The sequence below is a fragment of the Pelobates fuscus genome, chromosome 10 (assembly GCF_036172605.1).
Source record: "Pelobates fuscus isolate aPelFus1 chromosome 10, aPelFus1.pri, whole genome shotgun sequence".
NCBI lineage: Eukaryota > Metazoa > Chordata > Amphibia > Anura > Pelobatidae > Pelobates > Pelobates fuscus.
Genome location: NC_086326.1, coordinates 67387657 through 67531835, shown reverse-complemented (window position 1 = coordinate 67531835; position 144179 = coordinate 67387657). Strand labels below are relative to the sequence as shown.

Genomic DNA, 144179 nt, shown 5'->3' with positions numbered 1-144179 from the left:
ACCGCTTCCTCACTAAATTTAATGGGTGGGTGTTTTTCAGGGATGCGATGAAGGCATCTGGCGACGCCGGGCTGTTTACGGACGCCTCGGGGAGCGTTGGCTTTGGGGCTTACCTTGGGGGCAAATGGTGTGCCGAGGTTTGGCCTACGGCTTGGTCCGAGAGCCCCTTGATTCGGAACCTCGCCTTTTTGGAGCTTTTTCCAGTTGTGGTAGCGGTGTCACTATGGGGCAAGGAGCTCAAGGACAAGAAGGTTATCTTCCACTCTGACAATATGGCAGTGGTACAGGTAATTAATAGTCTATCGGCTTCGTCCCTTCCAGTGGTTAGGTTGTTGCGTCAGCTTGTGCTCTTGTGTATGTCTTGGAACATTGTCTTCAGGGCACGGCACGTGCCGGGTCTGCTGAATGTGGTCGCTGACGCTCTGTCTCGTTCGCAGTGGGAGCGGTTCCGGGAAGCAGCACCGGACGCGCAAGCGACTGGGCAGGCGTGCCCGGAGGAGATGTGGCGGCTCGGGACGTTGTGCTTGGGCGATACATAAGGAGCTCGCTGGCACCTGGGACTTGGGCCGCTTATACAAAGGTTTGGAGTGAATGGGAGGAAATGATGTCCCAGGCGGGAGCAGGCGATTCCGCAGCCGGTAGGTTGGATACGCTGTTGTGGCTTCTTTGCAGGTTGGTGGCAGGTGGGTCGTCCCCTTCTAGGGTGGAGCGCTACATGTCTGCGTTAGCTTTCCTGTTCAAGTTTAACGGGTGGGAAGACTTGACAAAACATTTTTTGGTGAAGCAAACTTTGAAGGGTTTCAAGAAGGGCAGGAGGTCCGTGGATACGAGGAGGCCGGTGTCCTTTGCCATCCTTCAAGGGTTGGTGGGGTTGTTGAGCGAAGTGTGCAGTTCGGCATTTGAGGTAACTTTGTTCTCTGTGGCTTTCATATGGGCTTTCTTTGGGGCCTTTCGTATTGGCGAATTGGTGAGCGCCAATAGGTCGGGGGCATCGGGCCTCCGGTATGAGGATGTGGTTATCGAACAGGACAAGGTCGTGATTTGGCTCCGGCGCTCGAAGACGGACATCTTCGGAAAGGGTAAGAAAATTGTCCTGTCCTCGCTACCAGGGTCCCCGGTGTGCCCGGTAGTGTGTGGGGACGTGTTTTTACAGATTCGCCCGAAGGTTGGTGGTTGCTTCCTGATTCACGAGGATGGGAAAGCGCTGTCGCGCTTTCAGTTCTTGCGAGTCTTCCGCATGGGGTTGACGAGATTGGGCTTGCAGCCCGGACAATTTGGTACGCACTCCTTCCGTATCGGGGCTGCGACTGAGGCGGCGTGTCTCGGGCTAGGGGAGGAGCGGATAAAGCAGATTGGGAGATGGGAATCCATCAGGTTCCGGGCATATGTAAGGCCGGAAAGGTTGGTGTGAATGGAATGTTGTGGATGTGGGTAAAGGGTGCTCTGCCGGTTAACTGAATTTGTTTCCTTTCAGGCTTGGTCGCTTGGCTGGTGGGTCACTCGTTTGTCTACTGGGCGGAGAAGAGGGCCGCAGTTCGGAGACAAGGCACACAACTGGGTTTTCTTCTGGACACAGTGGACCTTCGGTGGTTTGGTTTTCGGGGTTTCAGCTGGCAGAGCATAAGTGGGGAGATTTTTGGGATGTTGTCAAGGGGGTTTGCCCCAGATATACTTTTGATTCACGGTGGGGGCAATGACTTAGGTTTGGTCCCCCAGAAGGTGTTGGTCAGGAGAATGAAGAGGGACCTGGATAGGGTGAGGGCACTGGTCCCTGGAGTTACAATAGTGTGGTCTGAGATGGTGCCGCGGTTGAACTGGAGGCATGCCAGGGACCCGGCGGCTGTGGCACGTTGCCGAGGTAAAGTAAACAAGGCCATGTCTGTCTTTATTAGGAGGATAGGGGGTCCCAGTGAGGCACTTTGAATTGGAGGGCGGGTTGCCCGGTTATTTTAGGCGGGATGGTGTGCACCTGTCTGAGGTGGGGTGTGACCTATTAAATTTAGGTTTCCAGGATGGTATTTCCAAAGCCCTATTTATGTGTGGTGGGGGTCGCTCGAGACATTAAGGGTTCAAGTCTCTTGCTATGGCGGGATAGGGCTTGGGTAATTGGAAGGTAGGAGGAGTATAAATTGGTTAGGCTGCATTAGACTGGAGTGTGAAATGGTTTGTGGGTTCGAGCTCATCGGTGGCTCCGAACCAGGTGGTGTAGGGGGGTCTCGGTACACCCCTACAGTTAAAAAAGTTATGGATATGGGGCCTCTTTGGTAGGCCATGTGTTATGTGTTATTTGTTATTTATAATGTTATTTATTGTTATTGGGCGGGGTCATTGCCGGGGGTAATTTATGTACGGTGGGGGGTGGAGGTAAATTTACATTTGTGGCAATGACCCCAATTTGTTACCTTGTTTATAATAATAAATAAAGCTGTGGACTTTTATATTCCAACAGAAATACGGTGTCTGTAAGTTATTGGGGGGTTGGGGTAAACAGCGCACCTGCCGAATAATCGACTGTGCGCATGTCAAGTAATACCCATGGCGTCCAAGCACAGTTACTGTTTCTCACATGTTATTTACACTATGCAAATCATGCCTGCTAGCTAGCAGGACCTTGAAACCAACACTACGACTCAAGCATCCTCAGGCACTCTAGACACTATCTTGTCAACCTATAAAAATGCTCAGTATAACTCAATTGTTAAAACAATAGCTGTGCCTAACTGTAGTAACACACGCACTCAAGCATGATGTTTTCCAATTTCTATTGTATTTTACTGTTACTCTCGTTGCAAATGAATACCAGGCTAGATGATAAACCCTAAGGAAAAATACATGACAAGTCCAGCATAGGCCTGTACCCCTAGCCTATTGGTTAATCCTGTACCAGATAAAAAAGAAAATGTGCACAATATAACAAGCCACACTGTCATTTAACACTGTTTATTGCTCTGATAGCACCAGCTATTGTGGCGGTGCAAATCTGTTCTGTTAACCCATGCACAACCTAAATAAAGAATAAAAAAAAAAAAAAAAAATGTGTTAAAAATAAATTTACAAAAATTTGTTAATGTGGGTGGGTGAGTGTGTGTCTGTGTCTGTTAGTGTCTGTGTCTGTTAGTGTTTGTGTCTGTTAGTGTTTATGTCTGTTAGTGTTAGTGTCTGTTAGTGTTAGTGTCTGTGTCTGTTAGTGTTTGTGTCTGTTAGTGTTTGTGTCTGTTAGTGTGTGTGTGTCTGTTAGTGTGTGTGTGTGTCTTAGTGTGTGTTTGTCTGTCTGACTGTGTGTGTCTGTTAGTGTGTGTGTTTGCCTGTGAGTGTGTGTATGTTAGTGAGTGTGTGTGTCTGCTAGTTTGTGTCTGCTAGTGAGTGAGTGTGTGTCTGTTAGTGTGTGTCTGTTAGTGAGTGTGTTTGTCTGTTACTAAGTGTGAGTGTGTCTGTTAGTGTGTGTGTGTTTCTGTTAGCGAGTGTGTGTTTCTGTTAGCTAGTGTATGCGTATCTGTCAGTGAATGTGTGTGTGTGTATTTAGAATGCGGGACGGGGGAAAGGTTGGGTGGGGGTGGCGCGGGGGGGGAAGGGGGGGCGCCTGAGTTTTGTCCTGCCTAGGGCAGCACAAAACCAGGATACACCACTGTCTGTGTCAGTGTGAATTTACTTCTGCGTATACGCAATTTAAACATCTCTAATTTGGACAGATAGTCATTCAAACTTCTTTGTTTGCTTAAAAGATTCCCTTATCATGGTTATGTGAACACTTGTTCGTGAGCTATGCCCCAGCGTAATGGATGTATGATGACAGGGAAACGAACAGTGCCTGTTCGACAATATACCATGTGAACAAAATAGCCTAATAACAGTCATTGTAACAAACCAGTGTTCTGTTCGTGGGTTTTAAAACACGAAATGTGTGTTTAGTACCATAGTAAATGCATGAACTAGTTCCTGTTCGGTAGAAATTGCACGAGCCTTGAGCCTGGTATGTCAGGGAAACAAAACGAAACACGCCTATTATGTTAGGCAATGAAACAGAACGTGTTCCCGTTCGGGAGTACGCTAATGCTCGAAATGAGCCAGAGACAGAAATTGTGACGAGACCAATCTCGCCACATTGCATTGGAGGAGCCTGGTTGCCCGCCTGTTGCCTCTGGACTATGGCCCTGGGAGATTGGGCCCTTTAAAAACAGTATTCGGCCACTCATTCACTCATTCTGGCCCTTTAAATACTGTGGGGAAGGTTTGGCACTTTTTATGTGGCACTTCGGATGCAGCCGAAGTGCCGAAGTCGTCGAAGTGGCCGCCATTCGACAAAGGAACATGTGGCGGTGGCCATTTTAATTTAGTTGAACGCGGTCAGCGGTGTATGCAAAAGAATCTGTGGAACTAAAATCGGCTACGCAAAGACACGAACACCGCTGACCCTTACCGTCGCCTCCACTTCGACATTTCGGTTAAAGTCGAAGTACGTTCGACAATTCGAACACCCTGTTACAAGGTGCTATTTGCACGAACTGACCCGTTAGTGCATTCGAAGGGGACTTAGCCGTTTTTCTGCAGGAAATTGACCGACCGCACAGCCCAAATCTATGGAACTGTTTTGGGCAGGAAAAGGTGCTTGCGGTCGGTCATAAAGGACTTCCATCTATCTTTTTATCCACTGGAGGGGTTGGTATGATTTTTGAGAGTGTTTATGTTTAAAGTATGCTGAGTTAAAATATGTAATGTATAGAGATTGGATGTATGGTTTTAAAGTTACAGGGTATGTGTAGAAACTATTTTTACTGTCTGTGAAAATTATGTTAAACCATTGTGTAACATAATTATATCACAGGCAGGGGGGAGGATTTTGTGTGTAATTGCTGGGAGTGTCTTCTGTAATGTACATGTATGATTGGTTGTTTTGTTACACCCTGTGGGTGGTCCTATCTAAGGGAAACCGTCATAAATGAAGGTTCTTTTGGTGCCAATGTACAGACCACTGCTTAACCCACAACACAGAGCTTTGTCTCGTCTTTGGGGGGATTTACTGTATGCTGTTCCAGTTTGACTGCTAGGAGTGTAAACCTATTCATATGGTTTTTCCTATTCGGCTGTTTACAGCATTCGTATGGTTCCGGTTCAGCTGTTTATGGCATTCATATGCTTCTCCAGTTGGGTGGATTGGTGTCTAAAGTAGCTGCCTGTATATCTGGAAGGGAATATCTCCTAAACGGCTGTTAACCCCTTTTATGCCTGGGGGTGCCGTTACAGATATAAACAAGTGAGTTTAAACGAATCATATGCACGAACATGCAATGGTTTTAGAACAGACTTAGACGAATGCAGCCGTAAAGTGAGGACCTGACCTGTGCATGATGCCGTGGGACTGATGCCTGGCATAATGGGTATGTCGATTTACGTTTTGTGAGTCACTTGGACGCTATCCGTGGTAATGGATTGAAAAAAGAAGCTGGTCAGACGGAAAATTCTCTGGCTGGATTCCTGACACAGCTCAGCTTAGAAAACCTCATGGAGTAACCAGGTAAAATGGCGTCTGGATGACCTAGAAGTGGAAATCATTCTGATGCTGACCTCAAGCGATATGGAGTCAGGTAGGGGGTGTCCCTTATATAGGGGAGTGAATTCATTTAAGACCCTCCCACAATTACAGGCCAAACGGCCTTAATACGTATACAAATGCCAAAAACCTCCTTTCTAGGATAAAGGTATGTAGTGCCCGGTGCTGGTCTGCAAGGAAATAGATAAACGAAGCTGGCTGTGTAGCCTGCCTCGTTTTGGGGAGCCAACCCATCCCACGCCAATTCAGGTTTTACATGTTAATCATGAAATAGGTGAGTGGCTGGTGGTTCGATTTTTTGTTAAGGGGTATTTACACACAGTTTTTTGTTATGATATGCTGTCCTGATGAAAGTTTTGTTGCAAAACTGAAACGTCAAATGTATTTATTGCAATCTGAAAAAAAGCATGTTTTATCTTCTATTTAAAGCCCCTTAAGTCAGTGGTGGAATTCAGTCAGCTCGCACCAGTTCACACGAACCTGTTTCTAAGATTTTACAAGTTTGCCAAACCAGTCACAGGAGCGTACGTAAGGGTTGGAAATAAAGTCCACCACAGGGGGTGCAAAAATCAGTTGTCATAATGACAAGTCATAACAGTTAAAATAGCTGAGAGGCCACCTATCTGTAGCAGAGTCGGCGCTACATTCACCTAGGGCGCCAGCTATGTAAGGGAAGCATCTGCCTACTACTTGCGGTAGGAGGGAGGTATAGACACATGGATGGAAGTGGTAGGGGGACATGGAGGGGGAGAGACATGGATAGAAGAGGTGAGGGGGACATGGATGGAAGGGTGGAGAGACATGAATGGAAGGTGCAGGGGGACATGAAGAGGGAATAAACATAATGGAAGCCATAGGGGGACATGATAGGAAAAGGACATAGATGGAAGGGGGAGGGAGACATGGAAGGGAGATGGGGTGTCACTCTACTACACACACACTGTCACCCTCCCACACTATCCACCGCATTAAAAACATTTGAAGATATGTAAGATTTTTTTTTTTATCAGACCAGCTCTCAAAGAGGATGTATGAAGTGAATTTACAGAATCCATAAATAGTAACTTTTTAAATTAGCTTTAAACAATATTACGGGTACACTCTAGGCACCCATATTTGTTAAGGCTGATGGGTGCTTTTTATGACAGTAATCCTGTGCAATTCCCATTATTACATCCATTTAAAAAAAAATAAAAAAATTTAACATATCTAGACTCCTGCTCACTTTTTTGTTCCTTAACCCCAATTTGCACTGTTCTATTATCTTGTATAAAAAGCTTTCTTCATTTTTTTTTCAAATCAGGTCATTGCTATAAGTTTTGCCAAAACTTCAAGAAGATTGTAGGAAATATCAAGAGTAACCGAATGATAAATTCTAACAGTGTAGGACTCACCTAAAAGGTTTTGCCTTGGGGGGCGGGGCCTGACAGCCAAGATGGCCAGACGTGTTTGCTACTAGCTCCTGCTAAACTACACTAAAACAGCTAAAAACTGCGGCAAAACCTGAGAAACTCGGCCCTAGGCAACCAGGGGAGCACCCCCACTACACTCAACTACTCCCTAAGCTTGAACTTGGGTGACACGATGGAAGCACATAGAGCCTCAGCTTGCGGCCTACTACGGTCGACGGTCAGGGTGCTGGGGGAGACGGCCAATCTCCCGACCCTGGACTACAGGCGGCCAAAAGAGTCTGCACAGCCCTGTTCCCCCCCCCCTTGGACCGGCGGGGGATATCCGGGTCCCCTCTGAGTGCCACCTCACCTCAGCAGGGTCGACAAGACGGAGTAAAGACCCTGGAACCGCATGGTCACCAAAGATGGCGGATGGTCTAAGGGGTAATCAAGAAAATGAGCCCTTGGAGACTGCCTTTGAAAAGTTCTTGCAGGCATTCTGGCTCCGCATGAAACTCCAGGCACACCGACTAACCTCTCATGCAAAACGCGAAAGCCTAACGACAACGGAGGCTAAGGTACCTCCATCCAGGCGCAAGGCCTGCTCAACGCTGAAGCCAGCCTGATGTTTACTGTTTACTGATGGCTTACTGTGGCCCGATCCCGACGACACTCGAGGGCACCTCTCCAAGTGACAAAGCCTAACCCAGACCCACAGCGAGATACAGCCATGCCACGATCACACAGTCGAGACCCAGGCGCAACACAGCAGGGAGAGAGCCAAAAGCAGGAACCTCAGCAGCAACACCACTCTCGAGGACCGGACCCGGCAGGAGTCCGGGAGCTATTATCACTACAGCTCAGGAGGGGTCACCCACATACCCACGACTCACACCCACGAAAGGACTTACCTCCACGAGCACCTCGGAAGGCACATACTCGGGCACGTGTGAAGCTCCACACTCATCCCCGACAACGAGTCAAGCATGCACATAGAGCCGTGACATGGGATGTAGGCACTACGGACTGCCATGGGACTCAGGGTGGGGGGCTCGAAGTTACAACCCTGTTACCTGGGGCAGACCGGATGCCATTGTTAGGCATAGGGTAAGCAGTACCTGGAAGAAGCAGCACTCTCCTCACTAGGGAACCTAGCAGTATCTCTCTAAGGTTAATATATGACACTGCATCTAGTTATAGTGGACAATATGCTTTTAATTTTAAATGACATTACTGTTTCTGTTTTATATTATTATTTGGTTATACATCTAATTATCAATGTGTTTACATGTTAGTCAGGCTGGAACGACAGGCTACTCTTTGCCCATTACCGGCTCATGCCAATCCCTAACATGGAAGGGCCCTTGCTAGTCAGCAAACTAGGTTAAGCTTCCTAGGTCAATTGCAAACCCAAAGCGCGGTTTTCCCTTACCTGAACTCAGTTCCTTCACTCCCCTACCTGTTAACCCATGGAGACTAGGCTTTCCCATACAGATAGCCCACCACTCATTGGAGGGGAATGCGTTCAGCCCATAGCCCCTATGCTATCTACTGCAAACTTAAGCGACCTGAGATCATTACAGAGGAGAATTAATCGTAGTTAAACATAGTTCATTACATCTAAATATACGATGTTACTATTGCCAAAAGCGTGTTTTATCACTTACTATATCGTTTAGAGCTACATGTCTATGACCTAGCTTAATAACACAGGAACTGACTTTCATAATGACCACTAGACATGTCAGACGAATCTTGTATCGTTTATTATTATTTTTTTAAAGTGCAGAACGTTCAAATGCCTTGTACCTGTTAAGCAATGTACAGTTAAATATCTTGCCACCGCTGTTGGGGCATTGCAATAATCTTTGTCACTCCTATGCACACAAAAATAAAGAATTGAAAAAAAATTAAAAAATAAAGGTTTTGCCTTGATGTGGCAAGTGAGCAGTGGCGTACATACCAGGGTCGCAGGGGTCGCGGCTGCGACCGGGCCCGGCCCACCAGGGGGCCCGGCCGCCCCTGCGACCCGGTATGTACCCACAGGGCCAGCCTCTTCTGCTGGGGGGCCCAGGAGCCGGCCACCTCCGGGCCCCCCGAGGCTGGCCCTGCTGTCACCCGGCTGGCGGGCGCGCGAGGGAGCACTGTCCCCTGGGTGCTCCCTCTTCAGCTCCCTCGCGCACCGCACTGAAACCGGAGCCGGAAGATGACGTCATCTTCCGGCTCCGGTTTCAGTGCGGTGCGCGAGGGAGCTGAAGAGGGAGCACCCAGGGGACAGTGCTCCCTCGCGCGCCCGCCAGCCGGGTGACCAGCAACACCACTGGACCCCAGGGAATCCCCCCAGCTCTCACACAGGTAAGGAGGCTGGGGGGATTAAATTAAAAAAAACAACAGAAAAAACGTGTGTGTGTGTTTAGTGAGTGTGTGTTAGTGAGTGTGTTAGTGTTAGTGAGTGTGTGTGTGTGTGAGTGAGTGTGTGAGTGAGTGTGTGAGTGAGTGTGTGAGTGAGTGTGTGAGTGAGTGAGTGAGTGAGTGTGTGAGTGAGTGTGTGAGTGAGTGAGTGAGTGAGTGAGTGAGTGAGTGAGTGAGTGAGTGAGTGAGTGTGTGAGTGAGTGTGTGAGTGAGTGTGTGTGAGTGTTAGTGAGTGTGTTAGTTTGTGTTAGTGAGTGTGTTAGTTTGTGTTAGTTTGTGTGAGTGTGTTAGTTTGTGTTAGTTTGTGTGAGTGTGTTAGTTTGTGTTAGTTTGTGTGAGTGTGTGTTAGTTTGTGTTAGTTTGTGTGAGTGTGTGTTAGTTTGTGTTAGTTTGTGTGAGTGTGTGTTAGTTTGTGTGTGTTAGTGAGTGTGTGTGAGTGAGTGTGTGTTAGTGAGTGTGTGTTAGTGAGTGTGTGTTAGTGAGTGTGTGTTAGTGAGTGTGTGTTAGTGTGTGTGTTAGTTTTAGAGTGTGTTAGTGTTAGTGTGTGTGTTAGTTTTAGAGTGTGTGTTAGTTTTAGAGTGTGTTAGTGTTAGTGTGTGTGTCTGTTACTGAGTATGTGTCTGTCAGTAAATGTGTGCGTCTGTTCATGAGAGTGTGTGTGTGTGTGTGTGTGTGTCTAAAGCACTTACCTTTCTCCAGCGCCGGGCTCCCTTGGCGCTGGGGATCTCTCCGTCCCGATCCGCCTCTCAGCTCCGAATGCACATGCGTGGCAAGAGCCACGCGCGCATTCAAACCGCCCATATAGGAAAGCATTACTCAATGCTTTCCTATGGACGTTCAGCGTCTTCTCACTGTGATTTTCACAGTGAGAATCGCAGAAAATCCTCTAGCGGCTGTCAATGAGACAGCCACTAGAGATGGATTAACTCTCAGTGAAACATAGCAGTTTCTCTGAAACTGCTGTTTTCAGCTGCAGGGTTAAAACTAGAGAGACCTGGCACCCAGACCACTTCATTGAGCTGATTTGATCTGGGTGTCTGTAGTGGTCCTTTAAGTGTATGTGTTTATGCATGCACTGGCGTACATACCGCGGTCGCACGGGTCGCAGCCCTGCGACCAGGTGCCCGCCCGCCATGTGTTGCGGCCCCAGCCCGCGCAGAGTAAGCGGGGGGGGGGCCCACAGATCAGTTTTCGCACCGGGCCCCATGGGTTGTGTGTACGCCACTGCAAGTGAGCTTTCACAAAATGGCCATTGAAATGATACTACAGAACCTCCAGTTATTTAAATGTTTTGTTTTTTTATTTTATGTATTGGGGCGGATGTGCACTGTAGTCATTGCTGCCTCCCAGGAGTAGCAGACATTTGAGCTTAGCTTGGCATGTTTCAATGTATTTATTGCAAAGCAGAAAACACAAACCACAGCATCAACAGAATATATAGTGTACAAACCAGAGTGTGTACTAATAATTAAGGTGTTGTGTCATTAGAGACATGCACAAAACGCTGAAAGAATATGTGCAACAGTACCCAAGGTGATAATGATGACATCATTATAAATCAAATGTAGTAACACTTTAAAGTGCAAATGTTGCGTAAAAAAACAAACCATAAAAAATAAATACAATGTCCACAAAAAAAATTATCCTCTATTATAAATATAAAGAATGAGGTTGGAAAAGGCTCTTTCATTTGATATATAATATGAATACATTTTACTGACACAGAATAGACTTCAGTAACAAATGCACAAACACACACAAAAAAAAACAAAAAAAAACGCAAAGTGCAATACTGTGCAAAGAAGTATTAAAGAGCTTAAATCCACTGATGATAATTAATTTATCATATCATTTAAAAATTACACAAGTACATACAGCTGTAATCCAAATTATTCAACCCCATTGAAAATCAGGTTTATTGTAAAAAAAATTACAGACTTTCAGCTGTTTGCAAAGAACAAATCAAACAAAAGCAATTTAAATAGCTCAACAGTCAACACAATAAATGTTTCAAATGGTTTCCCAAAATTCAACTGAAAATGCAACTTATAATGGCTTCCCCAGTCTAAAAAACGATTTAACCCCTCCATGGCAAGCATCTACACAAATAAATTCAGCTCTGTATAGTGGCAGTCAAAATTAGTGTTCAGCTCGGTTCTTCTACAACTGCAGTTTTTCTTTGCAATCCAGGTAATGGTTACATTGTGTGAAGTGCTTCTATCCTTGGAGTGCGCTGAAGCTATCTGCCTTCCCAGGACTCCAAAGGTGAATTGGCAAGATATCGACTGCCTGGAATTCTATGCCAATCTGCTGTTTTGTCCAAATCTGAATCTTATCTTATTTAGCACCTTCTGTTCTTTGAAAATTACGACTCTACCTAGGTCTGCCAAAATGTGTATCCCTCTAATCTGGCCGTCATCAACACCCCATTCCTTTTTTGATGTTTTTTCTACTTACTCTAAGGGAAATAATAATTCAATAATAAATAATAATAATAATAACAATACCATTAGTTAAGACAATACCACTTACCACTTGTTAGGACCATTACATTCCATGCCAAATCAAACCTAACCTCAAACATAATAGTAACTTTAAAGCTAAACACTATTCTAATATGTAGGCAACCCTGACTCTCATACATTTCACTTTATTGTCAGTCTGTAAACCTAACCCTAGTTGCTTGTGAGTCCCCTAACATTACCAGTCATTTTTCACTCTTCTGCAAATTCCTCTGAACCTTATACCGCAGAACATCTCCCGTAGACAGGACACCATACAAAGAGTGGCAACATACAATAAATGGAATTCAAAAATAATGACAGAACATTACAATTGATTAGTGTTGACTTTATCTACATTAGCTAGTGCACATACAAAACCAATAATACAACAAATGGCAAAAAAATACACCATAAGGGTTAGCAACACTGGAATTGGCATTGCTAGGTAGTGTATATTAAATTGCTGTATGGATGGAAACCTGTTTAGATCCTGCACCAAACCTTGGTTTCAAGTATTGTGATGTGATATTTATGGTATAGTGTAGGACCTACTTCATACATCAAACTACTAACATGGTCGTTCTATAAGAGGACACTCATTTACAAAGGGATTGATATATTCCGATTTCTCGTTGTAGGGTCTGTAATAGAGTAAATACAATGTTCTGGAGCTCTGTTTAAAATTCTTGCAGTGTCTCCAAGTATAATAGGATGAAGTTGACCAGAGATGTATGAGGATACGGCATTAATTGAAAGCTGCATGTCTAAATCCTGAACTTCTAAAGCAATGACTGCTTTGTTATTTTTCAATTCCAATGCAAAGTTTCAAGAACAAACTTACGGAGATCAAAGACTTTGAGGAGCCGTTAAGGTAAATCCACAGGTTATATTACAGCTTACAAAAGAATGTAGATAAATTGCACATAAAGCTTAATTTGCAAGTGTGAGTTTCAGAGTATTTAAAATGGGAATAGAAATGAGTTCTATTGTTGTCAGTATGGCCTGTAATTAAGAAACATTTCGAATACAGGCTTAAACTGCTCGCTCCCACATTAATCATTATTTCGAAAATAATAAAATAGAAAGGGCGCTGAACAATAACCCATTATAGAAAATGTGTCATAAAAAGGCAATAACCATCAGGCCAGCAAATAACACGTTATGTGGAAAAATGCTTCAACTGTATCCATACCAACAGAACGCTGTGAAACATATTATCACATATTGCTCAGAATAGAATGTTTTCCATAGACTGACACAAATGGTCAATTATCACCACTCGTCTCATAAAAATGAATTGTGCTATGTAGCTAGCCATTTATGAGATGTTTGCAGATGGACAGAGCAATGCAAAGCCAACGTTAGCACTTGTGTTAAGATAATTTTTAAAATGCTTTAGAGTTTAAAACATAAATTAAAATGTTTTTCAGAGAGACATTGCTATTAAAATCGCTGTATATTTGCCAGTTACCCTGTTTTATTCTAACCATTTGTACTAGGTAGCAAATATCCTATATTGAAAACTTCAACTACGCTATCTGTTCGTACACCCACAATCCATTTTGCATTGTTATGTACCTAATCCTCTTTCACAAAATACTGACCTTTCAATAGAAAATCTTGGACATGTACGTTGTGCCTAATCATTAAATTCATGAAGCACCAATACCCAAAAAGTAATAATCAATACCTAATAAGGTTTATAACCATATTGGCAGGCACACAACCCAGTTCGGGTTGAGTATATTGAACAATTGGAAAGAGAAATCACACAGAGACCAAGTTGAAGATAAGAATTCACATCACACTTTATTGTCCACAAAGGGACCTAATAGAAAGTAAGCTTAATTCTCATTAATATAGTTGCATGCATTCACTTCAAAACAGCTTAGTATCTAGATATATCAGCTTAAGTATACATCACCATTAGAGGGCTTGGTGTCTTCGCTGCACACGACTGGGGGAACTAGAGCAGTCAGGCTTGGGAACAGCAGAGACCAGCAACACGCGTCCGCATTACAGGTGGGTAGTTCTCCAAGTGAGTGCCGAGTTTCCCCATCTTTTATACCTTTTACCAAGTTTGCAACTTTTCCAAGATCTCTTATCAGTGCAGCATGTGTTTGTCACGCACGTTAAGTAATCTTTATGGTTGATCAGGCCAGTCCAGATCACCCAAGGCCCATGCCAAACACATGTGGTACCTCTTTCTATCTTTGTCCCTCTACTCTTATCTCCCTACTCATTGCTGAAGCACGTAAATTCCTTTGGACATAAGCTAAACATGCAAACATTTTATGCTGTGTCATAGCTGAATTGCTTAGTGTGACACAGTTTAAGACAAGTGTTGTCTTAGCTATCTATAATTGTTTAATTTGCTCATTAGTGACCAATCAATCATGCTTAACAAAAAATTTAATATTATCACAATGTACAATGAGAAACCATAGTATCTGTTATACAAGAAGATGTCTGTTCTCCTTAGCTGTTTTGAGGGTTGGCTGATTGGAAATGTCAGGATGTGGTGGAGGAAGTTCTATTGTTTGCCAACAATCCGGTCATACATAAGACAAGGTAGTCCCAACTTCATCTCATTATTTATTTCATAAAAGTTTTACTTTTATGAAAAAAATAATAAAACTGACATTGATTATTTGACGCATAGATGAAATCAAAGACTTGAGATACATTTTGTGAAACCTGTCCTGAATGTCTGCCTCTATATACCTCCTGTATGTCCCAGGTAAATGTTTACAGTGAATACCTTTGGGCCCTTTATATTGTTGGAGCAATTCCAATTAATTATGCCATCACTATTTGATCACAGTTTGGTTGTGTGTACTTCAGGATGTTCAGTTCTGCAAACTCCAGGACATAAAACATTCAATTCAGTTATACACAGTTCAACCCTGCTGATGTGCAGATATTGTAGGACCATTTCTGTTTCTTGACCTATAGTCCTATTTCTTTCTCCTGAAACCTCTGGCTTAAATCTAATTACACGTAATGTAATGTGAGGGAAGACTAGTGCTTACTGTGGCGTCTATATACCCAAATTCCAGGAACTTGAACAACTAGTGCCTTAAAACATTTTTTTCACACAATAATGAAAGTTTAGCAGCCCAATATATATGCTACTGAGGTCCAAGCATCATCTTTCTATTTTATGTGAGTCTCTTTCTACCTCTGTACAATATACAGATTTTGGAGTAGGACATATAAATGTTGATGTTATGTTTGATTATAGTTGTATTTCGTTTTTAACAATGTTTTATCGAATAGCGCTGATGAAATAAAACAACAAGCAATTGAAGTACAATTTTCCGTCATTGTAACCATTTAAAAATATGCTATGCTTGAGAGGCCCCTTAAAGTCCAATAACTACTGTTTTTGAAGTGTTTATTTTAAAATGTCCTCGTCACTTGCATGTTATTGGCCTGGCACTTAAACATCTTGTTGCACTTGAGCCATTCCATAATAACAGCAAAAAAAATAAATAAAAAAAATACCCTATTATGCTCTTTTCTAGCAAGAGCTCACAAAATTGAGGACATTTTCATTACTGCTATCAAAACAAATTTTGTACAAATGTGCTACACAGCACACATTGAGTAGTTACTTGCACAACATGTACTTGTTTCCATGATTTAAGCTATAATACTTTTTTGCTCAGTGCTTATAAACAAACTTACTTCATATTAGCGGTTGCCAAAATTGAAGATACACAGCTGTTACTGAAATACAATTCATCACCGCAGTTGTAGTTTAAATGGGATAAATGAAACCAGTTTAGAAAAACTCTAATACCATTGAAGTTTCTCTTTCTGCTATATACTAAATAAGTCGCTTGACTTATGGAAGACTCTATATTGGCATTTCCTTATTTTAAAGAGAAAACGTTACTTCCCAATATTTCTCTCTTTTTTTTTTTTTTTTTTTTTTTTTAAAGGTTTTTATTGGTTTTTCAAGAGTGAACATCATGAAAGTACGGGGGTACAGAAGGAAAGAAGGGGAAAAGGGGGATATTTGTGTTTACATTTGCATCAAGAGAGACAACTGACATTTCAGTAGATAGATACCTTTCTGGAGAGAAACACTAAAAAAAACAAAAAAAAAAACCATAAGTACACATAAATACATAATAATAGATAATACATTTCTGCAAAAATTATACAATTGGTATTGTAGTACCGGCATCAGTTACTAGAGCTAAAGCTAAGGCTGAGATTCAAACCGGTACTGAGATTAGGCGATATCTTTAACCTTAACTATTCTTGAGTTCTGGTACGGTAACCCTGAGAAGTGTCCTGGTTGCTGTGTAGTTAGAGTTGCAATGTCTTCTCCCACCCTCATGTAATGTGGATATGTCTTTAGTTAAGTCTTATGCTAGGGGTGGCCCCCCATGGTGATATATGTGGACCAATGTGTGTATATGTAGAGAGCGGCCGGATTTGGGCTTCCCAAGTGGTCTATGTAGTAGTACATTGTGAGAGGAATATGTGTCTTATTGCTTACGTTTGGTGCAGTCGGCCCATCTGGGAGATCATCACCCTAGGGACGGGTTTGAGCTAAGGGTAGTCAGGCTGAGTTCTTGGCCATGAATCTCACCCATGGTTCCCATGTTTCCCTGAAGAGTGTATATCTGTGGGAGATGGATGCGTGGATTTCTTCCATGGTTTTAATTGAGTCTACTTTGGCTATGCATTCTCTGATCGTGGGGACCTCAGTGTTTTTCCACTTTACTGGGATGAGCAGATTGGCCGTAGTAAGGAGATGTGTCAGGATAATTTTTTGTGTCTTAGGAATTGAGGTAGGTATGATCAGGAACAACAGTGTGTGAGGGGTATGAGGCAGATGTGTACCTGTCACAGTATGAATCATTATCGCAATGTTTGTCCAGTATCATTGCGTGAGCGGGCAGTGCCACCAGATGTGTGCGAGGGATGCCTTCGGTTGGGAGCATTTCCAGCAGACATCTGGTGTGTTGGGAAAATGCGGTGTATTTTGGCAGGAGAGTAGTGCCATCTGGATATTCTCTTATATCCACTTTCTTGGATATTGGTGCATGTGGATGTTCAGGTCTGTTTTCCAAGCTTCTGTGAAGGGGGGAAGCTGGGAGAATATTTATTTTATGTTAACAAATAGCCTATACTTATCAATAATGTATTTGTGATGTGTGAAACATAAAATAAAGTACAGAAGCCCACACCTCTTTATCCTGCAACTTGGTACCTTAATTTTAGCTGCCTCTCAAACATTATTTTCAGCTCTGTCATATGCAGGGCCTTCAGGCGCCCTGTGCAAAAATTCTTAACAGCACCCCCCTCCCTGCCTTCCTCCCATCCATGTGGTAATCTGCGGCAACGTTCTCATTGGCTGGAACTCGGAAGACAGCTACATTTATCGTGTGTGTCAGACGTGATTGTGTGATGTGTTGGCTGTGTGTCATATTTGTAATGGGTGTATTGACTGTGTCTGATATATGTGTGTATTGATCGTGTGTGATTTTGTGCAGGGTTTATTGGCTGAGTGTGATGGAAATTTCATTCAGATAAAAATATGTATGTAGGCCCATGTTTAAATGCAGATGTGCATTTTTGCAGAGTAACATGCACACAGTTCAGGCACATAGTCACAAGCACATAGTCACACAAACATTTACAAGCACAAAGTCACACACCCCGTTACAAGTATATACCCACACACAGTTACAGGCAGTCATACACATGTACAGGCAGCCACATGCACAGGTAAAGGTAGCCACACAGACACACACAAAGTTATAGGTAGTCAGTCATACACACACAGGTACAGGCAGGCACACAGTCACAGGCAGACAAGTTGTACACACAGTCATCTCCCTCCCTGGCCCACAGGCACATTGCTGGACGGCCGGCAGGGGAGTGAGAGCCCGTTGGAGCTCTTACCTGCAGCTCCGCCGGGTTCTCCTATCGCGAGCAGGGAGCGTTGCCGCGGTTATCACGGAAACACTCTGCTTCGTGAGAGTGAACTCTACCCTGAGCTGCAGGCTAGAGTTCACTCTCACCACTAGAACCACCAGGGATGGAAAGAAAGCAATGTCTCCCTCTCCCTCAGCAAAGGTAAGAAGGTAAGGGGGACATTAACTATATTTTAGTAATTATTTAATCATTTAAAAAATGTATCTTTAATCTGCCCCCCTTATCGCCTCACACAAACTATAACCCCCTACACACTGCACCATACACAAACACACAGCTCCCCTTACACACACTGCCCCCCTTACACACACTGCCCACCAATACACACACTGACCCCATACACACACAGCACCCCTCACACAAAAACACACTGCTCCCAATACACACACTGCACCGTTTACACACAAACATACTGCTCCCAATATTCACATTGCTACCCCATACATACACCGCACCCTTCTCACAAACGCACTGCCCCCCCATGCACACACACTGCTCCTCCATACACAAACTGCAACCCTCACACACACACACACTACAGCCCCTATCCCGGCAGACGCCGGGTAAGTTATCAAACTGTTTTTTAAATGGTTTGACTACTTACTCTGGGAGGGTGCCACGGCACTCCTGGCAGCAAAACCACTAAAGAGCTGTAGTGGTTATTATGCCTGGATTGTTTCTTTAAATAATCTGCCAGTGCCCCTCCCAAGATTAGCTTCTAGGTATGCCACTGGTAGATGGGGGCACTATAGTTGATGGGGGCACTATAGTTAATAGTTGGGGAGAGCAGGGGCACTATAGGGGTAGATTGGGAACAGTGGCACTATAGCGTTAGATGGGGGAGCAGGTGAACTATAGAGGTAGATTGGGGGCACTATAGGGGTAGATGGGAAGTATGGGGACAAAAGGGGTAAATGGGGGGCACTATAGGGGTAGATGGGGAACAGGGGCACTATAGAGGTAGATTGTGGGCACTATATGGGTAGATGGTGGCACTATAGGAGTAGATGGGGCACAGAACAGGGGCACTATAGGGGTAGATGGGGAACAGGGGCACTATAGGGTTAGATTGGGGAACTATAGGGGTAGCATAGATGGGGGAGCGTGGACTCACTTACAAGGCAGCAGATTCAGGCCTCAGTTAGCCCCACCCCTGTCGGCTGCTTAACTCTGCCCCCACTGGCCACTTAGCTCCGCTCCCTACAGTCTCTCTCTGCTAAGCCCGGGTAGAGGATAGGGAAGATAGGGAGGGCAGGGAGTGTGCAAGCTGTGTCGACCACATGGCACCCCCTGCTGCCATGGCGTCCTGTGCAACGGCACAGCTCGCACACCCCAAAGGCTGGCCTGGTCCTAGGCACCTGGCAGTCAGCATAAAATAAGCATACTGAGGAGAGGAGAAAGACAAACAATGCTCCTATTTCCATTGTATGCCATGGCTGTGCCTGGACTAAACGGGATTATGCTAATATATCTTTTAAACAAGAACCAAAACAGACCATCACATAAAACGGATAACACAGGTTATAGGTGATTGGGGGGCGGGGCTTGTCACCGCACCGGAGCGGACGCCATTGCTCTGAGCTCTGACATCGAGATATACAATCTGCCGAAATCTGAGAGCATCCTGCTCAGTGCTCAAACACCGGCTGAAAAGGACTCGGTCAGCTGCAGCATTAACTGTCGCACCAGTAGATGCCCTTCTTTTCTACCCAGGGCACGAAAACCTGAACCCAAGGCTCTAAGGCCTACCGCGTGGGCAGACTGCCACGGGAACCTACCGGAGGACCCAGAGGCTGGAACATACAGGAGTACCCAGATCTCCGTGAGGAAGGTGTGATGGTGCGCAAGACACAGCCCATACAAACTCCGAAACAACAACGTGACATCGGCCACATGCTTTTAGCTCCTTCCTCGCAGCAGGCCCAACCACCACGGTCAGCCTCCCCAGTTGACGAGGACCAACTATGATTACCACCCTCAGGCCCACGCCCGGCACGAACACACTCGGCAGGGGACCACAGCCTGGCCTCTAAAAGGTACATACAAAATATGCTTGCAGGCTTGCAAAACAATTTGAAGCAGATGTGGGAGGCAGACCTAGATGTTTTAACCACCACAGTACAAGCGGTGGCAGAACGCATTCAGGCTAATGAGATAGGCCTTGCAGGCCTAACACAACACCATCTTGCTCTTAGTGAAACAGTCCAACAGCTACAATGAGTGCAGGCCACAATGGCCAGACAGCTCAATGTAATGGATGATAGGAGCAGGAGAAAAAAACTTAAAAATCAGAGGGGTCCCTGAGACGCTTCCCCTAGAAGAACTGCCTCATTTCATCAGACGCATGGTGGGTTCAGCAGGCCAAACAGTTCTTATTCGACGGAGTATACAGAATCACCAAGTCGCGGCAGGCACCCACCTCGGCGCCAGGTGACCTCATATTACACTGCTGCACAATGACAGACAAGCTGGGACTCCTGGTTGCACTGCAGAGGAAGACCACATACGACTTTGAGACATGCCAACTATCCTTCTTCCAGGACTTAAGTAGAGACACACTCCTATGGCGTAAACAATGCGGCCACTCACCGCATAATTGCAGGAGGCAGAGATCACCTATCGGTGGACGACACCGAAGACCCACTGGGTCTCCAAAGAGGGACAAAACTACAAGGCCTCGCATACCAAGGAGGGCCGAGCCCTGTCAGCTGCACTGGGCCTATCTGACCAACCCGCAGCCGTCACTACTCGCCCTCGACCACTGACCACAGAGGGCATGGATGTCTCCACACCCAGAGGGAAACAAGTCGCCACAACTTGACTACCAGCTCACCGCTACAATATTTTGTTTAACTATCAGGACATTTTATGTTATTTTACTGGTTTGATTTTAGTCTGCTTTCAAATACCTCTAGTTTTGCATATCTCATGTGGGCCAATTACCACAACCTAAACACTTGGCCATTAAGATATGAGTGAGACGCCCAGGGAATACATCTCTGTGCTCCGGTGAACATTTCTTTCACCCCCCCTTATGGCCCCAAGGGACAGGGGCTTTGCACTCCATAGAGCTTTCCTACACAACTAAAACACCGGGCTGCCCATACGTACCTCTGCAAATCTGCCGACCGACTAGCCAGACCACACCCGCTTACACAAGCTCCATTACCTCCAGACCGAACAAATTTAGCTATGCTTTACATGAAACAGATAAAACAGACAATAGCACTTAACCCAGACCCCACACACCTAGGTTTCTCAGTACTAGATACTGGGCAGCACAATTCGCAGCGACTACCCCCTAGTTACAGATGGTCAATCACTCTCAAAACCACAGGGTGCCAACCTCTGACATACCACAGTGTAGGAGCCAGTCATAAATAATGAGGGCAACCCCGCTAGACCCTTTATCTACCTAACCTTGTCACCACCAGACCCCGACAGCGTTGCCGGCGACCTCTGAGGGTCCCTCACTCTCAGTGACGATTCACCACTTTTCATTAAAACCTATCAGACCGACCTAAATATATAAAAAGGTGCAACCCTGTATTTCTCTATGCCTGTGCATGTACCATGTTGGAATGTTGAACACTGTATCTTGGCTGTTGTGGCAATTTAAAGTATCTGTTTTAATTCTTGCACTGAAAAATAAAGAATTATATAAAAATAAAAAAATAAAAGTTTAGGTGGTTTTCAATGTTCTCTTCAGTGATGATATTTCAAGAGAACTGACATATATATATATATATATATATATATATATATATATATATATATATATATATATATACACACACATATATATATATATATATATATTTATGAAATAAATTATTTTTTATTATTATTATGATTTTTTTTTGTTTTCCTTTTGGTTATATATTATATATCAGGCTGTCAAGTTGCAGCTTGACATACAGTGCCAAAAACTGAACTCTCTAGGCATTAAATCACCTTTCAGTCTCAGAAAGGGAACTAGCAACATTTCAACCTAGGGGGACTTTTTTTTAAACATGCAGGGGCTAAATATCGACTTTTGCCATTGCCATTAATTCTGCTGTGACTGAAGTAAAGTCAATTTAAATTGATTCAAAACTTACAGAGTTTGAATTGATGCTGTTGGGAGGTATCAGAGGTGGAAATTCCATCCCACAGTTGTTGGTTGAACCTCTGCACACATTATTCAAGACTAGGGTATACATTGTAAATTGTAGGAATTCTATGTCATACAATCAGCATGTACGGAATTAAGAAGGTGCCAAGGAAGACTTGGGCACTATAGATTTCAGAATACACATTTGTATTTCTAACAATATTGTGTTTCTTGAACCCCTTCAATACCAAATTAGAGTATACACGGTTTTATAATCTAGTACATAAAGTCTCACTCACCCCCATTTATATTCTAGTTATGATTACCAGCCTGTAGTGGAACACATTTCTATGACAGGAGCTACTAGTCACTGATAAAACTAATGTAAAGTTACTGGAAGTTTAAGCTCACTCCCTGTTTTAAAATAGTACAGCAAGTTCCACTGGGTGATAGCATTCTTACAGTCAGACAGGGGGGGAGGAGTGAACGGACCCTGCCATTTCACTGTTAACATTACATTAGCAGTCCAGAGATTGATAAACATTGCTCCAGTAGTTTTAAATGCCCTTATTTTAGAAATATATAGTTTAATTGTTTTTACTCTACGCAGGCATTATGCTCAGGTGTACGCATTGTTTTTGCATTATGTTGCCACTTTTTAGTAAACGGCACCATTAATGCATTCAGGGTCTTTATAAATACCTATAGGTAGGGTATAGTAAACACCTAATGTGAGAAAAACTGTTCTTGCTTTTATGACAACATTTCAGACACTGTGTGCAATATTGCAAGATAAAGGACCTTGCATATTGTCTAAAGTTTTTCGTTTCCAAAATATGTTTTTATAAAGAATGAACAAATAAGTGAAAATATTTTATTTTTTTCCATTTGTCTGCAAAACAATCTATGCACAAAATTGCTGTGTTATGATATGTTTATATATGAGCTATGCATTCATTTTCTTCAAATAAATTCTCTGTTAATATTTTTTCAATCAAAAAGTACTCGGTAGTAAAGTGGTTAAGGACGGCTCATGTACATAAATACCACAAAACCCAACTGAATAAAAATAATTCTTCAGTAAGACTTTTATTTTCTATTCCATTGACTTAATAAACAATAGGTACATTTTTGAAACCGTATTCAACAAGCATTTATTTAAACTTTTCAAATATCTAAGGTCATATAAACCAAGATTTCACAGAGAAATTATTATCATTCATGGCAAGGATATTGTAAAAAAACAAAACATATTTTTAAAATTAAAGGGTTTTTTAAAAAATGTTGTTATATCAAAGCTAAAAAACATAAATGCATGGTTATTTTTCTGGTTTTTATGTTACTTTGCTCAAGGTTTTGGAAGAATTTTGTCTACAATGAAACTAAAAATCAATCAGGCTTTGAGGAATACAAAGCAACTGGTTTTCTTTTAGATGAAAAGAAATGATTCATGACATTTCTCAACCCTCTCACTGCAATATTAGTACGTTGTTTTCGATCACTGCCTCATGTTACTCCGCGACTGATGAACTGATTTTTTTTCTCTAAAAAGTGTCATTTTCTAATATTTTACGTTACTGGAGCTCTGGTTTTCTAGATGTAAAAAGGAAGTCTCTATCAAAACTTCATCATGTTTATTTTGTATAGTTTTGATTATTTAAAGCGGCACTGTCATGCCGAACTTACCTTTCCCCAATCAATTCCCCTTCTCTCCCTCTGTCAGAATCTGTTATTCATTTCTTCCTGTCTGCTCTAGTTTTCTTTAAAATCATAAGACAAAGTAAGGGACTATTTGTCTTATGGAGGTTTTCTACGCCGTGACCAGCTATGACCAGCGGAGGAGCAAAGTGTGCTTAATTTTCGATGGTCAGGGCAATTTTCCCACAATTCTCACCTTTTCTCCGTGTTCCAGCGAAGCCTCCTTTCACTTTTTATTTTAGACAGAACGCCGGGGGAACTACCGGATTGCATCCTAACAGAATGAGAATAGTTTCTCCATTCGTGTTACGATGCAATTCGGGACTTTGTTTGTATCGGAACTTCATTCAAATGAATGAAAATCTGATCCTATTCGTGTCGCGGCTGCATCTTTCAGCCGCTTAGTAGATAACTCACTAATCCCATGGTATCAGGGAGCTATCTATCAAAAGACCTAAATTGATTTTTCAGCCAAATTTACTAATAATAAGTAAAGATTACTTAGTATTAGTAAATAATCTGACAATAGGTACCCCCCCTCCACCTTATTGTTATTTAGGACCCCCACCGCCGCTCAGGGGTGGGGGCAAGGGGGGAGGACAATAGGTCCCCCCCTGTATTGTAATTTAGGGCCCCCACCCGCCGCTCAGGGGTGGGGGCCGAGGGGGAGGACAATAGGTCTCTCCCCCTTATTGTTATTTAGGGCACCCACCCACCGCTCAGGGGTGGGGTCCAGGGGGAGGACAATAGGTTCCCCCCTTATTGTTATTTAGGGTCCCCACCTGCTGCTCAGGTGTGGGGGCTGGGGACAATAGATCCCCCTTTATTGTAATTTAGGGCACCCACCCACCGCTCAGGGGTGGGGGCCATGAGGGGAGGACAATAGGTCCCCCACATTTTCATTTAAGGCCTCCACCCACCGCTCAGAGGTGGGGGCAAGGTGGGAGGACAATATTCCTTATTCTAATTTAGGGCCCCCACCCGCCGCTCAGAGGACAATAGGTTCCCCCCCTTATTGTTATTTATGGCCCCCACCCTGTTCTCATTCTGTTAGGACGCAATACGGGAGTTTCACCGGCGTTCTGTCTAAAATGACAGGACATTCGGGAAATGTGAAAGGAGGCTTCGCGGGAACACAGAGGAAAGGTGAGAATTATGGGAAAATTGCTCTGACCACCGAAAATGAAGCATACTTTGCTCCTGCACTGGTCAGGCGTAGGAAACCTCCATAAGACAAATTAGTCCCTACTTTTTCTTATGATTTTAAAGAAAACTAGAGCAGACAGGATGAAATAGAGAACAAGTCCTGACAGAGGGAGAGATGAGGGGTTGATTGGGGAAAGGTAAGTTCGGCATTACTGTGCCGCTTTAAGTCTGATTTATTTTGATGGAGTAGAATTATCTTCTTTTCTTCACTAAATAGAAATATTTGTGAAATTAAAAACAGTAGAGTTCGAAAACAATTTAACACTTATTGACTTATTGGCTCAGTTGACAGGAAATATATCTACCGTATAGTGGGATGTATGTCTGAGTAATTAGTACCTTTTCCTGGAATTTTATTCACAAACTTAGGTTGGTCAATAGGAGCTAAACACATTCCCAGGAAAGAATCTGCAGGTCAACTGAGTAGAAGATCTTAACCCACTTCAACTGCTTGATCTAGAAATTTGTTGTTATTGTGAGAATTGCACAATGCCCTGGAGATCCAAACGTATAAAATAGGAAAAAATATTTATTTTTTTGTCATTTTTTTATTTTGGAAGCGCAGTGATACATACACAGATCGACAATGACAATATGATACAAAACAAAACAAGTGAAAACAGGCTTACAATTAATATAATAATATTCATGCTGGGCAAACCTGTCGGGCTAAAGACATACAGAATATAGCTAGCGTTCTACAGATGGGGATTTGTGTGTGACATGCAGATATTAAAGTGCAGGGTGCTTAATAAGTACAAAATAACCTTTTCCCCTACAGGACCATAAATCATGTGAAGAAAAGTAATAAACTCAAAGCACACCTTGTAATGTTGCATAGAAAAGATTTATAAATTCAATAAACAAGATAAAATACACCAATAAATATAAAGTGCACATATATATAGGAAACAAATCGTGCAAATAGCCACATGTACCCAGGCACTAAAGTGCTCACAATATGTAAATACCTAGGGCAGGGTTAGGCAACCTACGGCACTCAAGATGTAGTTCAAAACATCTGGAGTGCCAAAGGTTGCCTATGCCTGACCTAGGGTATACTAACCCAGAGCTGGAGACTCACAAACAACCCATGTCAATCAAGTGTCTTGCTACAGAGGAGGTGACAAGTTTGTTCCTAATGACACTTTTGTGCTCACCAATACATATAGTCAGATGATTTTCACAAGGATATTTGATGAGATAAATCTCATAACCTGATTGGTAGTTTATGTATGATTTTAAATCCATTTTGTGGCCTAACCTAGAGTGAGAAAATGAATTTAATCTAATTACATTATTGCAGATGACACATCTGCCACATTTGTACATATCATTAGGAGGTGCCAGCCATTGTCCACTTCTAACTCCCTCAACATTAGCCTTACCATGCAACAAGTCATTTCTCAGGCTTCTCGGTTTCCTGTGGGCCATCATGGGGGCTTCCCTAAATACTTCTTTCAACTCTGTGTCATCCCTCAGTATGTGCCAGTATTTTTTGACAATCTGTTTAGATTTTGTGGCAAACATATGTACAAAAGGAATAAGTTTTGGTTGCTGTTTATTTGTAACCACATTAACTTCCTGTGTAGCGAGGGCCATTACGCATTCCCTGGCATGTTGCAGTACTTCTTGAACGTAACCCCTATTCCAAAATTCACCCATATCATCCACACTACTCTCCAAGATCTCATTATCTGAGATAATTCTCCTAAGTCGCAACATTTGCGAATAAGGCAACCCCTCTTTAAGTTTGGGTTGGTGAAATTATGTGTAATCACTAGCAGCAACCTGAAATTGTGCATGCGCGGCACATGATGACATCACACGCTTTTGTACGATACTTGGTAACGTCATACACAATGACATCAGATGCTCCACTAGAATACCGGCAATAGGAGAACGGAATAGAGATCGTATCTTATGACAGGTGCCCATGATTAGAATTTTCACATCTGTTTTTATTTAAGGTATTGTGATAAGTTGAATGGGGTGGTCTGTGAGGGAGTCTATATTTCGACAGAATTGTTCAGAGAGGCATATAATTTTTAACCCCAGGGGGAGTGTATGTTTCTGTGTATATAACCAGAATGAATATTTAGTTATGGGCCCCAGGGGTGGAGCATTTGGAGAGCAGGGTGGGCCAGTGCTCCACTCCGCAGTTTAGCGGTTTTCTTGGAAGACATAGATCCAGGCCAGGGTTTTTGGACTGTCTCCAACCTACTGCTCAGCTGCAGGTAATCAGCTGCAGCAGTGGGAATAAACCCCTCCCTGATGGGCAGGTAAGGGGAGAATGTTTGTTTCTCTCTGGAAGCAGCAGGCTGACTAAATACTGGAGTGCTGAGAGCAGACAAAGACTCTAGGTTGGTGAAAGCAATAATTTTTGTTCTAGTTTAACCCCTGAGAGATAGGGAACCTAATGTTAGTTAGTGCTCAGACGAGCTAGGTTTTTGTTTATAGGGATTTGTGTTATATTTATGTTTTCATTTGCTGCTGCCTCATGTGTAAACTAGCAAATAAAGTGCCTGGAGTATATGCAATTACAAGGACTGTGCCTGTTGTTTACCCTAGAGGACCGTGCTACCTGCAAACAAGGATCACAGTATTTAGCACGGTTTGGTGAGGGTATAAAAATAGGCACTTATGGCATTTAACTTTGAGATCCCCCTGAGGAAGGCTGGACGACTTTGTGAGTTTTCAAGCTCTGGGTTAGTATACCCTAGCTATTTACATATTGTGGATTAACAGTGAAGACTTTAGTGCTTGGTTACATGTGGTTATGTGCATAATTTGTTTTATATATATATATATATATATATGCACTTTATATTTATTGGTGTATTGTATCTTGTTTATTGAATTAATAAATCTTTTCTATGCAACATTACAAGGTGTGCTTTTAATTTATTACTTTTCTTCATATGGGCTAAAGACATTGCTATATTGCCATTCCACTCAAGATGAAAATAGAAAACAATTAAACAAAGTAAAAGAAACAATAGAAGTGGGAACATGAAACTTTGCAGACACAACGGTGTCTGCCAATTACAGAGAGAAACACATCTCTGATGTGTGACCGGAGCCCACATCAGCCGATTTCTATGAGCGCCAATATTGGATTTATGTAAGGAGAGTCCATGGGAGGATCTGCGTGGTAGTAAGGCTCCCTTCCAGCCCCATGCCTGTATGAGTGCCAGTATCTTTAAACCACAGTCATGGGTACTCATGTGAGCCAAGGCCTTCACACACTGGGGGCGGTCAGAAGATTGTAATGTCAAGCATCGCTGTCTGCGGATGGTCTCTGACCTGCATGGCCGATGCAGGGATGTGAAGCCTCATGAGGCACTCTGCCACTGCAGGCGGGCCACAGAGTAAGTAGGTTTGTTGAGTGAGGTTACCTACAGGGTTCCTCTCTTTTCCGGCAACATGCTTCTCTGACGGTTGATCCTAGTCTTTGACAAGGAGGCCTTTCCACGTTCCTGGAGCTTTACCCAGAAGCATCAGAAGATTTTCTTAACTCTGAGCAAGGTAGTTGCAAAGAAAGGCAATGAGGCTGCCAAGCTAGGCCCAAGCCCTGTATGTCAGGTGTAAGGGTGGTTGCCATCTTGTTTAGTAGGAGCACGTAAATTACATCATGAGGTCAACTCTGAACAAGAGGTGAGTGCGGTAGAAATACCTTGAGACAGGTCAGTGGGGACCGGGATAACTCCAACCAGGCCTGAGGTGGGTAAGAGTGCAGCGGAACCGTACAGTGAGCTGAAGAGCGAGGAGATAAGCTGCTTTTTCCCAGCAGGCCATAACATGATTTCCCAGTAGATAGGAATTTTGAGTTGTGTCTCTACTTGTTTGTCTGGGAGCCACCAACCTATGTGGTGCACTGAAGCAGTTGTAGAGGTTTTAGGCCTAAATTTGGCCTAAAAGTCTGGAGGTCATGCCACACATGTCTGGTCGCCCTAGAAAATATATTTTTAAACTATATAGTTGCATATGAGTGCAAGCACAATGTATAGATAACAGTTTTAATGCAAACCAGAATTGGTCCTTGTTGTCCAGGTTTTGTGTATGGGATGGTATGGCTACCTAAAAAACTTTTTTAATTTAATCCTGTTATTAGTATAACTATGCATCTCGGTGTTGAAATGTTATACATAGTAATCAAGGTTGGGAAAAAAAAAAAGTATCAAGTTAATTGAATTCAACCTTTAAATACATCATTTATGCGGTTGATCCAAATGAAGGCAAAAAACAAAAACACATTTTTTTTGAAGTTTTGGCCAAATATGCCACAAAAGGCAATCGCAATGACAGCAATCAGATTTCTCCTTGGATCAACTGTTCATAAACATGCTAATGATATCCTTGAATATAGTATATTGTTTCCCCCCAAATTCATCGAGGCATTTTAAAAAATATCTACAGAATTTGATAGGAAATCTCTATGGGTAGAGAATTCCAAATGTTTTTGGTTCTTATTGTTATGGACCTTTTCCTCAGCTGTAAGAAGAACTGTATTTTTTTACAGTCTCAATGAGTGACCTCTTATCGGTTGTATTTTCCTGCTAACAAACAGATTATCATCTAGCGAATTGTAACGACCCTGTATATATTTGTATATTGCTTACATAAACCATCTGTGACGTCTTTTTTCTTAAGAAAACAAATGCAGTATTTCTAGCCTTTCATCGTAACCAAGTTTTTCACCCCCCTTAATAATTTTGTAGCTCGCCTCTGCATATTTCTAGTTCTTTAATGTTTTTCTTTAAAACTGGTGCACAAAATTACACTGCATTTTCAAGGTGGGGTCTTACCATTCATTTTTAGAGGCAAAAAGTACATTTTGATCACGTGAATTAATAACCCATTTTATAAATGACCGCATCTTACTAGGCTTTGCAATGGCAGACAGACATTGTAAGCTAGTTTATCTATAATTGTTCCCAATTTCTTTTCATTTACAATTATCCTTAAATCAACCCCATTTAATGTATAAATTGCTTTTGTTTTCCTTATTTCAAAATGCATGACTTTGCTACTCTTTAATTTGTTTATAAATGACAGGTCCGCCCATTGTGTGTTTTTGTGTATTACTCATTTGCCAATTGCCTGCCCAGTTCATACAAATCCCTCTATAGAGATGTTATACAATATTCAGACTGAATTATCTAACACCGACATATGATTTTCAATGCCCACTTCAAGATCATCTATAATCAAATTAAAGATAAGTAGACTCAGGACAGAGCCTTGAGGCACTTCACTTACCACTTTTAATCAATATATTTTTTTCCTTATTTACAACTACTCTTCTCATTCTATCGTTGAGCCAGTGTTCTACCCATGAACAAGCTCTGTTACATAAACCAACTGATTAGATTACATTTTTATTATTTTAAAATTCACTCACAAAGATATGGTACCTCTGTCAAACATTAAAAAAAAAACTCACAAGACGTTTTTAAGAATTATAAGCGGAATTCAGTTTAATACAATAAGATGAACAGTGTAATATTTATGCCAAGCCGCATGCCAAATAATGTGTTTGTGCATATTCATTTTATAGACCCAATTATACAATTAGAAATAAATGTTACAATTTTGCTTAGTAAAATAAGGAAAATGTACATAAGGAAAAATGCAGTCCAGTGTATATGTACAAGTGTTTTTTTTTTTCATACCACAGGATTTCTTAAAAATATACATATAATACAATTATTTTGCTGTTCTTGTCCTTAAACGTCTCTTCATTATTAAGTGATCACTTTCCTTATTGTTTTTGTCCATGATGGTCTAAAAGAAAAAAAAAAGAGAGGTGTTCAGTTTAAGGATCAGTATTCTGTAGAGCCAAATATTTAAAACTTATGCGGTTTGGTTTGGAAACAATTCAAACAAGATTGAAGTATTAAGTGACAATGGTGTTACTGTAACAGAACAAACTGGTTCAAATCTGACAGAAAATTTAGAGGGACATTATGGGGACGCTGAATTTTCCTCATAGAGATGCAATGATTCAATGCATCTCTATGAGGACGTGCTGATTGGCCAAAACTGCGTTTGGCCCTGCCCCCTTGCCGATTTTAGCCAATCCAATGCTTTCCCCATGGGAAGGCATTGGATTGGCTAAAAAGCTGCAATTCTGATGATGCCACCAAGGGGGCGGAGCTAGTGCCAGCAGACACGCGTGGCGCTGGAAATAAGGTGCGTTTTAAGGGGGCTGTGGGGAGCAAAGAAAAACATTTTGAGTTTGAAGAAAAATTCCCAACAATTCACAGTTTACTGAATAAAACAATCATAAATGCTCGTCTGAATTTCAAATGGGTAGGCCTTTAATTCAACCCTAAAAGTTCTTAGAAAACACCATCAAAACTATAAGGTATTGATATATACGTGGAGGATGTAGATGAACATAAATTAGGTATTTTTTATCTGCAATCATTTGAGTCAAAATTACAATATTAGGGGGGGAAAAGCCTTTCACAGATCTATTTATCAGAAAACATTGTAACAAAAATCCATTAATTCTCTTAAATTTGGATTTAAAAAATTATAGAGATGGATTGTATTTCATACTTCATTCTCAAAAATACAATTGCAATATAATGCTATGTGCATCTAAAGCTTCACAATATTCCAACTTTAAAGCTAAAATACTTACTGGAGGAGCTAGGAAGTCAAGCGGAGCTGAAATATCTGTATTATACAATTTTCTTCTACTTTTTTTAGGTTTGTTCTCATTTTCTTTTCTGACAGTTAGATCAGTTGTCTTTGGAGCACTAATTGTCTCCAGGAGTTTTTTGGCTTTAATAAAAACAGAAAAAATACACACAAATTAAAAAGTTTTATTTTTAGGATATGTTTTATGAAAAGAACAAAACAACAAGTCTCAATGCTTAATGAACAGAGATCAGGAAAGCTCAGAGACCTACAGGAGTAATTTGATTTAGGCTAAATGTGAAATATGGGGTCTTCATGTTACGAATCAAGAATAAAAAACATGGATAGAAAGAAAAAAATCTGTGCTACAAAATATTGAAAAAGGATAAAAAAAAAAGCAGGAAAATGAACAGAAAAAGCGTGCCAGATATAGAGAGTGAAATTAATCTAATCCTACCTTTGGTTTGAAAGATAGAAGGAGAGCTTTGTAAAAAGTCCCCTAATTTTTGCAGGGTTCCATCTTTTTTCCGGCTAGATACTGTACTTGAAGTTGAGGGCTGTTTTTTTAACGTATTTCTCTGAAAGTGAACCAAATATATGTTAAATCAACGCCTCTGTTAGCACACTGCACCAAACAGTGAACAAAGTGAAGGCTAATAAAATATAACAAATGTTCTCCAAAAACATCCAATATAAGCAAACTTCTAAACGGAACTGGAAAAAATTCTACGTTGGAGATTTGTCAATATGTTTAATTTCTTTTTCAATTCTCCATTAAATGTTTTTTTTTTTCGTGAACAAAACATAATGCGAATGTGCTCTCATAGAAGTGATCAAATAGGACAAAGCTTGTTTGAGTAGGGCCTTGTTCACCTGCTATAGCTGACAACACTTACTTTGTCTGTCTATTACGTGCTACTACAAATCCACCACTGTATAACTTTTTTACCCAGATTTATGCTGTGTCTGTGTCCGGATTCGCAAATATAAAAAAAAAAAAAATTCCATCTAGAAATCAACAGAATCAGATAGAGAACATTTTACTTATTACCTTTAAAATTAATGGGAAAATGGGAAATTGCAGGATGTGATGTGGCATAAACTTACCTAAGAAAAGACAATCCCTTCTAAGTCTCATATATATCCTTCACTCCTCAAATCCAGTAAATCACCAACCAAGGTGGTTGTCCATGTCACAATTCCCTACTTCCTCAACTACTACAAACTTATCCACCCACCCTCCCATTCGGCGCTCTATAGTACTGCTCCGATCTGTTTAAAAAGAGCTGTGCCTATTCTCTGCTCATATACAAACTGCTGACTTTCACCATTAAAACTTCTATAGACCTCTCCATTAGACTATAACACAATCACTACTCCTTAAGAAAGAAAAAAATGTTACAAAAACTACAACATTAAGAAAAGGATATACATTAAACAGCCAACACCCTCCTTCCCTCCTCCCTCCTTCCACATATCACTATCCTGCTTCACCTTTTTTCCTTTAAACATGCCATTTAATGTTCACAGATCTTATTTTATTGTTGAAACAATTTATGTATTTTGTTTAATTATACCCGACTCTCTGTAAAATATTAGCTGTAAGAGCAGAGTCATCACCATCACCTGTCCCTACTAAACTTTGTTGTGTTGCAACTATTTGTTTAATAGTCCAATTTTTGTACAGAGCCTCAGAATATGCTAGTGCTTTATAAATAACAATAATAATATAGCTTGGCGAAGTGCTATGTGTGTCTGAAGCCTGTCATTTTCGTGACAGTTTATAAAAGTGCTGATTCAATTGAAACTGGCCCTTTTATAATTGGGGACAGAAACACCTCCCTGGCTGTCAGACAGCTAAGGAGCATTTGTTCTTCTGTAAGCTTCACAGAGGGGGGCTTGCAAAGGCTGCAGACAGCAGGTCTGTAGCTTTTGTAAGATGTTTTTTCCTATAAAAATGACATGCATATTTTCTTTGGAGGTATATTTACGAAATATCTACTCAACTGTTAAAACAAAACAAAAAAAAAAAAGTAAAAATCAAGCGTTTCCTAAAGTTCTGGTTGATAGCTGCCATGTGACCACCAGCTTTATTCCCCTCTTCAATTATAGGTAGCGGTGACAGAGTTAAAAACTGTGAAGCAAATACAGGATATTCCCCAACTCACTGAAAATGTTCGGATCTTCAAGAGGTACTTATAGATACATTTATTATATTTGTGCTATTTGAAAACAATATACATCTCTCTGTAAAAGTATTTAAAACTGATCTTTGTACTTTTAAAATAAGACTGTCACTTTAATCAAAACCAAAAAACAAACTGACCATGAATCACGCAACACATTTAGAAGACGTGTTTACAGTATTACAACATGCAAAACTGCCAAATGCATAGTTTTCAAGTAACATATAAATGAACACTACCTTTATTTCACTCTTGTTGACAGCAGGACTGGATTGCGAGGATGGGGTCCTTACACCAGATTTTGTTATTGCATTTTTTTTATTTTCACTCTTTACAATGTCCTGGATAATAATAATAAAAACATTAAGTCATGAAGCTATAAGAGAACTTATAGTTTCCTTACAAAAAAAGATTTTAAAGGCAAAACTGTAGTAATTCTTCTCATCTCGCACAGACTTTCTGTGGCTGTCCAATCAGAGCTCAATGTAAGGCAGGTGCGCTGAGCAATCGCTGCCTTTTGAGTTTAGCTCCACTGAGCTAACCAAACCAGGAAGCAACATGACCTGTTATCTGCTTGGGAGCGGTGTAACCAGGTTAATTTATAAAAGTGTCAAAAAGAATACACACACACACACACTGTAATGTGCAATGTAAATTGCCATAATACAGACACTGACTCGAGTATAAGCAGAGTTGGGGTTTTTCAGCACAAAAAATGTGCTGAAAAACTCTGCTTATACTCGAGTATATACGGTATGTTGGTATGTTGGGAGTTAGGTCAACAACCCAGCCAATATCTTCAGTCAAAAAACAAACAAAAAAACACACACACGACCAAGTGTAACTCTACGATATCAAATTGTGCTTTGCATAAGAGCATAGGATTTTGTTGAGATACTGATGCAATCACATATCAATAGAAAAAATGTTAACTTAACCCAGTACTACTTAAAATTTTTAAACGTAACAAATAGGCTTTATTTTACATAGAATAAGCAGGGACTATGAATAGACATATCATATTATACAGGAGTAAAGAAAGGCAGTTATAATTTAATGTGAGGAAAACTATAGCCATATGGATATATAACTATAAGATAAGATATGGCTACATAACTATAAAGGCAACATGCCCAATTTGAAATGTGAGAGAAATTCAGTAAAACATGATTTCAAGAAGGTTACTAATTTCAGTTAGAAGATGGTTTTGTTTAGTACTAGTATAAACTTGTCATGTAGTGTTCTCTTTACAAGAAAAAGGAGGAAAAAGATATATAATGCATTAGGAAAACGAGATGCCAAATATGGACTAAAAATATCAAGCTAATTTCCTAAAATATTGTTTAAAATGTCAGGCTAACAATTATATCATATCCACGAGGAAGTATGTAAGTAGTTATAATTGCCCATATAAAAAAAAGATAAATAAGTGACATCCTTATATAAATAAAACTATGGTATACAATTAATTTGTATTTTATTCAGTACAGGTATTAATATAGCCTTCTGTTCTATTCATTAGATGTAAAACATGCATACAGGTTACTAGAATACTGTTGAGAGAAGCAGTAAGGGAAGCTTACAAACATTTAAAGGAACTTTTCAAACACTTAAAGCACTTTAGCAAGCTGAAGTGCTATGTGTGTGAAATGTGTCCCTACTTTTTTCATTTTACAAAAAAAATGCAGATTTCAGTTAGATTGGCACCTTTATAAATTAAAAGGAATTCTCTAGTGTAAGGAATACAAAGTGCTCTCTGGTCCTCCCCTCCCCCTCCCCGGCAGCTTACCAGATTCCAGTGCCAATGTCCCTCGCATCAGTTAGGTGACCAAATGTCCATTAGGAGCAAGGAAGTGCCTATAGTGGCTCTTTGACAGCCACTAGAGGCAGTCTTAGTATTGCACGGTTATCATTGCAGTTTCCCTAAAATGGCAATGATTTACATTGCAGTTCTAAGTGGGACTAGGACACTGCACCCAGACCACTTCAATGAAATGAGGTGGCCTGGTTGTTTTGGTTCTGGTTGTTTTGCTCAGTGAAGAGGCAGGGAATTGCTAAGAGCACCTGACTTGCAAATAATTCTCACTATTGAGAAGTCTGTGATTGGACAGACACAGAAAGTCTGGCTGGGGAAGAAGGGAAGGGATTTAAAGGGGTGAAATTCCAAGGGGTTTAAACAAGAGATATGCAGCATTTGCAAGCTGTTTTACATACTCCTCCAATGAAAACAAGCATTCTTAAATGCATGCATGTTTTAAGTGTGAATATCTCTACTAAATAGTGTTTTCTTTTTGGATAGTGGAGTGTCGCTTTAAGAACACTTTCACCCTAAGGGTTACATACCAAACCAGGAACGGACCAGTGAATGCCAAATTGTTTGCCAGAATAACCAAGCTGGAATTTGTTTGCCCTAGTAAATTCACAGTGAATGTATAACTCTGCCAGGGGTAAATAAACACTCAAAGCACCTAGGATGCTACATGCAAGTGATAAAGTATTATGATATAAATCAAACTGCATTGTCTGCTTGACATAAGATTTAAATTGTTTGCTTAATTAAAGGCAATCAAAAGCGTTTATTGATCTATGAGGCTATCTGTGCAGTCCTTTTGGCTTTTGTCAAACTCCTTCAAAATATGGGTTATCAGTATTTCAAAAAGCTATGTTTATGAAATAATGAGGTTAACCGTGTTAGAATATCATTAAAATTCCAGTGCAATCTAAAGATACCATAAGACAACATAGGGACTACTGAGGCTGGACAAGTCTGAGGCTGACAAAAGTTGGCAGCAGAGCTGCACCTCCAGCTTTTGCCCGGTTCAAGTAGCCCAGAGATAGCTAAGGGAGTCAGGCATCATCTCGCTCATTGCGTTGTGATCGATGGAGGCTCCTGCATGATCCTCCGAAGACCTCAGTGGTGTACTCTCGTGCATGCGTGAGATTACAGTACTGAAATACTACCTGGCAGATCAAGCGCCAGGAGCTGTAGAGGGTGCCATGGACAAAGATGGAGGGTCAGCTTCAGGTATGTAAACCTACGTTCCACTGCACCACACACTAACAGAGACGTCACCTTTGAGGCTATTAACAAAATATGCAAGGTGACAGATATCCGCTTTAAATTGTAAGTATATAAATAGTTCATGTCTTTCTTCCTGTATTTACATTCAGAAACCGATTTTATTTAAAATAAAATATAACAAAGAAAACTGAGCCACTTTGCAGCAGCTGCTCTGCCTTCTCTGAGATTGTCAGAAATGATAATGATAATAATGATTATCTCTCTCCAAGTCAAAATGTGATAAAAAAGCATCAGGAGCATAGGGGCTATGCTTGGCAATCGCCTCGTTCTACAAATTTGATGCTTTTCATAGAAAATAACTAAATCTACTACTTCTCTGTAAGAAGTATTAACATGTTCAGCGTGACTCAGAATGTGAAGACCTTGCTGCCACCTCAACAAATATAGCTACTGACTATATGTATGTACTCCTATATTATTCATGAATGCACACTTGGCATTGATGAATAGAATAAATTCGAACAATTCACTGAGACATTCATACTTCAAATAAAATTAGAACTTTTCTAAAAAAAAAAATCAACAGTAAAACTAAATCCATGCATTTAATTTGCAACACAGAGATAAAATGCTATTACAACAGAGGGCAAGTATTACAGCCTAGCATAAAAGGAATATTAGTTGTTGGGTTTAATTCGTAAGATGGTATGCTTATTACTGCAATTTATATAGGCAATTTGAAAAACTATGGATCATGATACGCATAATAGTCGGGATAGGTTACAGTGCCACAAGAACATTTTTGAGATCAGTAAAGAAAACACTATAGGACATCTAATGAAATTGCTACATGAAGGAATTGAAAAGATTATGATTTATCGGTCATGGATTCAGCTACACCCATCATTTTCAATACCTGACAAAGGCCTTCAGACCCCTCTTTCTCTTTACACCTAATTTTCCAGCAGCTTGAAAGCATTTTATTCTTGGAAAAAATCAATTGAAGAGGCACATTATTATTTCAGTAAAGTGAAGATTTTATTTTTATGTTGTTAAATTGCTAGCATCATACATGACCCACTTTGCTTATTAGGATGCGTGGAAATCAGGCCACTTGCTAATGAATAAACGTGCCTAATCATTGTGACAAAGGCTGGTGCAGGCATCACAAAAAGCATGTTTGTTTTTATATTAGGCAATAATAATTTAATACTAACAATAACCAATAAGGACAATTATAATTAGATTAAAAACAATATATTTATTTCCTGTAAAGTGGAATGCTTAACGGAACAGAATTATAAAATGGAAAAGATTAATCGGCATAAACAATTAGATAAATTCTTCATTATTTTTATGATTTTATATATTTGTAAAAATTGTATATAGTAGGTTAGTTCTCTGTCTCTTTAACCATTACTGGCACCCAAGCCTATAACATATTACATGATACACAGCAAAAGATATCAAGAAAAAAAAAAAAAAAAGTATTTTAAAAGAATTAGTGAAGCATTATTTATTTTTTTTTTTTATACATGATGATGAAGTCAATGCGATCTATGAAATTTCCCTGTATGTGTTCTGCAACTGGATTGTACTGAATTTTGGATATTAGATTGGTTATCATTCATTTGGGATTATTAAGATTTTCTTATTTATTATTTTAAATCCTTGGGTTTGATATTGTGTTTGAGAAAACCATTGTATGATTTCCAGCTGTGCCCTTTTCTATGGCATGATAAAAGAGAGTTGCCTGCATGTGTTCTAACCTGCTGGCACACGAGCCATGTTTTTCGAGAAGAAATGACATTGATGTAGCAGCATAGTGATAAATAGAACAGCCTTTCTGGTGATAACTCTTCTACTTTTACTGCTGTTTTAATCAAAACGTCATAAATAGACCCATATAGTACAATTCCTTCACTGAGCTGTGTTATTGAAAGAAAATAATGTCAAAAACATGCTATTTTGGGGGGCGGAGCTTGACTGCCATGCTGCCTGGACGTGCTCGGCCAGAGCTCCCGGGCCAAGCTTCAATTTACAGGGACCAATTCATGTCCACTCACTCTTGCAACCCACAACCTGCAATCTTCTTGCTCACGGGACGACGCTGCACCTGGGGATACCCGATGTAAGGGTCCCTCCCGCTGAATTACCCGACTCGAGGCTTGCGGCCTACCCGCGCTCGGGCCGAGGGGAGACGGCCGCTCTCCCGGTTCGAGGGCTGACGGTGTAGCCTCCACTTGAAGCTGTCCCCCCCCCCCCCTTTGGACCGGCGGGGGTTATCCCGGTCCCCACTGGCCCACCACGCAGACCCTGAGCAAACGGTAACCCGGCAAAGGGACACGAGCACAGACCGCAGCATCCACACGCAAGATGGCGGCAACGCAGGCCCAACAAAAGTCCACGCTGTCGGCAACGACACAGGGGTGCACGATAGATTCTCTAGCACAGCGCATAGACGCAGCCTTCGAGCGCTTCTGGGCCAAATTGGAGGCTCACACCGCGGCGGAACCGGCCCGGGACTGGAGAGGTGAGCTGAGCGGAGAGAGGCAGGAAAAGAGCGGGCCCCCTCTGGGCACAACTATCAAGCTTCCAAGAGTACCTGCATTCAAAGGCCCACCTGGGCAGAGAGCACATAGGGAGGCAATCTCCCGGCATCATCCACAGCAGCTGAAGCCCCGACGCCGCAAGCGGCGTAGAAACACCTGGAGCTCAAGCTATCCCCAACATGGGAAGGATCCGGACTCCAACGTGAGCAACCGACTCCGTGGCAATGAGATGCAAGCTCTCCTCAGAACCTGGGGCTGGAGGGAGGCCAACCTCTGCACCTGTCTCACGACGCCACATGCCTGTCTCAGCGGGCTCCCACGCACTGGCGTCGGCTGAAACTGAACTTAAGCTACAGGTCTGGTCCCCATTCCTTTTTGGGCCTAGCTGGACTGCACAGACACCCTACGCTAATGTGCTATTTATATCCTAGCACAGCACTAACCTGGACTTGAGCTCTTATCTTTCATTACTATATATGTTACAAATCTAAACGCTGAAGGGCTTACCCTGAACTGCAACTCCAGTAGTGATTGGGTTAATAGGGACACAATGGTTTATATAGCTAGTATGTTTTGTTTTTGATTCTTGATGTATTCACTGCTGTAGAGCAGGATCTAGTACAGACCCTAGCTTACCTAGTCCTATACATATATACCTTAATATTAAAGCCTAACTGCAGCACTAATACAGAGTTGAATTGTATGCCAGTGATGGTTGGGGTAGGCTTGCTTTGCATCTTCTAGCGGGTTATGCCAGTACAGCCGACTACCATTATGCTACTATGCACTTGGAAGAGGTTCCTAGCATGCTCAGTCCAGCCTGTTATGACCATACACAGAAATGTCAATGTTATCATATATTGCACAATCTCCAAAAGTACATCCTACTGAGCACCATTTGATATCACTCCTGTAGAAGGTTTGCTGCATACCTATATGCTACTTAAAACGCGACTACTCTCGCATAGCCTAATCTTACCTGTCATTAAGCTAACAAGCATACCACTAAGCTATCAGTAAGTTAAAATATATAAGCCTGCTCGTCTCTCAACCAGTCGCTTACTCTGAATAATACTAAACATGTGCACTGATTTTCTACGACTGTTAAAATTTGTCAGTGTGTCTGCCTGCTCCAGCGGCGGTGGCGATGCCAGCTTGTTCGTTCTATTGGTGGGTCCTTGGGCCCAGTGGTCTAAATATTCTGCAGTTTATCTATAGTTCTAAACCTAAAACATGTTTTGGGTTTTTTTCTGATTTATGACCCCGAAACATTTCTACTTAATTATACAAACGTGCAGCAACTCGGATAAATGCTTAACTACTCACTACCTGATACCTGACTAACCCTTCTTAAGTATCCACTAGTTACACGAAAATCTATATTGTTTTTGTTGTTCTATTTTGTTGTTATGCAGTCACGTGTCAGCCATTGATCCTTCTACTTAATATATAAAAAAGAGGCAGACGATTATCTGAGGTGATATATACTGAACTGTTATGACCCCTTCATGCATGTACTGTATCATCTCCCTCTCTTCATTCTGTATCCCTGCAATTTTATGCCTCGATAAAAGAAAGATTGACAAAAAAAACCAAAAAAAAAAACATGCTATTTTGGATAATGTACTAAATACGCAACATTCTGGCTGTAATGTCATCTGAACGGTTGTATTTTAAAAGTACCTGCTCCATCTCATTGCTCTTTCTCTTTCTTGTGGTTCTAGATATCTTGACAGTTCTCGATGAATCCTCACCACAGTGCTTTACTTCCATCTTGTTTGGCCTTGCTGGACTGAAACATATTTCCATTTGAGGTTTTGGGAATCTGCTGATGTTCCCATTTTCAGTAGATATCTCAGAGGAATCCAACACAGTGGCTGAGCCATCCTGCGACTTAACAGGATATACAAACAATTAAAAATAGCGCGCACATTTTTCTAATTACACTGCAGGTTTTGGGAAGGCATCTTAAAGATGCATTATTTGTTGGATATTTGCCAATATTGTTGACTAATCACAAAACAAATTCTGCATATCTTGTATATAAGCTAATACTGCCGTGGGTGCTTTGAAAAGGTTCTGATGGGTGTAGTTCCATTCAGAGGCCTACCTTGGAGTCACCAGCATGTTTACCGCAACTCATTGTTACTATTGTCACGGTAAAAGGTAATAGCCAGTTGGGAAACAGCAGGTGATCATACCTGATCAAAAATCTGATTACAAAGTAAAATATTTAAATGGACACTACAGGCATCAAGACATCCTTAGATTAATTAAGCAGTTTCTGCGTATAGATCATGCTCCTGCAGTTTCAATGCTCACATTTCTGTCATTAAAGAGTTAAAACACTTGTTTCTGTCCAATGAGACCGAGCCACACCTTCCCTGGCTGTGACACACAGCCTGCATGAAATAAATGGTTTAATTTTCAATCAGATGCTTTATGGGTTTTTATCTCCTGCTCTGTTACTTGAACTTTAATCACACAAGAGGCTCCTGCAGGCCCCAGCAGACTATTATTGTAGCAGGAGAGAAGAAATAAACAGACTTTACAAAAAAGGAAGTTTAAACATTAGATGGTTTTTCACAGGAAGTGTTTAGGAAGGCTATGTAAGTCACACTCAGAGAGGAGTGCATAGGGCTTACAACTTGTAATTGTCAGAGACTTGAGTAGTGGGGCTACAGGGGCATGGTATACACAACATAACTACTTCTTTAAGCTAAAGTTGTTTTGGTGCCTATAGCATCCCTTTAAAAATTAACAATTGCTAGAAAATCTAAATTATAAACTAAACAAAACTGTTACTTCCTAACACCTACCTGGCAGTCTTCTGTAGAAATGTTGCTGCCATCAGAGGATTTTGCTGCACTTGTGGCATTTTGCAACTGGTCATTTTGTTTAGGTGAAATCACATTCTTTATAGGCGGAACCTTAACCTATAAATTTAAATAAAATAAAAATAAAAAGCCAAAATGGGCAAAACACATTATTTTACATATTAATAAAAATCTCCTGCAAAAATAAATCTGGAAAGTATTTTAATGTTATGTGTGAGAAATACACTTGTATAGATAATAGAACAAGCAACTGAAAATTATTAAAAATAAAATAAGGAAATTATTAATGTCACATTATGTGGACCTCAACTGTGCGAAAAAGCTGTTTTTTTTTTATTTTGCTTTTTGTGATTTCTTAAAAAAAGAAATCTGCTTTTTTAGTTTGTGGTTGCTTTTTAGTAAGAATATGTTTGTTCTGTCAGTTTAAGGTTATTCTCTACTGTCTGGGCTTTCCTCCATCTGTGTTCAAGAGAGCATACTTTCTTTCTTATCTACCCAATGGTACTGTTAAATCGTGGAGGCCTATGATGGCTATGAGGGGTGTTATTGGATTGAGTGCATATTGGAGAAATTGAATCTAGATCAGTTTTCACATTCATATTGTAGTATTGTTCCAGAGAGTCTAAATCACCACATCTGTTTAACAGATGGCTAAAATCAAGACTGCTGAGTATCTGGGGGGGGGGGGAAGGGGAGTCAAAGTTAGTGGTCAAAAACTAGTCACGTCTACAGGAGCAAGGGTATGTGAGTGGCTAGCTAAGGAAACAATAATGGAGTAAGTGGTTAGAACACAGCGTTAAATACAAGGTCTAGAGAGTGTGGCCACTCTTATGGGTAGCAGAAGGAACAGCTTGGAAGAAGTCCAGTGACTGCATTTTGGAAAGAAGGTCTTGTCCAAAGTGTGAAGACCAAACCTAATGTAGATACCAACTCTATGAATTCATGCAGGAATTGCTTTCAATCCCAGGTGGGCGATGGATCAGCAGAATTTTAAAACCCATGCCAGTTGCATTACTGGCAGCCACACAGTCAAATTTTGTTGGATTCCCCCCCTTAAAACAGGTTTAAGCTTGTTTTAAAAACAAACAAACTGATAAACCTTCTCCTTCTCTGTGTTTCTTTGGGCAGTGGATTGCTGCTTCTAGAATTGGGCCTACATTTCCATCAAGTCAGGTTTCTGTAATACACTCTAGATCTGCTGATTTAATAAGGTCATAGATAATGGCAAATTTATTTATTTTATAGATTTTGCATTACAGAGAAAAGCCTTAACGCAGTAGTCCAGAGGTTGAGAAGTTTAGTTTTTTGTAATTAGTGCTGGATCTTTGATGGGGGTTGGGATAAAGGTCAAAGTGTATTTTTTCCAAAGTAGGTCTTGTAGTCTGAGGTGTGGAACATTTATCCACCTCTGCAGCCTCTAGGTGTTTTCTTCAGAATGCAGAAATCTTTTAAATGGATATTTGTAATGATGTGAGATTCTGAAAAGCTTATTGTTTGCATAGGGCAGGTAAGGCATAGAGGGTGCAAGAGTACAGTTTGCTTAGAGGATCTGAGTAATGAACGAGGAAAAACACAAAACAAAAAATGTTTTTGAGAGTATTCTTTGATTCAATAGAACCAGGCTGATAAGCAAATGTAACCCAACATGCTTTATTATCCTTCATATCTTAAAATACAGCCTAAGGTTTTCATATTTGCTCTATACAGCTCATAGATTGCATTCTATGCTGCATCTTGGAGCTGTATTTGTGAAAATGAGATCTGTGTTTTGTGGCGTTTATGCTTACTATCCTTGCCTTCTGAAAATCTAGCTAAGAGTTACAATGCCATCTGCAGTAAGTGGGAGACTGCAGGTGTGAAACGTGTGAACATAAACTAAGTTTAGAGTATTTATTAGAGAACAAGTGAATATTTGGGTATTCCAATTATTGGGCAGCAAAAAAAATAAAAAACAGGCCTATTCAATAAATGCCATTTTGTAGTGTATAAAAAGCTGAAAATATAGGCAAAAGTTCTGATTTGTAAAGCAAACAAACTGCAGCTAAACTATAGTCAAAGCTTGACTGTTTTAGCCTAAATGTTGCTATCACTTTATAGCAAGAACACTCAACAACCTTAACAAATGCATATGATTAAACAACTTATGTGGTACGCATTTCTGTTTTAAGTGCTTAAAATGGTACATATGGGATTTTGGAACAACCCGAAAGTTTATCAAAAATAGCTATGGATTTTTTTTGAAACCTTACAATTTACCCTAAAAGCCTGTATGTCCTGGCATAGGACATTTATATACATTAACTTAACACCATGGTGCAGTTCACTTAAGAACCCAATGGCACCTGTGCACATACCTTACTTTAAAGCAAATGCCTCAACATGTACTTGTCAGCAGTTGTCCGAGCAATGATGCTGCTCTGGAAACAAAAGTGCTACGGCGGTAAGAGTGTTGTATACCTACCTTCGCTGCACTACTCACAACAGTACACGAACATTTAATGAAGCTAGTAATTTCAGCTATAAGGCATTCTTCACTAATCTATTGACATTTAATTTACAATGATAAACTGATTACGTGAAGCCCATACTCACATGTGAAGCAATTGGAACCCAGAGACTTAATAAGAAATCACAGGCAATTCTGGTTTTCCGAAAATGTGAGGAGAAGAAGCCCACTACCACGACTGCCCACTATCAAAGAGTTTGCTGCAAAACGGAGGCTTTGATTGATGTTTATCGGCTTAAATTTATGTTAAGGTATCCTGGATACCATAATGACTTGTGGAAAATATTATGCATGCAACCATGCAGACTTTGTTGCCAGTTTCAAGGTAGAGGAAAAGACTCCAGGAATTGTATCATGATGTAAAAGAGCTATGATTTCCATTTCTCACTTGTTCCACAGCAGATTGTTATTACCTGATCTTCTTCCATCCCAACAGTTGGCAATGTGTTGCAATGTCTAAGCGTAGTAAGTTTTTCCTGCAGGTCTTTGATGGTGTCCTCACTTGTGGCAAGTTTTCTCATCAATTCATCTACATTTTCCTGTAGTTATGAAGAGATATTTAAATAGATCAGTGTTTAGTCCATTAGCAGTGGTAGTGGATGTGAATTGCGTTTGCAGACAATGCATCATTTTGCTTTAAAGGAACACGATAGGGTCTGGAACACAAACATGCATTCCTGACCCTGTAGTGTGAAAACCACCCTTTAGGGTCTTGCAACCCCCCCCCCCCCCCCTCCCCATTTAGAAAGGGTTAAAACCTAACATTTTCCAGCGCCGACGCCCCTTCCAATCCACCTCATTGGCTGATATCATAATTGATTAGCTCATCCAATCTAATGCTCTCCCTACGGGAAAACATTGGATTGGCATCTCTATGAGGAAAGTTCTGCATGTCCATGCAGAGGGTGGAGACACTGTGAAGTACTGCCCCAGAAAACACCTCCAGTGACCATGTGAGGAGTGGCTACTGGAGGTATCCCTAGGCTCTAATGTAAACACTGTGTTTTTCTTTCGAAAGTGAAAATGCCTGCAGGGACTGTCTATATTCATCAGAACAACTACAATAAGCTGTAGTGTCTCTTTAACCCCTTAAGGACCAAACTCTGGAATAAAAGGGAATCATGACATGTCACACATGTCATGTGTCCTTAAGGGGTTAAGTAAATATTTTTTTATTTGTGGAAACCCCAAATTATTTTTAGCCAGTATATAAAATAATAAATACGTAAAATGTTAAGGGCTATTTCAATCATGTAATCTATGAGAGGAACCAGTGGCTGCCTTGTGGTTTTGTGTGTGGGTACCTTCTTTTACTCAATGGCTGGGCTGGTCAGTTTGCTACTATCTAAGCTAAGGGACTTGTGATTCCTAACTTTTGGTTTGGTTGTTGCCTGGTGGCTATTAAATTAGTATTTGTGGCTGGCTTATCGTTATTAGCTGCCTAATTATAGGGTGGCTTGTTGATATTACTAACTCATTATTGGTTGTCTGACAGCTATTTGATGCCCATTGCTGATGGGTATTAGCTACTGGTTTATTAAGTGTGTGATGTTAGGCTGCCTGTTGGCTATTAGCTGTCTGTCAGTGAGATACTGGCTACCTGGCTAATTTTTGTAGCCAGATGAATGGCAAATGATTTTAGACTATAAGTTATTTGCTGCCACTATTAAATGTACATTCTTTCTGCCTTTTAGCTGAATCGCTAGCATGTGCTTTGTTGTTAACTATTAACCACAGTGGTGGATAGTCCCTGGTTGCTATTATCTGCAGTGGTAACTTGCTCCTGCATTGGTGGCTAATGCCTGGCTGGTGTGCGACTGCAGTTGCCAAAAAACAGACATGTTTGAAAGCAATGGTAATGAGAATATGCAAACAAAGAATAATCATGCCAGAAAGCAGACAGGCTAATTGGAGCTAGAAATTATTTTATCTGTAATGGAGAGCACAGTTTCATGGCTTTATGTAGTTAAAAATAAAAATAATTGACACTCAAAGGTGTTTACAGGTACACCATATAGAGTAGAGGGTATTCACTAAACTTCAAAGTGAACTGAAAACTGAATAGTGAAAAATGTTTAAAACAGCACAACATAGAAGTTCTTTCAAATTTCCTAAGTAGTTAAACAGACTCCTATTCACTAAACTAAGTCATGTACTAGCTGATATCAGCAACTTGGAGATAAATTATAATCAAGACACTCCTTATTGGAGAGTTTCATCCTGGTGTGAGATGGGTCTGCCTGCAACCAGGCAGTGTCCCGAAGGACAGTTTAAAATGTAATTGCTAGCTTGTACTAACTTTAATTTTTTGGCAATACTTTTAAATCATTATGTATGCAGTACATAAAGTTGCCAAGAAGCAAGGTTTCAGTAATATTTTAAATTAGTGCTTGCAATGTAAATGCTAATAGGACAGCTTACCCCTTCGGTTTTTGAGCCACTGCTTTTTTTAAGCTGTTCAATCTCTTTTTCCTTTTCCAAGTTGCTGGAAAAGAGACTTTTCAGCTGCACTTCCAGTGCTGAAACAAGTTGATCTCGCTCTTCACGCCACTTCAAAAGCGCATTATCTTTCTCAGCAAGCTGAGCAGAAAGTTGTTCCTAGATCAAAATCAAAGAAAATAAATGAGAAGTGCGGATTCAATGTTGAACAAGCATACTATTAACAAAAATACCCCACTGACATAGATATCTGTTAAATGATTAAAATGCAGTCTTCCAACTAGTGCAATGATTTTCACAGCAGCCTTCAAAGACCACCAATGATGCATTATTTGGGGGATTAAAGGGACACTCCTGGCACCATAACCACTAAAAGCTTATTGTAGTTTCTATGGGACTAGTAGTCTAGCGATGCAGTCCCTATAGTTTCAGTCAAACCATTTTCAAGTAACCTGACTACACATGAAAAATTGACAAAAGCACTTGTAGAGTTAATCACTACGTAAAATTTCCTCATAAGAAGATATATATACATACACACACATTTTAGAACCATATGCTTTAGGCTGTCATATGAATTCAATGCATTTACATTTATATTCAAGATTTTGCCATTTTATTATACATACATGTCTCTCAAGATTACACTTTTATAGCTGTTATGATTTATGTCATAAATGAAAGATTGTAATCATTTAATGTCTATATGTACGTGCAATACACTGCAAAACAGATTTGTTTACTATGAATAGAAACATTGCAAATATGAAATCAGAAAATATAATGTACTTATATAGTTCCAACAAACTCGGCAACACTTGATATGCATGTATTTAAATATTAATATTCATTATATATAAAAGATGTATTTTCTAGGTCAAATGTTATAGCTTAGTAGAATTTACACTACAGCTGGGCAATTGCTTTGGACTATAATGGCCATTATACATAGGAGTATTTTGCAGCTGGAGTGACACACATAACCAGCACTGGTACGGGGCACAAACATGATTAAATTTCCCTTACCACCTCTCCTTGTTGTTTTGAATAGCGTTCTCGGTCGTCTGCAAACTTTCTCATCTCCTTGTTTCGATGCGACTCAGATTCTTTAGCTTGAGCAAGTAGATTCATTTTCTCTTCCAGCCATTTCTTTCTATCACTGTTATACTTTTCTTCAAATTCCTGGGATAAAAATTAACAATAGCCTTTATTTTCTTTAAAAAAAAAAAAAAAAAACACCTTTTAAGTCTAAATCAGGGGTAAATGCAACAAACTTTGCATTACCGTAACAGTATCCTCTCTTTCTAGGAATGGGTAAAGATTATAAATTAAACAGAAGCATCAGGTTGCTAAAGTAGGAATTTTTTCAGAAATATTAAATTTATTTTTTTCTACCATAACTCTCCATCTAGACAACATTTCATATATATATATATATATATATATATATATATATATATATATATATATATATATATATATATAGAGAGAGAGAGAGAGAGAGAGAGAGAGAGAGATTGTTTCCAATAATTCTAAAACTACGGACAAATTCTCTTTAGGCACTGATGTGTCTATATGATCATAATTCAAGAAATTGCTATTGACTCTGCAAAAATATGCGCAAAATAATTTTTTTTTTTTTATAGTCTAAAAGTTATACCAACCTTAAGCGGACACTATTTGGATATGCAACAATTTATGAACTTACCTTTAATTGATTTTGTAACTTAGATACTTGTGAATCAATCAACTCTTTATCTGTTTTCTCAGAGCCGAGTTGAATTAAATGTCCCCTCTGGCTGTTCTTCTCCAGCTCTAAGCACCTGAGCCTCCATACGTCTAGTTCTGGTGAGCAAACAAAATCAGTCAAACAATACACATAATTATCAGGCAATAAACCTATTTTGTGTGGTTTTGTGGGATAGCAATGGGAATTAATAAAGGCCAAATAGATAAAGGAGGTTGTGATGTATAAAAGTCAATATAAATAGCCACTTTCAAGCATAAAATGGCTTTTTTACCCTACAGTGCTCTTACCTTCAGATAATTTTTCAACTTCTCCTGTTTTGGCCTCTAGTGCTTGTTCTTGTTCCAACTGAGTCTGTTCTTGCTCAAGTAGAGTCAGCTTCATATCTTCAATTATTTTCTCTTTAGCCTGACCATCTGACAGCATGAAGACACAAAAAGCTTCAGGTACGGTATGATAGATTGCAAGCACTTATATCTATTGTTTGTCTTCAATAGATATAAGTGTTTGCAAGCTAGCTATAATCTGTGCAAGAAACATTCCTGAACACTAGCATTTAAACCCCTTGTTTGTTACTTTTTAAGAGACTGAATCAGAGATTTTATGGATGGTAACAATTATATCATTTTTATTTGTTACCTTACATTTTTGGTTCATGTTGCAAGAGTGAGAGGTAAGAAAAGTAAAGAAAAATATAGCTTTAAGCAGGTGATGAGAAATGTATATATCAGCTGTGTGTATATGAGGCAAACAAAGTCACAAATAGTTGACTATATGGAAAATACATTAATGGGGGTCACTAAAAATAGAATACCCCGGTGTTTTGTATGACTGAAAAAAAAAACACAATGGGGCCTGCTGCAATGCATATTTCATATAATTTCTCTGTAGTGACAGTTCTTTTATAAAAACAACAGGACATTATGGCTAATTGAGGTTTAAAATCTACAGTATGTATTTGTATGTACACAAACACTGAACACTTAAAAAGGTACAATGGCATAAATCCATTTAGACTGATGGAACTGAGAGTAACATATTAATGTGTTTTATGGCATATCCATTATGTAAATGGACTCTCTATACAGATGGAAACGCAATGTAATGTAAATTAATCTTTGTTCCTTTAATCTTACAAAATGCCATCATCAGACTTTATACACAAAGCAAGTTATGGTTACAGTACTTCAGTAATCTTGTCTGTTGTGTGTGCACTTAGAGTTTAACCCATTTACGACAGATGACTTACAAGGACTGTCGTGCTACACAGGGATTTACCTAGCCTGTTGTCCTGAAGCGGTTAAAAAAATAAAGCCACTATTTTAACTCGCCAGAGAAGTGCTGAATAACTGTGTTATGAGTGTGCTTGATTTCCCGAAGTTCATAGGAACATGTATAAGTGGATCTTGACATTTAAGGATTGCATTTACCATATATGAAGATGTAATGGAAGTAGAAACCTAGTCGATAAAATAACAGGAGTGAAAGCAATGTGACAAAATGCCATGGGATTTTTTTTCCACCATCCTAATACAGCTATTTTGATACAGTAAGAGAAAATTGCATAACCTTAAAACAAAATTAGACTACGGAAAGGCATAATATGACAGGATCTCAATGAGTATTTAGTTCAAATTTGTAGAATGGAGTACATAGTCGATAACTGGAGTGGGTTAAATAAAGAATAAGGTCAGAAAATTAATTGCCTTTCCCATATTTATTGTTTATTAAAGAACATATGTACGCACCATACTTACCATAATTCATGGACATATAAAACACATTAATTATTTTAATAACCCTACTTATAAATGAGGCCTGTAAGGGTGCAATACCTTATATGTTTCTATGGACAGATACAGTGTTAAACTGAGCCTGGAAGAATATCAGGATTGAAAGGGGAACCAAAAAAATTTAGGTTTCACCTTTCTAATAGGCTCTTCGAGCTTGTCCATACACTTCCTGGAAGACCAATGGAACACAGATCCTGACCAAGTTTTTCCCCCTCTGGTGCATGAGAAATGTTCCACCACACAAGTGGGATGTAAACAGATTTCGCAAACTTGGTCACATGCTATGCCTGCCAGTTCCATAAAGCTACAGGTCTCCATTTCTAAGGAGAACAACAGTAGCATGCCCAAAGTGAACTAGTCTCTTGAGTTGACAGACAATGTGTTTGGCACAGTATAGGTAAATTGATGATTATTATTATTATTAAACTACCTGCAAAAGTCATAGGACTGACAAATGTATGAAAATTCTAAATGTATGCAACTTTTATAGCATTGCAGTGTTTACATATTCACGGAACGAACGGATGACAAAAAGAAAAGACACTCCGATAATGCAACCTTCCTAATTGCAAGAGATAGTCATGAGCTACAAAATTAATGCATTTACTCACTGCAGTGAATGTGACTGGTTATAATGTTCTGCAGTTTAAAGAAATATACATAATAACAACTTTAGATGAAATGGCAAATCAATTACCTTGGCATGCCTTCATTGCTTCCTCCTTGGTATCTTTATTAAGGTGTTCCTAACAAAAAACAAACAAAAGTTAGATATAAAAACAGCTCACACATGATCATAAGCATTTTTTTCAGAAAGGTTGATAAATGTATCAAATAAAGGAAATCCATACGAACAAATATACAGTCATGGGAAAAAGAAAATACCTCTCGTTGAATTCTATGGTTTTACATTTCAGGACATAATAACATAATCATCCATTCCTTAGCAAGTCTTAAAATTAGGTAACTACAACCTCAAATGAACATCAACACATGACATATTACTCCATGTCATGATTTATTTAACAAAATAAAGCCAAAATGGAGAAGCCATATGTGCAGAAAATAAGATGCTAAATAGCAGACATGTGCTGCTAATCAAAGGCCCTTGATTATCAGCTAGTGTGATCACCTCTATAAAAGCCACAGTTTTAGCAGTTTGCTGGTCTGGAGCATTCGGGTGTGTGTTAACAAAATGCCAAGGAGGAAAGACATCAGCAATGATCTTAGACAAGCAATTGTTGCAGCCCATCAAACTAGGAAGGGTTACACGGTCATTTCCAAACAATTTAAAGTCCATCATTCTACAGCGAGAAAGATTATTCAAAAGTGGAAACAATTCAAGACAGTTTCCAATCTTCCCAGGAGTGAATGTTCCAGCAAATTCACCCCACGGTCAGACCATGTGATGCTCTGAGAAAATGCAAAAAAAGTTACTCTCAGACTCTATAGCCCTCAGTTAGCATGTTAAATTGTTATGTCCTGTTATGTAAAACCATAGAATTCAAAGAAGGTGTACTTAGGGTTTCCCATGACCGTATGGCAGTTATAGCTTTAAATCTATAGTTCACTTCTTACACATTGGTTTATGACAGAAAAAAAAGCTCTGTTGATTCCAATATATCCCCACTGGTTGAATAGGACACAGCATATTCAGTAAAAGCTATAGGCGGGGGGGGGCGGAGCTCAGTGGTGTATTTTGGATTTGTGCTGCCCTAGGCACAACTAAATTCGGGCACCCCCAAAATCAAAATTCCTCCCCCCCCCCCCCCCCCCTAATTTCGGTCAGGGCCATTTTTTTGACTGACAGACACATGCCCTCATTGATACATGCACTAATGTACACTCGCTGACAGATACACAGTTATTGGCACACACATACAGTCTATTGGCACACACTGTTTAACCAACACACACTTTCACTGACACACCCACTCACTGACAGGCACACACTCTCAGATACACATAAAATGACATACACACACTCACAGGCACACCCATTCTCACTCACAGACACACTCTGGCAGCTACACTCACTCACTCACTCACAGTAAGGTGGACAGCCCCCAGAACACGAGGGGCCGCCCTAGGCAAATGCCTTGTTGGCCTTGTGGTAAATACATCCCTGGCGGAGCTAAGCATTGAATGAGAACAGACGTGTATGCTTTGGGTCAAAACTGCAATATATCACGGTTTGCCCACTGGAATTTCTTCCAAAAAAGCACAAAAAATAGCCCTGACCACCATGGGGCAAAAGCTTATAAAACAGAAACCTGACAAACCCAGACAGGGAATGAACATCGGGGAAATGCTCCACCAAGCGCATGGAGCGCAAGGGCCCAAAATGGCGGCCGACTTTACCGATTATTCAGACTCCTCAGACGACTTCCCGCTCAGTCTGAGCAACACTACAATACCGGCCCCGGCAAACCCACAGCCAGTCCCTCGGAGCGCCGACCCGACCCCGGTGACGGAGGCGGCCCTACAGGAGATGCTTATGGACCTGAAAAAAACAATCCAGACGGACGTAACCTCGCTCCGGGCAGACCTTGGCTTGGTGGGCAGGTTGGGGGCAGTGGAAGCCTCCGCTGACACTCACTCCAAGAAGATCATGGTCCTGGAACAAGAGGTCCAAGCCCTCAAAAAGCAACAGGCCGCCACGGACCTGCGCTTCACAGATCTTGAAGACAAAAGATGCAGCAAAAACCTAAAGTTAAGAGGAGTACCCGAAGACATACCAGAGGCGGAAATCCCGCACTTCATGCGAAGGCTGATGGTGTCCCTGCTCACGCCACGACAGGCCAAAACCATAGCCTTCACAGGAATGTTCCGAATACCCAAGCCACAGAAGGCACGACCGCAGCACCCAGGGACCTGGTGGTCCAATTTCAAACTGGTAAAGACAAAATGGCGGTCCAGGCCGCTATAAAAGGGACCCCCACTTATAAATTCGAAAACCTGGAACTCTCCTATGTAGATATATCTGGCATTACACTGCAATGGCGGAGAACCCTGCAGCCTCTTACCACCCTTCTACGGGAACATAACATTCGGTACCGGTGGCGCCCTTCGCAGACCCTACTGTTCCTCTACGCCAGGGGTAGGCAACCTTCGGCTCTACAGATGTTGTGGACTACATCTCCCTTGATGCTTTGCCAGCAATATGGCTGTAAAAGCATTATGGGAGATGTAGTCCAAAACATCTGTAGAGCCGAAGGTTGCCTACCCCTGCTCTACGCGGACACACCACACTATGTTCACACTCTCCAAGATGCGGTCCCACAGACCACCCTGCAGCCACAAGCACCTCATCCGGCTAAACTGGCCACACACAGGTGGAACCCTACGACAGCTACCACCTTCGTCCCTCGGCAGGCAACACAGATCACGCAAACGGCTGGCGCAACTGAGACCTCCGGCCACATATCAGGACTCTCACCTTATGAAACCATGTCACACCATGGTCCGAGACTGTATGTAGTTCAAATGTTTTAGTCAACGGACTATAAGTTTCAAAGTTTTCAATTTTTATCTATTTAATTTTTTTCTTTATTTTCTTCATTCTTGCGAGTTCTTTCTAGCCCTACTCCTTTGACCCACGTGTCACTCTACCACAGAAGAAAGAATGATAGTAGAGAGAAATGACACTTACCGCACCACTCAGACAACAGGGCGACATTTGTTGTTCCTCCCCCCCCCCCCCCCCCCCCCCCAGATCTCAGGGATACAGAGCGCTTCACATAGGATGCATAATTAGACACGTCCTCAAGACACCTCCAACACCTTACACACTCGACCTACCCAACAAGAGTTAAACTGCTAAAAATATACCAGCTAGTTACATCCACTGTTTATTCCTACACACCTCTTCCAAACCTAACAAAGCATAGCAATTAAGATGCTCAACCATAGCCGGGGCTCAAAGTTAACCCTATATGTCACTTATTATTTGTTAAATCTAGCAAGTTTTAACTTGCATGACTCCTTGGTATTCAACAATTACCTACCATGTATACTACATTTTATTACGCATACTCATTGGTTAAGATAGGATTGTTTAAGTATCAAAAACAAAAACTGTGCATATACTCCTGCCACTGTTTACCATGTATACAATGTGTGCGCTGTTGTGGCGCTTAACCTAACAATGTACCTACTTGCACAACAAAAATAAAGAATTAAAAAAAAAAAAAAAAAGCTATATGCAGCTGTCCACAGTAATTGGTTTAATGCATAAACAAGGTTTTTCACAATGTAACGGAGACTCCCCTGAAACTGTAAATGTGCACTTCTTTACATATAAAGTGATTTGACGGATGTATTATTTGAAGAAAAATAAACAAACATTCTTATGAATCCTATTTTAAAATATACTTTTTGGGTAGGTGGAAGGAGAGAGGTTTTGTTGTTCACAAAGACTGGGGGGTTTCATTGGACCTCTTTATAGGTTTTAGTATTTAGGCACATATATTTGGGAAAAAACTGCCTGAATAATACTTTGCAATTGCAAATTTGAGAGCATAAAAACTGCCAAAATTATGTTAGATATAGTAGTAACCTTTTTAAGCTGCTGAATAGTACGCTGCTTCATCTCCAATTCAGAAGACATCTGATTCTTTAATTTTTCATATTCGTTAACTTTGTTACTTAGCAGTTTCTTTTCTTCACGCATGGCACAGACCTGGAAGACATTTTTCACAAATAGCTTCTGATGACAATGCTTTGAAGTTCTCATAAAAAGATGGGATTAAGGAACCAACATGTTTCTAAAGGTAAAATATTTTCTATATGTAGTCAACATTTTCAAACAACAATAAATCAATATTGGGATTTTTAAAAAGGTATGAGACTTATGATCCACAAGTACTTCTAGATGTTACATTTTATTCAATAGACGATCAAGGAAGGGCTGGCAAGAGGACCTGAGCACAGAGAGTTGCGGGCTGCAGCTTTGTGAAGACTAAAATAGGGGGAAGTGCATTGGGATGTCTTTTGGCACAGTACTGAATTAGTGAGGCAACAGGCACGATCACGATCTAAGTGCTCTCCAGTCCTGGCTTGGGTGATATAGACAGCAGTATCTGGGATTAACCAGGCTGCTAGACTATGATGAGTATGTATTAAGGTTCCTAGTGGTGACAAGTGACCGTAGAGTGAGATGAGACAGTGCTCATGGCATTCATTACACACTCCAGTTGTAAGTGGTAGCAATGGAGTCACAGGAAACAAAAATCTGGGCCTGATCTCTTTAACCCCTTAAGGACACATGACATGTGTGACATGTCATGATTCCATTTTATTCCAGAAGTTTGGTCCTTAAGGGGTTAAACACTCCCTAATGCTGTGCAGGCTACAACTCAACCAGACTTCATCTATTAAACCTATATATCATGTACTCCACATAAGTAGCACCATGCATATCAACATCTGTGACAACATCCATTTGTACTTTGCCCCTTCCCTCCCTTGGCGAACAGTTGCAAGCCCTCCCCTGATAATATTGCATTTTCAATGACAACTTGTGATTCTATTTATACTGTGCAATGCAAAAGTCAAGATCTCAAAAAGATAAAAAATATTTAAATTATTTTGGAACACTTTAACAGTGTTGTTGCATGAGACACAGTTGTAGTGCATATGCACATTAGTTAAAAATGTGTTTAAATGAAATCATTTAGGCAAAAAAAAAATGAATTCACTAACCTCTTTCTCCACCTGTTGTATTTGTTTTTTAGCATCAGCCAATTTATCTTTCAAGTCAGTGTAATCCTCTTCCCTTCTCTGGAGATCGATCTGCAGATTTTTTACCTCGGCAGCTCTTTGTGAAAGATCTTGCTTTAACCTTAGTAATAGAGTAGGTAGCATTAAATGAAAAGATAATTGTTTGAACTATATTCAGGAAAATAAAGGCAGGATTGGTTGCTGTCACTTGAGAGGAAAAAAGTCAATTTTACAACAAATTTCCCATGAAATCATTAAAAACCAATACGGTTAAAGTCATGAATTAGAGGACTATGTAAGGGCAAAAAGAATCAATAACTAATTTACAATAAATAAAAGTAATGTTTTCTACTTGAATAGAAATCCTTAACAAGAAAGGTATCTAGGAGCTTGTATAGTATTTAATGAAATAAAACCCATTACGCTTCACATGTAGCCATACTTACAGTTCTGTTTCTTTTGTTAACTGGTCCACAGTCTTTTGCTTTAGGTTAGCAGAATTCTTGACATCTGTAAGTTTTCCTTGCATATCAGTAATTTTCTTCTCTAACTTTATTTTTTCTTCATTATGCTTGTTCATGTTCTCCTCTAATTGTTTCTCTAGTGTCTGAACAGCAGATGCCTTTACTTTGATCTGTTCTTCCAAAGCGTCAAGCTTTTCACATTTTGACTTATAGGTATCCAGCAAGCTTTCCTTTTCCATCAAGTTCTGATTTTTTTCATCAACTTGATTTTTAAGTGTCAGTATTTCCTTTTCTGATTGAAGCTCTTGCTTTCTTTTAAGCTCCACTTGGTTGGTCATTTCAGACAACTGACTCTGCAGTTGGCCTATCAGGCCCGTCTTCTCTTCGACTAGGCTTTCTTTAACAGAATTGCTATCTTTTTCACATTGCAAATTGTTATTTTCATTTTTTAAGAATGCTAATTCGTGGTTCAAGCGGTCTACTTTTTGTTCCAGTTGTTGGATCAGTGCATTCCTTTTAGTTGACTCCTGAAGAACAAGTTGGCATTTTCTCCACAGGCCCTCTACTGCACTGTAGAAAGTGCTTTCTCGACCTGTATCCACCATCCCTGTTTGACCCCCTTTCAGATTAACTTCAGAACAATTCTTGAGGCTTGTTTTGGTGGTGTCCAGAGAAGCGTTTAGATTCCAAAAATCAACAGAACTTTCTTTCACCTCACTCTTGCCAAACTCATCAAGTTTATTTTGGATTGTTTGTATTTTTGCCACTTTGTTAGCAATATTTTGTTTGTTCTGATCTACTGCCTGAGTCAACATTTTAACAGTGTCCTCCAGGTTTGAAGCAAGTTCTTTGTATGTTTTAAGTTCAGAAGTTATATTATTATGTTTGGATTCCATTGCCATTAGCTGCTCCTCATTAATAGCAAGCTTTTTTTCCAAGAGGGTAACCGTTTCATTGAGGGTAATTGTTTGATTTTTTAACTTTTCCTTGTCAGCTTCCAATTCTTGTATGATGTTAGACTCTTCTTTAATGTTTTGACCGTATGTTTGTATGATGTCTGTTGAAATGTTTGCATCAACGTGAAAATGCTCTGCAAGAGGAAAGGTTGAACAATTGAATCATTATGCTTTAAGGGTTTGTGACAAGAAGGTTTATGCATATAAACAGCAGTATTTGTAGTGTTTAAAATGTATAGTTACAGATGTATTTCATTGCACAATCCCCCCTCTAGACATTGTTTTTGATTTTTTGTAAGGTGCATGAGTTGCTGAATAAAAAATATAAACGTATGTTAAATGAAATAACAAAAACTGTTCACTTTCTTCAAGGACATACGAACATTGTGTTGTACTATGGTTGGCTTTTTTTTTTTTTTTAGATGTACACTTGTGCATGAACAATGGTACCACTACTCAAATATGTTTTGAAAAGAAAAGACCAAAAAGAGAGGGTAAAAAGGGGGAGCAGCTTCGATTCCCCTCTGCTTCAAAGATTTCTTCTCACTTTACGATGAGTAACTGGCATACAGCATTTTGGACACATGATAATCCTACAATCCCTCCTGACAACTAGTGAGAGTAACACTGGCTTCGATATCTCTGGCAGTTTTTAGTGTGAGCAGACGAACCATTAAAAAAAACAAAACATAGGTCTCCAAAGGGGTGATGCATCCAAGGAAGTAGCCTGCCCCCTCCCCCCATTGTAAGAAATTAAACCATATTTGAAACTGCATTAATCTGCAATTGAAAACAGTACCAATATTGACGGCTCATAGCACGGTCTGAAATCACAGTCATCACACAAATGATCACTTTATTGTTCGAGAATGTTTTATTTTATTAGCTCACATTGCTGAAACTATCAGCAAGAACCAAACACTATTCCTAGCATACATTTCCTAGAATGTAAGGCTACATGATCTGGACTGACAAAGAGTTAGGTCCTGTAAAGCTCAATAGTGGTGAAATCTGCAGTAAGATTTTATTGGGGTCAGTCACCAAAATATACTTTACGGTGATAAAGCTATAACTTATCTGCAAATAATACTTAACATGGATTTCTATTTTTATTTTAACTGCACCACAAGGGGAATTATAAATTTCACAGCAAAAAATAAATAATAAAATACCTATAGCTAATGTTAAGAGCTGCTCAGTTTCTTTTTTTCTATGCTGATTGCCAGGTACAAAGGACAGAGTTTAAAACCATGATTGCTAGGCAACCAATAAAGATGCACAGAGTTCCAGAACAAATAGGTGAGAATTTTTACATAAGTTTTTTTTCACACTGCACAAATGCATATTTGCTAAATTTAAGGGATAATAGATTAACCCCTTAAGGACCAAACTTCTGGAATAAAAGGGAATCATGACATATCACACATGTCATGTGTCCTTAAGGGGTTAAAAGACAGTGATTTTCCCATTTAAAATGCGTTGGTACTGCAAAGTGTGACCCCAGTATAAAACTACCACTATAAAAAGATAGAAACGCTTATATGTAACCGTTACAAAATAGCAATAAAAGCAGCATCACGCGTTTCGACCTTATAAGTTACTGCACTTGAGGAAAACCTTATACGGGTGAAACACGTTGTGCTGTTATTATTCTTTTTTATAACTATGGTTACAATAAAGTTTGTATACCTTTGTTTTGGTTCCCAAATTTCCTGGATGGTGAAAATTCATCTAAGTTACAGTGACCTTGCTACTGTATCCAATTACCCCTATTGTGGATGAAGTGCATTTACAGTGCAGAGCTTACTTCTACTAGGCTTTGTAAATTGAGTTCTCCAAGTGATATCACTATCTCCTTATTGGTTTTACATATTACAGTATGATGTATTTTTTATGCTAGTAGCATGCAGGTTGTATATATGATTTTATATTGAAAGGGAATATATAAAATCACGGTGTGCACGGTCACCTTTTATTGTATGGATGTTAATGGTCTATTAAGTGTAAGGAGTGGCAATACACTTGGGTGGTTTTTAGCTGCACCGGGTTGTATTTTAATGTTTAGCACCACTTTTTCATTTAAAAAAACAAAAACAAAAAAAAACCCTAGTTTGTATTTTCTGCACACCTGTCCACATTACCAACTTAAGATTCTTAGACAGACGTCCTTCCAACTATTAAAGGTGATATGCGGAGAGGACTTCTCTGGTTTGCCCTCTGCAATATTATTGCATCACACTTTATGCCTTTCTCCAAATGAAAAAAAAAAAAAAAAACTTTCACACCACAACTCAATGCTGCTTCCACTGAGCATGATTCTTGGAATCTCTTTTTCACACACTTTTATACAAAACTCATTTTTTATTGTCCCTCAACAGAGTCAAAGAATGCCCCTGGAGTTGGCACAATTACCATACCTAACTTTAAAGTTTAAACAACCTGACTTAAGACTTTTCCCTCTTTTCTTCCATATGTGGATTGAGCATCTGAATTAGAGATCTTTGGTTTTTGTCTCAACTAACTGAGCAACTGAATTTGAGACTTTTACGGTTTGTTAAATGATTTTTTTTGTTTGTTTCTCTTTGGTAAACCTATACATATTGTATATTGTAGATAACCGAATTGGATGCCATGTATCCTCAAGAAAGTTTGTATTCATGGGTGGATGAAATATAACTGCCCATTTAAAAATAAAGGATAATTCTATCCTTAACAAAAAAAAAGTGATGTTAAAGGGGTTAACAGATACAAAACATTAAAACCGTAGCTAGCACATAAAACAAATTTAGATTAGAGATTAAGTTTCATGGATCAAAACCATAAGCCTGCTTATTGTAAGGAATATCATTTTTGGAGATTGCAGGTTTTTTTTATATAAGGCACCAGAAATTTAAAACAAAGTCCGTATATGGTATAATTTCCACAACGTAAGTGCAGCAAGACTAACGATGAAAACTAAACTTTTTTTTGTAGACAGATACCTTAGCCTGAAAATGAGGATGTATCTGTAAAAGACTGATACTTGTCAACACTGGCTAGTTTGGTGCTTTGACAAAAATCTGGCGCAAATGGCTAACAAGAAAAACACGTCAAGTAGAATACAGAGGAGAGAGACAGAACGATATGGAACAAAAGAAAATGGGTATGCGGGGGAACAGTAGCTAAAAAATTAAAAGAGAAATGTTAATGTATACAAGCAAGTTATGTTTTCTAGCTGTGATGGTAACTGCTTTGAAAAAGTAAATTTTATTAGCCTTGGAGATAATCTAGCTGAAGAAATGATTTTTTTTCTTCTTGAAGGCAAACATTTAACTTAAAGATCAAATATATATACTAAGGTCATGAAGATGTAATCATAATATACACCCACTGACACTAAAAGGTTGGCCAACAATTATATGATTTTCATTAAAAGCATAACATGCTGCTTGAAACAAGATGTTGCAATTAAAGGTTAGTTTGATTAAAAGAGAGATTGCATTAAAACACACAGTATAGAAGCATGCTTTTTTAGTTCAGAAAATACAGTGAAATGTTAAAAACTGAGGCAGAGAAGGAAGAAGCACAAAAACATAAAAAAAGTGTTTTATTACATATTTATAACAAAAGCATTGATGGATAGCCAGCAAGCTTGATAATGCTACTCAAAACGTTAGTCATTTTATTTTTACATCGTTGGAAGCAATAGATTTTCTTCTTTTTCGACGAAAAAGTCTGCGATTCGCAGCATTCTGTCTTTGCATGGAGACATAGCAAAATGGGTTTTTCGTGCTTTGGCTCTCTGAACAGATACCTTTCTTTGAAGGAGGCTGATCCTCATGGAGAGATTGATCCTCAGGTGCTCGCTTTCGCCCAACTGGAACAGAAGCACTGACACTGGTTTTTGCCATTTCTCCTCTAATTGCACTCACTGACCTCTCCTGCAACGCATTCAAACATGAAAATACGATAAGAGAAGAATTAAAGGTATGCATCCTGGCTACAACACTTCACGATTAAAAGAAAAAAGAAAATTAAAATTATTTTTTTTGTTGATAGGGACAGTTCCTCTTTTCTTCAACTCTATAATAAAACTCCATTAAAGCATTTACTGGAGTGAAGAATTCAGCAAAGACAGGTATAAAAACGTATTTACAAACAACTGGAAAAAGTGTCTCTCCATGTTGCATTAGGCATATTAAGCGAAGTGCAATAACAAGCACATGCCTACTCAGGTACTGTTCCATCAAGCCATCAGCATGCATAAAATAATTGGGGTAATGATGGTTTGAGACACAGAGCAAAACAAAAACATAGTAAGAGCCATACAAAAGATTAATTTAGCAATTGTGTTTTGCAAAAATGACAAACAGTTACATATATGTGTATATAAAAATAGACATACAAACATAATACACACGTTTTCCTCTCAGTGGGCAGACAGTGATAGGCTGAGAGCGTCAGCTGACGCTCTCAGACTATCACGTGCCACGCCTCATCCTATTTCTGCTGCCATGGTCAGACTTTGCAGAGTTCTCGGGCACCTGGGACCAAATCCTGGAGGAAAGATGGAACCCAGTTATTCCTGCCCCATAATATCATTGAGCACTTAGGGAGATGGGAGTGTTCCTTTCATATCACATATTGTTTTATATATTTATTATTTTTTTATTCTTTATTTATAAGTTGTTTTTTTTTTTCAGCAAGATACAAAAGTACAGAAATACAGAAGATTAATATGCCACAATCTGGAGACAATGATGAGTGGGACATTAGCGTCTCAAATTGTTACAGTATCTGTAGGTATGCTCTAAGCAAGGTCTATGGTGCTTTCTTGAATCTCCCTGGGGAGGGGTGTGTTTCTTTCCATTTGTCAGGGCTCATTCAGGGGCATTGAGCATGGCCACTGATGAAGGCTGTTGGGATCCTAACTCCTCAGTGAGAGTGGTTGTGCAAGCATGATGTTTTAGCAGTTTGGTAGTAGCCGCTTTAGGTAGGGAATCTAATTGAGGGGGTGTGCTTGAAAGGTGGATAGTCTGGTTTTATCCCCTCTCTTGTGAGACAGAATGTGGTATGTGTTCGTTTGGATCCTGACTGAGATGGGTTATATGCCGTTAGAGGGATGAGGGATTAAAAACAAGTGGACAGGTGGTTAGAGGTGAGATAGATGCCAACCCGAAGAGGGTCAGTTCAGAGGGGAGGGAAGGAGGTATTGCGTTCACGACCTAGGTTCCCATCCCAGGAGAAAGGTAAGTGAAGAGTTTAGAGGATAATGTCAAAATATCAAGTGAACCTTTTTGTTAATGGTTGAGTGGAGGATTATCCTGGTTTGGTGGATAGCTACCATTTTTCTATGATTTTAACTTTATTTTTTGTTTGTTTTTCTTCTCCCCTTTTCAAAAATTATAAAGAAAAAAGGACTTTGCCATACATATTAGAAGCATCTACTTAGCAAGAATGTTGTAAACCAATACGTTGCTGGATTTAAAATCATTGTGGTTAGTAATGATTCTGTTCATTTGTTTGAAGGCCCCCTCCCCCCCCTTTTTGTTTCAGTACATTTATTTTCCAAAATTGTAGAATAAGGATTAACTTACATAATCTTCACACTTTGCTTCCCAGTGAGACACCAGATCTTTCAGCTTGTCAATTGCAGATTCTTTTTGTTGAATCATCTCCATCAACTGATCAAGTTGCTGTCTCTGTGAAAAAAGTTTCTTAAAGAAGAAAAAATAAATAAAATAGATTATTTAGAGCAGGAAAAAAAAAACCCCACACAGAACATGTTCTTCATTGTTTTTACAGTTTTAAATTATTCGAACACAGAGGTAAGCAAATGAAGTAAATTAAAGTTTACCTTATCAGCTTCTTCCAGACGAATATTTGTTTGACTCCATTGATCAATCTGGGTTTCAAGCTCTGTGTTCACAAATTACATTAGTTACTGAATAATACAAATTCAATGAAATGCTATCACTGATGGGATAAACATTTTCTAATTAAAGTAAAAATTGACATAATTGCAAATTCTCCAGTCTCAAACTTACCAGCATGCAAAATTAACAATTCCAACTTACGTACAGCAGATATAGTTCATGTTAGCAAAAGTTAAGTACATAGGTAATCTACCCTCTCTTCTTGATTCTTTTCATTGTTGTGAAATAATGCAGCAGTAATACATGTTGGAAACCAAGGAATCTGATCTGGCAGTGATAGCAAGGAAAGGGAAGGTAGACGCATCCTCTAGTCTTTTTTCGTAATATTCGGTTTCAAATTTTTAACTACATTTTGATATTTCCAAATCACTGTTTAGTGGATATAAAGCACTCTCTCTTATAGGCAGGCAGATATATATATATATATATGAGCTTTCTTTGCAAATGAGAATGAGGCAATCCACAAACATGAAACAATGTGCATCATGGCACTATACAAGATTAGAGGCAATAAAACTGTGCAGGCACTTTGGGATAATACCAGACTATCTGTACAGGGAGATATAGGAGTAAGGATACCATTACTACTGACAAAAAGGTAACAACTTTACTGGCCTTGTTGTGTTCACTCAAAGGTAGACGTTGGGACTCATTCTATAGTTGCAAACCAAAAGGGGTAACATTCCAGTAATGGTCATATGGTGGTTCTCAAGCTGAAACTAGTTACTACATGTAGGGGAAGGGGGGGGGGGGAGGGGGGTTGTTGATGAGAACTGGTCCAAGAGGCCTGAACAAGCTTCAATGGGAGAACTCACTGAATCAACTCTTCCACAATTCCAAAGAGACTCAAACTCTTCCTGAAATAGTGTAGCTCACAAAAGAGATTATTTTCTCCTTTGATAAAAGAGACAAAGCCATTCGAAGAGTCTGTTTTGTAAAGCATGCCTTTAGTCGTGGCGTTTTGGTTCTTCTGAGAAAGCCCCTGATAAGTATCAGATGTTCCAAGCACGAAAATACTTCAGAAACCGTTCAATATCTAGCTGCATGTGACATGCACCTCGTTTGACAAATTGAATTCTTGGCGTCCGTAGTGTATGGAGGATAATATCATACCAATAAGTAAGCAGTGTGTTGGATGTAAAGACCAACGAGATTAGCTCAGATATATTTGGCTTTTTAAAAGTTCTAATTTGTTATTAAAAATATTTTAGAGTAACATTTAGAGAGTGTTTCATAGCCGTTTAGGACATTGCAAACTTCACAATGACCTTCTGAAAGCATGGATATAAATTAAATTGGACACGTTTCCAATATTTCCTTCCCAAGGGAACTCATGAGAGGAGCCCTTAATGTTGTCCAGGAGTAGGGACATCATAAATCAATGGAAGATGAAGAGTGGAAAGATTATGAACATTCCTTCAAAACGGTGTCAACATTACATAGCTCAGTTGGTTGATAGGAGTTATGCATGCTTATGTTCATTTATTACTGGGGTAAAGACAGTATAAATGAAGTGACACATTTTATATTTCACTTATAACAAAGCAAAGCAAATGCGCTAAACATTGTGAGGGTATCCAACAGTGTCTAGACATTTTGAGAACATACCGTCCGATTTCTTTTTTAGTTCCTCTTGGGTTTTAGAAAGGTCAGCAGAAACTTGTTTTAACCTTTCTTCGAAGTTTGCAGTGAAGTCTGGAATATCAGGAATTGCTGCTATCTGGATGTGAGCTTCCACCGCCTGCTTCTTAATTACGGACAAGTCAGTCTGCATTGAAGTAAAAAGACCTTGCAGAGGCATACTGTTTTCATCCACCTTGCAAGGAGAAATAAATTTATATATATTTATATGCATAATTAACCTTAAAACATGTCCATTCGATTTTTTTTTTTTTTAGAGTGTCCAGAAGAAAGACTAAAGTTAAATATTTAAATACAAATGTAACACACACACACACACACACACACACACACTACAACAAACCAAAAATCATCTCGTTGACGGTAAAGTGAACCTGTAATAGAAAAAAAAAAAAAGACTTCCCATAAATCACTTCCATGTACATTGAATACACCACATGTTATGCTGTATTCAATGTAAAATATAATGATTCTCACTTTTCCTGCATTCTAGTGCCGCTGGATGTCCTCTGCTCCTCCCTAAAGCTTCTTTGATTTGCCCTGCTGGGATGCATCCCCAAGCAGGGTAAATCTCATCAGTGCTGTTGGCTTGCTGGCTTTGTTGCCAGAGTCAGGAAAGCTTTCAAAAGCAGTATGAATCTTTGTAAATGATAATGAGGCAATCCGCAAACATGGCACTATACAAGATAAAAAGGCAAAAGAAGCACTGGCTAGGGAGTTTCAATACCAACCACAGTGCATGAGCTGTGGTTGTTATGGGAGGAGATCAGAGGTACCTCCTATGGGAGGTCTTGTCTGCTCTACCTTGTCAGTCAATGCCTTGGCGTGACTGACAGGAGAGAAGGAAAAAATAAAACACACACACACACACTTTTTAATAGTTTTTCTTCTCAAAATCTATACATTATGTATATAAATCTATACATTCACTAGCATAACTGCTTGCACAATGTATGGATAGAATCTTTTGCTCAATCTTATGAACATAAGTGGCTTGGGGCACAAGAGGTGCCCAAAAAGACAGAAATGCCACTAGTGGCAGTATGGCAGTCTTGGGGGCAAATATATACACATATACCAGGCAATGTTTTACATTGAGGAACAGCATCAACGCACCATAATCACCACACCTTACAAAAACTAGTTAAAGATTTTACCCTCACGGATATAATCTCTCCAGTTTGAAAATATGTCACATCCCTTCCCTACCTAAAGCTCAAATGGTTCCATAAGTTTTCTAAAATAGGTTTAAAGTAATTACAGCAATTAAAGTGGCTCTACCACCTCAAACTTGCATTGCTCCTATTGTTTCCTCTTCACTTCTTTCAGAATCTGTTCTTTTCGAATCTAGTTCTCTTTAAAACATAAAATAAAGTAGGGACCACTTTGTCTTATGTATTTTTCTCAAAAAAAAAAAAAAAAAAAAAAAGGATTTGAAAGAGGAAACGACAGGGGTAAGGTAAGTTTGAGGTGACAGATTCACAAAGTTGTATACCTGACTTTCAGGTACAGTTTCACTTCTTAGGGTTTTGGGTTTTCCATCCTCATTTTCTGTACATTTTTTCACCAGATTCTGGAAAATCTCCAATCTTTCATCACATCGTTCTTCCATCAATTCTTTTTCTTTTTCCAAGCGTTCACTATAAAAACAGAAAAAAATAAAAACACATCTTCACAAAGTGCAGATACATAGACATCCTTTTAGCAAACATAAAAGCAATCCACGGTCAGCTCTCAAGTATAAATAAATGTTGCTGTGAAAACTGGCCATTGGTCAGTAAAACAAAGTTATACAATTTGTTGACAAACAGGTTTACTAAAAGCAATGCAAACTTTACAATGTAAAAGGGGCATGAATCACTTGACTATATATATATATATATATATATATATATATTGTAACAAACATTTATAAACCTATACTAAACTTGGCAAGACTGCATTATTGGGCATGCCGTTCAGCTAGGGGAATTTCTTCAAACTCTCCTCCATCTTTGACCCACTAATACAGTAGAGACCAGCACACGCATGACATAAATAGGATGTCCTTGTGCAGCAGGAGCAAACTTCTCATTCTCCCTGCACTGCCTAACAGCACGGAAAGAGAAACCTGGAGCATGCTCTGCAGGAATCACACTGACCAGACACTCTCTCCTTCCCCTGTCAGGATGCTGCAAGGTGAAGCGTTTTTCCTACTACACGTTTAAATCTGTTAGGCATGCCTAATGTCCTTTTCAAGCATTCCTAGGGAGAGGACGCCGATTAGTTGGATCTGTCTCCCCCCATAGTGGTTTGGAAAGCATAAGAAAGATGTAGCGGGTGAATGGGGAGAGGGGGGTGATTTTCCTATTAATATTTGAACTATTACATTTCACTAATCTTGTGACGAACAATGTAGGCACAGTTTGCTTTATTAGTGGGACTAGGAAACAAGCACGACACAGATTTTCTGTTCCAAAGACGGGAAACTAGGGGAAAGGGGTAGTTCAATAAATTAACTAAACACTATGTTGATCTTACTTTGCGACTCTTAAGGTGGATACAGAGTAAACTTGAATTGATACAGAAGTGGCTTCAGTTTATGGGAAATCTCATATTTTATTATACATCCTGGCTATTCGTCCTTTGATGTTGATATCCCTCTATTTGTATCCAGAATTGGAGCTTGCATTTTGAAATTTCTTCTGTGGTACCCTAGTGGAAATCTACCAGGGGATGTATCCCGATAGCACTGACACTATTAAGTGCTGTAGGCACCTTAATAAATGAAATAGTTTGAAGTGGTTATAGTGCCTTGTACTTGTAGATGCCAGGAGCCACATAACTACTAAACGGTTTACTCAAAGTCTAATAAGAAATACTCTGTCAGTGGATACCGAGCTCCTGGCGGTTGGTCATTAACAGTGTGGCAGAGGCGAAGCAATGCTCTGCTTCACATCACACCAGGCATAGCGTCCGTGATTGGCTGAGAGCATCAGCTGAGGATTCCGAGTCAATCACAGCGCTTGCCCACAGTACGGCGCAAAGTGGAAGCATAGCTCTCCCTCCATCAAGTTGGCATTGAAGGCATAGCTTCATGCCGACGAGGGTCTAAGAAACTCTGCTAAACAAAGTGAAACATTTAGTAGTGATATGTGACTACCCCAGGCACCAACCTGTTACAGTGCCTCTAACTACTCCCACCATTTACCTCAAGAATGTAACCGTTATGGGAATAATAATAAAGTTAGAAGGGGCAAAAAAAAAAAAAACGACCAGGGGCTGGGTGCTACATTAGTCCAAACAAAGATGAACCTCTGAGCATGACAGCAGCACCGATAAGAGGTAGTCAAGTATTAGCATAACATCTTAAAACAATTAAATATATGATTTACCACTGTGATAAATACTATATTTATAGCTTTAGGAGTAGCTATGCATTGCAGTTAACAGAAGATTCACTTTAACTTCTAGAAATTGCAGAATCCATTTAAATCATGCCCATTATGGAATGAAAAAGCATAGTAAAATCTAGATCCACAGTATGATTCTAAAACTGTGCACATTTTTAATAAAATTGTTCCAGATTTTAAAGAACTACATGAAAATGTCACTTAAAGAAACAGTAAATGGTCAGAAGACAAACATGTATTCCTGACCCTGTGTGTTTAATACCCCCCCCCCCTTAGATGGGGTTAACACTCACCTTATTTCCAACTTTGTGAGGGTCTATATATATATATATATATATATATATATATATATATATATATATATATATATATATATATATATATATATATATATATATATATATATATATATATATATATATATATATATATATATATATATATATATATATATATATGCCATTTGGCCTGAATTTGTGGGAGGAGTTATGATCCTATATAAACCCTACCCCCCTATTTACCTTTGTTGTGCAAGCGGTTTGTCTTCACCATAGCAACCAGCACTTCCAGTCTGTTGTTCCCGCCAAAGTCAGTCTCCAGTAAACAGTCCATCGCCAGCAGCTCCTACCTCCCTCCGTCTTCCGTGCCCGTCCACCGGCTTCTACCAGACTTCCCTACTCGCTACCCGGCTTCCGGTCACGAGACCGGCACGTCCACGTAAGCATAACGTGGGAAATAGCGTTCGGCTATTTCCCACGTTCGGGCCTAAAAACTCAGGGATAGGCTCCCTTCATTACTTACGCTGTTCGTGTACTTCCGCGTTCGTGCGGCTAACAGCGGAATACACGCGCTTTCATTTACTTTTGTTTATTCTATGTACCGTACGTGCACACTTACCGTACGTCTGTTCTTTCATACGTTCGTTTAGCCGAACACGTTCAAACGGCTATTTCATGCAACCTTTCTTTAATTTACACTTTACAGCCTGCAGCTGATTATTCAATTGGCTTTCGTTTAAATCCTTTTGTGCGTTCCATTTACCGAATGCGGTAGTTCTTTCTATTTATAAGTACTCTTGTTCATTCGGTTAACTGAACGAAAGGGGCTACAGTGTTTAAATTTACTAATCTACTATAAAATATCTAGTTATGTCTCTTTGCTTATACCAAGCACTCACATTAATTTTTTTCCTATTTGATGTTAAGTTTATTATATGGCTCTTAAAGTCATCATTGGGTGAAATATATGTGTTTTACAAATTTTCCGTCCATGGTCACATAATTGTGGGACATCTATTTTTCACAGGGTAATCTTCTTAAAAGGCACAGTTTGACTCTCTCTTTTATAATTTACGTATATAATACACCTCCACTTTCCTCCAGTCAGTCTTCAAGAAGTGGTATCCCAGTACCCTGTATTACTGTATCAGGTAAGTAGGTTTACCAGTTCTCTTTTTCCCCTCGAGGCCTCATTCAGCCTCCCCACCTCCCAAAGTGGGTTCTAAACTTCCAACAGGCCAGTTCTGATATTCCTCACGGCGTTTAAAAGCATCAATCACACAAACCTACACCACCTTGCTACTACTTATACTTTTCTTCAAACAAAGCTCCAAGAAGATGTACCCAGTATCCTGCATTTCCGGTAACAGGTAAGAAGGTTTACCATTTTACGTTTTCCCTTGAGGCCTCATTAGACCTCCACGGCCTCATACAACCCCCCACCTCCCAAAGTGGGTTCTGCACTTCAAAAACGTACCTGGGCTAAGATTTCTCACAAAATGTCAACAACATTATCTTAATCATAATCCACCATATTACTACTATATTATCGGTACATGTTTTGTCATTTATTTCTACATATCATTACTTAGACACCAAGTCCTACGCCATCAACAACCTACAGTCTACCTGGTTCCCTGCATTGCAGTATCAGGTATTGGTAATCTTACTCACTACTATTACGTTTCTCCTTAAGGCCTCACTTTGCCTTTGTATCATTCAAAAAAATTTACATTTATGGGAACCCAGGGTCTTGTCTCTAATTTATGGACCAACGTTCAGGTCCCTCAGCTTACCCACGTTCGTACGTTACAGTATCTCTGATACACACCTTCTCATTCGTTCTACATTTTTACACTCATTAGTGGCACGCCTCAGGCCCACTAGCATCTTTTTCCCACTAAGGTTACCGGACTGGGCCGTTCCTTGCAGAAGCAAGAATGTATTGTAATCTTCTGGCACATTGCCCAAATAAAGAGGACAAACACTCAAGGTTAAGTATCTACATACGTTATATCACACCATTCTAAGAGACAATCCCCATTAGGCTAGAGCAGTGTTTCCCAACCCAGTCCTCAAGGCACACCTACCAGTCCAGGATTTAGGGGTGACCCAGTTGTGTCTAAGGTGTTTTTTCTAAAAACACCTTAGACAAAACTGGGTAATCCTTAAATCCTGGACTGGTAGGTGTGCCTTGGACTGGGTTGGGAAACACTGGGCTAGAGAACGGGCATTGAGGGTTAGGCGCTGGCCTTCGCTTTCCTAAGTAATACTGCGGTCCCGTGAGGTCTACACCCCACCTCAACACGGAGGTTCAGCCCCACGACCAAATCATAGTTAGCCACCTCGCTCGCCCTTCTTTAGGGCTACAGTTAGGGCTTCCCATGTCACGGCCACACGTTTTAAATCTCTTCCGGTCACCAAGAGGCCGACATCCTGCCACCACGTTCAAGTGGCCACAAAATCCCCTCGGCCCAAATCATAGGTAGAGCCTCTCTCCGCCACTTGGCACTAGCAGGGCCTCACCTGTCACTTGGTACTAGGTAAATTCTTCGCTTCGCACTAGCTAGCAGGCCAGTTCTCTGAAGGTCTCATCCATATCTCTAAGACACATTACTTATCCAAATCATTATTTCTTTTTCAGAATGTCACAAGTATCCATCCCGATAATTGGTCTGCTGTTGGACGAAATACCCAGCACGCCAGTCTGGCCAGGGTCTCCGTAGGAATCCCTCACCCCTTCTACCCTCAGTTACCTGGGATTCTGGTACATTCTAAAAAAATATCAGCAGAGCTCTGACACAGGGGTATCCTCTCCCCAGCCACTGCCGGTAAGGCAGAACTACACTGGCTCACAACAGCTCAGCCCAATGTTCCCAGGCCCGGCTCTAGTTCACAAGGGCAGTCAGCTTACTCCTCAGATTCCAATCAGGAGACCCCAGTCGCTATCCTGGCCAGCCTCCAAATGATTAACAGGCTGATAAATGGAATCGGCTATAGCCACACCAGGAGTCTCATTAAGCCCGGCAGGCGCTCACGGTCATACAGTCTGGCTTACCCCTCATTTCCCTCCCCGTCCCCCACCACCCACTATCACTACTCCATACGTCTCACCGGCCCACCCTGTTCCAATTTCCATGGAGAAAGTAATTCTAGTAATTAAGAAAGTAATGGAAAGGACGTTAAACTAACATCACTACGTAACTTCACAAGACTCCCTACAGTACAAAGGTTATATTCTTGGCGATATTTTAGTACTCCAAAGAGTGACACCCACGACTTAAAGCTTCCCATTCCTCTGCTTATCATTACCTCTCGCATAGAGACAGCTACTTCCACTTCTCACCACCCCTTCAGTAGTCAGGGAGGCAGCCAGAGGGACAAGCTGGGCTGACCACTTCATTTCTGGGGAAGGCTCAGGTGCACTATGACTTTAATACTGGGGTATGCTATTTCACTACATGCAGGGTTTTGCACATCTGCTCCAGAACCTACACCTAGTCCACATACGCAGCCCATCTGTCACCTAAGATAGGCCCAACTAAGCTTAACTTTGTTATTCTAATATACTATCTGCATTTAAACCCAGCTAGGCATCTGGTAGATTCTGGTGCCGGGTTTCTCACAGGCCTTATCGCCATTCCCACAGATACACTCGTAGGCCCTAACCTATTATCTGCACCCATTGACCCTCTTACGGTGGACCCCCTTCTGTCCACAGCAGTCATACGCTGGGTTCACGATCGCCTCCTTACGGTCTTCACACTTCTCATCTTGGCGTACCATTCCCATCGATGTAGAGATTCACTATACCCTATAATACGTCTGATCATAGACCTCTTCCGCACCGCACTCTACATCCATTCCCAGCATCAAACTCCCTCATTCCCGCTATGGAGTTCTCACTGCACTATGCAAATCAATCATGCCATACAAGCTATCACTTAACAAGTAGTAAGGCTTGGTTGAGCAAGATGGACTTGTCCAACGCCTTTAATCTACTATCTATTCACCCTTCACCATGGCACCTGGCCTACGTTCGGGCGGCCATCCTCTCTAACCATTTTGTGGCTATTTTCATAGGCTGACTTGGCTGGCAGCAACCACTCAGTTCTTATTAGTCTGCTTTTACATTCCTGGTTTCCACAACACAGCCGCTGAAGCTCTTTCACGCTCAGTTTAAGGTCTCCCTACGACCTACTACATACCATCCAGGATACAACCTTTTCAATAGATAATCTTGGACTAAGCACACAGTTACACCTCATACAGATACACACGCTTCACGCAGTTTCACGACTACTCGATCACTCACGCCAGGGCTTTGTATATTGTTCCATGTCACAAGTAGAGTTTACTTGATTCAAGACTTTTTTAAACTATTGTACTTTTTGCCTTTTCCTCTAAACCTACATATCAAGCATCTTATTTATACCTCCTATGCTGTCACTCCCTTTTACGTATCCAAGGTCAGCCACACACTATCAGTACTAAGCCATTACTTCACGTCTAAACATTCAATTAAGGTAAGCTACATCATGGCTTCCTTCGCTGGTCTCTTTTTCGCAGAAGCGCTGCATCAGCGGTTCCAAGCTCTTACACCCCAGTCCACATCACTAGGTGATGGGGCCACAGGTAATCCTCAGCTTAGTTACATATATACCTCAATCAGAGTAAAAGCTCCTTACTAGCTTTCAGTACACAAGCTGTATAAACTTGCAATAAAGTGTGTTTTCTTTGAATCCTCTTTTTGCCCTCTTTTACAAGCCTACTCGTACGTTGGTTTCGGCACACTTCAACCAACTTTGCTTCTCCTTCTACATTCCATTACGTATTAGATAAATTCCGAGCACAAATATATATATATTTGTAGTCGGGGACAAAAGCCGTATACATGATAAGTTAGATATATGAGCAAGTCGGTTGTGGTGTGCCGAAACCGACGTATCGGGTAGGCCTGCAATAAAAGAGGGCCCACCTGTAATAGTAATATGTATAAAGGGAGAGGTGGGAGGGATGAACCAGGCAGCATCAGCCCTGTGGTGTAGTGGGCCTGAGTTTAAATAGCCGGGTAACCCTTACCACAACTTCAGGCTATGCCTTCCAATATATATTACCCGGCTGTAATATAAATATATATATAGGAACAAACAGAAGGGAAGGCTGCTCTCCGGACTTTTAAAACAAAAAAGTTTATTCAAATCTCATTAAAAACGACCCTCTGGTGGTGCGCCCGGCATTGGACTGCCTTTCAAGCGTGAGTGCAGGGGATATATAGATATAGAACATATATATTACATTTCTCTTTTTCTAGAGTAATAAATAGCTTCAATTTGGTGCTGCTCACAATGCATGCAATATACATATACATATACATATATATATATAAATATCTTACTCTCTATATATCTCATCTAGGAAAGTTATTCAAAGAAACTGTTTAAAGCCTCTTTGCTAAAATAATTTTTCTGATGGCAGAGATATTGCAAAATCTCCACAATGATTAATTCAACAGAATCTACACATATTCATAGACCTTACCTGCTTAATCTAGCAGATGTAAACCAAGATTATCATTACTCATCAGGAGTCAGACTAGAGACAAGGAAGGAATACACTGATGCTAGATTGAGCGGTTTGGCTTCTGAACAGACAAGTCACAATAGTACACTCAAACGCAAGCCACTGTGCAATAGCTATACAGGTGTTTAAGCACGCTGGACAGGCAGCAACTCTTGTGCACCCTCCCAACCACAGTTAAACAGTTTTAAGGTAAAATTATTTATACAGAAGGGATATCTGGAGTTATATATTGCTCTTAAGCGACATGAAATATTTACCTAAAATCCTTTTCGCGTTCCTTGAAGTGCTGAGTAAATTCATTTACAACTTCTTCACGGATCTTTAGTTCCATTAAGATTTTGTCTTTTTTCTCATTAACTAGCTGGGTTTTCAGACCTTCTACAAGATCCAGTAGTTTCTGTAAATCAACATTGCAACATGTTACACAAGATTTTTTACATTGACATTTAAAGAGGAATGGTCACTCAAATTATGGCGACAGTTTCTTAATCCTATAACCCGATAAACAATACTGAAATGTTTACTTTGGAGAGTAATAGAAGTATAAAAAAAACACTTTGAACAGCTCTCTTGTTTACAAGTACGAACATCATCCCTTGATGCACCAGGTCTGTTTACCTTTGCTCTTTACCAGGGTTCAAGTGCTGCACAACAACATGCACTTTTTTTGTCAAGGCTATAACCATCATATATGATGAAGTGGGCGGGGGAGAAAGGGAGGGAAAGGAAGACCGTCCAAATAAAAAAAATAAAAAAACATCAAAAGGTTCCGAATAGGTGACTCACTAACCTGATATGCATCTTTCTTAATAAGAATATCCTCCTCCTCATCATCATCATCTTCCTCCTGACAGTCGTCATCCTCGTCTTCTAGATTGGTACAGTCAAGACACTCTTCCTCCTCAAAGTCCTCTGTAAATTCCTCCTTATCTCCATCCTCTTGGACATCCTCCAAATGAGAATCCCATTGTACCGTTGCTCGTTTTCTCGATGCCCATATCTTGCTGTCAGCATTATTTATAATAAATGATACTTCTCTGGCACTTTTTTTCAGACCATGTGATAGACCTTCTACATTTTGAGTGGATTCCAAGATAAGAACCTATTCCATGAGAAATGACAGAAGAAAACTAAACTTATAAGAAAAAATATCCCACTGCCCCTCCCAAATGCTATGATATACAAAAAGAAACAAAAAAAACAAATTCTCACAGATAATAAGACTCAAACAACCCAGAAAGTAACTATCACACAATGGTTAAGGAGACTAGCTCCAAGCAGTCAAGCAGCTGCTACACTGGTATTTAGATCTGCTTTCAACACATCTACTTGTATTCTATAGGACTAGAGCAGACTTTAATCTGATGGTTATACCCTATGGCACAATCCTTTTGGCCTCGGGTGTGTGTTTTATATCACCCTAAGAGCCTTGCTCACTCATGAACGAGCTATCACTCTTTTACATAGCCTGACTGAATAACATCATTAAACAAAGACACTGTCCACGTCACTGCGATTTCACCAATAGAAATGCCTTCATGCCCCATTTGTCAAAGGTTGGTACCTTTTTAAAACAAGGTTTAACACCATGAAACCATGGAGCACTCCTCTAGAAGTTTGAATCCATGAATTTCCTTAGCACTCTCTACAAATATGTTTAGCATCTGGGTGATTTAGCCTTAGGTTGCCTCTACTTCTTGTCACTCCTTTCCCCTGATTTCTTCCCTGCTGGTGCATGAATTCCATCATGTACCAAGAACAGTTCATGTAACAATGAATTTCATTTGATGCAAACATAGTACCATTTTTGTCTTTCACATCATTATATAAAAATAAAAAAAATAAAAAATTGGTGAAAGGAACAGATGGTAATTTGCGATTTTGTACCATGAGAAGATTTAAAAAGTGGGTGTGTACCAAAAGGAATGGTAGTAATATGTGTCCTTATATGGCTAAAGGTTCCAACGTCATTACAGCTATATAAAACAGTGGGAAAAAGGACCTGTGCTCTACCTTTCCGAGTCCAGCAAAAATCATCCACTGTTTAATGTCTGTTAAGCTTTTCTCACGTGTATGGATTTAATGGAGTATAAAATAAAAATAAATCTTTATACAGAAAGACATATTAATGATTTAAAAGAATATTACACCAAGCCACGTAAAGAAGAAACTATATACATAAGAAATATTACAAACACCCTTCGTATTTATTACAGCTGGTCAAGATTAAAAATATATCTCCAGTCAGGTTGGTATAATTAAACTCACAATTATTACTTCAGCTCATTAAAAAAAGTAAGATCATTAAGACATAATCCTGGAAGCCTTACCTTTTGGGCCACAGCAGAGAACTTCAGAACATTTAGAGTCTCATCATACGAAGAGGCAGACTGGCAAATGTTTACAATCATGCTCACTTTGCCTTTGCCAGTGAAGAAGCTTTGAAGGTAGTGTGTGAGCTTGCTTTCTCGAAATGGGACGTGTTGATGAGCCCTAAACAATACATAATAATGTAAAGGAAATTTCATAGGAGTCTTAAACAATCTCACTGACTTTCTATGGAAGAGAAATGGAGCCAAAATAGCATTACGGCCTTTATAAGGCAACTTACTTTAATAGGCTACTCGGATGCATAAAAAAAAAAAAAAAAACACTTAATATCCAGCGAACGGTTTTCTTTTACATGCACATCCTGTCATAATAAAGTAGTGTTCAGAATTAAAATGTATCTACCTTAGACCAAATGATAAATCACTGTAGCAGCTATGACTAAATTTAGGCACTTGTTTTCGGATGGATATTTTTTGCGAGTTACGTACAGGGCGGCAAATCTTACAAAAGACAAAATGACCAAACGCAAAATACACAATTACTTTTTTTTTATTACTGGCATTTATAAAGCACCAACATATTCCGCAGCACTGAAGACCAATTGGCTTGCTGGACAAAATTATGTTCATGTAATCGGTCTATTTGTTTGGTTACAAGGAAAGAGCTACCAGCTCCTGCCTTTTAATTTGATTTAAAAACAGTAGCTTCCCAAAATCTACCATGCCCCCTGCAACCAATACAGTGAGGGATTTATAAAAATTAAAATCAAGTCTATGGGGTCAACATAAGGATAAAAGCGGGTGAAATCCTCCAATGCCTTACCCATGCCACAGTTAGGGGCATGTCTACTAAAAAGCAAAAGGGCCCTTGATGCCCTGTCACCAAAAATTGTGGCAGTGACCAGGCTTGGAATAGGTCCCCTCCTAGCTATTATTTAAAGTCCCCACCAGTTGCAAATTGATGTGAGGGGGCTTTATTGTCCCCAGACTGCTTATTGTTTAATATACATGCTCTTATCTGCGACATAGTGGGCATAAGAGGGAGGATTTAAATCTCCCTTATACCAACAGCTGAAAGATCAAAATTAAGAAATCGGCTACGGTTGAGTTCTCCCTAATTTGGTTGGTAGTCATATTTGGGATTGCCATAACTATACCAAATAAGGGATTTACTAAACAGCTTCCTAATTTTGTACCCTTCAATGTGGCAATTTAACACAAGGGTACCAATTTAGGGACGTATCTGCTAATCAGCTGCAACATGCAGCCACAGAAGTTAAATTAACCAAAATGGAATTCTGATCTGAAAGTAGTCTAAAATTTCGTCAGAAAGGAAAGCCCAATGGATGACATTCAATTAAGACGAAATAATTTGAACAAACTGAAAATTTCCCATTGTACCCAAGTCTAGCTTTGGCAATCTTGTGTTCTGGTGTTGACAGGGCAAAGTTAAACATTTCAACTAACAGACACTTTTTAATGCCTCATTGGAATGGCAAAGAAAATAATTAAATGAACAAAGCTCCAACCCATATCTTACTTTGATTGCTGGCTGTTCTTCAATGCGTTGATACATTTACCAAGAATAAGCAATGAAGTGTTTATATTTCCACTTTCTTTTAATCGTTCCCCTTCATTTTTTGTTTTTGTGCACCTTTCAGATCCTGCTAAATCACAGAGTGCCAATCTAAAAGAGAAACAAAGACATTTGAGTTATGATTAAAGTCTTGTGTCTACACAGCAATTATAATTACTTTACATTTTCCATAGTCTGCTAGACACGGTTCACGGACAAATGAATATACAGAAGTAAGCAAATGTAGAATCAAGACAAAGATGCTTCTACACATATGAAATAAGCAAAATCAGGTACAAAAGGCCCAGAGTTTTTAAATTAAAACTGGTATAAGTTTTCTAGCAAAGAAAAAAAGAAAAAAGAAAAAAAAAAAAAGAAAAAGTGGGGGTAAACCAGGAAGAGCACAGAAAAGGGTCTATAAGTAAGCACTACAAAATAGTTTACATAAGCTAGAATGTGAAATTTTAAGTATTTAATATTAAAGTCTCATGAAAAATTTCCACCAACTACACAAAAGTTAATGACTCAGGGATAACCATTAAAGGCAAGTTAAAAAAGAAAAAAAAAGTTGCGTGAGAGTAGAGCATGTGGGTCTAGGGAGGACAGTGTTAGAACGCGGGCCCTCCATAGATAAAGTAAATTCCCTGCAGACGTCGCTGGTGACGGCTGGGGGATTGACACATCTTGACGGCGGTGGCTCAGCCCAGTGTCAAAACCGGTCAGGCGTAGGGGTGTCTACATTTTTTAGATAAAGTATTCCCTACTTTGTCTCAGTATCTCTCTCAACTGGGTTGGTACTTTTTATTTTTATAAATACGAATATTTTTAGAGGGTGGGAGGGAGTTTACAGTACCGCTTTACAGGGAAACGTCAAGCACCATAAACACTACAGCACACTGTAGTTGATGAGAGCTGGGAAGATTTACTTCCAGAGTTTTATGTACTAGTCTAAAGAATAATGTGTTTTGTGTACACACACAAAAAAAAAAAATTCATCATCATGATAAGATAAAAACGTAACTTACTCACTGACTTTCACTACTCGTGGGATGTCAGAATCCTCAATTTTTAGGAGTCGGACAGTGAAAATGCTGTGGCTGCAAGAAAAAACATTTTTAATTTGACAACTATGCTCATATTAGGACACCAAAATCCACAAAAATAATTACACATATTTATACTGAGAATACAGGAGTATAACGAAATCTTGAGAGAAGGAGAAAAAAAAAAAAAACCAAAAGAAAACCTAACCCCACTTGACATGTTTTAAGCAAACAGAAGAAAACTGCAAACATATGGATGCTAATAAAATAAACGCAACCCCAAAATGGACAAAGTCACAGAAATAGAGAGAAAGAAATTGGAAAGAAAACTGAAAAAACACCCATAATAAAATCAAGGAGTAGCTAAAAGGAGGAAAACATGAGGGAAAAACGCATTTTGTATAGATTTGTTTAATTTTTACAGAATGCAAAAAATTACAAAAAGTTACTTTCTCTGATTAATTAACATACCTTCTACTAGAAGAGCTGTTCAGCTTTGTAAATGCAATGCTTTGGAACTTTTTGCCTAATGTTAGTATCCTGCATGCCTCTTTTGCATCAGAAACCTGTATCCATTGGAGATCTAAAGATGAAAATTAAACATTCTTAAAAGGAAAGTTTGTGGGGTTTTTTTTTGTTTTGTTTTTTTTAAATGTAAAATAAAATGACAACCTAAAAGGCAAAATCAACAAGCTAGAACAGAATGGATAATGTTTAATAAGAACAATAGATTAAAATGAATCGGAATTTCCACGGGCTGCCCATTGAGAAAAAGTCTCTACACTGTGTTATAGGCAGAGTACTTTGACACTCCTTTTCACCTCACAACTATTATGAGCTGATGTTATGGAGGTAGGAATGTTCCTTTAAATAATAAAAATGTATGAAAATAAAAGACATTTATAAAGCACATTTAATAGCTTTGTTTTACTCCTTACCCACATAATGGTCTATGCAGTCATGCTGTGCAGGGCTTTAATGCCAGTGATGGCATAGACCATCATGCAATAAAAATGGTATGCATTTATGGGGAAATTGTTATTTTCAATGACCAAAAAAAATGCAGAATACGTCCATTAAATTCAATGAAAATTCTTATTGTAAAAAACTGAAAGGGTCAGGTTTCTTATATAGCACTATAACTTCCCAAGTTAGTGCCAAAAGGCATACATTGGGGGTTATTTGTTGAGAAGATTTTGCAGAGCATAATCAAATGCTGCTTTATTAGATATACATTAAAAAGATCGACGTTTCAGCCCCACTCTGGGCTTTCCTCATGATCAAAAATTACACATATTAAACACATACACACTGTGCTAACTTTTATACTATAAGAGAAACAAATCAAATTCACCACAGCTGTTGATACTTCCCGATCGGCGTCCCTCTGTCCACAATGCGCATAACCAGCCAATTGAGAGTGCTCTGCGGCGTGACGTAACACGCATCACCTCGGCAACCTGAATACACATTGCCGTGCGGGCTATTGATTTCATACCACAATCCAGAAGAGGAGGTGACCGTGGTCGAGCTCTACTTAACAGGGAAGCCTACTGGATATATGAACTAAATACAGTATCTCCCAGAGGACTTAATAAAAGTCTGCTCTTCCTTCATTTTTATAATTTATTATTCTAATCCAGCTTGAGAAATATTGTATAGTTCTGCATATCATTTATTTTTTTGCATAGCTATTTAGACATTGTTTTATAGCAATTTTTAATAAGTATTTAAGTTGATTTGGCTATTACTTAACTGAATGCACTTTAAAACACTATTATTAATATCATGTCACCATCTAAATTCATAGTCTATCATGATAATGAACTAGAGCACCACTTTTAGCTACTGTATGGAGATAATACACATTTGATGTACCACTTTTCAATAGTCCCTTATTTGAGACAATGAAAAGCAACCAGCACATGCAGCACTTTATGGCAACTAATTATTACAATAGAGTTTTCACTTCTAAATTAATTTTCAGATAGATACAGCACTGGCACTTTATTATAATATTTCATATATTTAGGCACTTTACAATCAGTTTTTTTTGTCAAATATTTGCATTGAGCATAGCAGGCTCTTTAAATCACTTAATTATAAGCAGTGCACATAGTATGTTTAAGTCAGTGACACATATAGGTTAAGTTAAGTAAAGCACAAAGGGTTATATTTCTACAAGATATAGGTGTATATACAATAACCATTTAAGAATAATGTTTTATATTTGAATTTATATCCATTTTTTCCTCTCCAATAGCAGTTGCGCACCGATCGGTTTTAAACAGATCGGTGCGTTAGTATACAGCCCGCACGGCGTCCGCAAATCACCATGGCAGCGTGGCAATGTGTATTCAGGTTGCCGAGGTGATGCGTGTTAAGTCACGCCGCAGAGCAGTCTCAATTGGCTGGTTATGTGCATGCGCATTGTGGACAGAGGGACGCCGATCGGGAAGTATCAACAGCTGTGGTGAGTTTATGATTTGTTTCTCTTATAGTATATACACGTTAGCATAGTGTGTATTTGTTTAATATGTGTAATTTTTGATCATGAGGAAAGCCCAGAGTGGGGCTGAAACGTCGATCTTTTTAATGTATATCTAGTAAAGCAGCATTTGATTTTACAACAAGACCGAGGAGTGCAGTCATCACTATTGGAAAATATTTTATATATATTTATTTATTTGTAGTCGGGGCAATCTGGCCGTAATGAAAAGAGGTAACATAATATATTAAACTAATAAACATATACAAATGGACATCAGTCGGTTGTGGTGTGCCGGAACCGACAAAGCAATAGGCCTGTAATAAAAGTGGGCAAAAAGAAAAGTACCATACAAAATTTATTCACATAACAAAACATTGTTTATTTGGACGAGTCATGAAAAGCTTGTCTTAACTCTTAAACTGGGTTTGGAATGTAAAGAGTATAGGAGGAGGGTTTCCAGTGTCCCATAGCCTTGATGATATGAGCTAGAATGTAGTTGGAGGAGGCTGCAGATGCTGCACCTATACGGAAGGAGTGTCCTGAAAAAAGGTTTGCATTTTGGTCGAGCCTAGTTAATAGTAAGCGAACTTAAAGCACGAAATATAGATGTCGTAGGGATGGAGCCGTGAAGTTCTAATAATGGTTGGTTTGGTTGTTACGGGAAAGTGACGAAATATTATCCAGGACACCATAGTTTTGAGTAATTTTTGGTTAAGGTGGCAAAGCGAAGTGTACCCCAGAATAGATTCCACAGCAAACACTACTATTCTGAGACAAAAGTGGCCGGGTGCTGGTAGGCTAGCTAGATGCCAAGCGGCGAAGAATTATGCTATTGAGAACGTGACAGAGGAGTCCCTACTAATTTGCCAAGCGGCATGAGAGGCGCTACCTATGCGTTGGCCCGAGGGGAAATATGAGACCACCGAAACGTTGTGGCGGGGTGTTGGCCTCTCGGTGATAACTAAAGCATAAGATGGAATGGGAGTTACATGGGAGGCCCTCTCTATGCGACCATGCGAGGCGACTATCTATGATTTGGCCCGAGGGACGTTTACCTCCGAGTATGAGGATGCGTGTCGGCCTCGCAGGACCACTAGCTTATGGATTAAGACCAGAAACAGAAACCTAGTTGGACAACCTAAATCTCAGAAATCCAGTACCACACTAAAAATAGAAAATGTACAGGGTTATGACATCGTACCTGAAAGTGTGAGTCAGGCTGATGCTAAGCGGAAAAATATGAACGAGAGGGTGGAAGTAGATGATGTGCTGTGACCCATGGATAGGACTTGCCTGAGTATTTTTGCGTATGGGTACATTGTAGTGGGCCAGATCGTGGGCCCGAATTAAAACAAGGAACCTACCATATACTATTGGCGAGCAGTGAGAATATGACAGAGGCAGATGATGGGTTTTTGTGCTTGTAAAGCAACCGTCAGTAGGACCAGGGCAACCAAGTAAAATGAAATGTTAATGTATCCATGGTTCATGGATTGCAGGATAAAACTTACCAGGAAAGGTTAAAGGATCTTAACATGTATAGCTTGGAGGAACGACGAGACAAGGGGGATATGATAGAAACATTTAAATACATAAAGGGAATCAACACAGTAAAGGAGGAGACTATTTAAAAGAAGAAAAACTACCACAACAAGAGGACAGTCTTAAATTAGAGGGACAAAGGTTTAAAAATAATATCAGGAAGTATTACTTTACTGAGAGGGTAGTGGATGCATGGAATAGCCTTCCAGCTGAAGTGGTAGAGGTTAACACAGTGAGGGAGTTTAAGCATGCGTGGGATAGGCATAAGGCTATCCTAACTATAAGATAAGGCCAGGGACTAATGAAAGTATTTAGAACATTGGGCAGACTAAATGGGCCGAATGGTTCTTATCTGCCGTCACATTCTATGTTTCTAGATAAATACAAAACAGCAGAATAAGCCTCACACGTATACAAATAAAAGAAACAGTCCACTCACAAACACACAGTCACCACAAACACAACACTACGGACTATCCACATGCATGCACAAACACCAAGCACACAATGTGACATATCATCCACACACACACACACACACACACAATTCCACAAGCAGCCCCCATTCATAGACCATACACAATGCCACAAACTACTCATGGACGTATTCTATACAAAGGAACATCCCAAATATGCACAAATACAGTGTTACAAAGCAACTGCAGCACCCACAAATAACACAGGCAGAATACAGCAACATACGCATCTCAATTTTAAAAATAAAAAAATAGTATCGGCACGCCGAGGGACTTCAAAACTTCAATTTTGCACAGTACTACTAAAAGGTTGCCTACCCCTGATTTAGAGAAACCAAGGTCTGAATAGAAAAACCAAGAGTCACTAGGAAAGCACTGAGAAGACCTGATTAAGTCATAACTCACCTTTAACAAATGAAAATCCCTTAATATCCTGCGCAAGCTTCAAAGTCTTCCTCTTATAAAATTTATCTCCAGATATAGGATCCAATAGGTCAAAAATGCATTCATTATAAATTTCACAGAATGAAACCCAGACAGAATACTTTGAAGAACTGTCCAAAATGGATTTTAATTCTTCAGCTTGTTTTAAGCGTTCATCAACCTCTGTTAAAACCTTTGAAGAATTTGCAAAACCTGCAAAAAGAAATTGAAATAAAATCACAACAATAATGCTATAACTGAGCAACTTGTTTTTAAAGTTAACCTCTCACAGTAGCTTAATGTTGAGCTGTAACCGCATATATATATCAGGAATCAAAATTTCCAATAGAGAAATTTAGCCCTAGTGAGTAGAAATTCACCTCTGGTGAGCATACTATGGCTTCCAGTGGCTACTGACTTAAGACCTGGCTAGTGGAAAAGTACTTCAAGCTCTCAATAGATCATATATTATAAGATTATAATTTTTTTTAAATTTACTTTAGAAATAGTTAGATGTCTTTACAAACATTATATTAAATGCCACTAGTTTTGGAAGTGTGTGGTGTTACAATTCACTACAGTAGCACCCACCCCATGGGCCCAATTTTGCCCTGCTCCTAGGCACATCAGCAGGCCCTGTTTGGGAACATTGCTCCAAGCACAGCAATTCTACATACATACTGATTTTCTGATGAATATTATTACAGTTTTCTACAAAGCCTGGTCTATTCCTTGTATATGAGAAGTCAAGTTGTGTTCTTGTCTGTGTGGAATATTGGGGCGGACCCTCAGGTGTGATTTAGGCATTGCTCGCTATTCAAGTGTGTGGACATTGTTGGGTCTATATTTTGGTGCATTAGGATTATGGCTCACAGGCTTCAGTAATATGAGGCTTGAGATGGAATACAATGATTCTATTTATGATTGCAAACGCCTTGTTCAAAGTGTCAAAGGAAAAGGAATACATTTCACAAAAACTAGATCTAGTTGGCACTACAACATGGCACTGCCCTTATGGTCTGTCTTTAATGTGAGCAATTCAAGAAAAGTCTTGTTACAGTAAAAATAATGGCTAAAATCATACAATGCATAACATTACATCAAATATCACATGAGACACTAATCTTCAAGAACATCAGACAGCTTGAATTCAAGATTACCGTCATCATTCAGGAAGTCTGTTGTATCTGCAGAAGTCCTACTATTGTTGCTCCTCATACTGCACTGAGGATCAACCTAATGAGAAAAGAAAAATATTAATTTAAATAGATAAAAACATGGATGACTAGAAGGGGTTACTTTTGAATACATACACTGTTTTAGAAAGATTTTGCAGGGCTGAAGATTAAACAATGGGGAATCCCTAATTCATATGAAAGAAAAAGTGTAGAAACGTTTAACTCATGTAAGCAGAACCATGAACACTGTGAAAAGAAGGGTTTATCTTTAAAGGGAGAGGAGGGAGCTGCAGGCAAGAACCTTATTTAAAGCAGTGGTGCCATTGGCATACACTCTTTATGAAAGACATTTAAACTGTTGGAATTTAAATAAAATACGATTTGAAAAATCAGAAGATGTGTGAGACAAAGTAAAGACTTACTCTTACTTACTTTCTCATAGTGGACCTGATTTTTGCCAAAATGACATCAGGTTTATTCAGTAAAGTGAGAATTTGTGTGAATTCAAAGTCGATTTCAAATGTAAGGCTAAAGCTGCCAGACTAGAAGCATAGTCAACTTAGAGACTATCCAGTTCACCTGTTTTGGCCTTAAATTTGAAATTTACTTTGACGTCCCAACAGTTCTCACTTTAGTGACTATGAGAAGCACATGCAACTCTATGAACTTTCACCATCTCACAGGTTTTTCCAAACCCAGTTCTGTTTGTGTTTAAGAGTTCACAATTGATGTAACTATATCTCCTCAATGGTTATTCACCCAACCCGGCTGCAAAAAGGAACAGTGCAGGTATATGTAATCATTCCTCTGCATGTTGCACTTTGAAATTCAGGATCTCCAAAGGCACACAATCTTTGGAGATCATATACATTATAAGGTGAATATTCCTGAACTCCAACATAGATCTGAAGAACCAAACGATCGGTGGCCACTACATGCAAGTTGAAATAACTACAACACTTGTGTGTTCAGTATGGGTGTATGCCATGTTTCATTGCAATTTTAGGTTTTTTTTTCGTTTTTTTTTAACCAATTTGTGGTTTTAGCAGGTTCACACAATGACTCTCAGAAACCTTGAATTAAGATAACTTTTCCCAAACTGTGAAAGTCACCTTTTCTTACAAAATTAAATGGCATGTTAGAGGAGCTTTATAAAAGGAGGCAATACATCAGATGAAAATGGACCCGTTTTAATAGCTCTAAGATTATTGAAATGGAATATGAAGCTTCTCGGTTGTAACAAAATTACTGGTTTTAGAGTTAGTTATCCCCATTAAGAAAATCTGTTCACACCATCAAACGAGTTTTGTTTTTAAAAGTAGACATACAAAATCTATATAGGCAAAACTGGGCCATGTTGCAGCATATGGTAGTGGACACACACACACACACACACACACACACTGAAAGTTAAATGTATGCATGCAACTAAGTTGCTAATCATTAAATAATGTGATGCAGTCATAAAAATTGCAGGCATGTCTAAAAGACTAGGATGGTACAGAGAGTAATTCCTTACTCCACCCCCAAAACCCAAAGTGCACTGCTCTCAAGCCCTATTTAGAGACATGAACATTACAGTTGGGAAACACCAATTACAAATGGGTTAAAAGTTTAGCTTTATAATGGCGGGGGCACCACTCTTCCAATAACGTAATTTTTTTGCACTGATAATGCACCACCGTCATATTGCTACTTCTGATAAGAATTGTTACAGCTATAGGTATACTGTAGTACCAGTGTCGTGCTGTACCAAATGCATGCCACACTGTAGGCTTAGTGAGGGCTAGTCAGATATTGAGGTAAAGTTGTACAAGTTGCGGACTGTAACTTCCGATACTCTCAAAAAATTATGGGAAATACAGTCTACAGCTTCCGGAAGGCTGAGACTCTCTAAACCCAAAGAAGCTGGGAGTTAGTTTTTGTCTTCTCTCCCCACAGCAGCAGGGAGCCATGGTTTATTTGCACTTCTGCACTGCTACGAATAGGGGTATATTAAAAAAAAAAAAAAACAACATCACACTTTGCGCAGCAAAGAGTCATCAGCTGTCATTTATTGATGGAAGTAGTCATGCAGTGGAAGTGTATTCAACAGGGGTACTGTACCATAGATAAAGATTTCTCAACACAAAGGCAGGTCACAGACTACCAAAACAGACATTTTAGTTACAGGTTAAAAATCCTAACTATGTAACCTCCCTATGAAAATAATCATTTACCTCTTTTATTTGACGCAACACAGAATTTTTAAGTGCTACTTCAGTCTTCACTTGGTCTTTAGTCAATCTTATGTAGTCTCTACATCGGTGAGGTTTTACATCCATCTTGGTGTAAACCTTTCCTTGAATAGTGTTAAAAAGCATATCCATTGTTCGAGGTAAGATGCCAGCATCATCCTTTGTACCTGCAAAAAATGGAAAGATTTAACATGTCTTACATAGTGTCTTTATCTTTGGTGTTTCACATAGTCTTGCAGTACAGGGATCAATGAGTTAAGCAATAAAAACACAAGTCATTGTCAGAACATTGCCCCAAACCATAGAATCAGGTGGAATAATGGCAGGATGATATGCAGACTTTATTAACGGTGATCAATATTCTTATTAAGTATATAAAAAGCAAGAAAATATTGTACAATCAAAGGACATCTAAGACATTAGCAGTGGGAATCAGAGCGGATGGGGAGGGAAGATCAGGCGACTGGTACATCGATTGAAAGCTGTAGTGTACCGTTCGTAAAAAAAAAAAAAAAACACACCCACACACCAACCAGCATAAACAAATGTAAGCTATGAAATGTCTGTAGTGCTCCCTTAATAAAATTGTTAAGAAAATATTAGAACCAGACCACAACCTTTATGTATACTTTTACTCCATAAGTGATAAAATGGTTAAAAAAAATAAAAATTTTTTTACTTGAAGATGAATTGCTTTGTTGCATCTAACAAGGTATTAAAAAGAAGGATAAACTACTTTTAAAGAAGAAAGGCAAACCTTCTCTTTTGAGTTCCATCACTGCTGAAGTGAAAAATAAAAGCTTATAAAGCATTACATGTCTTTTGTAATTCAAATAGAAGATACTCAGAACTCAATTACGTTCCATTGTATGACTACGGGATTTATCTATACCAAGCAATTGATATTCAAAAGTATTAACAAAAGGATAATGGTTTAAAGTTAAAGCCACCAAAGTTGAACCCCTTTAGAAGTGTTTTGACTAAAATGTATTTTAAGTAATGCAAAGTTAAAGTAAGGAACGGGAAGTATTTAATTCCAAGTACGCAGTACATGATTTAAAAAAAAAAAAAAGTTTATAAATGCTTCTATTCTACAAAGACCAGGATAAATGACTGCATATGTGAATAATTCAATTACACAAAACTGGTAGCATTGTTTTGAGGGCTCTAGTGCTCAGGACTAACAAATATCATATGCAATTGGTTGCGGAAAGCAATTCTGACATTAAAAACACAAAGCTAAAATGTTACAAAAAAGGAAAAAAAAAGAAAAGAAAAAAAAAAAAAAAAAAAAACACACCCCACACAAAACTCAGCTTGGAATAACATTTTAAATATGTCAGTCTTCATTTTATTTAATGTTTTGTCCATGATCTCTGTCTACACATGTACATTTGGGCTAAGCACTCTCCCCTCCCAGGAATTAAAAAGCATTGCAGTTTTAGAGAAACTGCAATAATTACATTGCAATGTTAAGACTATCTCTACCAGACAGCCACTAGAAACGCTTCCTGCAGTTTCACAGAGCATTAGCTCAGTGAAACGACACTGGACATCCTCACATTGTGAATGAGTATGTCCAGTGTCTTGCAAATCCCTACAGAAAGCACTGATTCGATGCTTTATGGTGAAGCACTAATGTGTGCGCAGAGATGCTGAAGGAAGAAGCACTAGCACAGAGTGACTTCGGTGCTGGAATCAGGTGTTTTAAGATGTAAAGGGGCACTATGGTGTTAGGAATTTAGGAATACAGCTTTGTATTCCTTACACGATATTGTTCCTTTAACCCCCTTAAGGACCAAACTTCTGGAATAAAAGGGAATCATGACATGTCACACATGTGTCCTTAAGGGGTTAAGCAGGAGTTTAGGTGACAATCTCCCCTTTTTGAAGGATAGGTCAAGACAAATTGTCAACAACGAAGGGTATATGAATATTCAAACAGTGCTCCATAAATTAAGAAAAAAAAAAAGTTAAAACACAGAACCTCAAGCATATTCACAGTGTGTGTATCATACTAATGAAATCCCAGCCCACCAACATTTTTTACCTCACCAGTTAAATGAGAACAAGTAGCAAGGGTTTTGTGGAAATGTGAGACTTGTGCATATTATGTTTAACTCTATGTTTTGTAAAATTAACTTTGCACTTTTGTTACCTGGCATACCATCAGAATCTAATTTAACTGAATTGCAGTGAATTAGCAGTAGAGAGAAGAAATAACCGATTGAAGGGTCATATACACACTATATTTCTATGGTAACCATTGCTCACTAGACCAGGCTTTTCAATGTTTTATAAAATAAAAATGATAGAAAAGAGATTGTACACATATGCACGTGATGATGAAAAACTTGATTTAAAAAAAAAAATTTTTATTTTTTTTTACAATATTGAGATCTTCAAAGAGGGGCTAGGCATGGTTTCGGCAAAATGTTAACCTTTTTTTTATCAGAAAATGGTAGACAAAAGTTTATGAAACAAAAAGTTTTCATTAAAGCAGCACTGTCACTTTGCAGGTTTTGTTTAATTTTTTTTGACCCTATATTTCTCCTGGTTATTAAATTCACCTCAGGTTAGTTATACATTGTTGCAGAACCCGCCTCGCCACTGGGCATTGGAGAGGCCTGGCTGCCCGCCTCCTACCTGCTGACTATGGTCCCTGGTAAATTTGTACCTTTTAATGCAATATTTGGGCATGTGGTATTTTATATTGCTGCTACTGGCCCTTTAAGGGCCATTCGTGGACATATGACTTTTAGGAACAATGCCCCTTTAAGACTGTGTAGCAGATTGCATTCAGGCTGTCTTTAATATTATGTGTTCAGTAAACTTATGTGTATGCAGCATTCGGCTTATTGTTCGGTAGAATCAATCCATTCTTTATATTGAGTGAAACTACCGAACAACCAGACCACCCAGGATTAAAGTGTGCCTCCAATTACTGTTCGCAACAATGTTGCAAACGGGTAATTGGCAGTGTGTGTAATGTGTGCTTTGGCCTCTGGGTGGCCGCCATTCGGGAAACGAACACGTGGCGGCGGCCATCATAAACTCCCAAACATAGGTGTTTTGCCGCCGAGTGTCTGGAACTAAAATCGGACACTCGAGACTGCTGAGACCTCCAGACTTCCATTAATTTGTGTAGAAACTACCAAATGGCCCGCCGTTCGGTAGAAAGAACCCCACGAACAAGGGAATTCATTAAAATCCTCCCCAGGCTCTATAACCCAGGCAATTTGTGTGTTTTCATTCCCTTTTCTGTGACCAACTGCAGGGCCAAATACATGGAACTATTTTCAGATACTTTTGCCATGCGGTCGGTCAAAACTTTAACCCTCCATAATTCCCGAACCCCTGGTCCGATCTGGGTGATTTTTGGATAGGTGTCTCACCCAGATCAAGGCTACCAGGGAATGTAACATTTAAAGGGGTAACCCTATGTTTAGGGGTACATCCAGAAACCCAGGGAATTTGTGTCTGGAATAATGGGATTATGTGTCACACTAAGAGGAGGATATGTGGGGGAGGTAACTGTACATTATTGGCTGTGGTACTAATTGTTGTGGATCCCTCCCTTGAATGGGAGAATGTCTTAAAAGGAGGTTGTGTGAATAAATCTTGAGTTCCTGCTTAACCCTCAAAGTGAAGTGTCATCTCATTATTGGGGGAGGATTTATTGTATGCTGTTCCAGTTTGACTTCTAGGAGTGTAAACCTATTCGCATGGTTTGTTCTATTCGGCTGTATACAGCATTCATATGCTTGAGAGAATTTATATGTCTCTGGTTCGGTGGTTATGGTGTCTGCTGCAGTGCTTGGAGTCCTCAGGAAGCGCTAGGAGCATCCTTTAACAGAGGTACCCAGTCGGGGTGCCCGTCGATCCGTTACATACGTAAGTAAAAAGTGCTGGAAGCACCTTCAATGGCAACATGAGCATCAGAATTGGACCATGGAGCAATAGAAGAAGGTTGCCTGGTTTGATGACTCACATTTTCTTCAAGATTAGGTGGATAGTCTGGTACGTGTGTCGTATACCGGGGTCAAAAAAGGCATGATTATGCTGTGGGAAATGTTCTGCTGGGAAACCTTGGATCTCAGCATTTATGTGGATGTTACTTTGGAACGTACCACCTATTTAGAGATTGTTGCAGATCACTTACACCCCTTTATGGCAAGAGAGTGTTCCCCGATAGTAGTGGCCTCCTGACACACTGCAAAAAATGTTCAGGAATTGTTTGAGGACCATGACAAAGAGTTTAAGATGTTGTCTTTGCCAATTCGATTGGGCATCTGTGGGATGTGCTGGAACAAATCCAATCCATTGTAGACCCACTTTGCAGGACTCAAAGCATCTACTGCCGACATGGTGCCAGATAGTACACGTGATCAAAATTATTCAACCCCATTGAAAATCAAGTTTACGGTCAAATTTGACAGACTTTCAGCTGTTTTCAATAAACAAAAATCAAACAAAAGCAATTGAAATACATCAACACAACAAATGCTACAAGTGGTTTCCCAAATTCAACTGGAAATGCAACTTATAAAGGACTTCTCCAGACTCAAAATTATTCAACAAAGCATCTTTAGTCCATAGTAGAGCACCCTTTTGCTGTAATGACCAGATGCAAACGAGATGCATAGCCAGACACCAGCTTCTGGCAGTGTTCTTGAAGAATCTTAGCCCATTGCTCATGAGCAATGGTCTCCAGTTCAGTAATATTCTTGAGTTTGTGTGCTGCATCCACCTTCTTCAAATCCCACCAGAGATTTTCTATGGGGTTCAAGTCAGGTGAAAGGTTTTTTCCCTACTGGGTGCTTTGGGGGTGGGGGGGCAATAGGGTTGGGGACGATATATGGTCCTAGGACTCTATATGTGGAGTCTGTAGTTTTGCCAAACGCCAAGTAGTTTCAAAATAAAGTATTACCAGTGCCTATAGATTTGGTCATGCCAAACGAGCCTATGTTGATGTGGCATGGATGAGTTTTCTTATGCTCCAGAATTCTCTGCCACTCATTCAATGGTTTGACTGTGCAATGTGTGCTCACACAGTTAATGGGTATTAGGGATCGACCGATATTGATTTTTTTAGAGCCGATACCGATATTCTGTGAACTTTCAGGCCGATAGCCGATATAATTTGCCGATATTCTGTACATTTACCATTTTGGAAAATAAAAACTATTTCTAAAAGGTAAATGCACAAAATATACATGCCACGTGTAGTGGATGCAGTGTGTTTAGACAGGTGAGCTGTGTATGTTTGTATAGTGTGTGTGTAGTGGATGCAGCATGTGTGTGTGTAGTGGATGCAGTGTGTATTTGTCTAGTGTGTTTGTGTAGTGTGCGTAAAGTGAATGCTGTATATACTAAATGCAAAGTGTGTGTGTTTGTGTAGTGTGTGTATATAAGGAATGCAGAGTGTGTGTATTTGTGTAGTGTGTATAGTGAATGTAGTGTGTTTATATAATGCAGAGTGTGTGTGTGTTTGTATAGTGTATGTATATAATGCAGAGTGTGTGTGTGTTTGTATAGTGTATGTATATAATGCAGAGTGTGTGTGTGTTTGTATAGTGTATGTATATAATGCAGAGTGTGTGTGTGTTTGTATAGTGTATGTATATAATGCAGAGTGTGTGTGTATAATGCAGAGTGTGTGTGTGTATATAATGCAGAGTGTGTGTGTATATAATGCAGAGTGTGTGTGTGTATATAATGCAGAGTGTGTGTGTGTATATAATGCAGAGTGTGTGTATGTATATAATGCAGAGTGTGTGTGTGTATAATGCAGAGTGTGTGTGTGTATAATGCAGAGTGTGTGTGTTTGTATAGTGTATGTATATAATGCAGAGTGTGTGTGTTTGTATAGTGTATGTATATAATGCAGAGTGTGTGTGTGTAGTGTGCATTATATACACACACACTACACAAACACTGTGTATATAATGCAGTGTGTGTATATAATGCAGTGTGTGTGTGCGCATTATATACACACACACACTGCATTATATACACACACAGTGTGTGTGTGTGTGTGTATAATGCAGTGTGTGTGTGTGTGTGTATAATGCAGTGTGTGTGTGTGTGTCTATAATGCAGTGTGTGTGTGTGTGTGTGTCTATAATGCAGTGTGTGTGTGTGTGTGTGTCTATAATGCAGTGTGTGTGTGTGTGTGTGTGTCTATAATGCAGTGTGTGTGTGTGTGTGTGTGTGTGTGTGTCTATAATGCAGTGTGTGTGTGTGTGTGTCTATAATGCAGTGTGTGTGTGTGTGTGTGTGTCTATAATGCAGTGTGTGTGTGTGTGTGTCTATAATGCAGTGTGTGTGTGTGTGTGTCTATAATGCAGTGTGTGTGTGTGTGTGTGTCTATAATGCAGTGTGTGTGTGTGTGTCTATAATGCAGTGTGTGTGTGTGTGTCTATAATGCAGTGTGTGTGTGTCTATAATGCAGTGTGTGTGTGTGTGTCTATAATGCAGTGTGTGTGTGTGTCTATAATGCAGTGTGTGTGTGTGTCTATAATGCAGTGTGTGTGTGTGTCTATAATGCAGTGTGTGTGTGTCTATAATGCAGTGTGTGTGTGTGTGTGTCTATAATGCAGTGTGTGTGTGTGTGTGTGTCTATAATGCAGTGTGTGTGTGTGTGTGTGTCTATAATGCAGTGTGTGTGTGTGTGTGTGTCTATAATGCAGTGTGTGTGTGTGTGTGTGTCTATAATGCAGTGTGTGTGTGTGTGTGTGTCTATAATGCAGTGTGTGTGTGTGTCTATAATGCAGTGTGTGTGTGTCTATAATGCAGTGTGTGTGTGTGTCTATAATGCAGTGTGTGTGTGTGTCTATAATGCAGTGTGTGTGTGTGTCTATAATGCAGTGTGTGTGTGTGTCTATAATGCAGTGTGTGTGTGTCTATAATGCAGTGTGTGTGTGTCTATAATGCAGTGTGTGTGTGTGTATAATGCAGTGTGTGTCTATAATGCAGTGTGTGTCTATAATGCAGTGTGTGTCTATAATGCAGTGTGTGTCTATAATGCAGTGTGTGTCTATAATGCAGTGTGTGTCTATAATGCAGTGTGTGTCTATAATGCAGTGTGTGTCTATAATGCAGTGTGTGTCTATAATGCAGTGTGTGTCTATACAAACACTGCATTATATACACACACACACTATACAAACACACACTGCATTATTATACACACCCACACACTGCATTATATACACACACACACACTATTCAAGCACACTGAATTATATACACAGTGTGTTTGTGTATAATAATAGAGTGTGTGTGTGAGGGGGCATTTTTTTTATTATATATTTTTTTTATTTTAAATTAATATTTTTTTTATATGTTTAATTATTATTATTTTTTGTTGTTGTCCCCCCTCCCTGTTTTTTGCCTTGCCAGGGAGGGGGGTCCAGTCAGTGGCATTGGCTTAGCTGTGGGGGGTGGGGGGGCTGGCAGCAAGCGTTTACTCACCTCCCAGCAGCTCCTCCAGCTCCCCAGTGTAAATCTCGCGAGACCCGCGGCCGTCAGAGCTGGCCGCGGGTCTCGCGAGATTTACACTGGGGAGCTGGAGGAGTTGCTGGGAGGTGAGTAAACGCTTGCTGCCCGCCCGGCTTGTAATGAGCCTGGCGGTCCTGGGAGGTATTATCGGCAATATCGGTATCCCTATTGGCCGATACCGATATTGCCGAAAATACCGAATATCGGCCGATTATATCGGTAAAACCGATAATCGGTTGATGCCTAATTTGTACTGTGAAAGAGGATGTAAAATTATAAAAGTATAATAAGCAGTAAGGAAACCAAGAGGGACATTGTTTCCTCTGCTGAATATTACACTTCTTACAGTATTGGGAATATCATCACAATTACTTTTGAACAAGCAAACCGCATACAGAAATATAGCAAGGCACGTCATGTCTATTTCTTCAAGATATTGAGGTTCAAATTTATTCAAAATCTGTATAAATACGGTAGGTCCAAATTTCAGTGCATGAAACACTACACTGAAGTTCCAGTGGCTTGTTAGATCTCATAATATATGTTAGTAGTTCCTCACAAGAATGCCTGAAAATGTTATCTGAATTTACACAAACACTTGCCACTACACCTGCCTAACTAGATTGTGCTATTTTTGTGACATTTGGGATTTACATTAATACACCGTAAAAAAAATAAATAAAAAAAACCAGAAAAAAAAAAAATATCAATATGTATGTGTGCTTGATTTTTCAAATACTGTTTAGTGGAGAAAATGTGCCATCTTGTGGTGATCATTGGCATACAAATCAAATTAGAAGATAGTGGGCTAAAAGGTCAATATAAACAACTTAAATTTCTACATATGTTTCCAATGGGGGATTCTAAAAACCAGCAGATATCTTGTCTGCAGCATTTGAAAGCCCTCCCCTTCTTCTCCAGTCCAGATTTTCTCTTCGGCTGTCCAATCACATAATTCTTAAAAGTGCAGTGAGAATCTTTGCAAGACAGGTGGTCCGGCCAATGCCTGCTACTTGAGTTTAGTTCTACTAAACTAAACAATCAGAAAATAAGGAGGGCCAGCTGTCTGAATGGCAGCCAGGAGGTGTAACAAGGTTAATTTAGAGAGTGAAAAAACACAAAAAAAAAAAAAAAAAAAAAAAAAACCCACACACCACACGTCAATTTGTATTGAAATGAAAATATAATTGCACACTCATCACACAAAGCACTTAAGCAAGCTAAAGTGCTTTAGGTGTGAATGCCGTTTGATAGCAGCATCTGGGCACCCAGAGGATAAAGCTCTGCAGGACCTGTAGAAGTATGCATAACTATAAAAGCTATCAGTGCCTAGCTTGGAAACTAATTGCTCATTAGCCACAAGCTATCACTCAATGCTTCAAATCCTCTAAAGAACAGCCAACATACCTCCTATACAAGCCAACAGATTTATAGGGAAGAGAGATCACATGTAAGTTCCTCTCATTTCCCCTCAAACATGTAGTAATGAAAGGCTAAAAATACAGTGTGTACAGACGGTGTCTTGCAAAGCCTAGTGTCCCTAATGCTAGGAATTGATGGGTGCTGCACAAGTTATTTGGCAGCAGTGCAGCAGAGTATGCTCCTATGATGTTATGCAGTCCATTCCTAGCGATCACATAGTGGTAGATATACAATGACAAGTAAGTTTTCAGACTAGCTAACAGCACAACTGGAAATTTTGAGTCTGGTAATCTCATTCAAATTCAGTCGTCCCATTAGCTATTAGCAAGTAAAAATTAGAATCTGGGGAGTATAAATTCAGCTCATGTGAGTGTGCCATGGACTTTTCATGCTTGCAGTGGCGAGTAACTGTCAGAGGGAGATCTCTACCCATTACAGGGTGAAAAATGTAGATATGGCAAGTAGAAACTCACCCCTGTTGGGTATGCTGTGGCTTGGAGTGGCAAGCAGCAAAGGACTTCAAATTAATTTATATATTAAATTCTATAGTTTGATTATAAACACAATTTTTTTTTTTTACATTGGCATAAATATACAGTACGCAAAGTATTACATGAATAAAAGAGCATTACCTTGGAATGTAAAGGTTTTCCCTGCATTTGTTACACCGTATGTAAAAAGAAGTCGATTTTGACCTTTCATAAAATCGATCACCTGCTGCCTCATGGTCCCCTCAAAAAATTGAGTCTGTGTTGTCTCAGGACCAAAGACCTAAGCAAAAGGTACCCAGCAAAGAAAAGGTTAACAAGTGAAACCTATTCATAACATTAAATATCAATACAGGAGAAAATCAGCATTGCTTAATATATTTTATCAGGAAGAATACATTCTCTCACTAATCAAGCAGATAAAGCAAATCCCTGAATATACATTTGCAAGGATATAAAACAAGTATTCAGAATATTTGAATGTAGATTTTAACAGTTAAATGGTTCTCGAGTGGTTTAACCCCAAAATAGGTGTTTGAGCACCAATTCTCTGTTAGAGTCTGCAGCGCATAGTTTGTGATTAAAGTTCAGCTAACAGAGCAGGATAGAACTAAAAGCGAATTCTAAATATTAGCACTCTGTAATCTACTTGGGTTTTTACCCCCCCTGTGGAAAATATGTGAAAGTCATGTGGGGGTGGGGTTGCTTTCCAATGGGGATTTTAGTCGGGATGGGGTGGCTGCTATAAGCAAGTCTAGTGCTAGGAATGCAGATTTGTATCCCCAGCACTATAGTATCCCTTTAAATTTGAAATTCTTCACTAAATGGCAGAACATTGAGCCGTGATACAGGTTGTGGGGGGAGGGGGAGCACAGGGTTTGACTAAGCTGAGATCGCCTGGGTGCGAGAATTACCTGGACCAGTCTCTCGCTGGCACGGAAATCTTGCTCTGGCGGGTCGATTGAGGACTATGGAGTATCCCTCGAGACTCTCCATAGACAGAGCCAATTCCCTACAGCAGTCACTGGTGACAGCTGTCTGGATTGACTATGTAGTTCTGCTCAGAGTCCAATAAGGTCAGGATGAGAAAACATACAGAGACAAAGTAGTCCAAATTCTCAGCAATAACCCTGTAATTATGTTTTAGCTTCGCTTTCACCGCACAGCGCATCAGTTTAGAATTTCTAAATTCCTGCTCCATAGCCTCCTGTGTGTGATTAAATATTAAATTAACAGGGAAGGAGATAAGAAATTCTAAGCACACTGTGCTGTAAGATCTGATTGAATTCCTCTCTCCACCCCCCCCCCCTTTTATTAAGCTCAAGTTGTCTTGGTGCTTCTAGTGTTTCTTCAAATTGCTTAACAGCTCAATTCATTTTTATTTATGAAGCAAACCAATTCTTCACAGCTCTCATAGAAAGCAGTGCAAGCCACGCAGGTTAAAAAAAAAAAAAAAAAACCTGCAGTTTTCAAAAAAGAATACTGTAAATATTTTTACAGGATATACAAATATTCTACTTACTTGTGTAAAAGTAAACTTCTGAGCCATGAGACAAAAGCCTTTCTCACTCAGTCTGCAAGCCTGGGAACTCTGTGGAGCTTTTACTAAAACACTGCAGGCATCAGGAATACTGACACATTCCTAGAGAAAGAAGAGTAAAATTAATACAAATCTGCAATGATGGAAAATATACATCAGTTGGTATTGCCTCAAATTAGTACACAAATCATCACACACAGATTTGCAAATATTAAACCAAAAGTGAACAATTTAGGAACTTACTTGTTCTACTTCGTTACGATAATTAAAAGATTTAGAAAGTACCTAGTTAAATACAGATGTTAACCACAAAATGGCGGGAAAGTCACTTGCGAGCATTGAAACAAATCATCAACCAATGCTGTAGTGTGTTCTCAAAGATAGAAAAATCGTATTCAATTTATATGAAAAAATAAATAAATAAAAAAAAAAAAAAAAACACACATCAGAAGCGGATTTAAAGGACCACTATAGTGCCAGGAAAACAAACTTGTTTTCCTGGCACTATAGGGTCTGTAGGTCCCCCCCCACCCTCAGGGTCCCACTCTCGCCGGACTGAAGAGGTTAAACACTTACCTTTCGCCAGTGCCGGGCGCTAGGGAAATCTCCCTCTTCCGATGTCAGCACTGAAACTGCTATGTTTACTGCTGCAGGGTTAACCATAGATGGACCAGTCACCCAGACCACTTCATTGAGCTGAAGTTGTCTGGGTGCCTATAGTGGTCCTTTAACTATTCGTTGAAAAAAAAAAATTATATAAAAATAAAATAGTCATAAGCCATTCTTTTTAATTAAAATAAAGGCTCAAATCCATAAACTCTGAATGAATCCACCTCCTAAAATGTTTTTTTTGTGCTTACGATTGGTGAACACTGCATCCAAATCCACCAGCTCCCCTGACCAGACTTGAAGAATATCCAATTGAAGGGGTCTCATTTCGTGCCCCAGTCCTGTCAAGAGAGACCTATCAAGCGAATAAGATGAGATTTTTCCTAATTTACCAGCCAACCATGATCCAATAAGAATTGGAATGTGACTTGGATTTTTTTCTAGTTGTCAACTCAAACTGGCTTTGAGAAACCAACCACTTAAATAATAGACAACTGAAATTCCCTTTTATCAGAGGTGACAGAGGAAGGAGAAGCTTGGTAAATTATTTTGGAACAGTGGAGAGACCGAAAGAGGGGGCTTTGAATTGGAAATACAAAATTATTTTTCCTGCTTTGACAGCAAAGCTCAGGTACTACTTCCTTGAGCCAACTGCATCCGGACATAAAAATAGGTTTCCTTAAAATCCAAGGTGGCCATGTAGACCCCTCTGTGTAGCATATGCGTAACATAGTCTCCATCCAGAATTTTTGGTTTTGAATATACATGTTCACTTTTTTTTTTTTTTTTTTTAAGTCTAGGACGGCACGTAAGAATCTAGAACTAGAAGAGAAAAAAAAAAGGCTTGAAAAGATTCCATGAAATTGTTGCATCTTGGAAATCTACTTTACTCCTTTAACCTTTACTTCTTTAACCTTGCCAGTTTTTTACCAGACCAGATATCCTGCGGTTACCAACAGAAGATGTGAAACACACCAATATACACTGCATGTTCCATTTGCTTCTCTTATCTTGAGTGTGAACCTTTTGTCAGACATATACTTAGTCAGTTCTTCCAGTGGAGAACCAAACATTGTGTGCCTTTCGAACGGAAGCTTGCATAAAGCTACTTTAGAAGCTGTATCTGCAATTCAGGATTTTATTCAGATTACTCTTCTTGTTGAAGATGAGACCCATGATCAGGGCTGACTAGTGTCATGTCACATAAAAATTCATTAGCCAGTCTGATATCTTTCAGGAGACCTCCGTTCTTTGTCTGTTCCTTCGAGGAGACAATTTTCCAGAGGTTGTAACCAAAAACTGAGCTTTTGGCTATGGACACTCCTGCAATGCTGGCTTTTCTTTGGAAGGTTGCTCTGCTTGAAAAGATCTCCTGTAGGAAGTTCCACTCTCACTAAATCTAACTCACTCAATTTTTCAAATAAGTTTACTTACTGTTTGAAGGTAGTAGATCCTCCTGCTCAGTCCTGCCTTCAGCCTCTCAGCCCAAACCCTGGCTGTGTGCAGAAGATCGTTATCTCCCACACTAGGCTCTGATTGCTGACAGGCTACGGGTTACTACAGGAGACAGGAGGCGCGTTTATAGTGCCTCCTGTCTGCTGATAGCACGTTTGAGGTCTTTGCATTCATGAACTCGGAAGTCCATCTGGTGGTCATCTGAGTGACTGCCACTGGAGGTGTTCCTAACTACAAATGTAAACACTGTATTTACTTAGAAAATGCAGTGTTTACATGAGAAAGGCTGCAGGGAGCTATTGTTCTCACCTGAACAACCTCATTAAGCTGAAGTTGTTCAGGTGACTATAGTGCCCCTCTAACAAACCAATTTCCTTTGCCAGTAAACTAGAATCTGAAGTAAACTCCTGGCTAGATGCTTCTGACCAAGAGGTGTGTGAACATTCACCTGACAAGTCAGAATATGAAGGGGACCTTTGCCTTTAATACCCTTTACTGGTTCTGTCCCGGACAGATTTGTAATTTCTGGTTGTAGCGGGTGTCTCTTTAAATGCCTTAAAAATCTTTAAGGTTTTCCTAAAACGAGTTAAGAAAAGTATGCATTTTTTTTCTTCTGAGAAACTGCTATGTTTACACTAGGGTTAATACAGCCTCTAATGGCTGTCTCATTGACAGCCACTAGAGGCGCTTCTCACTACGCTGACGTCCATAGGAAAGCATTGAGAAATGCTTTACTATGGACTGGTTGAATGCACGCGGCTCTTTCCACACATGCAGCGCTGACTTCGGAAGAGGGAGAAGAGTTCCCCAGCGCCGGAGAAAAGCAAGTGTTTAACCCCTTCTGCACTGCGAGAGTGGGACCCTAAAAACTCTATAGTGCCAGGAAAACGAGTGTTTTCCTGGCACTGTAGTGGTCCTTTAAGGAAGAACATCCTTATTGTCCTGACGCTACATGCCAGGAAAATACTGGTCACGACTGAAATGCCAACACAATCCAAAGATACCATAAGATAGCGTTGGGACTACTTTGTCTTAAAATAAATTTAAGGTTTACAAAAGACAAAGCCCTGCTTGGACCCTTGTTAAATCCAAGCAGCCATTACAATTGACACATTTGAGATTCAGACAGATATATTGATGCTCCAACAATCTCACGTGATCATCCATAGGCCATGTTTACAATATAATGCAATAAGGCAATGTATTATGTTTAATCATCGGTTCTTGAATGATTGTTTTTGCTTACCTGGGCCTCATTTTGCTCAATCTCTAATGCAGTGAAGGGTCGGACCCGTAGGTAAACTTGCATATTTTCTTTATCATCCAAAACATTCTTCTGAAAGAAAGAACTAGTTTAGCATAGTTTTAAAACAGACTGTTCCCTCACCACCATTGTACAAAAACAAATAAAGTTAAAATGGGTAATACCAGCAGTGGAATGGATAATATCTAAGCCATAAATAATCTGTGGGTGGCTCAATATATATTTGACATTTCTACTCACAGTCAAAGGGAGAGAAAAAAAAAAAAAATGAAACCGCAGCAAACCCACAAAAGCTTTTGTATATGCAGTACCTACCCTCCCCCCCTCCAAAAAATATAAAAATTAAAGGAGCATTTCAGAAGACACATAGGTTAGGTTAGAAGACACCAAGACACATATGAGGTAGGTTTTCCGTTCATTAATTTGCTTCAGTTTGTTTTTAAAGGGACACTATAGTCACCCAGACCACTTCAGCTCAATGAAGTGGTCTGGGTGTCAGGTCCCTCTGGCGTTAACCCTGCCTGATGTAACCATAGCAGTTTCTGAGAAACTGCTATGTTTACATATGGGGTTAAGCCAGCCTCTAGTGGCTGTCTTCTGGACAGCCACTAGAGGCGCATCGACAATGATTGAGGCATATTATGCCTCAAATCCCGCAGAGCGTAAATAGGAAAGCATTGAAAAATGCTTTTCTATGGGCAGAGCTTAAAGGGAAACTCCAGTGCCAGGAAAACGATCCGTTTTCCTGGCACTGGAGGGTCCCTCTCCCTCCCACCCCCCAATCCCCAGTTACTGAAGGGGTGGAAACCACTTCAGTCACTTACCTGAGGTAGCGGCGATATCCCTCGTCGCTGCCTCCGCCTCCACGCCGCTCCTCCTCTGCATTGCATCGGCCGGTGTTTCTTGTGCTATGAAGGAGGAAGTGACCTCTAGTGGTTTATAAAAAACTGCAATAATTACACTTGCAGGGTTAGGAATAGTGGGAGTTGGCACCCAGACCACTCCAATGAGCAGAAGCCTGGAGTGTCCCTTTAACTCCTGAAGTAAACGGACATGATTTGGGGCGGCGCCGACCAACCTGCACGGCAAATCTCATACTCTTCCACCCCCTCTCCCCCCCCCCCCCCTTCCTCTGGACCGGTGGGGGTTATCCTGGTCCCCACTGAAAAGGACCTGTCTAATTGCCCCAACCCTAAGAACCTGATCAGCGACAGTCATATACAAGATGGCAGATGACAGGGACATTAAGGTGCAGGGCCAAAAATGGGACTAGGGCAATCAATTGTACCACAACGAGCAACAGCCTTACATCCATTCAGTGCCCCATGGAGCGACTCCTGCACAGGCATCACTTTTGGGAAGCCCTTGAAAACCGCAGAGCCCAACCGCCACCCCAAACACTGATAGCTGAATGGAGGGGCGAGAGCCAGAGGGCACGAGGGGCTCCCTTGGGCCAAACAAACACCCGTACACCTGTACCTCCTGCTATTGGCCTACCTGGGCTGAGGACCATCAGGGGCATGACCCCGAGACACCGCCCACACGGACAGAGGGCGCCCCGTCGCAGGCGGCGGTACAACATCGGAGCCCCCCGCCACTCCAGACCTGGGAAGGACCCGGCCCACCAAGGTTTCCGAGTCCGTGGACTTGAGATGTCATCCTCTACACAGGCCTGGGGCTGGAGGGAGCAGTCTCCCCGCCCTCAACGTGCTGCCACCTCTGACCGCTACCATGCTCTGGGCACCACAAGCACCGAAAAGGGACGGCAGCTACGAGGTACCTCATACAACAGACACAGCAGAATACCCTTTGATGGACTCATTAGCTGCCTCCGAGCAGCGCCCAAACGAGGAGTAGGGTGAAGTGCCTCTGCAAAGGAGACGGCTTGCACACCAGACGCCGACAGCCTGCTAACCCGAAGGACTACACAAAACTAAGTGATGCCCAAGCTCTAAGGGATGCGTTCCAGGGACTCCTGGGCCTGTTTAATGTACTCTCCAACGTACTCTCCAAAAATGCCCCAACACGACTTCTTATTTCTAGCAAGAGCCCTGACATCGCCTAATGTATTTAATTGTCCTCACGGGTTTTACTATTAACACCGGGGGGGCAATAGGGTCTCAGTACTATATACATAGCAGATGCTCGCCACTAGATTTCAGCGTGTTTAAACCCTTTTTAAGGAACAAGAGATTAGCTTGCATTTCAATACTCAGCAGTTAAATAATCATAACGCACTAGTTTGTTATAACTTAGTATGCACTGTTTTTGTACCAATTGTTCTGTTACAAACGATGCCTCAGTAACACTTATGATTTTGCTTTATAGTTATGGGCAGACTGTTACTCATCTTATAATAAAAAAAGAGGCTAACGAACACTCAGAGATGATATAACCTGCAATGTAATACCCTCATCTTGTATGAAAACCTATCGTCTCCTCTTTCTCATTCTGTATCCTTGCAATCTTGTGCCTCAAAAAAAAAATTAAAAAAAAAAAAAAAATGCTTTTCTACAGACACTTTGAATGCGCATGCGCGTTCGGCACCGGTGACGCCAGACAAGGATGCTGACATCGGCAGGGAAGGAGAGGTAAGGGAGCCCATCGGGGGAAAGGGTTAGTAGCTGAAGGGGTTTTAACCCCTTGAGTGCCGCGGGAGGGGGCACCCTCAGGGTACTATAGTGTCAGGAAAACCAAGCGGTTTTCCTGACACTACAGTGTCCCTTTAATTGTTTTGCTCCATAAGTTCACCATTTCCACACTCCCTCCCTGTATCATTTCAGTTTTTTTACACTAAAATACTGTTGAGCACGTACACAATGTAACCAACATATATTTCTGGGTGTTTTAGCTAAAGAGACAAGGGACACAAGGAAAGTACTACACTTTGAGTCTATAACAAGGCCTGCAAATTAACCTGCAATGCCTAACATGTACCCACAAATCTAGAAATATTGATGGTGCACAAGCCACAAGTTCAGTGCATCTGTCCATTTTGTCCTATTATTCTTTATCAGGTCAGCAACTAAGTTAAGGGTGTAACTTTGTAGTGGCAAGTAACTTGCAGCCTTTCAGCACTGCAACAACAACCATTAACGTACATCTTCCAGAAACCATTGTGGGGGGGGTCCTTTTTGGTTTTTTTAAGCTAAATCTTTTTAATACACAGTGCATCATATTTAGAAAGAAAAACAATTAATGGTTCACGGTCAGCTTGGAATGGTACTTTCAATGTATGTTACCCCAGGGCTTAACAAATTAGTTTGAAATCTAGGAGCCCCCTAAACAAGTTAGAAGCCAGTTTTTCTTAAACTAGCCAAGTTTAAATTTCTAGTCACCATGCCGACCTGGCATTTGTCAAGCCCTGTATTAGCCACTGATGAATTTAGACGTATCAATGGAAATCAAACTACAAACTGAAAAAGTTCAGACAGATGAGATTTCTGCTGTCAGCTGATTATAATTAGTTTCTCTGTTCTTTGTATATTCAATTTAGATAAAATGATGTGATTCTAAATGGCTCAATTCTAATGGTGCATATTCTTTGAAGCTGTGTTTTTAAAAAGAGATTTTAGTGTAGACATATGTATACTTTTACGATATATCGGTAATTGCTACAATACCACATTCAGTTTGATTCATGGAAAAGCAGTATTACGTGATCTCTCTTATTTGTATACATTTCCACCAAAATGAGAAGAGGATGCTGTATGGTCATGTGGACATGCTCTTCCACAAACCAAGCCAGAAATGGCGTTACAGCGATTCAAGGTAAATCTCTTCCTGTTTGCACAAAATCAGCAAAGAACGAGCTGATAGTTGTCAGGACTTTGCCTTATCTCTTCAGTTACTGGTTGATTGGGTCGAGGTCAGGCTTACACCTATTGGAGGGACTTTTAAAAGAAGACAGAATAGATTAGCGGCATCATCTGATTGAAGAAGCCGATCAGCGCAACAAGTCTTGGATGGGAAGATTTTCCACTGGATTCTTTTATAGTTTGTGGTGATAAGGTAATTTATACCTTTTTTAGAGTTTTATTTTGTAATTAAAGTATATCTGTTGAATCTTCAGTGGCTGCTACTTAGATCTCCATGGAGCTGATGTTTCCCATAACTTCAAGGCAATTTATAAGAGACAGGTATTTTGGGCACCTGAATAAAGTGAGCAGGTTTCCATTATCTTATTTACTTACCAGACCGAACCCAATATTCCACACAATTCGTCTTTTGCCCTTTTTAGCTTTCAAGCATTAAAAGAAAATGTAATTAAGAACATAGTGTTCACCTTAAAGGTACAGAAGCCACTAATAATACAGCCGAAATTTTAATGGCTCTAATAAAGTGTGAGGATTTCTAATTCACACTTAACATGGAATATTTGTAATCAATATAACAATAGATGAAATTCCTGTTCGAATTCCCAAGTGTTTAACTGGGCATGCGCGGGCATTTCACAGCGCTATCTAGTGTGGGCAGATGACGATCTACTCACACAAAGATGGCGGCGCCCAGGACCTAGGTCCAGGCACAAAATAAAGATTTAAAAAGAGGTAATATGGGGGGCTTAGGGGCATTTGTGGGTGACTAGGGGGACAATTCGAAGTAGTGGAGTTGGGAAGGGGGTAAAAACACAAAAAAGAAAATGGATTAGGCCATGACAGTGTCGCTTTAATAGTACAGAGGTTGGCAGTGTCTATGTGCAGTAAATAGCCCCAGTTTTTGCAAACTGCTTATAAACAATTTGACAAAACAGAGGAATGAAGCGCAGATGTTGTGGAATACATCTTCCACGTTACTCTTATAGCCATAATGCTGGCAAAGCATCAGTTCACAACATCTGTTTTTCAGAAGGTTTCCTATCCCTGCTCTAGGACAAGAAGGTAAGGAAACCCTCTGCACTCCAGATCTTGCAGACTGTAATGGATCACCTGGCACCCCAACTGAGTACCTCCGTTAAAGGATGCTCCTAGCGTTTCCTGAGGACTCCAATGTGCAGTAAATAGCCCCAGTTTTTGCAAACTGCTTATAAACAATTTGACAAAACAGAGGAATGAAGCGCAGATGTTGTGGAATACATCTTCCACGTTACTCTTATAGCCATAATGCTGGCAAAGCATCAGTTCACAACATCTGTTTCTCAGAAGGTTTCCTATCCCTGCTCTAGGACAAGAAGGTAAGGAAACCCTCTGCACTCCAGATCTTGCAGACTGTAACGGATCACCTGGCACCCCGACTGAGTACCTCCGTTAAAGGATGCTCCTAGCGTTTCCTGAGGACTCTAAGCACTCTGGCAGACACCACAATCACCGAATCTGAGACGCATATGAATCCTCTCAAGTCTCTGAATGCTGTAGACAGTTGAATAGGAACCATACGAATAGGTTTGCACTCCTAGCAGTCAAACTGGAACAGCATGCAATAAATCCTTCCCCCAATAATGAGACGACACTTCACTTTGGGGGTAAAACAGGAACTCTGGACTGGCTCATCCAGCCTGGCTTTTATTACACTTGTACACTTACAGGCCACACCCAGGGGGAGGCATAAAATAACCAATCACATACATGGTTCAACCCACACATCCCCTCCCCTCAGATAACAGTAAACCCAATTATACAGTACACATTTTTAGCCAAGTTCTGGATGTACCCCAAAAACAGGGGGTACACCTTTAAATAGCCCTTATTCACGGGGACAACATATCCAAAAATCAGGTCATTCAGATAAACGGTTCGGGAGATATAGGGTTCCAAAGATTTGACCGACCGCAATGGGTAAAGTATCCGAAAACAGTTCCATGCATTTTGGCCCTGCGGTCGGTCACAGACATGGGAATGAAACAGACGAATTGCCTGGGTTATGGAGGCTAAGGGGGATTCGAATGAATCCCCTAGTTCGTGGGGTTCTTTCTACCGAACGGCGGGCCGTTCGGTAGTTCCCATACGAACTTCTGGAAGTATGGAGGTCTCAGCGGTGTTTGCCTAGTCGAGTGTCCGATTTTAGTTCCAGACACTCGACGGCAAAACACCGCTGTTCGGGAGTTTAAGATGGCCGCCGCCACGTGTTCGTTTCCCGAATGGCGGCCACCCAGAGGACAAAGAATACATTACACTGATTGCCAATTACCCGTTTGCAACATTGTTGCGAACGGTAATTGGAGGCATACTTATTCCTGGGTGGTCTGGTTGTTCGGTAGTATAATGAATGGAGTGATTCTACCGAACAATCAGTTGAATGCTGCATACATATAACCAAGGTTAACTCAACATATAAATACATACATGATATTAAAGGCAGTATTACTGTAATATGCTCCACAGTCTTAAAGGGACAGTAGTCCCAAAAGTCCCAATATGTCCACAGATGATTTTAAAAGGGCCAGCAGTCGCACAATAAAATACAATATGCCCCAAATAACCCAGGGGCCATAGTCAGCAGGTAGGAGGCTAGCAAACAGGCTTCTCCAGGGCCCAGTGGCGAGGTTGGTTTCGCCACACAGACATCTACCATAATTATCTTACATTCATAATCCTGGCAAAGCATCATGGGAAATTAAGTCCACAACACCATAGTGCCAAAGGTTGCTTACGCCTGCTCTAGGAAATCTAACTACTAGATATATTTCATCTAGCTCAAACCGGTGCAGCTTCCCAGAAGCTCATTCTGAGGGAATTTTTATTGTCACATCTCTATAATGCAGGCGGCACTGAGATGTGATGATCAATACAATTTAGGCCCATGTTTTTTGTATTTCACCAGTTACACCATGGTACAAAACAAAATAGCAAGCATGGCTGCCGCTGCTCAAAAAGAGAAGCTCTTGTGGAAAGAAATCAATTTTCGATGATGAACTTACTTGATTAGTTTCAGATTCACATTCTCCTAGTAAAAGAAATTTTTCAGCAAGGTTTGTTCGGAGGTCATCAATTGGCTGCGGATCTGCCACTTGTGGAAAATATACTCCCTCACCAAGATACGATGGTCTACGGTGAAGACCTTCATTGAAATCCATATTCCCTAAAAAGGTGTAAATATGAAGAGGTTGATTAAAGGTCACAAATAAATGTATGAGAGAGATGTATCTTACATACCCAAACACCTTTAGAAAACTCAGTTATTTAGAATTACCAGATTGGCAATATATGTGCATTTTACTTAGAAGTGTATTTTAACAAAAAGGAAAACGAACAAATTGCGTGAAACTGCAGAACTCAGGAAAGAAGTTAAACCATCCTAAAACTGTGTGACTACAAACACTAGGGGAAGGCCAGGGCAGTCCTGGCACTATAACCACAACGAGCTGTAGAGGTTATGGTGCTTGGAATGTTCATGTAAGTGTATACATCAACAGACATTTACTATACACAAGTAATTGCTGCTCACACCACTTATGCAGTGTCCATTATATAAAAGAAACATATTTCCGAACCATTATTTATTATTTTTATTTATTTTTTTAATTTCTGCTCAGGCCAGAATACAAAAACAAAAATAACAGGACTGTTCCTGAAATTTAGGATGTGGGTAATAAAAGAGAGACAAATTCCATATGTCATATTCTTCAAATAGTGCCATCCTTTAACCCCTTAACGACGAGTGACGGACGAGGTCCGTCACTCAGGGGAATGCGTTAATGACGAGTGACGGACCTCGTCCGTCACCCGTTAAAATTAACCCCAGATCGCCGCAATCGCGGCGATCGTGGGGTTAATGGTGCTCCGGTCTGCCTCTGCATTAGAGGCAGACCAGGAGCACCGGATCGGGCTGTCAGAGTACATGTGCCCGCTCTGACAGCATGTCTGAGCGGGCACATTCGCTCTCTATACTCACCTCCGCCTCCCTGCACTTCCTGGTTCTGTGTGAAGTGCAGGGAGACGGATCTTCAGTGATCCTGCCCCCTGGTGGAAAAAAAAAATAGTAAAATTAAAATCCCACCCCCCTTTACCCATTTTAATAAAAAATTAACCCCTTCCCTGCCAATTGATCACTGACTACAGTGATCAATTGGCAGGGATTACATTTTACTAAGATCTGATTTTTTTTTAACCCCTGAGGGTTAATTCTTTTTTTTTTTAACCCTCAGGGGTTCAATTTATTTTATTAATTAACTTAAATATTTTAAAATTATGAATTTAGCTAGCTGGGGAGGGTGGAAGTTAGTGGGGAATTGGGGGATTTAGTATTACGCTAACTAGGGGTTAACGTTAAAAAAAGTTTAAAAATAAGCTTTAAAAAGTTAAAAAATTAAGTTAAAAAAAAAGTTTTAATAACATTTAAGTAAAAAATAAAAATAAACCCTTTACCCAGTCCAAATAAAAATTAACCCCTTCCCTGCCAACCGATCACTGCCTACAGTGATCAAAATACAGATCACAGTATTATACTGTTCTAAATTTTTTTTTTTAACCCCTGACGATTAACTTTTATTTATTTTTTAACCCTCAGGGGTTAAATTTATTTAATTAACTAATTTAAATATTGTATAATTAAATATTTTGCTAGCTGGGGTGGGTGGGAGTTATGGGAAAATGGGGAATTTACTGTTTGTGCTGCTTACTGCTAGTTAGGGGTTAACGTAAAAAAAAAGCTTAGAAAAATGTTAAATCTGTAAAAAAAGTTTTACGAAAGTTTAGGAAACTTTAAAAAAATGAATAATCAAAACAAAAGTTTAAAAAATAGTTTTAAAAAGTAAAAAAATACATTTAATAACGCTCATTACCACTACACCTGGTACAAGCTAGCGGAAAAATGATCCCACGCTAAGGTTCAAAATATGCCTTTTGAAATACCCTGGGATGTCTTCTTTAAGAAATGGTATGGCTTTATGGGGTATTTGGTTTATATAGCCTGGTAAAATACTCTAAAATGGGACATGGGCACAGCGTAAAAATTTAAAGTTTGAAAAAAAATGGAATGGCTGTGTCCCAAATGTGCCCCTCCGATGTCCACATATACCTAGCAAAGGTACATACGGGGGTATTTTTGTACTCAGCAGACATAGCTGAGCAAAATATGAAGTATTATACAGTGGTAGTACACATATGGTTTGCAAAATATACTGTGCAAACTCACTTTGTGTGTCAAAAAGGCAGAAAAAAAACGCTTATAACCACTACACCTGGTACACGCTAGCGGAAAAATGATCCCACGCTAAGGTTCAAAATATGCCTTTTGAAATACCCTGGGGTGTCTACTTTAATAAATGGTAGGCCTTTGTGGGGTAGTTTGAATTTAAAACCTGCAAAGATGCTTGGAAATTGCACATAGGACCGGCGTCAAAATTCAATGTTCGGTCAAAACTGATATGGCTTGGTCTCCTATATGGCACTGTAGCTTCACAAAATAGTGCCATAGACATACAATGGGGGTGTCCTTTTACTCAGAAGACTTAGCTGAGCATAATTTGGGGGGTTTGAACTTAGTGGCACACATGAAATATACAAAATGCCCAGCAAAAATGCAATCCGTATGTAAAATATGCACAAAATTATTTTTTACCACATACTTTGGCATGTAATGGTAAAAAAATGGGGGCATGTTAAGGCACAATATGCACCTTATGAGATACCCTGGAGTGTCTACTTTTACAAATGGTAGGCCTTTGTGGGTTTTTTTTGAACAGTCAAACTACTATAATACCCCAAATGGAAGCATAGGCTCATTAAATCCGTCTCTCAAAATTCTACTGTGAATACTGAAAAGGACAGGTCTCCTGTATGGCACTGTAGCTTCACAAAATAGTGCCATAGACATACAATGGGGGTACCGTTGTACTCAGCAGAAGTAACTGAACACATAATAAAACTTTGTACAGGAATAGCACACACCAACTTTACAAAATACACATGAGAAGTTCTTTGTTATAAGTTTGTGTGCGAAAACCCCCAAAAAACACAATTTTACTCCAATATTTAGCAGAGGTTGGCGGTAAAATGGCTACGTAGAAAGTGTCAAAACAACCTTAGGTAAATAGCCTGTGGTGTCTACTTTATATAAATATATACTTTTGTGTGGCAATTTTGTTTTCTTTTATGGCTATTAGGCTTACAAGACAAACATACCAAATTCTAAAATCGCTCCACATAAAAAGTTTATTTTACTCCTTGTGCTTTGTGACCTGTAACTACCAAAAAAAACTTAAAATCACAGACACATTATATATTCTGTAATTCAGAACTAAATGAATTTATTTTAAATTACTTTCCTTAACCTGCACTAATTATGTACACATTATTATTGCAAAAACTGTAAAAAAAAACACACAAAAATTCATTTTTTTGCATATTTCTGTATTTTTTTTTATAATAAATAAGCATTTATATATATATATGTGTTACATCAAATTAAAGCCCTTTCTGTCCTTTAAAAAACGGTATATAATATGTGTCGGTGCAATAAATTAGTAAAATGCAAATTGCAGTTGAACGCAAATAGCAAAAAATGCCGTTGTCATTAAGTGAAAGACAAGCTTCTGAAGCTCTGTCCTTAAGGGGTTAATGTAGCTAAAACTAATTTGAGTTGCTATATGCAACAGCCAAGTGCTAAGAGGCATACCTTTGCATGCCTGCACCTGTAAGTGATACATAGCAATTCTGACTGCAGCCCAGTATGTAAACATTGCTAGCAGGGAGTGTCATGGAAAGGTCTACCTGCCATTCAATGATAGTGGTAGGTGTAGGAGCATGAATGGGTGTATTGCAATAGCACCCAGCCTCTGGCTACCTTATAACCAAAAGGAATGTTTAGGCACTCGCTATAATGGAAGAGAGAGGACAGCAGTAAATCACACAAAGATTCCCAATACATTGTAACAATATTAAATAGGTCACAGCAAAAATAGATAAACAGGACAAATAATAGTGCAATAAGTACTCACCTTATTGTTATATTGCACTATTACTTGTTCCGTTTTTCTGTTCTTTTATGAAGATGCACATTGCAGTTTAGTAAAAAAAAAAAAATCCAGATTGATATGTAATTACACCCAAGTTTTTTTTTTTTGTCACAATTTTCCTTATTTTCCTTTTGAATGCGGTTTATCTATTTTTGCTTTGGCTACCTTTCCCTATACCTGTACAAGGGCATAAAGTGACAAAGTGAATTCCTAAATCCTACTCACATCACACCAAATTAACTTCACTGCCACCACTCAAGAACCTTTGATACGTTTATCTTGGGTTATGAGTTCTCAATTATACCCCATTAAACTGAAAACAAATTTTGCAATATTCTACACAATTAAGAGTTTGTTAATGTGACTACAACTTTGTCTAAGGATTTTTGTCAGATACTAGAGCCCAAAGACAGATTACAGGAGATGTGGATTTAAAATTATCTTTATGTACACACATACACACGTCATATGCCTCGTTTCCACTGAGCGGATCGGTTCGGGTTGGTACAGTTTGGAAGGTTTAGAATGGACCAGCCCATTCTGGTGAGCGTTTCCACTGCAAGTCAGACCTTCAGGGTTTAGAAAAAATGCTCTTCCTGTCCACCAATCAATGGATTGTATAGTAGTTCCGCCCTAACCGAACCGTTCCATTTTCTATGGCCCTACATCTGAAGCAGGACCCTGAATGGATTGGTACGGTTCGCTTGTATGGACCACTTTCATAATGGAAACACCCAAAATAGCGAACCGTACCGATCCGCTCAGTGGAAACGAGGCATAAGGGACTGAAATGGTAGACCAATCTACTTGTCCTGACACAAAATAATATCAATTACAAAATTGTTTTCACAAATCAAACCTAAATGTAAAAATGGAAGCACAAATAGCTTATCTGGAAAGATTCTGTAACTTTATTATAGTTAGAACAAGGGTATATTTGCCTCAATTCTGCAAAAATTCCAAGTTTTATTAATTACTGAGAAAGGTACGTTTCTTTCCAAGCCAGATTTGTGAATGGGGAGTTACTGATTGTCTGAGAGCGTCAGCTGACCCTCTCGGTGCTTCCCAAAACTGAAATTTCTGAAACTGGTGTTCTATCAAATTTCTATATCCATCACAATTCTATACAAACGTCACTTCCGATGAGCCCGTAATGCACACTAGCTCGTCTCTCTGTTCTAGAAATCTGCCGGAGGCTCCGTGTACAGCCTCTGCGTCACCGAAAGTGATGCAAAAAATCAGCTGGGCCAGTAACATCCATCAGATATAGAAATCCAACAAGTGTATAGCGTATGCGCACAACCACTGCGTCATCCCATAGCTCTCCACAACCCCTGTTTTTCGCCCCAACCCCCCCCCCCACATCCCTGTGTGTTACACCTCTAAGTCTACACTGTGTTTGTCACTGCACAGTAGCACGTCAGTTGTTCATGCGCATCGCATGCACTGAGCGAGATGATGTTGCGTCCCTTAAATAAGGGGTGTAGTCTGCGCTGGACACCCATTAGATTTCTATAACTGATGGATGTTAATGGGCCAGCTGATTTCGCGTCACTTTCGGAGATGTGACGGGCGCGTACATGCCCTATACAGTTGTCAGATTTTTAGTGGCCCAGCTGATTTCACATCACTTCTGGTGACGCCGAGGAGGGGTCACATTTTTATGCCTGTGAGACGTGTGCGCACCGTAAGTGAGGCAGGCTCACCACAAGTGACTTGGGTATAGTAAGAGAGGTAGGCGTACCTCCAGGCACTGTATCAACTTCATTTTGATGAAGGCGTTTTGGTGCCTTAAGGTGACTAAACAATTCTTGCAGCAGGCCACTATGTAATTATTACTAACAGCAAGTGCATGTCAAACTTATGGCAAGGTAAAAGGGAACTGAGCAAGCAAGGTATGCCAGACCCTCCATGTTTACCTGGACACCCCTCTATGTGGCACTCACAAGTCCCAGCAGGACATTTATTAAGTTTGAGAATCCACATTAATTAAAATATTGCTGAATCGCCTTCCCTGTCCAACACATATCAATGTTACCTGCCGCAGGGCAGCATTTCTCCAGTACTGACCGTCAGCAGGTAAAAGTTGTGTGTGTCATGGGGTAACATGGCGGGTCATGGGGTAACATGGGGTAACATGGCGGGTCATGGGGTAACATGGCGGGTCATGGGGTAACATGGCGGGTCAGGGCTGAACGGTCTGAGGTAACATGGCGGGTAATGGCTATGGCGTACACGGTGCACTAGTGACTGGAGGCCCCGCCATGTTGACCCAGACATGCCCACAGTATACACGGTCCGCGACCATACCCACCTCAACCACCGCGAGAGCGGCTCTTATAACCGCTCGGATTGCACGCACCCAGTCAGCGCCGTTAAAGCATCCCCCGGGCTCCCCGAGCAGCCTTTAATACCGTTACCGCACACCGAGCCGCTCACTCCGCCAGCTGCTGCAGCCGCCGCCAGTCTCTTTTTAAAATCGTCCAATCCGCAGCCACCCGCGAGGTGCACCATGGGAAGGGGTGCGATCACAGGGCTGGAACGTCGCCATGGTCACGGCCGTATTCTTCCTCAGGCCGGAACTTATTACCTGCTGCCAAGGAATGTGGGCTGCCTGGCTGCTACTGACCGCAGTGCTCTGTCTGGCTGCTGTCAGTGTAGTCATACTGTACACTAATCAGCTAAATAAATCACTGTTATTATTTTGGCATCATTAAGGTTGCATTCTGTGACTTCATTAGTGGTTAGGGGTTACTAAACCGGGAATCTGTGTATATTTGATAATAGACTAGTACATTTTGGCGTTTATTTACTAAATAGACTTGTACTCAGAAATTATGGGGAACTGAGGTCTGGAACCCACAGTGCCAACATTGAGTCTGCCCACAAGGCTAGAGTGTGTGCAGTGCATGGCAAATTATCTTGGGATCTATAAGTTAGGAACCTGTTTTTTTGTTTGTTTTTTTAAACTAACAAAGCTTACTTTTTAACCACAAAAATACAATTCTTAAAGGACCACTCTAGGCACCCAGACCACTTCAGCTTAATGAGGTGGTCTGGGTGCCAGGTCCTTCTAGGGTTAACCCATTTTTTCAAAAACATAGCAGTTTCAGAGAAACTGCTATGTTTATGAATGGGTTAAGCCTTCCCCCTATGTCCTCTAGTGGCTGTCTCATTGACAGCCGCTAGAGGCGCTTGCGTGCTTCTCACTGTGATTTTCACAGTGAGAGCACGCCAGCGTCCATAGGAAAGCATTATGAATGCTTTCCTATGTGACCGGCTGAATGCGCGCGCAGCTCTTGCCGCGCGTGCGCATTCAGCCGACGGGGAGGAGAAGAGGCGGATCGGAGGAGGAGAGCAGGAGGAGATCTCTCCGCCCAGCGCTGGAAAAAGGTAAGATTTAACCCCTTTCCCCTTTCCAGAGCCGGGCGGGAGGGGGTCCCTGAGGGTGGGGGCACCCTCAGGGCACTCTAGTGCCAGGAAAACGAGTATGTTTTCCTGGCACTAGAGTGGTCCTTTAAAGAAACACTATACTGTAGTCACCAGAACCCCTACAGCTCAATGTAGTGTGGTGGAATCTCGGTAAAAATAAATTTAGTAGGCCGAGATTACCACGTGGCATGTGTACGTGCATATGCTGACCAGTCGATCAGTTGGTTGCACGAGGCAAGATACGATCAGTAGTGTACGGAGCATGTGCAAGAATACAGGATATAGTATTCCCCTCCTCCATTGTGCTGGACAAGCCATGCGGTCAAGCAGGAAGTTAATTCTTATTTGTATTGATTGGTCAAGAGAATGTGCGGGTGGAGCTTAATATGGGAGGAGTTATGTGCCTATATAAGGAGCCTGCACTATTGTCCGGGGCTCAGAACTTGCTGTATTTTGGTGACATTAGTCCCTCTGAGTCCCGATCGGTGATCCAATAAAGAATCTCTTCCTTCCTGAAGAAACCTGTGTCCATCTCTCTGTGCTTGGCTTCCATCAGTTTCTCCGGTATCATTTGGTGCATTGGCCGGGAAGCTCATCGTTCAACGGTAGCTGAGAGGCAGAGGCGTGAGACGGTCTATCTTTGCCCACGTTCTCTACGGCTGCACCCCTGAACTTCTGCGTGGACCTCCCTTCGTCTCGGCGCCACTGGTCTGTTGTCCAGGAGATCATCGGCCTCTACGTAAGAAGTGCTGGGGTGTCCCCGTCGATGAGTGTGAACTCAGGTTCAGGAACAGGGAGGTAAGACAACTGCTGTTTTAGACGGCAGACCCACTAGGGGTATACCGATTGTGCGGTAGGCCCAAAAGGGGTTTAAATCTGTGTATGGAATCTGCCCCCTCTGTCGGAGGGAAGGAGCGAAGGCGCACCGCTCAATCGAACGCTCTTTAGTAAGACCGTTTGATTTGGTTTGGAGTCAGGCGGGGTTCTGTGTAAATAGCCCTAGCCGGACACCGGTGTCTTGTCTAGACTAGCGTTCTAGGGTGTATATTTTGTTCGCTAGGTCGGAGGGACCGGGAGACTAAGCGGCGTCTGTGTAAATTCGGTTCGCTAGATCTCAACCTATCTTGGCTAAGTGGGAAGGCGTGTAAATTTGGAACCCACTAGATTTTTGATAGAGTAAATAGACTAAGAGGGTTCTGTGTAAATTCCGCCCTCTAGTTCGCTATATGTGGTGCTTGGGCAGTGTGGCTAACCAAAACGGGTGTACATAGTTTTAGGTAGTCCATTCAAGGTACTGGCCAATAGTTTAGTTGGGATTGTATATGTGTTAAAGATTGTTAGTAAAGTGTATATCTTGTTAGATAGCGCGAGCTCAGCCGTCTAGCGAGAGTGTTAATAGTGTGTTGCTGTATCATAGTGCACGGTACCATAACCCTGTATATTTACTGACACTGTATATAAGTATTAATCATTGTCGTCTATTGCATGTTTAACACCATAACCACTAATAATTGTATTGTGACCTTAAATTGTGCTTTGACCTATGCTAACCGTACTGTAAACGCTATTTGTAAAAGACGATGTTACTGGGGTGTGTTATAGACGGGTAATTCGTATATAGAGAATTATAGCGTGGGTGACTGTATAGTTTCGCCAAAGGGCATAATATTGATTATTTAGTGACTGGTGTAACAGCTGTGTGTGTACGGGAATTCCCTGAGTGTTTATTGTGTTATTGTGTACGTTTCACTTGGTAACCGTACCACGTGGTGCTGTTGCCAGAGGAAACGGGTGTGACTGTTGAATAGAACGCGTGTATAGTATTCGTTGTCAACGACGTTCCATTGATAAGTATGGGCGCGTCGGAGTCAACGATTTTGGATCCCTTAGGTTGTATGGTAAAGAATTTTAAAAAGGGATTTAAAACATGTGATTTTGGGGTTAAAATGTCTCCTGTACGTTTGGTCACTTTGTGCACTAGGGAGTGGCCTATTTTGGTTGCGGCATGGCCGCCACGTGGTAGTTTGGATCCAACCCTGATACAGCGTGTACACGTGGCTGTGTCAGGTAGGCCTGAACTTTACGGACAGTTTCCATATATTGATTGTTGGAGACAGGCCGTAAACGACTCGCCAAAATGGATTCAGATATGCCACGAGGAGCAATGTCGCCTCATGGTGGCCAGGACTTGTTTGTCCACTAGGACTGTGGTTAGGCCCATTTTGGACACGCCCTCTGAGTCCGAGATCCCTTTGCCGCCCCCTTACTTCCCTATAGGAAGAGGTGACGCGAGTGCAGGTAGTTCTATACCTCTCCCCTCATTGCCCTCATCCACTTCCGCTTCCTCCTCCAGTACAGAATCCACCCCCCCTCGTATTAAACCTCCCCTTCCGGAACCAGAACCAACCCCCGTTAGATCTGAATATCCTGATTTGGCGCCACTTCAAACTTCCGGTCAAGCTTCTCCTAGCTCGGCTGGGAGTATTCTATTTACCAACTTTTCCCAAAATCAAGCTCCCACATCCTCATGCCCTATTACCCCCCGACTGGAACCCATAACTGACGCCCCTTCACGTAGCCCTATACTAACCAGACAACTGACCGGTACCCAACAACTTAAACATTATCAGATGCCTCTTCGTCTGAATCCTGGGTCAGCCTATCTCGATGCCGCAGGTCAAATGGCACATGCTGACCCAGTCTTCGTATATGTCCCGTTCACGACTACCGATCTCTTGAATTGGAAGACCCACAATTCCTCGTACACTGAGAAACCACAAGCTATGACCGATCTGTTCACCTCGATAGTTCAGACACATAATCCGACATGGGCTGATTGCCAGCAGTTATTAATGACATTGTTTAATAATGAGGAAAGGACAAGGATTAACCAGGCGGCCATTAAAGCGCTAGAGGATAGAGCCCGTGCTTTAAATCAAGCCAATCCGGCAGCATGGGCCGCAACACATTACCCTAATACCGATCCCGATTGGAATGTTAATGGCGCTGATATGGTTCAACTCAAAGCCTATAGAGACGCTATAATTGCTGGCATGAAAGCCGGAGGGAAGAAAGCTATTAATATGTCGAAGACAGTTGAGGTGATTCAGAAAAGTGATGAAGCGCCCAGTGTCTTTTATGACCGATTATTGGAGGCATACCGCTTGTATACCCCCTTTAATCCGGAAGACGCTGATAATTGCCGAATGGTAAACTCCGCCTTTGTCAGCCAAGCTTACGGAGATATTAAGCGCAAGCTACAAAAGTTAGAAGGGTTTGCAGGAATGTCTATCACCCAACTAATGGAGGTAGCAAATAAAGTATACATGAACAGGGAAACAGAGACAAAGAAAGAGGAAGAGCGCAAGATGCGTAGAAAGGCAGATATGCTAGCGGTAGCGATCGCAGGCGTAGATAGACGGGGCCCAGATAGAGGCGATAGTAAGTGGAATGAGGAACCTCTGAGTAGAAATCAGTGCGCATACTGTAGGGAAGAAGGGCATTGGAGAAGTGAGTGTCCACGAAGGGAACAGTATGAGAGAGACAGACCTAGGACAGGTTATGGAAACTTTAGAGGCAGAGCGAGAGGTAGAGGAGGCCCCGGAGGGAGCAATGGTAATAGAGGAAGTAATGGGAACAGAGGAAGTGTAAGGGAAGATAGGTACTATCCAGCAGCGCAAAGGTCCCGCGATAGAGAAGGTAGGGACTTTGTAGGATTGGCTGACACGGTCATGGAGGACTATTGATACCGACCGGGCTCCATCCCCCTTGGTCGAGCGGAGCCTATGGTCGATGTATCAATAGGGGGAAAAAGGAGTGCGTTCATGATCGACACTGGTGCTGAACATTCGGTGGTGACTGACCTAGTTGCTCCTCCATCTGGAAGAACTATTACTGTAATAGGAGCAACTGGAAGAAGTGCTGCAAAACCAGTTCTTAAAAGTCGACTCTGTACATTGGGAGGCCACGTAGTAAAACATCAATTCCTTTATATGCCTGAATGTCCAGTCCAATTGCTGGGACGTGATATGCTATCCAAGTTACAAGCGCAGATTACGTTCCTACCAAATGGAACAACATCCTTAAAGTTTAATGGACCTTCAGGTATTATGACATTATCCGTACCAAAGGAAGAAGAGTGGCGACTTTATACAGCGTTGACTAGCCAAAACCCTAGGAGTGATGAATCCTTATTCAACATACCAGGAGTTTGGGCAGAGAACAACCCACCAGGACTGGCCCGCAATATTCCACCTATTAAAATCGAACTAAAACTTGGGGTTTATCCAGTGAGCCTAAGACAATATCACATCCCGCAGAAGGCTAAGAAGAACATCCAATCTTATCTGGATAAGTTCATACGGTATGGTATCCTAAAATTCTGTACTTCCCCCTGGAACACCCCATTGCTGCCTGTTCAAAAGCCCGGTACAGATGAGTATCGACCTGTACAGGACTTGAGAGCAGTCAATGATGCGGTTGTTAGTATACATCCAGTTGTGCCCAATCCATATAACCTGCTTGCTTTAATTCCGGGCGGGGCTACTTATTTTACAGTCTTAGACCTCAAAGATGCCTTCTTTTGCCTCCGAATTGCCGCAGAAAGCCAATGTATCTTTGCTTTCCAATGGGAAAACGCTGTAACGGGCTCGAAACGCCAAATGACCTGGACAAGACTGCCCCAAGGGTTTAAAAATTCACCTACCCTATTTGGTTCAGCTCTAAGTCAAGATTTATTGGATTTCGAGTCCATCCCAGGAGAGTGTGTATTGTTACAATATGTAGATGACTTGTTGATAGCAGCAGTTACAAAGGAAATATGTCAGCAAGCAACGCACGATCTACTACACATTCTCTGGAAGGCAGGATACAAGGTGTCTAGAAAGAAGGCTCAGTTGTGTTTGCCAACTGTCAAATATCTGGGATTCCATATCTCTGAAGGTCAAAGAATTATGGGGCCAGAGAGAAAAGAAGCTGTGTGCCAAATACCGATACCCAAGAATAGAAGACAAGTGCGAGAATTCTTGGGGGCAGCAGGCTTCTGTAGGATATGGATTCCCAGCTAAGCGATACTGGCAAAACCTCTGTATGCAGCTATCAAAGGTACAGAGCACGATCCCTTCTTATGGACTCAAGAACAGCAAACGGCATTTGAAGATGTGAAGAAGGCTTTGATGAGTGCCCCAGCATTAGGTCTACCTGATCACACACGACCATTCTACCTGTATGTACATGAGCAAAGAAGAATGGCTGTGGGAGTATTGACACAGTACTTGGGATCATGGCAAAGACCTGTTGCCTACATGTCTAAGCAACTGGATGCAGTGGCCAGCGGACTTCCACCTTGTCTAAGAGCAGTAGCTGCAGCCGCCCTGCTGGTAGCCGAGGCCGATAAACTCACTCTGGGTCAAGAACTTTATGTACGAGTCCCACATGCAGTACAGACGTTGTTGGATTACAAAGGAAATCATTGGTTTGGCAACAGCCGTATGACCAAGTATCAAGCAATGTTGTGTGAAAACCCAGGAGTGCATTTAGAGACTGTAAATACCTTAAATCCAGCTACCCTTTTGCCACAACCTACTGAAAGTCAACATGATTGTTTGGAAGTAATGGATGAAGTATTTTCAAGTAGACCAGATCTTCGTGATTTTCCCATCCAGAATCCTGATGCTCAATATTACACCGACGGCAGTAGTTATGTGAAAGAAGGGATCCGCTATGCAGGATATGCAGTAACAACGATAGACAAGGTGATAGAAGCTCGGCCACTGGCAAAAGGAACATCAGCACAAAAGGCAGAATTGATAGCACTGACACGAGCGTTACAATTGGCTGAAGGTTTAAGAGTGAACAACTATACGGACTCCAAGTATGCGTTTTTAACCACTCATGCCCACGGAGCTTTGTATAAAGAAAGAGGACTATTGAATTCAGAAGGCAAAGAAATCAAGTACGCAGCTGAAATCCTACAACTATTGGAAGCAGTGTGGGAGCCGAAAGAAGTCGGTATTATACATTGTCGAGCGCATCTGAGAGGAGATGGTGATGTAACCAAAGGAAATCGGATGGCAGATAGTGCAGCTAAGCGTGCCGCTGAATCGGGAAGACAAGAGTATGTGGGGCAAATAGCTGCTCTTATACCAACTCCACTGTCTCAATGGACTCCAGTTTATACAGCTCAAGAAGAGGAGTGGTTAAAGACTGAACCTGGAAAGTATTTGGAGAACAAATGGTATCAGTTAGAAGATGGAAGAATAGTCATTCCAGCATCACTAGCGGTAGAAATTGTCCAAAACTATCACAACGGGACACATTCTGGGAGAGACAGCACAGAAGAATCTCTCAGAAAACATTTCTACATACCAAGATTGTCCAACTTGACTCAGGCCATTGTACGAAGATGTGTAACGTGTGCTAAGAATAATGCAAGGCAAGGACCAGTAAAGCCACCAGGAGTCCAGTTTATGGGGGGACTCCCCATGTCCGATTTACAAATTGACTATACAGTAATGCCTAAATCTGGTGGACATCGCTACCTACTGGTAGTTGTGTGCACCTATTCAGGCTGGGTAGAAGCATGTCCTACTCGTACAGAGAAAGCAGGAGAAGTTGTGAGATTCCTGCTACGAGAAATAATACCTCGATATGGACTACCCTGCTCTATAGGATCGGACAATGGTCCAGCTTTTGTTCATCAGTGCCTACAACAACTGACTCATATGCTTGGTATAAAGTGGAGGCTTCATACGGCATATAGACCCCAGAGTTCTGGTAAGGTAGAGAGAATGAATAGAACTATTAAGAATGTGTCAGGAAACCCAACTTAAGTGGAACGTTCTCTTGCCCATAGCTCTATTGCGAATCCGCAGTACACCTACCAGAAGAATGGGCCTCTCTCCTTTTGAAATCATGTATGGGCGACCACCTCCCGTACTTGGTAACTTAAGGGGGGAATTGAGTCAGTTGGGAGAAGGAATTACCCGGCAGCAGGTTGTAGAGTTGGGTAAGACTATGGAGGAGGTACAGAAATGGGTACAAGATAGATTACCTGTGAATATTTATCCCCCAGTTCATAGTTACCACCCAGGAGACCAAGTGTGGATTAACCCCTTAAGGACACATGACATGTGTGACATGCCATGAATCCCTTTTATTCCAGAAGTTTGGTCCTTAAGGGGTTAAAGAGTGGAATAATGTACCGTTAGGGCCCAAGTGGAGAAGTCCTTATGTTGTTCTTTTGTCTACCCCTACAGCGATAAAAGTAGCCGAAGTGACTCCGTGGATACATCACTCCAGGGTTAAACCAGCAGCAGTCGATTCTTGGCAAGCTACAGCAGATCCAGAGAATCCCTGCAAGATCCGGTTAAAGCGCACGACTCAGTCGGAGTGACGAGGAACCTTGTGGATTACAAATTTTATTATTTCAGGGATTTGGTAAGTGAGTGTTTAGACGGCCATAATAAAGCCTGTCCGCTCACCAACGAGTGTATAAGTCAGGAAAAGTCTCGAAGGGACCCCTGTGAAGACGAGCAGAACTCCATTCCCTGCAGCCCTTACATCCTGGAAGCTGAGGTGCCTTCGCACGGACGAAGACTGAGGATGACGACGAAAGATGTATTCTTAATAATGTTTTTATATGTGTATTTTTATATTCAGGAAGGTAGAGGTACTGACACTCCTAGCTGTGAGGTATGCATTAAGACTACAAGAACAGGTAACCATATTTCCCAGACCCTAATTTGGCATTCGTAATACGAGTGTAAAGGAGATGTATCAAGATGTAGATACCTAAATATAGAATAGTGTGTGCCATTTAGGAGTAGGAGAACCTAGGTGCTTCAGTCCAGAGTATCAACCCCGTACAATTTGGTTGACTCTCAGGAATGGAGATCCTCAGGGGACCCTAATTAATAAGACGGTATTAGAATCCGTACATTCTTCGGGTGTTCTGCTATTTGATGCGTGTAAAGCGATATCAAGTGGTAGAAAGCCGTGGAATGTATGTGGGTATCTTAGATGGGAGAGAACGTATGGGTCTAACGATAAATATATTTGTCCCAGTAGTAAAAATAAGTATGTGAGTCCTAGATGCCCAAATAGAGATTGTAACTTTTGCCCATATTGGTCTTGTGTGGGGTGGGCAACTTGGGGACAGACAGTAGACAAGGACATGAGTGTGACTAAGTTGCCTACCAGTCCATATTGTAAGTCTATGGAATGCAATCCAGTCCATATACTTATAAATAACCCCGACAAGTTCTTAGATAAATATGGTAATTTATTTGGGTTTCAAATATATGGGACGGGTTTAGATCCTGGGACAGTATTGTTTATAGGGATAGAGACTGATACGGTATCCTCCCAAACTCATCAAGTATACCATTCCTTTTATGAAGAGATGAGCATAGATAATAAGATCCCCCATAATGCTAAAAACCTGTTTATTGATTTAGCCGAAAGTATTGCCGGTAGTCTTAATGTTACCAACTGCTATGTGTGTGGAGGTACTAACATGGGAGACCAATGGCCTTGGGAAGCAAAGGAGGTAATGTCCGGTTCTGAGGCAGTTGACCAATTAATATCTACACAAGCCGATTATCATATGAGTATAAGAGGTAAATCTGAGTGGAGATTAAAGACTTCCATCATAGGTTATGTTTGCATAGCGAGGAAAGGAATGATGTATAATACTTCTGTAGGAGAATTAACTTGTCTAGGGCAAAAAGCTTATGATGATGATACAAAGAATACAACTTGGTGGTCGGCTTCAAATGTCTCAGAACCATCTAACCCGTTTGCTAGATACGCCAATTTAAAGGATGTGTGGTTTGATCTATCCATCACATCTAACTGGAGGGCCCCGGCAAATTTGTACTGGATCTGTGGTAAGAAAGCCTATTCGGAGTTGGCACAGGACTGGGAAGGGGCATGTGTGTTGGGTATGCTCAAGCCATCCTTCTTCTTGTTACCTATTGAAACAGGTGAGACTTTAGGTGTTAAAGTGTATGATGTGAATCATAGGAAGAAAAGGGGACCCATAGAGATAGGTACCTGGGAAGATAATGAATGGCCTCCCCAGCGTATTATAGATTACTATGGGCCAGCCACGTGGGCAGAGGATGGTACCTTTGGTTATAGAACCCCAATTTATATGCTCAACCGTATTATAAGATTACAGGCAGTGGTTGAGATCATTACTAACGAGACATCACAAGCGCTCAATCTTCTAGCGAAGCATAATACCAGGATGAGGACAGCAGTATACCAAAATAGATTAGCCTTGGATTACCTTTTGGCAGTAGAGGGAGGTGTATGTGGGAAGTTTAACCTGAGCAATTGCTGTCTTCAAATAGATGACGAAGGGCAAGCAATAGCTGAGCTTACTAGACATATGGTTAAACTAGCGCATGTGCCTACTCAGGTGTGGAAAGGGTACAATCCAAGTAGTTGGTTTGGTAGCTGGTATGAGTGGCTTGGAGGGCTTAAGGCAGTGGTAGGTGGAGTCCTACTAATTTTAATGTTGTGTCTACTCCTGCCGTGTCTTATACCCTTAGTAGTTAGGTCTGTGCAAAGCCTGATAGAAAATATAGCAGAGAGGAAGGCTGCTGCACAGATAATGGCTATATATAAATATAAGGCTCTAGATCAGGGAGAACCAATGCAGGAAGATGAGTGTTGAAGATTCACATCATAAGTCTGGTCTGGTTCAAGGTAACTTGCGGTGTATGCAAACTAAGGTTAAGTGATGCCTCAAGTAATTGTGAAATATCAAGAGGCATCAAAGGGGGGAATGTGGTGGAATCTCGGTAAAAATAAATTTAGTAGGCCGAGATTACCACGTGGCATGTGTACGTGCATATGCTGACGTATCGATCAGTTGGTTGCACGAGGCAAGATACGATCAGTAGTGTACGGAGCATGTGCAAGAATACAGGATATAGTATTCCCCTCCTCCATTGTGCTGGACAAGCCATGCGGTCAAGCAGGAAGTTAATTCTTATTTGTATTGATTGGTCAAGACAATGTGCGGGTGGAGCTTAATATGGGAGGAGTTATGTGCCTATATAAGGAGCCTGCACTATTGTCCGGGGCTCAGAACTTGCTGTATTTTGGTGACATTAGTCCCTCTGAGTCCCGATCGGTGATCCAATAAAGAATCTCTTCCTTCCTGAAGAAACCTGTGTCCATCTCTCTGTGCTTGGCTTCCGTCAGTTTCTCCGGTATCAGTAGTAGTTCTGGTATCTATAGCATGTTCCATGCAGGCTGGGCAATGTAAAAGATTACATTGCTGTCTAGTAACACCTCTATGTTTAGTCACATAGACAGCCACTAGAGGTGATTGCAAAGCGTGCAGCACCTACCTTAAAGGGACACTATAGTCACCAAAACAACTTTAGCTTAATAAAGCAGTTTGGGTGTATAGATCATGCCCATGCGTCTCATGGCAGTCTCTGATAGTTAGGAGTTAAATCAGTTTGTTTATACGGTCCAGGTCACACCTCCCTGCATGTGACTTACACAGCCTTCCTAAACATTTCCTGTAAAGAGTGCTCTAATGTTTACATTTTCTGTTTAGAACATCTTATTTCTTGCTCTGTCAATAGCTTTCTAGACCATGCAGGAGCCTCCTGTAAGTAATTAAGGTTTGATTTACTGAGCTGAAGGTAAAATCTTTTTTTTATGTGTAAATTTTTATTTTTGCAGTGCTGAAGAGTATACAATCCCCTCCTTTGTCACAACAACAACAGCAGGCACATTAGATGACACAATTATACAGGTAGTTTGCAGACAGATTTGGTATGTATAGCTACAGTATGTACAATTGCGATGAAACAGCGCAATTTTATACTAGAAAGAGTAAGAAAACATGCTGGTAAATACTAATGATTATTATGATATTTAGTCAAGAGTATGCTTATATTCCCTGTGAGTTGTCGCTAGAAGGCACATGCGTGGATGAGATACTTAAAGGATCACTATAGGGTCAGGAACACAAACATGTATTCCTGACCGTATAGTGGTAAACCCACCATTTAGGTGTTTTGCCCCCTCTCAGCCCCCTTAGAAAAGGTGAAAATTCACCTTATTTCCATCACCACGCGGGTCCGTCTGTGCTGGCCCCGCCCACGATCCGCCTTCTTGATGACATCAGAATTGCAGATTTTTAGTCAATCCAATGCTTTGCCACAGGGAAAGCATTGGATTGGCTAAAATCAGCAAGGCGGCGGGATGGGGGCAGGGCCAAACACCGTTTTGGCCAATCAGCATTTCTTCATAGAGATGCATTAAATCACTGTATCTCTATGAGGAAAATTCAGCGTCCCCATGCAGAGCGTGGAGACGCTGAACGGCAGTGCTGCCTACTGTGCAGCACTGGGCCAGGAAGCACCTCCAGTGGCCATCTGAGGAGTGGCCACTTGGAAGTGTCCCTAGGGGCAATGCAAACACTGCCTTTTCTCTGTTTGCATGAAAATGCCTGAAAGGAGCTATTATTCTCACCAGAACAACTACATTAAACTTTGTGTACTCTTCAAGCTCTTCTTGACCTGTTCCCTAGCGCACTGATTAGTGATGTGGGGACCGGAGTGATGTCATAATCTAGCTCCCAGCAAAGCGCGCGAGGGAGCAGAGCAAGAACTGCAGGAAGATTTCTGCTCTCTCACTGCCCAGCTCCATGCTCCCCTGGCTGGCTGCTTCCACTCTCTCTCGGCGACCAGGCTTCTCGCTCTCTTGGGCTGACAAACACTGAAGCGCCATAGCGACTTGACGCCTGGGATTTGTCCAGCCCTGGTGTAGCGGATGCATTTTTTGAATAGTGAAGGCAATGTGTGTTTAGTGGATGCAGTGTGTGTGTAGTGGATGCAGTGTGTGTATAGTGATGTCGCGAACATAAAATTTTCGGTTGGCGAACGCGAACTTCCGCAAATGTTCGCGAATCGGCGAACCGGGCGAACCGCCATAGACTTCAATGGGCAGGCGAATTTTAAAACCCACAGGGACTCTTTCTGGCCACAATAGTGATGGAAAAGTTGTTTCAAGGGGACTAACACCTGGACTGTGGTATGCCGGAGGGGGATCCATGGCAAAACTCCCATGGAAAATTACACAGTTGATGCAGTTGATGCACCTAACATTCCTAAATCACAATGGATATGGATTGACACCTGACATATGACATATTGACAACTTGACATATGGATTGACACCTGTCCTTAGAGACCCTGATACACACTGACACATAGCAGAATAGGGACTGTTCCCCCTACATAGGGTCACTTGACAGATATGGATTAACACCTGTCCTCAGGGACCCTGATACACACTGACACAGAGCAGAATAGGGACTGTTCCCTCTACATAGGGTCACTTGGCAGATATGGATTGACACCTGTCCTCAGGGACCCTGATACACACTGACACAGAGCAGAATAGGGACTGTTCCCCCTACATAGGGTCACTTGGCAGATATGGATTGACACCTATCCTAAGGATCCCTGATACACACTGACACAGAGCAGAATAGGGACTGTTCCCCCTACATAGGGTCACTTGGCAGATAGGGATTGACACCTGTCCTCAGAGACCCTGATACACACTGACACAGAGCAGAATAGGGACTGTTCCCCCTACATAGGGTCACTTGGCAGATATGGATTGACACCTGTCCTCAGAGACCCTGATACACAATGACACAGAGCAGAATAGGGACTGTTCCCCCTACATAGGGTCACTTGGCAGATATGGATTGACACCTGTCCTCAGGGACCCTGATACACACTGACACAGAGCAGAATAGGGACTGTTCCCCCTACATAGGGTCACTTGGCAGATATGTATTGACACCTGTCCTCAGAGACCCTGATACACACTGACACAGAGCAGAATAGGGACTGTTCCCCCTACATAGGGTCACTTGGCAGATATGGATTGACACCTGTCCTCAGGGACCCTGATACACACTGACACAGAGCAGAATAGGGACTGTTCCCCCTACATAGGGTCACTTGGCAGATATGGATTGACACCTGTCCTCAGGGACCCTGATACACACTGACACAGAGCAGAATAGGGACTGTTCCTCCTACATAGGGTCACTTGGCAGAAATGGATTGACACCTGTCCTCCGCGACCTTGATACACACTGACACAGAGCAGAATAGGGAATATTCACTAAATGCCAAACATTGTTATACAGGGGAATATTCAGTAAATAAGGATAAGGGGGGGACCTACTGTCCTCCCCCGCGGCTCCCACCCCTGCGCGGTGGGTGAGGGCCATAAATCACAATGGCGGGGGACCTACTGTCCTCCCGCCTGCCCCCTCCCGTGAGCGGTGGGTGGGGGCCATAAAAATAATGAGGGGGGGGACCTACTGTATGATGTTGTATCGGTCAGGTAGTGTAAGGGTTACGCCCGCTTCACAGTGACAGACCAAACTCCCCGTTTAACCCACCGCAAACAGTCCATTTGCACAACCGCAAACTCCCCATTTGCACAAGGTTGGATACCAAGCTAGCCATGTCCGTTCTTTGTCCTCACTGATGTCATTGAAGGTCTCTTCCTCCACCCAGCCACGTACAACACCAAGGGTCCCCAAAAGGTGACAACAAGCCCCCTGGGACACCTGCTGTGTTTGGTCTTCCACCTCCTCAAAGCCACCTTCCTCCTCTGACTCCTCTTCTTCAGACTCCTCTCTCTGCGTTGCCTCTCTCTGCGTTATTATAAGGTGTGTTAAGTAGTACTATTCTTATCAGTTTAATCCCTGTTACGAGTAGAGGACTACAGGGAGTGCAGAATTATTAGGCAAGTTGTATTTTTGAGGATTAATTTTATTATTGAACAACAACCATGTTCTCAATGAACCCAAAAAACTCATTAATATCAAAGCTGAATATTTTTGGAAGTAGTTTTTAGTTTGTTTTTAGTTATAGCTATTTTAGGGGGATATCTGTGTGTGCAGGTGACTATTACTGTGCATAATTATTAGGCAACTTAACAAAAAACAAATATATACCCATTTCAATTATTTATTTTTACCAGTGAAACCAATATAACATCTCCACATTCACAAATATACATTTCTGACATTCAAAAACATAACAAAAACAAATCAGTGACCAATATAGCCACCTTTCTTTGCAAGGACACTCAAAAGCCTGCCTTCCATGGATTCTGTCAGTGTTTTGATCTGTTCACCATCAACATTGCGTGCAGCAGCAACCACAGCCTCCCAGGCACTGTTCAGAGAGGTGTACTGTTTTCCCTCCTTGTAAATCTCACATTTGATGATGGACCACAGGTTCTCAATGGGGTTCAGATCAGGTGAACAAGGAGGCCATGTCATTAGATTTTCTTCTTTTATACCCTTTCTTGCCAGCCACGCTGTGGAGTACTTGGACGCGTGTGATGGAGCATTGTCCTGCATGAAAATCATGTTTTTCTTGAAGGATGCAGACTTCTTCCTGTACCACTGCTTGAAGAAGGTGTCTTCCAGAAACTGGCAGTAGGACTGGGAGTTGAGCTTGACTCCATCCTCAACCCGAAAAGGCCCCACAAGCTCATCTTTGATGATACCAGCCAAAACCAGTACTCCACCTCCACCTTGCTGGCGTCTGAGTCGGACTGGAGCTCTCTGCCCTTTACCAATCCATCCATCTGGCCCATCAAGACTCACTCTCATTTCATCAGTCCATAAAACCTTAGAAAAATCAGTCTTGAGATATTTCTTGGCCCAGTCTTGACGTTTCAGCTTGTGTGTCTTGTTCAGTGGTGGTCGTCTTTCAGCCTTTCTTACCTTGGCCATGTCTCTGAGTATTGCACACCTTGTGCTTTTGGGCACTCCAGTGATGTTGCAGCTCTGAAATATGGCCAAACTTGGCAGCTGCACGCTTGAATTTTCCCAGTTCATGGGCAGTTATTTTGCGCCTTGGTTTCTCCACACGCTTCTTGCGACCCTGTTGACTATTTTGAATGAAACGCTTGATTGTTCGATGATCACGCTTCAGAAGCTTTGCAATTTTAAGAGTGCTGCATTCCTCTGCAAGATATCTCACTATTTTTGACTTTTCTGAGCCTGTCAAGTCCTTCTTTTGACCCATTTTGCCAAAGGAAAGGAAGTTGCCTAATAATTATGCACACCTGATATAGGGTGTTGATGTCATTAGACCACACCCCTTCTCATTACAGAGATGCACATCACCTAATATGCTTAATTGGTAGTAGGCTTTCGAGCCTATACAGCTTGGAGTAAGACAACATGCATAAAGAGGATGATGTGGTCAAAATACTAATTTGCCTAATAATTCTGCACTCCCTGTATTTCCTTGTTTCGCCAAACCCCTTCAAAGATGGAAAAAGCGGTATGAGTGGAAGAAACGAGGAAATATGTTCAGGTGGTGGTGCCAGCCCCACCGAGTGCTTGTACCCAGGTATGCTAATAAACTGAAAAAAGAAAAAAATCTCCCAAGAAGGAGATCTAAAACTGGCATAGGAAAAGGTTAGACAACTATAATAAAGTGATACCTACAAATCCTAGTGAGCATAGGTGTATAATAGAGGGAGAAAGGGAAAGCAGAGTAATGCTTCCTAATACCGTGGTTAGTACCCTTTGTTAAAGTAAATTGAGTAATGGACAAAAGTCTTTATTGTATCATTTATAAATAACAAAGGGATACTATACTCATTCCCCTATAGTGGCTAATTGTGTAATAATGGTAATACTATTACCTATTATATAATATTGCCAGGGGCAAGGAAATTCCCTCTAAATAGATGGGTATAGGCAGAGAGTATGGAGACCGGAGTGATGCTGTCATAAAAAGTGTCAATAAGGTGATATAAAGTTAAATGTATCACAGACACACAGCCACCCTTTCTCTTAGCTAGTTTCCAGAAATGCTGGATAGGTAGAAGGGCTATAAAGACTCAGAGAGGTGTAAGAAGAATCCTCTAAACTAGCCCTAATCTCCTTAACCCCTTAAGGACACATGACATGTCTGACACGTCATGATTCCCTTTTATTCCAGAAGTTTGGTCCTTAAGGGGTTAAACACCTTCAAGGGTGTTCTAAGCTGACGCTCAATCTAAACGTTTAGATGACTGCCTGATTTCCCATCACAGATGCTGGCTAGAATAACACTGTGCAAGACAAAGAGTGGGTCTAAGTGCCCATAGTGCAGTGAAAAAGAGAATAACGAGCTGGCGCTCTATCAGGGGACGTGTATATGGCATCGATTTTAGGAACTGGGAGATGGAAAAAGATGCTTGGTCGGTCCTCCTACTTCAAATTTGGGGCACTGCGCGTGCAATCTAATGTGCCACCAGATAGGAGTGGTGTGTTAAGTAGTACTATTCCTATCAGTTTAATCCCTGTTATGTGCCTTTTTTTTGTTTGGTTTTTGAAGCCACAGTGCAGCACCAGAGGCCCGAAAAATTAGGCATGTACACATGCCTGAAAAATTAGGTATTGTTGCAGCCGCTGCTGTAGCAGCGACCAGAAAAATTGATGTTTGTTTCCCAGGCAGAAAGTGCCCTAAAACATTGCGGCTTGAACCCTAGTTGGTGGCGGCTAAGTCATGCAAGTCAACCGGCATTCAGAGCTAAAATACAGCAGCGTGTGGACCATTTTTAGCCCAAGGCAGCTCATCTCATCAGGCCTTTTTTAGTCAAATGTATCGCTCACTGTCAGTCCCTTCGGGATCCATCCCTCATTCATCTTAATAAAGGTGAGGTAATCTAGACTTTTTTGACCTAGGCGACTTCTCTTCTCAGTGACAATACCTCCTGCTGCACTGAAGGTCCTTTCTGACAGGACACTTGAAGCGGAGCAGGCCAGAAGAAGCACCCGGTCATACAAATATTCATTAACGGCTTTTTCTTGTTGGAGCAGGCGGTCGAACATTAGGAGTGTTGAATTCCAACGTGTCGGGCTGTCGCAAATCAAGCGCCTCACTGGCATGTTGTTTCGCCGCTGGCACATGTGTCAACTTGCCCAACTTCAATGCCGCCAACAAATTTGTTCCGTTGTCACAAACCACTTTGCCCATCTCCAGTTGCTGCGGAGTCAGCCACTTTTCCACCTGTGCGTTCAGGGCGGACAGGAGTGCTTTTCCGGTGTGACTCTCTGCTTTCAAGCAAGTCAAACCCAAGACGGCGTGACACTGCCGTATCCGGGATGTGGAATAGTACCTGGGGAGCTGGTGGGGTGGCGTTGATGTGGAGTAAGACGCAGCAGCAGGGGGCGGAGCCTGACCGCAATACGGAGTGGACGTGGGTTCCATGAGCTCCTGTCCGGCGGGAGGGAAAAAGCCGAATAACGCCGGCCTCGAGGCCCGAAGAAGCACCAGGGTGCACTACCCACGTTTGGGGTGCACCACAGAAGCGAGGCATACCACCCCGACGCCCGTAGGGACCAGGGGCACTGAAAACCGGGTGCGGCCTACCTGAGCTGATACCTGGGCATAGCGCCCGTTCGCCCCGACCTCGGAGCTCCCAAGCGACGCAGCAAGCACCCTACCCCTCCCCCTTTGGACCGGTGGGGGTTATCCCGGTCCCCACTGGCCACTCTGAGCCCACTGACGGGCTTACTGACCATGCAGCAGGCAGGGGTATTACCCCAACGAGACGCAGCCAAGATGGCGGCCCAGCAAAGGCCCAATCCAAACAGAACAAGCTCCCGACCGCCAACGCAGGCACTGGAGGCATTTGACAGGCTGTGTACAAGCTTCTGGACAACACTGTGCAAGCGGGGAATGACTCACAATCAAGCGGTGAGAGCGGTGGCTAAGTTGATCCGCCCTGCTGCCCGGCACCGCCACTATGATCCCCGGCCTCAGCCCCCCAGAGCAGTTCACCAGCTACACAGAGGAAAGCGACAGACAAGGCAGGAAAAGGCCCCAAGAGGCTAGGCATAACCACCCGCTCCCACGCTCCCAAACAAGCCCCACACACAAGTACATCATCGGATCCAGGCCTCAGAGACCAGCACGGCACACGTCTGCCCCTTATGACCACAGTCTCTAACTGGGTCGGAATTCTGGGGTCTACCCCACAGCCTACCGAAGAAGCCGAATCCCACTGCAAAGACACCCCTAAGAGGGCTTCGAACGCCAACCTCCGGGACATCCCCACGCTTGTTCTACCGCTGAGGGGTATCGGCTGACCGAGTACCCATTCCCGCAACTGGGACGTACAGTAGCTTAAAGGGGTGGCTGAGCGACTGCTGTACCTGCAAAGAGTCCCTTACCTTCACGCTGTTGCCATATATAACCCACTCTATAATGAACTTGCCTAAACAACTATCATCACTGCCGTTAACAGGGATCGGCTGATCCTGATGCTGGACTTACCGCTAGATTCCAGGGCTACCTGCCAGGGACATAACGCTGAGGGTCCATTGCCAACACTCACGGCTGGCATACCACATTGCTCGCCGCAACCGTAACGTTTATATGCCAGCCTGGTTGCTCTGATGTGCCGACTGATGCTCCTGCATGTATAGTAAAATAACTAGAATGTCCCTATATTAGAATGCTTTGCTTTTGTCTTAGTTTAACAACTCCTAGCCCACGACGAGCACACTACTATAACACAAAGGCAGACTTAACCCTATGTTGATAGCTTGCTCTTGCATAACAGTCTACACAAGATCAGCGCAACCTGTATGCACATCACACATAAGCCAACTACTGATACACTGCAAATCGTACTGCCACTCTACACCTATGTTGGTATAACTAATCTTGTACTGTTAAACGTTGACTATGTTATATTTTATTTTGTTTTTACTTTAATCTAACGATTTTACTGTCTAGCCAGGCTTGTTATCATTACATAAAATGTACAATCTCTTAAGCCACTGTCTAACCTTAGTACATCGTTAAACACGCTGTCGTGGCATCTGTATATAACGTGTAAACAGCTATTTCAATTGAAGCACATTCTTGATTCACCTAAACCTGTTTAAACGCTAACAAATCATTACATCTGCATGTTAGACCTCTTAATTATCGTTACCTTTCCCATTTAAAAATTTATGCATACCCTACATGCCACAATACTGTTATAAAATGCTTATAGAAATCGAGCCTGCTGATGCTGTTGTGGCGATACAGGCACTGTTGTACCTACCTGCATACCAAAAATAAAGAATTAAAAAGAAAAAAAAGACGCAGCAGCAGAAGAGGACTCAGCTGAGGAGGTTAAGGAAGAGGATGGAGTAGAAGGAGTAGAGGAGGTGGCAGCAGGCTTGCCTGCAAGTCGTGGCGGTGTCACCAACTCCTCTGCAGAGACACGCATTCCATGCTTGGCAGCCGTCAGCAGGTTTACCCAATGCACAGTGTAGGTGATATACCTGCCCTGACCATGCTTTGCAGACCAGGTATCAGTGGTCAGATGGACCCTTGCCCCAACACTGTGTGCAAGACATGCCATTACTTCCTTTTGCACAATCGAGTACAGGTTGGGGATTGCCTTTTGTGAAAAGAAATTTCATCCGGGTATCTTCCACTGCGGTGTCCCAATAGCTACAAATGTTTTGAACGCCTCAGACTCCACCAGCTTGTATGGTAAAAGCTGGCGGGCTAATAGTTCAGACAAGCTAGCTGTCAGACGATGGGCATGGGGGTGACTTTCTGACATTGGGCTTCTTACGCTCAAACATGTCCTTGACAGACACCTGACTGTGGGCAGATGAGCGGGAATTGCTCAAGGCGAGAGACGGAGTGGCGGATGGTTAAGAGGGGGCAAGGAGGACAGCAGTGGTTGATGTGGCTGAAGATGCTGGACCAGGAGGAGGATGGCGGCTTTGAGTTTGTGTGCTGCTTGTACTCATGTGTTGATCCCATAGCGTTTGTGATGTGCGATCATGTGCCTACGCAAAGCAGTTGTACCTAGGTGGGTGTTGGACTTCCCACGACTCAGTTTCTTTTGGCACAGGTTGCAAATGGCATCGCTGTTGTCAGGACACACAAAAAAAATTCCACACTGCTGAGCTCTGCAATGACGGCATTCTGGTGGTGGACACAGCATGCGTTGATTGGCGTGCTGTCGGGCTGACCCCGGGTGCCGATGCATGCTGTCTGACTGTGCCACTAGCTCCTTGCGACGACCTCCCCCTGCTTCCAACTCGTCTCCTCCTCCTCTCTGTCTCCCCATCTGAACTTTCGCCCTGTTCTTCTTCTTGCTGAGCGGGCACCCACGTGACATCCATGGACGCGTCGTCATCATCAACCGCTTCACTTGTATCTGACAACTCAGCAACGGAAGCAGCAGCGGGTACAACATCATCATCATCACACCGTACGTCCATGTGTGTAATGCTGCCTGACTGAGACATATCCCTGTTATCTACATCCTCTGGCAATAATGGTTGCGCATCACTCATTTCTTCAAACGGATGTGTAAATAACTCCTCTGACATACCAAGTGAAGCGGCTGTGGTGCTAGTGTTGGTGGTGGCGGCAGGCGGGTGAGTGGTATCTTGAGAGTTGCCCGAAGCCAAGCTGGAGGAGGATGGTGCGTCAAGGTTCCGAGCGGAAGCTGTAGAAGATTGGGTGTCCTGTGTTAGCCAGTCAACTATGTCCTCAGAACTTTTCAAGTTCAGGGTACGTGGCCTCTGAAAACTGGGCATTATTCTAGGGCAAAATGGGAATCACAGCACCACGACCACGATGGCCCTTGCGGGGTAGCCTGCCTCTGACTGTCATTTTTTTTTTTGGATTAGTGGTACTATGCGTGCAAGCTACTGTGAGACCAGATATGTGGCACTGTGCAGTGGCAGAGGTTGTCAGAGTACACGCTGTAGGCCTGACACACCCGCTTGAAGACAACTAACTGCTATTCAATCTATAACAGTGAAAAAAGTTTTTGGGTTTTTAAATGCACGCTATTGTGACACCAGATATGAGTGGCAATGTGCACTGGCAGAGGTTGGCAGAGTACACGCTGTTGGCCTGACACACAGACGCTTGCAGACAACTAACTGCTATTCAATCTATTACAGTGAAAAAAAGTTTTTAGGTTTTTAAATGCACGCTATTGTGACACCAGATATGAGTGGCACTGTGCACTGGCAGAGGTTGGCAGAGTACACGCTGTTGGCCTAACACACAGACGCTTGCAGACAACTAACTGCTATTCAATCTATTACATTGAAAAAAAGTTTTGGGTTTTTTAAATGCATGCTATTGTGACACCAGATATGAGTGGCACTGTGAACTGGCAGAGGTTGGCAGAGTACACGCTGTTGGCCTGACACACAGACGCTTGCAGACAACTAACTGCTATTCAATCTACTACAGTGAAAAACATTTTTGGGTTTTAAATGCACGCTATTGTGACACCAGATATGAGTGGCAATGTGCACTGGCAGAGGTTGGCAGAGTACACGCTGTAGGCCTGACACCCGCTTGAAGACAACTAACTCCTATTCAATCTATAACAGTGAAAAAAGTTTTTGGGTTTTTAAATGCACGCTATTGTGACACCAGATATGAGTGGCAATGTGCACTGGCAGAGGTTGGCAGAGTACATGCTGTTGGCCTGACACACAGACGCTTGCAGACAACTAACTGCTATTCAATCTATTACAGTGAAAACATTTTTTGGTTTTTTTTAAATGCACGCTATTGTGACACCATATATGATTGGCACTGTGCACTGGCAGATGTTGGCAGAGTACACGCTGTTGGCCTGATACACAGACGCTTTCAGACAACTAACTGCTATTCAATCTATTACAGTGAAAAAATTGTTTTTGTTTTTAAATGCACGCTATTGTGACACCAGATATGAGTGGCACTGTGCACTGGCAGAGGTTGGCAGAGTAAACGCTGTAGGCCTGACACAAACGCTTGAAGACAACTAACTGCTATTCAATCTATAACAGTGAAAAAAAGTTTTGGGGTTTTAAATGCACGCTATTGTGACACCAGATATGTGTGGCAATGTGCACTGGCAGAGGTTGGCAGAGTACACACTGTAGGCCTGACACACCCGCTTGAAGACAACTAACTGCTATTCAATCTATAACAGTGAATACAATTTTTTTGTTTTTAAATGCACACGATTGTGACACCAGATATAAGTGGCACTGTGCACTGGCAGAGGTTGGCAGAGTACACGCTGTTGGCCTGACACACAGACGCTTGCAGACAACTAACTGCTATTCAATCTATTACAGTGAAAAACATTTTTTTGTTTTTAAATGCATGCTATTGTGACACCAGATATGAGTGGCACTGTGCACTGGCAGAGGTTGGCAGAGTAGACGCTGTAGGCCTGACACACACGCTTGAAGACAACTAACTGCTATTCAATCTATAACAGTGGAAAAAAATGTCTTTGTTTTTTAATGCACGCTATTGTGACATCAGATATGAGTGGCACTGTGCACTGGCAGAGGTTGGCAGAGTACACGCTGTAGGCCTGACACACAGACGCTTGCAGACAACTAACTGCTATTCAATCTATTACAGTGAAAACACCTTTTTTGTTTTAAAATGCAATCTATTGTGACACCAGATATGAGTGGTGGCACTGAGCAAGTGGGCACAGTATCCACTGTGAGCCTGACACAGAAGCTGGCAGGCAGGCAACTGCAATTAGATTACACAGGAAAAAAAAGCAGACTGATGTTCTAGCCCTAAAATGGGCTTTTTGGGGTGCTGTCCTTACAGCAGAGATCAGATGAGTCCTTCAGGACTGTAGTGGACACTGAATACACTAGCCTAGCTATCCGTTTCCCCTTTCAAATGAGCAGCAGCTACACTTTCCCTCCTCTATCTAAGAATGCAGCTTCAGAATGAATCTAAAATGGATGCTGTACAGGAGGTGGGAGGGTCTGGAAGGGAGGGTCTGCTGCTGATTGGCTGGAATGTGTCTGCTGACTGTGAGGCACAGGGTCAAAGTTTACTCAATGATGACGAATAGGGAGCGGATTGAACCGCTCATATGTTCGCCAGGAACTATTCGCCAGCGAACCGTTCGGTACATCACTATGTGTGTATAGTGGATACACTGTGTGTATACTGGATGCACTGTGTGTATACTGGATGCAGAGTGAGTTTACTGGATGCACTGCGTGTATAGTGGATCCAGTGTGTGTGTAGTGGATGCAGTGTGCATGTAGTGGATGCAGTGTTTGTGTAGTGGATGCAGTGTGCATGTAGTTGATGCAGTATATATGTGGGTAGGATAGGGGCTGCATTCTATTGGAAAAAAGCTTCTTCTTTCTTTAGTAAAAATAAAATAATACACTGCTCAAAAAAATAAAGGGAACAAAAAAATAACGCATCCTAGATCTGAATGAATTAAATATTCTTCTGAAATACTTTGTTCTTTACATAGTTGAATGTGCTGACAAAAAAAAATGGAAATCAAATTTTTAATCCCATGGAGGTCTGGATTTGGAGTCACACTCAAAATTAAAGTGGAAAAACACACTACAGGCTGTTCCAACTTTGATGTAATGTCCTTAAATCAAGTCAAGATGAGGCTCAGTAGTGTGTGTGGCCTCCACGTGCTTGTATGACCTCCCTACAACGCCTGTGCATGCTCTTGATGAGGTGGAGGATGGTCTCCTGAGGGATCTCCTCCCAGACCTGGACTAAAGCATCTGCCAACACCTGGACAGCCTGTGGTGCAACGTGACGTTGGTGTATGGAGCGAGACATGATGTCCCAGATGTGCTCAATTGGATTCAGGTCTGGGGAACGGGCGGGCCAGTCCATAGCATCAATGCCTTCGTCTTGCAGACCACCAGACATTACCTACTATAGTGTGCTGCCACTTATGCTGTACTGTGAAGATCGCGATCATCAACACTTGGATAGAGCTTTACCCATAGTTCTACTGTTTAATTTCTTTTATTACTCGGGGCAAACTCAGCATATACAATACTTTATATTCCGGACATATTAAGAGAGACTTGTATACGGCTAATCCGTTTCATGGAGGAATTACAGTTTAACTTCGATAATAGGATCTGGTGCCCAGTTGGCAAGTGGACTTTCGAATCTTGGGTGTTGTTTACATTGTTATATTGCGGCTGCTTTGATTATTATTTATTTCATTATTTATTTATTAATTCGCTTGTTTATTGCTAATGGGCTATCTCCCACCAATGTGTTCAGCACTTATTAGGTGGTCTCTACTATAACTGCTCAATTTAGGATCAATTTTGTTATACATTTCCTTGTTTTTATATTTGTTTTTTTAATTATGGTATCAATAAATTGTATACTTTGACTAGCCCTACACTTTCCTGTTATTATGTATGCACCATTTTGTTAATCACCTCTATAGATTGTAAGCTTGCTTGAGCAGGGCCTTCACCTTTTGTCTCTGGTATATTCCGTACGTAAATTACTTCTCGTCAAATATCCCCATATAATTGTAAAGCACTGCGGAATATAATGACTATATATAAACAATAATAATAATATTATTATTTGTGGATTTCGCTGCTATTTTGATAATGCCTTTGTTCCTGATATAAGCTCTTTATAATTTATTTATTTTTTAAGTAGTTTATTTTTGTACCTTTAATTTTATCAGTCTTGCTTAATTTTGTTCAGTTTGTGTGTTTTTCCATGTCTATGTGACATCCCTCCCTATCTCCCCTCTTTGTTTCTAAATACTCTTTCCCTATATGCTTAACTGTCCGATTATTAATAAGAATCGACTGGGGCGAAATGTGTCAAGTTGCTTCAGCTCTCCCTCACAGATGCCACCATCTTTCCCTTGGTATCCATCTGAAACTCATGTTATTGTGGTCCTCTTGCCCATCAGCTCTATGGATGACCCCACTACACGGCATCCTCCACAGAAGTACTTTCACGATGTGTCAGAAACTGCCTCTTCCCTCATGGTAGTAGAAACATTGCTTTTTGTGAAATGTTGTCAGCTTAAAGGGACACTGTAGGTACCCAGACCACTTCAGCTCATTTAAGTGGTCTGGGTGCTGTGTCCCTTTTGCACCTAGTGTTGCAATGTAAAACATTGCAGTTCCAGAGAACTGCAATGTTTGCATTGCAGCTCTAAGTCTGCCCTCAGTGGCTGTTATCTGACGCTGGACGTCCTCATGCTCTGCTTTCCTATGGGGAGGTCTAATGTGCGGGCGGCATTTGACGCACATGCGCTTTAGACCCCGCTCGTTGCGTGGCAGAGAAGGGGGCGGAGCTTTTACCCATCGCCGAGGGACATCAGCGCTGGGATCAGGTAAGTAAATAAAGGGTTTTTAACTGATGAAGAAGCCTCCTGACTGCAGGAGCCTCCATAGATATTGTCTTGTAATCAGTGAAAAAATACCTTTACCCCACTGCAGTCATAAGTAACAGCCGGTGGAATTGACAAAACTTGAAGGCAGAGATCCACCTTTTTTTTTTTAAGTTTTGTCAAGAGAGAAAATATATAAGAAAAAGTAGTAGTGACTACTGCATAGTGAATTTTCTACACAGTCAATATGAGTACAGTATTTCACAAAGAATGTATCTGTATGAAATACTCATTGAGGGGAGGGGCTTGAAAGAGCTATTTGAGGAGCTTTTACATCAGTTGTATTGTAGTCATGTTACACTACTTTGACACTTGGTGGCGCTGTATGCCATGTTATGTAAGGAAATGCTGCTCTGTTTCATAAGTTCCCACGTTCCATTTAGAAGCGTACACACAGCTTATTATGTCCGGGGGAATAGCGCTGGTGCAGGGGGCAAGCAGAGGGCTTGGACTTCAGTTCTGTAGGTACTTGGTTCTTTCCAGATACGAAATCAATGTTCTAGCAACCTGCAGGAACCCCGAGGCAGCCACAGAGCTGCAAGAATTACAAAGGCAGTATCCTAAAGCACTTCGTATCATGAAAATGGATGTAACCAGGGGGACTGATATTCAGCACACAGCAGACAAAGTCAAGGAGGAATTCGGTAGCCTGGATCTCCTGATTAACTCTTCGGCAATGCTTCATCCCAGTGGCAAGGGGGAGACTAGCCTCAGGGAGGTCACTGCCGAGGTGAGCACTTAATTAAAACCCATTCCTCTAAATTCCAGTATATATTTATTTAACCCAAGTGGAAATATAAGTAAATCTGAGAGTGACTGACCACCTGCTACTCATTAATCTGTTGCTTAGGTAAATGAAAATACTGTCTTCAATTAAAGGGACACTATAGGGACCCAGACCATTTCAGCTCATTGAAGTGGTCTGGTTGCAAACTCCCATCACCCTTAAAGGGACACTCCAGGCACCCAGACCACTTCTGCCCATTGGAGTGGTCTGGGTGCCAACTCCCACTACCCTTAACCCTGCAAGTTTAATTGCAGGGTTAAGTCCTGCTCTAGTGGCTGTCTATCAGACAGCCACTAGAGGGACTTCCGTGTTCTTCGAACACAAAAAGTGTGTTATACGACGCTGGACGTCCTCACGCTATGTGAGGACCTCCAGCGTTGCCGAAATCCCCATAGGAAAGCATTATTCAATGCGCATTAGGTCTTCCCCGCCGGCTGACGTCGGTGGGGGAGGAGAGTACACAAAGTAGCCGATGTCCCTCTGGTAAGTCGCTGAAGGGGTTTTAACCCTTTCAGTAACTTGGGATGGGGGGTGTGAGGGAGAGGGGCACATGTTTTCTTGGCCCTGGAGAATCCATTTAACCCTGAGCATGTAATTATTGCAGTTTTTATAAACTGCAATAATTACCTTGCAGGGTTAACTCCTCCTCTGGTGGCTGTCTACCAAATAGCCACTAGAGGGACTTCTAGGTGTATAGGCGACTTTCGGTCACCTAAATGACGTTGGACGTCCTCACACTATGCATGAGGACTTCCAGCGTCACCGGAATCCCCATAGGAAAGCATTGAATCATGCTTTCCTATGGGGAAATCCAAATGCGAGCGCCGCCATTGCTGTGCATGCGTATTAGGTCTCCCCCCTGCTGGCTGACGTGTTGAGGGAGGAGCGTGGGCGGAGCTGAGACTATGCCCAGGGACATTGGTGCTGGACTCAGGTAAGTGACAAAAGGGGTTATTAACCCCTTCTGCACTACTAGGGGGGCTTTGACAGAGGGCAAAGCTATAGTGCCAGGAAAACTAGATTGTTTTCCTGGCACTATAGTTTCCCTTTAACCCCTTAAGGACCAAACTTCTGGAATAAAAGGGAATCATGACATGTCACACATGTCATGTGTCCTTAAGGGGTTAAAGGACCTGTGCTATCACTAGATACCTAATACAAATATATTAAATTTTTAATTCTTTATTGATGCATGTAAAATACAGTCATAGACTTAACGCAAGTGATATAACCGCATAGTTTTTCACAGAATGAAAAGGGGCTGATAGCCCAAAACAATATATATATATATATTTTTTTATTCATTATCTATGTGTAATGCATTAAACAGGAGGTTGTTTTCTATTTTTGTTTTCCTGTACAGTTCTGCCTTGCAACTATTTTATTGTGTATACTTCAGGGCAACCCTTTTTAACTGCTGTCTGTCACTATGTGCTGTGTGACTAGGAAAATATGATTCATATTGTGCTAATTACATTTGGAGATATGTAATGGTTGCTAAAATAAAGGGCACCATAACCACTACAGCAACGGTCACAGTGCCTAGAGTGCCCCTTTAGTTTCTGCTGACAATCCCAGCCAAATAATTGCACAATACTGATATGAATATGCCAAACTTTCTCTTTGGTATATCAGTGCATTCTGGAAGGACCCCTGAAGCATTACAGCACCAGGTAAGTGTCAGACCATACCTAAACACTTTGACAGCGGCTGTGCCA

At 41.1% G+C, this 144179-nt stretch overlaps 2 protein-coding genes across 2 annotated transcripts in view; one reads left to right on the top strand and one right to left on the bottom strand.

Moving 5' to 3' along the window:
* Positions 1-30272: 30272 nt before the first annotated feature.
* KIF20B (kinesin family member 20B) lies at positions 30273-115015 on the bottom strand. Its single transcript, XM_063433835.1, has 35 exons — positions 114884-115015; positions 108927-109087; positions 102053-102142; positions 98725-98844; positions 97347-97485; positions 87772-87956; positions 85535-85610; positions 84357-84587; positions 79914-80025; positions 79425-79496; positions 78364-78510; positions 76824-76986; positions 75284-75595; positions 74751-74890; positions 66736-66880; positions 65208-65415; positions 63521-63582; positions 63261-63380; positions 61478-61604; positions 56711-57818; positions 56247-56385; positions 55102-55224; positions 51241-51289; positions 49041-49166; positions 48712-48848; positions 48030-48185; positions 46986-47162; positions 44978-45103; positions 42041-42157; positions 40905-41114; positions 37586-37654; positions 33887-33988; positions 31919-32039; positions 31463-31605; positions 30273-30597 (listed from the first exon to the last, which is right to left on the bottom strand). The coding sequence occupies exons 1-35, from the start codon at positions 114948-114950 to the stop codon at positions 30520-30522; spliced, it is 5658 nt and encodes a 1885-aa protein (XP_063289905.1). The 5' UTR covers positions 114951-115015; the 3' UTR covers positions 30273-30519.
* A 27006-nt stretch (positions 115016-142021) lies between these two features.
* Positions 142022-144179, top strand: part of LOC134574944 (C-signal-like) — a 4090-nt gene continuing 1932 nt past the window's right edge. Inside the window, exon 1 of the mRNA XM_063434046.1 lies at positions 142022-142404. Within this exon, the coding sequence (XP_063290116.1) occupies positions 142078-142404 (327 nt within the window). The 5' untranslated portion in view covers positions 142022-142077. The remainder of the gene's footprint in view (positions 142405-144179) is intronic.

What these genes read in the sequence shown, in the direction of transcription:
- KIF20B (XM_063433835.1), bottom strand. Translation starts at nt 114,950, where the DNA reads ATGTGGATTCTCAAACTTAATAAATGTCCTGCTGGGACTTGTGAGTGC. An exon ending in CCACATAGAGGGGTGTCCAG is followed by an intron (nt 109,088 to 114,883) that starts GTAAACATGGAG and finishes ACACCTTTTTAG; the next exon opens with GGAATATGGATTTCAATGAA. An exon ending in TTTCTACAGAAGACTGCCAG is followed by an intron (nt 41,115 to 42,040) that starts GTAGGTGTTAGG and finishes TATCCTGTTAAG; the next exon opens with TCGCAGGATGGCTCAGCCAC.